At 40.2% G+C, this 144,179-nt stretch overlaps 3 protein-coding genes and 1 long non-coding RNA gene across 8 annotated transcripts; 2 read left to right on the top strand and 2 right to left on the bottom strand.

The window, feature by feature from the left end:
• Positions 1-39,407: 39,407 nt before the first annotated feature.
• On the top strand, positions 39,408-43,104 carry LOC136359495 (uncharacterized). Its single transcript, XR_010743289.1, has 2 exons — positions 39,408-40,032; positions 42,988-43,104. It is a non-coding gene; the product is annotated as an uncharacterized lncRNA (long non-coding RNA).
• A 2,881-nt stretch (positions 43,105-45,985) lies between these two features.
• NENF (neudesin neurotrophic factor) lies at positions 45,986-50,042 on the bottom strand. The gene is made up of 4 exons (XM_066316162.1): positions 49,518-50,042; positions 48,353-48,413; positions 47,339-47,442; positions 45,986-46,757 (listed from the first exon to the last, which is right to left on the bottom strand). Exons 1-4 carry the CDS (start codon positions 49,959-49,961, stop codon positions 46,581-46,583), a joined length of 786 nt encoding a protein of 261 aa, XP_066172259.1. The 5' UTR covers positions 49,962-50,042; the 3' UTR covers positions 45,986-46,580.
• A 1,206-nt stretch (positions 50,043-51,248) lies between these two features.
• On the top strand, positions 51,249-69,918 carry PACC1 (proton activated chloride channel 1). Of its 5 annotated transcripts, XM_066316160.1 has the most exons (9): positions 51,383-51,486; positions 52,115-52,161; positions 55,055-55,151; positions 56,752-56,961; positions 58,989-59,143; positions 59,985-60,127; positions 65,365-65,509; positions 68,461-68,565; positions 69,233-69,918. In XM_066316160.1, exons 3-9 carry the CDS (start codon positions 55,112-55,114, stop codon positions 69,392-69,394), a joined length of 960 nt encoding a protein of 319 aa, XP_066172257.1. In that variant the 5' UTR covers positions 51,383-51,486; positions 52,115-52,161; positions 55,055-55,111; the 3' UTR covers positions 69,395-69,918. The 5 variants fall into 5 exon arrangements, with proteins under 5 accessions (XP_066172258.1, XP_066172255.1, XP_066172257.1 ...); XM_066316161.1 differs by lacking the exon at positions 52,115-52,161 and having other exon boundaries at positions 51,249-51,486; XM_066316158.1 differs by lacking the exon at positions 52,115-52,161 and having other exon boundaries at positions 51,325-51,486; positions 54,992-55,151.
• Positions 69,919-71,864: 1,946 nt separating this feature from the next.
• PPP2R5A (protein phosphatase 2 regulatory subunit B'alpha) lies at positions 71,865-114,872 on the bottom strand. The gene is made up of 13 exons (XM_066316155.1): positions 114,058-114,872; positions 96,787-96,983; positions 91,324-91,425; positions 86,291-86,383; positions 84,186-84,316; positions 83,912-83,971; positions 82,599-82,707; positions 80,180-80,233; positions 77,002-77,052; positions 76,172-76,291; positions 75,959-76,086; positions 73,804-73,905; positions 71,865-73,088 (listed from the first exon to the last, which is right to left on the bottom strand). Exons 1-13 carry the CDS (start codon positions 114,206-114,208, stop codon positions 72,956-72,958), a joined length of 1,431 nt encoding a protein of 476 aa, XP_066172252.1. The 5' UTR covers positions 114,209-114,872; the 3' UTR covers positions 71,865-72,955.
• Between the last annotated feature and the right edge of the window lie 29,307 nt (positions 114,873-144,179).

The following is a 144,179-nucleotide window of genomic DNA, read 5'->3' as shown; positions in this document are numbered from 1 at the left end:
TTAGAACTTTCCCAAAGTCATGGTCACAGGTTCATGTGACCTGTTACAAAAGTTGCTGATTTCATTGTTTGGTTTTTGAACACGACTTTTGGCTTGTAGCCTGCTGAAGGTTGCTGCAGCCTGTAAGAAGGAGGGCACAGAGGGCGGAGTATTGCATAAAGATTTGTAGCTCTGACTCAGTTTTTGCAGCAAATAAGACTCATTTCGCTTCTCCTGCTTCCTCCTGCTTATCAGGAAGTGCCCTACAGCACTGCAGTAAGAGAGCACTGCCTGTTCAAAGAGCACCTTAAAAACCTACTAGAAAGAGTGAAAAGCAAAGCAGTAACTAGTGTTCCTTTCTTAGTTGTGAAGTTTGGGAAGTACTCATGCTACAGTGTTACTTCTTATTTTAGGAGCAAAATGTCTATCACTTCTTGTATATAAACGTCATATAAGACTGGACAAAGTTGTAAATGTCTAACAAATATTTGCTAGACAGTATTGTCTTACTGAGGAGATAAAGTGTCAGCTTGTCGTGTTTTTAGGCTACCTTACTAATACATTACCGAAATTACCTTAAAATTTATGAATAACATGCACAGTATAGTGGCAAGTCACCCTCTTTTGTAGTTCTGCAAACGAATCACTTGGTCACCCATTTGTATCATTGTAAAGCACTGTCACTTTGAGGGTTGGTGCAGGTTTGGTAATGTTTGTACCTCCTAAATAGACTGTGATTCTCAGGATAATTAAGTATGTTTTGAAGGTCATATAAAAAAGAATTATGAACATGATCAGAATACCATTTTTTCCTTTTTAGAGTTTCTCACTCTGTGATGTGTCTTCTGCCTTTTCTTACATTTCACCATGTGCATCCCCTCAGTAATTTCCATGATGGAATAGAAAACATGTCAGAATAGTATAGAGATAAAAGTCAGTATGAGGAACCATTGCATCTCTTAGGGAAGATGGGATACATTTTCTGTAGCAGGAATACTTACTATCTCTTTGATTAATGTTGCTATTGTCTTTAAGCCTTGGAAAAGAAAAGTATTAAAGTAGATTGTAAGTGCATTTTTGCTCTGCGCAGTAATGTCACTTAAATTCTTTATAAGAGGCAATTAGATAACAAAGCATGTCTTAGAATACTGTATTGATGTCTCTACTCACAGATTAAGCTTTTAGGAGGAAAATTTTCTGATGGATCTTCTTTTACCTTAAGTATCTGTGTTTTTCATGCCTAAAGTTTCATTTCCTACCTGAGGAAAAAAAGAAGTAGGTAATGACCATAACAGAGGGAAACATGTTTTGTTTTGTTCGTTTGTTTGGGGGTTTTGCATGTGTTTATTTGCATGATCTTGTACTGATTCTATGTTTAGGAGCAGGTTTTTTGTCTGCTTTGCCATCTGATATCTGCACATGAGGCAAGAGAGCAAAAAAGTTTTGTCTTCCTCCCTTTGCACTGTTCCTCTGTCTCCTTTCTTCATACCCACTACAGCATCTCTGCATTCCTGGTCCCTGTACATGGCCTGAGCACAGGAGTCATTTGAGCAGTCAGAATGCTTTTATGTGCAGACAGCCAGCTCTCCTGGAATAATTTATAAGGACTGCATCAGGAGCAAAATCAGGGAATTTGGAGGACTGCCCTGAGTTGTGCTGATGGTTGTACATGACCCTGACCTTCACTGAGGGAGGCACAGGCCATTTCCCTTACACTGTTCTACCACTGCTGGCATAGAAGGAAGCGGATCTGAGTTGATGTGGGCAGTCTGTAGGTATTGGGAGAAAGCACACAGTAAGGAAAACCACTGTGACTCCAGGGCATGTTGCTGGGTCGTTTTTTTCCTGCTGTGTAACTCGCGTCCTGTTAGTCCAAGGAGTTACCACAGTGCAAAGTGGTGGTGAGATAATGTGTCTGTACAAGAAATGCACTTGTTTTTGTGTGGCAGGGTGAACTCAGGTGCACATTTCCTGGTTCTTTTTATTACAATGGATTTTGCTGCTGTCTAGTTGTTCTTAGTGGATTCTTGGTGGATTGTTTGGTTGGAGAGGTAGAAGTAATTGTGAATATCTGTGAAACACTAATAGCATATGAATGTTGTAAGCAGGTAGCTAGACTAGAAATTGGTGGTGTGAACAAATGATGAGTTGTGGAAATTGATCTTTACCTGTCCTTTAATTTTCCAGTGCCATATCAAGCTATGTTTTTGGGTTTTTTTTAATGTATAGATAGGACTTAAATTAATGTCAATGTTTAATTTGCAACTTGAGCTAAGATTACAATAAAACCAAGTCCAATACTGAATTTCAAAGGAGCCTGCAGGAGTGTGTGTCTCTCAGATCAAATAGTAATGGTTGGTCAGAAGTTCCAGTCACATCCATGTATGGGCCTTATGAAAAATGAAAGTATTAATTCCAGTAAACATAAAGGCAAGACCTAGGGAAGTGAGGGCACTGATCATCCAAGCATGTTGAAGATTAAGAGAAAGTGTAGTTGTACATTTGATTTGTTAATCCTGTGTAAGGATTCAATTTGTATTTTTGTTGTAAAGTACTGTTGTTGTAAAGCTTTCAATTCCATTGAACTTCTGACTGCCCAAAATAGACCATTTTGCCAGTCATCTCTGAGCTCTGTGCTGCCCCACCTAGATCTCTGCAAGTATCCCAGGAAATTATGCCAAAGCTAGAAGAGGCATGTCTAGATTATATTGCAGCCAGTGTTATGACTGCATTTATAATTACTGTGAGTTAACATAATTCTTTCCTTTATGAGGACAGCTCTTGGAGAAACTTCTGTTTCTCTTTGATTTTATTGTTTCTGTTGGTGTAAGATAAAAGCCAGTCAGGCTAAAGGAGTACAAAAGCTTTTTCATATGAAAAATGGTATGCCAGTATGAACACATCTTACATGAAACCGAAAAGTCAGTCAGTTCCAATCTATGCTTTTAAAATTCTAAACGATGACGTGCACGAGAGGTTGTAAAGTAACTTTAAAAAGGACCTTATGATGCATACATCTTGTGTAATTCTGGACATTCTAATTATAGAATTATTTTTGCACATACTCAGATTTAGTCATGTGTGGATCAACCATAGATAGCTCTTCATAGATGTTTTTTGGTAGAGAAGTGACATAGCAAGCAGTATAGGATGTAAAACAGAAATGGGCCATATTGAATTGATCTTTAGTGTTTGATCTAAATTCATGAGGGATTTAGTTACACTCTTAAATTCACTCATTCTCAACAAGTAAGAATTTGAGCATCACTATTTATAGTAGAAAAAAGAGGCTTGTTAGAATACTAAGTGATCTGAAGTTTTCTAGTCTAGGTATCATTTAATCTAAATATACCTATCAATGGCTCAAAAAAAAAATCAAATGCACACAGCAGTTTGGCTTCATGAGAATGCTCTTCTGGAGCTGATGGAGGGCAGAGTTTCTATTAGTTTGCCATGGGAAAGTGGTCTCTCTCTTCGCTTCATCCCTGAGCATCTATACCCATGGCCACCCTCAAGAACCTTATTTTACCTCTTGGCTCCAGGCACTGGGAGGTCCTGTTGGCATAAGTGGGTATAACTATGCCCTGGGAAAATAGGTTTTCTGGATTCTTGTTGTTCCCTGTGCTGGATGTACCATGCCATTTCTTTTATTACTCTGAATGCTGAACAGACATTTTCTTCAAATATTAATCCTGCCCAGATAAATCTTCCTCCTAGAATTCTGCGCTTCTCCTTTTAGTTACTGTTCAAATGGCTCTCTCTTTCACTTAACAGTGTTAATTTTTCTCATAAAATCAGGCAGCTCTGCTCCACTGATGATATCAGTTTGGGATTTAAATATTTTTCCTAAAACAATGTGTTATACATTATTCATAAGTATAAATTATAGTTACTGAGTCAAGTACATCTCAAAATATATACAGAACTGCTCAGGGTAACCATCCAGTAATGCACCTTGTTGTGCCTATGCTAATCTAAAACTTTATCTCTTCTGCCAGGTTTTTCACAAACTGATGTCAAAATCACTGTATTTTGCTTGACAAGTTATTTGGATTTTTAAAAACCATTATAGTTGTATCCATTCTTTGCCAAGCTGGTGCTCTAGATGAGCACCAATCATACACTTTGGTAATAAGTAATTTATTTTACGCTATGTATGACTACATATAAAAATATAATTTATGTCTATAATTTACTGCTATCCCAATGGATTTGATATTTCCTATTTGTTGTAAGTAAGATTTCCTTTCCAGTTTAATATTGCCTACATTACTTTCTAATCAAAAATTCTATCATGAAGAAAAAGAATACAGAGAAGTTATTAGAAACTGCCTGGCACAGATAATGCATTTATTTCCTTGTAGTGGGTGTTGCCCCATACTGTCATGTGCAAATGAAACATTTTTTATAAATGATTGATTTATAGAATGGCAGAGGATATTACAAAAACAACAGTCATTTACAGTAAATATTTAATTTTCCATCTGGTGTTCTAGTAAGGCTGCTTGGAAAGAAAACAAGTATTGGGATTTTGTGTGACTCACTGTGGTAGGTAATTCTTAATCTCTGAAGAATATACATTCTACAGTCCTTGGAAAGTATGCTGTTGATGGTATAAGAATTGCCTAATGCATTCCCAAACACTTGATTAGTAAATAATGCTCTACCTGAGTGAATGTTGCTTACAGAGAGATTCCATGCTAGGTATGGAATGGACCACAGACTGAAATGTAAATGAGAGCATGTTTTGTTTTTTCTCAGATCTGTGATCTGGAATGACAGCATGGAATGAATGGAGTTATGCTGTGCCAGAAGCTTTTGGTAAAATCCAAAACCCACACAAAATACATTTAGTTTCATGTTTTGTTATGCAATCTGTATGTGAGCAATGCTCATCCATGCTTGCAAATCTTTTAAGAAGATGTCACTGTGATTGCTGATGTGGATGTCTGGGAAATGTGTGCTAACTAACGTATACAAACATGCAGATTGTATTTCTGATGTTGAAATAGAATTGCACGATCTTGTGGCAAGACTAGCATAAATGTCATTATTCAGATGCAGGGTTGTGAATTACTTTGGTGGTTTTTGGCATTAAACTTGAAGTTAAGTCTGTTTCACGAAGCAGAAAGTCTGCTTTTGGAATGAGAAATGTAAACTTGTTCACAGTATTTCCTCTCACTACCAGTCATCCTTATACCATGTGTTCTAAACTAAACAGTTCAGATTCCAAATGAATGCTTCTGTCTATAGTACAAACATCTGCTTTATCATCCTTTAGTACTGGTGAATTATTTCCTCTGTTTAGCTCTGGGTTGCCTGTGGAAAAATGTTCTGTCTATGAATTGATCAGGTCCTGTTATCCTCAGTTACTCTGGCTGCAGCACAGTACTTCACCATGTAAGATGCAATGTGGATATTTTAAATCAAGCCTTGATCTGTTAATAGCATATAAAGTTGCCACTGCTCTTGATAGAACTGTTTTCATGTTTTCATAGGTGAATGTACTAAACAGGTTTTTAGATTTTTATACCCTGCTTCACCTAATTGAATAACACATTAACTATATTTTTGCTTTCTTTGGGCTATTCCTCCTCCTCTAATCCTGTATGTCTGGTTGTACAAACCTCTGCTGAACTTCCCCTAGAGTGGCTCTCTTTGTGGAAGTCACATCTCCTATTTAGTTGCTTACTTCATTAGGCTTACTTTCTTAAATGCTCTGCTCTGTCAGTGCTTAACAATTTAATCCTTTACAGCACTTAGGTATTGCATCACCCATATAAGATTTAAAAAGCCAGTGGCCAGGCTGGATAAGTCTAGGGACCCAATTTCTGTTTGACCTGATGAGAACTGTGAGTTAATGGAAGTTCTGTCAAACAAGTTCATTTTTTCCTCCTTGTTTCATTTCTGGTTTGAGCCTTTGAGACTTTGGAATTTTCTGAAAAGAACTGGAAATGCGTTGTTCTCTGATAAACAAGAGGAAGGCAAGAACAAAGTCTGTAAATAAGAGTTCTGAATCAAACACAATCAAACAATCAAACACAAGAATTTTATTGAACTACTTTTTGAGGTTTTGTGTTACAGTTGTGAGATTAAATTCACTGTATCAAATGAGAAATAAATTGCAATCTCCATTGTGTGGTAATCTGTAATCCATATATAAGCATAGATCAGGTCTTTCTCTGAGCTCAGATCCAATGGGGGTTTTTGTCACGTTTTTTATTTTCTGCCCTGATTATATATTGAGAAGAGATTACACAGGCTTTCCAAAAGATTTCCTTTTTGCCATGAACTTGCTGCCAGGCTTTGACAAAATTCGGTAAATGTATTCTACTATATTTATTAATTCAACAGAATGATATCAGTGATACTCTCTGAGCAAAGTATGGTCTAACATTCAAGAGAGTAGCATTTCTCACTACAGTGTCTGAATATTTTAATGAAGCCACACTTGTTTATTCCAAAACTTCAAGGAATATCCTCAGTATGATTTTGAAATTTTCAACTGATTGTCTTTATATATGACAGATCTAGTTTATGTTAAGTTTATTTAATTTTATTTTATGTATCTTTGCTCCTTAGAGCATTTCAAGATGGTCAAGCAAGGAAAGTTAGAAGCCACCATGGAAAACAGAATGACAGGGACTTGTGATTTGGGGGTAAGGAATAATGAAAGACAAGAGAATTAACAGTTGGTGAAATGGATGAAATTAGGATTGGTGAAATGAGGATTCTGGTGGGATTTTTTGATGTCAGAAAACATGATATTTCAAATGTAAAATGTTTTCTTAGAATGAAAAGAATTCTTGTAATCTTGTTGTAAAGCAGATGAGCTGCTTCATTTGATTTTGTTTTCCAGCCAAGCAAGCAAGAGCCTGAGGGGAAGTATGGACATACACAGTTATTTCATTTACAAAAGTGCAGCTATTATGTCTTTATTTTTAAGCTCCTTGTGCAAGGAGCTTCTGGGTTTAAACATTCACTAAACAACATGCAATAAAAACTTGGATTAGAAGCATCCACTGACCCTGTCTGTGGTTTAGGAATTTGTGTTAGAAATTCAGCATTTGGGGTTTACACTTTGGGGAAGATGCAGTGGAAAGCTGTGATACAGAGGTGTCTTGGAAAGAAGCCATTTGTGCTCACCAAGATTCTTTCAAGGTTGTTAACTTATGTATCCCTGAACTGTGTTTACATAGCTGCCTAAAGGATTTCTGCAGTTTCAGTTGGAATATGTTCCCCAGCCAAAACACTTGTGTGACACAGCTGTTCCCATTTGCTCATGTATGCTCACCTTTCAGTTAGGGCTGAAGTAACCTCTGGTAACTTCCAAGATAGCTGCACTGGTTAAAATTTTTCATACTCACATACACATTTAAATATTAATTAGGCTTTCAGGCTTTTTAATGTTATGATTACTGTGTTTTGTCAAGACATGGGGCTGCCACCCAGGAAGACTTACCTGTTGGCTTGTAGTTTTGCCTAAGGCATGTTAGCCTGGCAGTTGTATTGCTAGAATTTGGAGAATTTGTTTTTGTCAACTATTGTTGCTAAAATGTTTAATTTTGTAATGTAAATGTCCAGGAAGGCTATGAAAGATGCATAGTTTTCTATTAGAAAAAATTCAATTTCAGTATTTAAAAAAAATTAATATGTGTTATGTGCAACTAAAGACACATAATCATATATTGGTTTTTTTTCATTTTGTCTTGTAAATGCTCATGTATTTTCCTCCTCTCTTAGGAGTCTCAGTTTTTCCATTGGAATGGAAAATTTTGAGAAGCTTTTCAGCAGTGCTTTATCTCTTTTTTTTTTTTTTTCCTTCTTTTTTTCTTTTCGTAGTACTTGTATCTTACCCAAAATTTGTCTGGTAGCTCCAGAGAACCGGAGTGTATGAACTAAAACAGCTCATTACAGTTCAAATCTTTCCTGAACAAAAGGTTCATGTTCCTGAAGAACCTCGACATGATGAAGTATTTGAGGTTAGTGAAGGCTGATATTTTGGTGATAAATACCAAGTCCACATTTGTACAGTGAATCTGCTTCTCCCAATAATCTGTGTCAGCTCACTTTGCCAGTTTTTGCTATTACCACAACCCAAGTGTATGAGACTAGGGACTGATTTTTGTCATGCAAAATCTTATGGAGTACCTCATATGGATTGAGGTCGTATTATTTTGCTTCTCCAAAATGTCTGCTTGGCTGGAGGGACTTGAAAGAACCATGGTAGTTGTTCCCTGCTGAACACAAGAGGAGATAAATACTTCACTGAGTGCCCAAGCCAACAGCATAATAAAAAAGGAAGCAATTCAGTTTCCTAAAGCTCAAATTACCTTTCAAGAGCAAATTCCAAACTCTGAACCACTGGAGTTTGTATAGTAAGTGTGACACTGACATTTTGTACTGCCCATGATGAGATGAACACACAATTTAGAGCACTGGCCACACCTACCTGTCCTGTATTTTACCTGAATCTACCTATCTTGGACATGTCTTTTTCGTGTGGGAAAAGATGTTAATCTTAATTTTGATACTCTATGTTGGCTGCCAGGCCTTGCACAGCCATACTGATGGTGGACAGCTCTTTGGCTTGCCAGGGGAGTGGCCATGGGTAATGTCTGTGGGAGATGTAACATCTGTGGGACCAGGAGGGGTTCACCACCTTGCCTGAGGCAATAGTGAGGTGGTTGCATTATGTCACTTTTCCATATCCCTGATCAAATCAATGTGATTTAGCCAGAATAATTTTTAAACTGCATGAGTAAGAACCTTCCTGCAGTGTGTGTTTTTAAGTTCTCTTCAAATAGGGACTTATTATGCCCTTTGCTTGGCCTTTTTATTTTAATGGTTGCTGAGGTCAATGGGTCTTGTGTTCCGATTTTAATGCTGCTTTTATATGGCTGCAGAAAATAGCTTAAACACACAACCTGTAAGCCTGAGGAGGTACAGGATCTGAGGACTTATAGGCCAGTTGCAGTATGTAAAGGATCTTCACCCAGAGGCACTAAAATTTTAATCTTTTCAATATTTGTATGTATTGTTAGAGTTGCACACTTTCCAACTTTTACCCCTCCCAACCTTGTTATGATGTGCTGTTGAGCTGAAAATAAGAATTGATATCTCCCTCTTGGGCTCTATTCCAGCAGTGCTTGGGTCCTTGGGAACAGACACATCTTTCTCCTGCTGTTTGCCTGGAGTTGTTCCCCAGCTCTTTGGATCACAGCACTGAGATGCCAGCAACCCAAATACTAGAGGTTCTGCTTCATTTCTCCCAGGCAGAAATGTGATTTGGCACGTACATACCTATCTTTGACTGGAACTTTTTAAGACACCTTAATTTGATGTATCTGGGATTTCTGTAAAAGACTTCATATGCTGTAAATGAAGATGTATCATCTGAGAAATGAGGGTCACATGTTTAATTGCAAATGACTTGGGTTTACTGCATTCTGGTGTAATTTTGTGATGTCCTCACCCAAGAAACAGCACATGATTATTTGTAAGCTTGCCATCCCTGGGAGGAAATTTGATAAGGCTTTCAGGATCTGTGTTGTAAGGCCAGTAATTGCTGTGATCCAATAAGGGAGAGCTCTGTGGTGGCATCACTCGAGAGAGTAAGCGTGGTGTAACTGCTGCTGCTTCTGGGATCATGCTGCCTAATGAAAGATTAATGATGAGATGATGCTCTGTAACAAACATCTAATACTGCCACCAGGTCACAGGTTTGATTTGAACCAATCAATGCAGTTCATTCTCCTAAAGGTAGCTAATGATAGCATGCTTATGAGAAATGAAATGGTGTGCAATCTAGGCCTACTCCTTCTCACTGTGTCAGCTTTAAAGAAACAGGATTCCTTGTATAACATCATCTAAACCTTGGGAAGAAAGGAGAGTTTAAATTCTGGGGGAAAATATTAAGAAAGTTCTTATTTAAAAATGGAACTCAAGAAGAGACTCCTGTATGTTAAAAATAAATTAGAATTAAAACTCAATGAAACATAACTTGGAAAGAAAAATGTCTGATATTCTGAGAGCTAATGGTATCTGAAAGAGAAAAGAGTTTGATTTGACCTTACTGTTTTAAGATCAGATGTACATTTATGTGTGTGTTCTTAATCCTTAGTGACTCACTTGCCTATGAAAGGCAGGAGGTCAAGTCCCCTCTATGTCACATTGACCCATCTTAGGAGAAAAGGAAAGAAATTGGAATATCATTCTTCTTCAGGGCCAGGTAAATTGCAGATGTAACCTACTGAGTTTTTTTTTTTTTTTTTAGTTATACCAGCTATATTGCAGAAGGCAAGTGTGGGACACAGAGGAGGGTCTGTATTCAAGTGATTCCCTCAAAGATAATCCTGTGAGAGACTGAACAATCTTAGAATTCGAAGGCAGAATGAAGAAACAATATTTTTTTCAAGATCTCAGGATTCAAAAAGATTTTCAAGATTTTTTTTTCCTGAACGTCTAAGCCTTTTGAAGTAGACTTCTCATTCTTGTTTTTGTCTAAGTAATAATGTGCTGTGAAAGTGTTGGCAGTAAGTTACTGTAACTACACAGGGAGTAAGATACTGTAAAATATGAATAAGGGAGCTTGACTTTTGTGCTCTTGATTATGATACTTCAGTGCTCCAGGATGCAGAGTGGGAACTCTCTACCTGTCTTTAAAAAAACCAAACCCCCAAAAAACCCCAAACTCCAGCTCTAATTCTTTAATGTAATATTCTGATTTTCATAGCAAAGTAAAATTCCTGCCCTCTAGGTATGAACAGAACCATACTGACCTGGCTTCAGTTACTTCTTAGGTAGAAAACAATATTCTAAAAAATCATGGTAATTTATTTCCTAGATGAAAATAGTATTTGCTTAGTACTTAGGATACTTGCCTGTGTGGTACTTTCATTCTAGGTTAGTAGCATCATAAGCTTTTTAAATCTTACCATTACTATCATTAACAATGTTACATTCCTAATACCTGGAACAAATTAAAATTGCCACCAAAAATATCAATTTGTCATCAAAGTATCAGTAATGGAAAATACATTAAATGTAAATAGAATTTTCCTGCTAACATCATTTCCCAGGAGCAGAGATGCACGGAAACTCTCCCTTGCAGTGACTAAGCAGTGTTTGGTGAGTAAGGCACTTCCTAAGGCCTGAACAGCAATTCTAACAGCAATTTTTGACTTGCATTTTACATATTACACAGTTGTAAGAAATAGATATCTATATATTGACATTAGGTGACATTTCTTAATGTTTAGCTTTCTAGTTTTCATCATACAGCAAGGATGAGGACAAATTAGTCACCCCTGGCTGCAATCTGAGCATCTGTGCCTCAGCCACTGGAGCTGTATCTGTTTGATTTGATTTCTTCCCCTCCGTATTGATTACATTTCCTTTCCAGACTGCATTGTGATCAATTGCTATCGCGTTTCTTGGATTAACTTGGATTTCTCATCTTTTCTATTTCCATTTCCTTTTTTTTTATTCCAGTAAGTGCTTTAAAGCTTTAAAATTTTAAAAAGATCCTCTTTCCCATAAACCATGGAATTTGCCAGGATCCCTTCTTACAAGAGAAGCATGGTCTAATGGTGAACAGGCTGAGGGATAGACATTGCTGTGTTTTGATCCCAGCTGATTTACTTTTGTGGCCTTAGGCAGGTCTCTAAACTACCTGCCAGGAGAGCTGTGAGGATTAATTGAGCAGACAAAGTGCTGTGTAAGGCTTAACATTGTCTGACTTTAACCATCAGTGTACATTTAATGCTAGTTTTGAAAACAAAAGTCTATGAAGTTAGTGGGTGAAATTGTTTGATTTAGGTTTTTTTGAGTGGTCTTGCCTCTAGAATGACAGTAGGATTCCTGACTCCAGCCATGCAAATTCGTAGGTACAGACAGACTTTAGGGAAAAAAAATGTCATTTCAGTTTCTCCTTGGTAACTGCTTTTTTTTTTTTTTTTTTTTTTTTTTTTTTTTTTTTTTTTTTTTTTAAATACCTGTCAGTCGTAGAGAAAACTATAAGTTTGTCTCTCTTTGTGAGGATTCATGTTGAAATTAATTTCAAACTTGTTGCTATCCATAGTCCTGGAACAGAAGATGGAAAAAACCAATATCCAGAAGAAGAATATGCCAAAACTGATGTCCAAAGAAATAAAGTAGTACATAGTGCTGTTCATTTTAAATTTTAATCACTTCCACATAAAGGATGTTTGTCACCTTGTTAATAGTTAGATCAGACTTTTCTTTCAGAAGAATAAATTTATCTGTATCCTTAGGGTTTGTCTTATTTTTATAACTGTGTCAAACTTCTCTGCAATTGCACTATTTGTACTTAATTTTTCTTGAATATGAGTGACAAGATCTTGCGTTGTGTTTCATTCTGATTAGCACTTTGTATCCTGACACTGCCTTTCCTGGCAACATCTCACCAAGAATATCCTGCTGTTCTTTGTGCCACATCACAGTGATTGCTCACAGTCATCCTCTGATGCACTAAATACGCCCTCTTCTTTCTGCTCATTTGTAATTTCCAGCTTGTCACAGGAATTCTTGCTCCTATATGGATGACCATGCACTTTTATCTAATTTCTTTCTGTTATTGCAGAGTTCTCTGCTCCCCCTCGATGTGGAATACAGTCTTCCTTTGTACTAACAGCTTATCACAAACCTAGTTTCTCTGCCAAGGTCACAAGGGAAAACATTAAATATGTCTTGAGGCAGCTACTTGAGGAATTACTCTTACAGTTTCTCTCTAACCTGATACTGGAATTGTTTGAATGGCTTTCTCTTTAACCAGAGTGTAGAAATATAAGTGCATATATTCTGAATTTTCATGTTAAGTAGATGCATAGATCTTAGATTTTATAAATCATACTGAGGCATAAAAAATAGATTGCCCTACAGTAATCAGAGAAGTCTCTGAGAGGCTCTAGATGTTCTTCAGGTATTTGCAAAACAGCTCCACTCAGTCCTCTGCGCCAGCACAAAGATTTCCAAGCCAAGCATCACATTTAAGAAAGCATCTCTGCAATTGTTACTTGCTTCCAGTCTGCCCACTGTGTAACCATGCCTATGATTTGGAGCTGCCAGGGCTGGCATGTGTTTTTAAACACCTTTCAGTAGCAGAACAAGGCAGTGTTAGTAACTGAAGTTTGGATTATGGCATCCATATCTACTCTGAGCTTTATCTAGTCGAGTCTGGAGTACTGCCAAGGATGAAGCATATGCAACCTCTTTGGACAACTTGCTCCAAAGCTTGGCTGGTGAGCCATGTTAATTCTGAACTCAGGCTTGTCTGAGAATCATTATAATCCTATTGGAGTGCTGTTACTTAGGCCTGATGTACTTAAGCTAGGGTGCACATTGTTACTTTAAGTATCTCTGCCCCCGCGTCCTGATTTATACGTAAAATAGCCCACCCAGAAATTTGAGTTCTTGGCTGTGGACTGACAGTGGGGCATTTTAGTAACTGGATGTTTGAATCTGAGCACATCTTTAGTTCATATTTTCCAAGGCAACCTCCTGCTTCTATTTGGCACGTGATTGGGGAAATATAAATCAAATCACTTGGCAAACTGTTTTTCTGATGTCATTCACAAAGGGAGCAGATGTTTAAATGATCCTGTTTACCTTTGCAATTGTAGCATCAAAGGTGAAGAAGGAGCCTCTTTAAAACTAGGCTCTGAACATTTTGTTCTTGAGTTTCATTTGCAGCTGAAACTTTTGGAAAACTTGTCTCTGATGTCAATGAGAATGAGATGGGGCATGTTTATAGAATAAAGGCATTATGTTGGCTGTTAGTGGTGCAATGTGTATGAATAAAAAGGGTTTATCTCACTAAATGTTCGGAGGTTTGCCTGAAATCAGTTTCAATATCCCTTCTTGTTCTCTATACAGTAAACTATGTAATTAGGGAACATGTTATACAGCAAACTCAGTTTAAGAAATTGATTTTTAAAGCATAAAAGAGGCAGTGACTGAAGTCCTGCCAAGCTCTATCGAATACTCACATGTATTATATTGTAAACATAATATGGTTATACTGTATGTTGTCATAATAATTGGCAATGGTACTGGAGTCAGTCATTGAGTGCTTTGTTCATGTGGTAATAGATGACAAGGGCTGCAACATTTGTTGGCAGCTAAGTTGTTTTCCTATCTCTTTTTCTTCGTAAATTGGTTTCAGAATAGTTTTGTGGGTTTTTTTTCAAACTGACTGTCTTAGGATCCAGATGGCTTTATCTCTTTTTAATGAGATTTGGGATATTTTCCTTACAAGTGGTGTTCACTCAGTGCTGCCACAAAGGCTGCATTCTTCATTTTTCTTAAAGCATGGCACTGTGACCAGAGAGGGAAGGCTCAGCAGTGACCCACAGCACAGAGGGGTGGATTGAGATTCAATGGGATCTGGGGCTGAAAGGTAGCCTGAGTCAAGGGAGAACACAAAAGGTTAGTCTGGAGGCCAGAAAATGGTTTTAGGTTTGTGGATAGGACCAGCCTAATTGGTCTGTGTAGGCTTGATTCTGTGATCCTAACTCATGCAAGCCATGTCTCTGGTGTCCAGCAGGCTGACATGGGATGGGACCTGTTCTTTGTGAGGGACTAGAAAAACTGCCCTATCCACTTGCAAAGACTCTGAAGGGGTAGTCAGAATAGAGAAGAATTGGGAAATGGCCATTTTTCCTGCAGAAACTTCCAGAGGGTTTTTTGGGGGGTTGTGAGTTTTTGTTTGTTTTTTTAGTTGGGGAGGAGGGGGGTTTGGGTTTTGGGATTTTTTTGGTTTTCCCCTGTTAGTTGCTGGAGTACCACAGGACACTCTTCAAATTACTTCTTTTAAGATCCAGACCACATGTAAGACAGGGCTCTGCAGGATCCTGAAAGACAATTTGTAGTGGCTTGAGGCATTCACAATAGGCATTCATTTCCTTTGCAAGGGAGTGAATTTCACCTAACACAGATTCAATTCAATGTACCAGCATTTCACCTTCTAAATTCAGATTATAAGCCTCAACTTTCTTAGCTTCAGATTCTTGTTAAATCTGCACCAACACACAACCTGTGCATCACCATGCTTTTACCTCTTATGTATACCTTTCACTTTTTGCCAGTTTGAGTCAGCTCTTCCTGATTTTAGTTACACACGATGTAGTCACGTGCTTCCACCCTTTTCAGGCTCCTGTGCCATCTCTTGTACTGTTTATGCCCCTGTCCTGCTGTCTCTGTGTCAGTCATTTTCTGTCTCATTTCACGTTGTGTACCACTCTCTGTCTCAAAGCCCATTTGTGTCTTGTCTCCATTCTCAGTGTCCTTGGGCTTCCAGCTGCAGAATATTCCACCTGCATGTATTTCTACTTCTGCCAGCAGGACAAGAGTTGTAAAACAAATCAGTTCTATGAGGATGTCTTGTTCCTACAAAGCAGACATAACTTGATTATGTCTTGCACTGCTGTGTGGGATTTGGCTTTCTCTGTTGTCTACGTAGGCATTCTGCTTCTGTAAAGCTGCTGCCAAAAATCTGAACCCAAGGCAAGGATTGTCTAAAGCTCTCACTCTATCCATAGCAATAGCTCAACAATTTGCACTGAGAAAGCATACAAATTAACATTGTAATTTTTTTCAACACTGCAAAGATTTTATTTACTAGTATCCGATGAAATTGCAGCATTTTTTTCTTATTGATATGTAGCAACAGGTGCCTATGTAAATTATATTGCACAGTGGATTCTCATCTCAGGTATAATCATTGCAAACTGCAGTGATTGTCCCAAGTGTTTTTCTCCTCAATATTCTGATTGTTTGTTGTGTGACTAATCTGTATTTTAAAACAACATTTGCTCATAAAGAATTATTGATTAGGACATGCTAACAGGTCCTCTCCCTACACCAGTGCTCGGCAGAGTAAGACATGCATTGGCTGCATGGGATCAGAACACAATCAGAACAGGAGAATTTTCACAGCATGCAAGGGAGCTGAAAATTGCAAAACCACTATGAATTTTTCTTGGTGTACTTTACACCCTGTGAGGGGAAATCTTCATGCAACAGTTTGCAGTAATGTAACTGGGACTGATTTAGTTTGTACTTTAACCAATAAAAAAGTCCTGATATCTGCACAATATTTATTTATTTATTTATTTATTTAATATTGTCCAATCTGCTGCTTTAGCAGTCAAGCTTTACAAGCCATGAAAAATCTCATAGGTATGGCTGTACTTAGCCACACTTCTTACTCTGGGGGAAATGGCAGAATCTGATGGAAAGATTTCCAGTGCTGGAGTAACCAGATGTTGTGCCTATTTATATCCTCTACACTGGAAAATACAGAAAAGGATAGTTTTGTCATTCCTGAGATTCTAAGGTGATATGCTTGAAAGCATACAACAACCTAGCCATAGGAAAATTGCCTCTCCAGGTGTTTTCCAGCTTTATCAAACATTGTAGCAAAGAAGGAAAGGAGCACAGAGATGCAGCTTTTCCTTCATGAGTCATCTTATTTATTACAATTCTCCCTTTGAAAAAATTATTTGCAAAGAGGCTTGAGGCTCTTGTTTTCTTCAAAGTGGCATTGTTTATTAGAAAACTGAAAGATTGTGTATTGTCTTGTATGTGTACATCTTACGTGAGAGATCATGCAAGCTGCTGCTTCTTGCAGATGGATAAATTCACACCTGCCTTTTTCTGGAGGCTGCTCAAGGGGCAGGTGCAGAGTTTGTGAGCATGAAGTGGGTGCTGCATCACGCTGGAGTCATGCTACACTCTTTGTCCTTCATAGTACCCTACCCTTTCAACGAGTGCTGTGGAAAATGTTGGCTGTCATCCTTTAAACAGCACAGTGTTTGCATTTCCTTGATCATCGTCCCAGAGCAAAGTTCAGTAGGTTGAGGAAGTGTTGTTTAAGTGCAACTGATCTAAAAATATATCAAAAGGAAGACTACTGTACGTGAACAAATCGTGGAGAGGCTTTATATAGGCCTGTTGATATCTGTAAATACATAAAACAAGGAAGCAGCAGCTTATGACATGGTTATTTCTGGAAAAACATGAAGGTCTGACTGTTATTATTATGCCATGCACAGCAGTTGCTCCTGTAGAAATTGTATATGGAATTAAGAAGCCCAAAATTAGAACCATTTCCATAGGGTTATGAACATTGTTCCAGATCTTTCTGCTGCAAATTGATGGCAAATCACATATTAATGTCAATGGGATCAGGCTTAGGGTTTCCACTTCCCTCTGACTGCACCCTGTTAACAAAACCCTTATCTTTCCAGGGTTTTGAAAGAAGCCTGAGGATCTGACGATCTTGAGTGAATTGTGGCAGATCTCAACGTAGAATATTCCAAAATCAGTGAAGTGGTGTGTTGTTGTCAGCTCAATTTTTCAGACAAAGAGAGAAAAATACATTTACAGTATCCACAAGGGGGAAAAAAATGCTGGGAGAACCTACTAGGTCAGTCAGTTTGCTCGCTGTGTCATAGGTCATTATTACCCAGTTACCTCTGTATACAGTATTTTATGCTCAACTGCGGTAGTAAGCAGGCAAATACATGCTGACCTACAACACCCAAAAACTTATCTAGCCTTGAAATGAAGATGCCATTGAGATTTCCCATAGTAATTTCAGCTATAAATAACTTGTTGTTTAATAGGCCATGTTTCTACATGAACTTTGTGTTTACACTGAGTAACCATTAGGAACCAGCATTTTCTGTTCTATTAAGTCAAGCTAGTTAATAATGTTAACAAGTGAGTCTTTTCTTCGAACATGTCACTACAAGACATTTTCCTCTTCAAAACTTTTGTCTGCTTTTTTTATGTTCAAATTCTATTTTGAAAGCATTCTTCCTAAACTGTGAAACTTGGTGTGGTGATTCACAGCACATTTCACTAGTGAAAAAGCTGGTATTGCTTTTTGTCTATACATACAAGAAATGTATTAAGACTGGGGTTTTGTTTGGATTTTTTAGCTACAATGTCAGCTGTTTGTCACTTGTACTTGGTACTTTTCAGACCATGTGTTTTCCAGGGAGAAGTCTTGGCTAGTGGTGGAGCTTTTATTTCTACTCCCCTTGCAGTTTGCTGTATTAAGGCATGTTTAATTAAGAACTGGCTTAGTTAATCAAGTGATTCAGATTGTTCTGCATTAATATCTTCATCTTTCATCCTCACAGTTTTATTGATCTCACAGATCTTGTTATCGTGGATGCATATATTTATTTTCTTCTCACAAAAGCCCTGAAGTTTACGTTGCAAGTCCCCATTCATTATTACTTTGTTAGATCTTTCAGTTTTCAGTTAATTTAATACATTTTAATGATACTATTGTGCCAGTGTTCATAATGAGAATGTCATACACTATTAAGTCAAGTGCTCTCAACAGATACTTTGCAAATATACAATTATTTTCATCATCCAAATACTTGTCTCATCAAACAATGCAAAGACTTGTTTTACAAGATCTGTTTGCCACAAAACTGGGTTTGCTGGGATGATATTAATTATATTCCATCACTTCCATTCTTCATTAAATTTACAACAGCTTTATTACCTGGAAAGAAGGTCAGACTCACTGTCCATTAGCTCTGAGTCATCCTGCTGGCCTCTGTTATTATTGGCACAACATTAGCACTTTTTCAGTCAAATGGGATTTCCCCGGAATGCCTTAATTTAGTAAAATAAACATGATTAGCTCTCGAGTCTTCTCTGTTTTAGTTCTTAGGTGTGAGGTAAATGAATTGGCTGACTTTAAAATGTTGATTTCTAATGCATGTTGTATAACATTCTGCTTGGTTACCAGAGGACTGGAAAACAGTTCAACTTCATCATGTGACATAAGAACAGCTGTCCAAATATGGAATAGAAATATTTCTAAATATGTCTGTCACTTCAGCACCACTGTTAAAAGTCATTTCTATTTGGCAAAGGATTTCTATAGATGCTAAGATATTGCAGTCTTGATAAGTTTGAGGGTTTCTTAGTTCTTTGTGTTACATTGGTGATGTCAGCTGTGAACTTCCTGCTGATGTTTCTAATTTACTGATATTTTTCCTTTTTAAGTTCTAACTCACAGGGATTATTACTGTTTATCTTCATGATTATATAGCGCTTTTTGTTGTTAACTTCTTCTTGCACTTGAATTGTGAAAGAAAACAGTATCTTTAGGCAAAATTATCCTTTCCTTGACTGTGAAATTACAAATTCATGACCATCCTAAGATTTCTTCTTTAAAAACCTTCTCACTTTTGAATTTCAATTCTATTTCAACCATAATTTTAATTACTGTGATAGGATTCTGAATTTGCAGGTTACTGACAACTGCAGCACGTTCATGTCTTTTATGCAACAGTGTCTCCCTCATCTCATGTACTCATTATACATTGTTAGTGTGGTTTGTTGCATTTTTTAGCACTTAAAACATATTATAAGTGCTGGTTCATTACTTCTTCCAATCTCAGTATGTAAAAGACTGAAAAGGTCATATTTTAACACTCTGCCATGCTAGTTCAAGTTTGTCAGAGACTGAGCAGGTAGTGAGTTTGCTTTCTTGCCAGCTTCCTCAGGTGTTGCTACTGTAACATCCTCCTGCCTACTCCAACTTACCTCCAATCAAACAGAGGTAAACACTTGCACTGTCCACTTTCTGAGTTTTTCTAAGAGGTAAGGTTACCACAGAGAATGTATTTTCATAAAAGCCCTGTTGAAGAGGCTCTTCCCAAGTCATGCACTTGTTTGTGTTATCCATATGATCATATTTACTCTGAGGATAATGTCATCTGTTCCAGAAGTGAAGCTGCAAAAGTGAGATTTCAGATATATTTCATCACAACATTGTGTTCTCTTTGTAAAATTTTCACCAGCACATCTCTGAATGCAGAATCTGTGATTCTACCAGCAGAAGCCAAAACTGATTCTTTTTTTCCCCTTATAATCTTGTACAGCAGACCCTCATTTTAGTTTAGTGCATTTTGCCTCTGTGGCTCAGACTCCCACATATCTGGAGGATGTGTCAGCATTTTGTTCCAAACCAGTGTATGTTTTTCTTCTTTTAGAAGAGCATGTTGTAAATTAAAAGGGATGATATAAAAGGGTGTTGAGGGAGCTATAGCATCCAGCTGGTTTGTAAGTGATGTTAAAGGCTGCTCCCAGGAGTAGAGCACACTGCATGTTTTACAGTGAGAATTCAAATTCAGTCAGCATTCTGAAACAAAAGCTGTTCAGAGGTGATAAGGCAAAAATGTGGCTTGGGCATGCCTCCTTACTTTAGAATTTTAAATCAAATGCTTTCCCAGGGCAGGGCCCTTAGCACAGTTCACCCCTCTGACTTCCTTTTTCCTTCCTGAAATATAATCATCACTGTAGGTTCTCCTGTCTCCTGCACTCTCGGGAAAAACTGTTTCCTTAATACACATACATTGCAATTAAACCTCTTAAATATCATTTTAGTAATAATTATTTTAGGAATATTCCTGATTAAACCTGCTAATTAGCACATACTAAGAGGAAACTAGAAGTAAATAATTACTTCTTTCAGTATGTTTTCCTATCCAGAATACACATAGATAATGAGCAGAGGAAAAGACAGTTGGCAAAATTGAACTGTACCTTTTTCTTTCATGGGCTTTCAGTCAGGTTTCTAACTGAGGTTGGAGAGGAACAATAACCAAGCAGAATTAGGATGTATAAAGGCTTTTAAATGCAGGCTTTTATTTTTTAAATTCTTATGTATTTTATACTCTGTTAAACTGGTCATCCTCATATACATACTTAATCTCATGTTTCTCCAGTGACAGAGACAAAAAACTTGAAGATGCTTGAGTGTCACACGTTTAATCTGTGGTCTTGATGTGATTTGTCCAGATCGTGTTGCTAAGGAAATCTTTAGAGTCTCATCAGTATATAAGGACACTTATTTCCTTCCTGAATGAAGATCACAGAAGCTGTGGTAAACCAGTACAGTACTACTGTAGTAGCAGTGTTATGTTTGACATGATAAATGCAGAAAAAGTACTAAGAATCACAGTGGCTGAGCCACAGGGTCTTTCTGAATGCAGACTTGTTTGGATGTTTTGAAAGAGAAAATGAAATTGTCACATGGTTGCTGATTACATAGTGACTGAATTGTTTGAAACTCCTGTGCTTTGGGAGTCTGCAGCTGGGAAATCCCCAGCATGTGACTGGTACAGCTGTGTTTGATAGTGTGGTTAAACTTTACTGCAGGCCTGAGTATTTCACCACATTGCATCTTCTACCTGCCTGTTGTAGCATTCCGATAACTGCCAAACATTCCTTGTCTTTCAGAATTTGCATCAGGGTTTGAACATCCGAGCTGCTTGAACTGTGCCATTGATAAAACAATGGGGAAACAGAGCCCCAAGTGAGGCAAAAGCAAATTTCTCATTAAGGGTGAGTATAGTTGCTTTCAGTCATCTGCATTTGTGCCACATTGCCAGAGGATACAAATCGACCGTTAGGAAAAGGGGAACTTCTGGACTTCTGCTTTTCTTCAGGCTATTTTTGTGCTTATCCATCCCCATCTTGTTCCTGTGTTTCATCCTCCTGTGGCATCTTGTCAGCAGTGGATGTGGTGTGTTGTTTGGAATGGGAGCTCTTTGTTACATATTGGTACAGTGCCAAGGATAAAGAGACACAGGTCCTTAAGGGGTTTATAAGACTTTTTGTAATATAAGTCAAATATCCACTGCTGGTTCCTTGGTTGACTTGTTTTGACCCACTGTGTTGTCTAATGTGTGGAAGCATTAGTGCTGCCCCCACATTCCCATGGGAAATGTGATATGCTGCACTGTGACTCTGAAGTGACCCTCCAGAGGCCTGTAAGACAGGCTTCTAGCTACTTCCTTGGAAATTTGGATCATTAACCACTGCAGACCATACCTGTGGTGACTTCATCTGCTAAGTAGTCAGCCTTTTCCACACGTCTGCCACTCCTGGAGGTTTCCTAACACTCCGTGGGCTCCACTGTCTCTCCCAGAGAGGAACTCATACCGCAAGCTGGTAGCAACCAGCAAGCTCCATGGCATTCCAAGGAACCGCCTCTTCTGGAGCTTGGGGAGCTTGCTAATTATGTGGTTCCTAGAATGTGGTCACAGGGATCACTGTGATCCCTGACCAGAGCAAGCTACCAAGAAATAACTGATCTGATATAGGAAAAAAAAAAAAAAAAAAGGCAGTGAAGCACCAGGTTACAAAGTCTTACATACACAATTTTTCTACTGTTTACAGAATATTTGCAGGATGGTATGCCTTGAAAATACATTTAGCCTTTGCTTCTGAGATTCAGCACATATTTCTTTCACATGTGTGATATCCAGGTAGAATCCAGTGGGGCTCTGATATTTCTCCTCTGTCTCAACTTTACCAGTTTGGGGTTTGGAGAATGGTGTGTCTTTGGAAGCTTTCTGCCAAAGCTTTGCGTAACATTTAAAATACATTTTCCTCTTGGTGTGTATCACCTCATGTTTCTAGAGACCAGTTGGGCTTTTTCTCTGAAATTTAATTAATTATTTCAAAATGCCTAATAGAGTGAGATATTGCCCATCGCTTCCTGAAAGGATTTTGGTCACGTTTAATTTTATGCCTGAGATTTTTCACGTGTGGTGGCAAAAACATCTGTGGTGCAATACTGTGACACATTAACTTCGACCTCTCAATTTCTCAGTATAAGCTGTGTTTGTTGACTAAGTTCAGTCTTGGTGCTCAGGGTTGCTTATTATCAGCTTTATACTGTAAGAGGCAGAAAGTTGTATATATATGGGTGGTTGATTTTAAAATACAGAACAAGATTATCTGCAGATTGGTATATTTTTATTATAATATTGTTTATTTTTATAATCAAAATAAAAATAAGCAATATTTTGTTTTATGAATAATATATTTATCAATAATTTTTATAAAGTTTAAAAAAAACTCACCCCTTTGCAAGGCCTTTAGGTATTCTCTGCCTTCACTTCTTTTATAACAAAGAGCAACCTATGCTTTAGTGGATCTGGTTAAGTAGTCAAAGGGTAGCAAGAGATGACAGAAACATTTGAGAAATGCAGAGCATGGAGCAAGGATTAGCACAATAGCAAAAAAAATCATGAGATGAGCTATTATTATTCCCCCTATTTGTTAGTTCCTGGTTTCCATATGTTATTAATATTCCTCTGTATTTTGTTTGAGGAAGTAGTCAGATGAAAGGTCACAACTGTTTTATGAAAGTGGGTGAATCATATACTGATTCACTGTGTACAGGCAGTGAATGCTCCATGTATTTGTGCCTGTGCATTCCTCTATTAGTTTGCCATCTGTTCTGTGGAAACCTAAATTACTAGAGATGAAGAAAGCTGCAAATCACTTTAACAGAAATGGTGTTGCAATATAACTTGATGGACTTGAAGAGGAAATTGCATAGTTCATTTAAATCACACAATCAGTGCAAATTTAGGCTGCATCCCCCCACAAATATTTGAGATAAAAGTTAGATGAATGGAACAGGTATTTACTAGGCAGAAATAGGATGCACAATCATGCCCAGTGCCTTGGTCATGAGATGGAGAATGTGCTCACTTCAGACTTTTGTGAAGCAAGGGCTGTAGCTTAAACATATGTTGCCTCTCCAGATTCTCACTAAAAACCCCCAATTGGGCTTGGGGTCGGGGTCTCTGTGATAGATCATGTGACCCAGAACAGCAGTTTTGCTCTTGCTTTCCCATCACTGGCACTGGAGAAGGGAAAATTCCCACAGCTGAGGTCAGACAAAGACAGAAAGGGAAAAGTCATGTTGCAGACAAAAATTTGGGGAAAAATAATCGCCAAAGATTGTAATCAGGATGATGGAAGAGTCTGGGTTAGTTTTGTTTGCTTTTCCTCTAAGATTGTCTGGGGCCAAGGTGACACATTTTTAAATGCCACATCTGCTTGGTCATTTGGCAAACATGCCTTACTTCTGTTACCACCAAATTATATAACATGGTGGGATCAAGACAGCCTCATGTGCTTTGCCACAGCCTGGTGGGTCACTTGACAGGATGAGGAACATAATATGATAATCAGGGAACCTTGTCTTTCTTTTTTCTCTCTCCAACACAGACAGTTTCATGCTTATGGGAAGGCACTGTGCTGGCAGTTCTGGGAAGTGATCATTGTCCCCTGAGCAGGCACCACGCACACGTTCCACTGCGTGCGTGCTGTGACACTGCACTCATCCCTCATCCTGATGGGACAGCAGCCTCATTCCCATGTGGAAAAAACCAACTTTTAGGGCTGAAAAAGCACATCAGGCCAGCTCAGGCATTTGGCTACGTCTTCTTGCCAAGACTGGCAAAACTTTAAAACTGGAGAATTCCCTGTAATTTCAGCCAGAGCAGACAAGAATCCATCTTATCAGTACTGATGGAACTGTGAAGGCCCATCTGCTAGAGGTGTTATCTTTTACTTAAGTCAACAACTATAATTCTCACAAATCATGTAGTACAAAGCTTTCAAACTGCCTAATACAGCTGCAGGTGCAGCTGTGATAAGGACAGGAGGATGCATGGCCATTAAGCTTTCCATGGCTGGATACTGCTGCATGAAGTAAAGAGATAAACAGTCCTGCTAGAAATGCAGGTGAATCTGCTGTAAACTACTTGGAATCTCAATCCACATTTAGGATCCTATCTAGGAATGTACTACTGACCTTCTGTATAGGACTCAAGCAGCTGAAAGCTAAGCAATTTCATTGATATGTTTCTGGAGTCAGGCCTGAGTTTCTTCTAAATGACAAGTTTAATTACAGCTCCTCTGCTCTGACCTTTAGTTGGCTTTATGTAGGCATCCAGGCTTGCAAGTTGTACATTGTACAAAGGGAGTTCGAGTTTGGTTTTCTCTTACTACACCTACTAGTGGAATGCCAGTCTGATGCACTCAGAAATGAAAATAAACACTGAGCAGAGCAAGCAGAAGCACTCTGGGACATGAGGGTTCAGTATAATTTAATTTGTCTAGGGCCATCCTGAAGATTGATTTTTTTAAGCAGAAATAAGTCTAAATAAATGTATTTTCCAGCATTTTCTCTTCAAGTGATAAAGGATTAATTTATGTGATACTGAGCAAATTTTGTAAGTTTTTCAGTGCACGTCTTTGGAATTACCTTATAACACATGTATTGAGTACTGCTTCATTCTAGCAGCCACAGTGTTTTCTGCAGCTAAATGAAAGCTTTAAAGCCTGATTTGGAATATGAACTGACAAAACTGCAAAGAGAGAGAATGTCTCTGTAAAATATCTGTGACTATTTACCTTCAAATGTGTAGGCATTATGCAATATAGTATCATAAAAGTTTTATCTCCTCTTGATAGGCATGGACCTTATATCTTTTTGAGATCAAAATGCACAACGTGCAAGGGGGAAAACTAGAACTGCTGATTCTCCCTAAGGGTTTGGGTTTTTTTACAATTATTTGTATAAAATCTCCATTCCTATGAGCATGTTTAGCTGTTTCATGTGTGACTATATGCAAGATGAAGAAGCAGCTGGGCTAAAGAGATGTGTTTGTGTGTGCTTAAATATTCCATTATTAACTAGTGAGGTGCTTTCCTGAAATCAGGAGGTTTTATTGATGCCCTTTAGTTCTTGTAATTTTATGTTAACGAAATAGTACTGTGTTTTAAAAGATAGTCAAGCATGTCATCAGTTCTGGGAAAACTTAGCAGAGGTTACTTGAATACTTAAATTAATTGTACTAATGAGCAATATTAAGTCATCTTGGGGGAGGGAAGCACGTATGCAGAAGGAGCTGGGTTTGGGAACTTAAACAGAAAAACCACAGAGTGAGTAGGAAGCTTATCTTGGGTAAGAGTAAAGAAAAGCTGAGCAAGAGCTCTCAGAGCAGGATCTTGCTTTACATACTGGGGGCATGTTCAGCTGTCTCATTTGTTTGATTCTTGCACAGCTGGGAAAGATCTCACCCTGTAAAAGGGCTTGTTAGTTTTATCTTGTAAAGAGACCTGATAAATAAATTGGGAGGGGGAGAAAAAAAAACAAAGAGTCAAGTCAGTTGTTGTTTCTGCCTTCTCTCTGTGGGAGGTTTCTCACCCTTCATCTGGAGTGCGTGTACTCAAGGAGACTGAGTACCTGGAGCTGGCACAACTGAGAGACCGAAACTAAACTGGTGTGGAGCACAGCCTGGAAGCAGTGTCAGACACCTCCTGAGAAGGGTCTGGCACTGAGGAAAGTTCCTGTGCTTTCAGCAGCAGAGCTGCTACAGAAGAGTCCCACTCCTTCCCTGGCTGCTCCCTCCCATTCCTCCACTGTACAAAGGCTGATCCAGCAACCTTTGCTGTGAGTGATGGGGTGAAAAGTCCAGTGAGCAAGGTGGAAGTGGAATGCTTTGAAATTAAAAATTAATACCAGTCATTAAAACTAACTGTTAAAACTAATTATTATTTGTGAATTTAATTAAAGCAGCATTATTTTGGAGTTAAATTCTGTACCACTATCTTCTAACTGGAAAAACCACCTGAGTTTTGGCAAAGCGCTCAGGTTAAAATGTTAAGAGCTGAGTAGTTTGACTGGTGCCAAAGTTAAATGTGCTTCCTCAGTGATTAATGATCAGTCTCAGCCTCCACGAGAATGTGGTTTCACAAGCCCTTTCTCACAGTAGTGTGATCTGCATGTCACTCATTCCTGCCTGCTGCCACCATCACCTACATGTTCACTTGTGCCAGTATAACAGCTGATGTGACTGCACAGTGAGTTAGACTGGGAAGCTAATTAATTCTTTCTTAAAAACCTTTTTTGTGGGGAGCAGAAGGGGTAGGAGAGTTTAATTTTCCTCAATACAATTCAGCATGTGCCTGTACCAGCAGTTGTCCTGGCACAGGTAAGGTTGTGATGTAAGGTGAGGGTAAACTGGAGCGACCAAGTTGTTCAAGCTGCACTGTAACTGAGAAGTTTGTGAAAATACACCTTGTTTTGGTGCAGAGCAGCAGGAAAGAGGATGTAACCAACTCTTCTGGGAATTTCTGGGTTACATGTGGTTATTTGGCTCAGAACAGAGACCTAGCTGGGAGTGCCTGTGGATGCCCATTCAGATCCCTTTTTTCTGTAGCAAACTGAACAGGAATCACCTTGCTTCTAAATTCTGAAAGAGCAGGCTGTGCTAGAATGGAATGGATATGAGTTTTTTCACTGGTAGAGAGAAAAAAACCCCAACCAACTTGAATTTTTCTGTATGATCCTGTTGATCTTGGGTGCAGTCATCTCATGTCCTTTCCTCTGCTGTGCCCTGGGCACTGCTGCCACAGGAGATGGTGCAAGTGACCTGTGGTGCTGCACAGATGTGTGTCCCCTCCAGGCACTGGCCTCAAATCTGCCTTTCTTTGTGCTATAAATCAGCCCTCCTGGACAGTCTTCTTCACTGCACATCCTGTGTACTTGTTGCCTGCACATCCCATGATTTTCCCTGAACTTTAGTTCCCTCTGGTATAAAGGTTCCTTGCCTTCCTTTTTCCAGGTGTAGTATAGTAAGATTTTGCTTTTCATCCAGTGCTTTCTACTTAGAGTTCTCACAACTAAGTGTGCACCTCCTCATTTCTTACACAGAAAAATAGTTACAGATGATGGTAGCAGTGGAATACAGTCATAGCCTGTTCTCCATCAGAGTGTGGAACAGTTAAATAGCTGTCCTGGTTTCAGGCCACTGCTCAAATAATCTGCATTTTAAACATTCCTTTTGGCAGCTTGATTTGCTCATTTTTGTGTTTATATGTCACATTTCTGTGTTTTTCTTCTCTATAGATTAATTGTGCCATTAAATAAAGTTAATGAGAGACAACCAAATGCCGCTGTATGTCTGCAGGCATCTTGCATTACATACCTGAGACTCGCCTATATGGCTTCTGTTTTTCCAGTCCAAGTTATTTCTGTGCTGTTACTGCCCAAGCACACAGTGCTGTCCTTATATAGATGGATACCTGCTCAACCCCTGTGATGCTGTGAAGCTCCCTTCACCTGGATCTAAGGAAACAGGTTCATCTCAGGGTCAGAAGTCAAGAGCAACCTGCACATTCAGTGGCATGGTTCAGAAACCTACGTGGGATCAGAGTTGTCGTATAACACAGTGAGTAGCTAGTGATATTAAAGGATAAAGAACAATGATTATCCCCTACTGTTTGCTATAGTAGTTTCATTATAAAAACTCATTGATCTCTTCAGCTCTGTGTGTGATTTGTTAACTGGTCAACTGTCAGAAACCTTTCTCCACATTTTATTCAGTTCTCAGGTAGGCAATTTTCCCATCCAGATTGATAGGATTTTGCCTGAGAAGAGGACCAGAAGAGAGCATTTTCGAGTCTGTGCCACGTAGCAGTTTTAAGACCCGCTCAGACTTCTCTGTAAGCCCCGGGGTGACAAAGCAGCAAAGCCACCCACCAGCGCTGCCAGCCACTCACCCTCACACCCAAGGTTATCTTGGCTGTGGTTTATGTGGATGCTCCCATCCATGTCCCAGTAGATAAGCGATGTGCCGCGCTTTTCTGCTCCTCACTTGACTTCAGGAAGCCCTTTATCTTGAGGTTGCCAGCAGGTTCCTAAACTGGTTTGCCCGGAGTCTCCAGGCCGCCAGGGAAGCCTTTCCAGGAGGTTGTGTTCTGCCGCCTTCTCGTGGTCACTGTTCCGCTTGCAGCCTTCTCTCCGCGGCCGGCGCTGCCCGGGGCTGCTCAGCCCTAACGCCGTGCCCGATGGGCAGCGGTGCCGTCCTGTTCCCGGAAAGGTGCCTAAAAGTAACAAAAAACATTTCGGAAGAAAGTCTAGAGGAGAACCGCGAAGATGCTCAGAGGGCTGGAGCGCCTTTCCAGGCTGGGAGAGATGTGGTCGTTCAGCCTGGAGAGGGCTCCAGGGTAACTTCACTGTGCCCTCCGGAGGCAGTATTTTTATAGAGAGAGCCTATAAAAACAGGGAGAGCAATTTTTTACTCAGGAAGATAATGATAGGGCAAGGATGAACAATTTTATACTGAAAGAAGAAGGATTTAGATTTGGTATTAGGATGAAATTCTTTATTGAGGCACTGGAACAGGCTGCCCAGAGAAGCTGTGGCTGCTCCATCCCTGAAGTGTTCAAGGCCAGATTGGATGGGGCTCCGAGCAGCCTGGGACAGTGGGTGGCATCCCTGCCTGTGACAGGGGGTTTGGCACTAGATCATCTGTAAGGTTCCGTCCCAAACCATTTTATGGTTCTATGATAAATTCTTAACAAAGGAACTTTGTAACAAAGCTGATTTGAACTGTGATACTGGGACTTCGCTGACACAATTCAGTTTCAGGTTTAGTTTTAAGGTGTACTTGGCTGTCTCAGCAATCACTTTGCTGTTCCTCCAACTCAAATGGAGGAAAACTTGTTGGAGAAGTACAAAACATTAGGTCAAGGGATCTGAGTTATTGCTCCATTTCAACTGTAAAGTGTTGATGAAAGTCTGGATGTAGCTTTTTTCCTACCGTCTTCTCTGTGGAGAATGAAGTGACAGTAACACCTACTTTATCACAGTGACTGAAACAAGGTCCTCAGTGCAAAGAATATGTGGTGTAAAAAAATACATTTCCCAGTAGAATAGGATCCAAGTTCTTTCAGAGATTCTTGTCTCAGGGGTTGTATTTTTTAAATGCTTGTACAAAATCGTGGTGACCTCATGCCAAATATAGATCACCGTTTTAAGTTGTTTTTCAGGAAATTCTTACTGCAAAGCAGAAGAAAACTAAGGAAAAATATTTACTTTTCATGTAGGCATATTAGAATATGTTTTTTTAATATGTTCAGACCTAAATGATTAAAAAAACGATTAATTAATCAGATGTTGATTTAACCTTTAAATTAAAAAAAGTCTTTTGCAGTAACTAGAAAATAATAATAATTTCATTACTGTCTGGTATCCATCCAGCTGTAGTGATGTACAGGTGAAAATTCTACCATGTACCCTCCTGATAATTAAGAAGTCTTCTAATAGAAGAAAATTCACATGCATTTTTCTGCATTTCTGCAAAGGAGTAAGTATAGAAATAAAGAAGTTCATAAGAAATGAGTATTGTCTCCAGCCAATGTCACTTTTTTTTGCAATGGAGCATTAATCCATCTTACTTTATATCGCCAGAGTATGGCAGTTAGGGAAGGACTTAATTAGGGAAGATTTTCATGAGTACAGATGGATGAAGAGGTGTCTCTGGTTTTGTCTCCCAGAGGCCATTGTTCAGGACTGAGCAGATGGACAACTTTAGATCACTTGAGTGTAACAACTCCGTTTGGGCAGCAAATTTAGCACTGATCAAAGCTAATTCGAGGGCTGGTAGATTTATGCTAAATGGGCTGGAGCTCAGAGTGCTGCAAAGTGTTGCTGTTAAAAGCATCCCTGATGGATTTGCTGTGGAGGAAATGGCAGGAATGCCATGGCTGTGACTGCTCAGACCAACCACATCCTTCTGTGCCTGTGGCCCACAGCAAACGGTTGTTGGCAGGGCTGTGACAGCTCACTGACATCCAGGGGTTTGAGTCACTGAAGAGTTCCTCAGACTTCAGTACACAGTGGTTCCCCACCTGTGTGGCTGTGATGTCCTGCCCTTAGGAGTAAGGAACTGCCTTGAGATTTGTAAATGCTCATGGGCAAATGGAGCTGTGAAAGTCAGAGGGTCTGCAAACAACCAGAAGGTTTTCTTAGTGAATTGCACACTTGGCATGGAAATTGCTGTGTTGGTCCCTGGCCTACTGTGTAAACACATGGTGTGGGTTTGGGATAAAGGGGTAGGGTAAAAGGGAAGACAGAAAGAGATTAATTAAAGAGAGAAAAAGAAAAGTCCTGGTTCCAGCGTTGACTCCTGCCTGTTATTAATTACTAATAATTGTTGGGTATGTCAGTTTTTTCATAAGTAGCATATCCTAATTTTGGCTCATTTCATTGTATTATCTGGTTTTACCCAATTGACTGATGCACTTTTCTCTTTAGGAGCTCTTTAAACATATCCTTTATAACTAACTCCTCAACCTGCATTGTTGTCAGTGAAGTCAGCAAATGCCTGCCTTTAATTCTTCTCTAAATACAGGAGACCTAACCCATTTCCTACTCTTTTCACATAAATCATTCAAGTTTGTAAGGGTCAAGCCTTTAAAAAAACATAATTACTTAACATGTAGCAGGGACAAAGTTGATTTTTCCAAATAAATTACTTCTAAATTAATATTGCTAATATTTACTAAAAAACATTAGCCCTGTGTTTCCCTTCTTTTTGTTCATCTTGTCTTCAGAATTTTGAGTTTATAAGCCCTTTTCTGGTGATCTATATTTCCAAATAAGCTATATTTTTATATACAAGAAATAGTTTAGAGATAGCAGGCAAGACATTGAATTTTTAATGATAAATACTGTAGATACTACTAATTTCTACTAGTAAAGTTAATAATCTGTTTCTCTTTGCTCTGGCATGAAGATCAGACCACTTAATGCTAGGATTTACAACTGATTCTCTGGAATTTTTATCAGTGTTAACTGGGAGTTCTATTTACTATGCAGATAAAAAATAAGTAGTACAAATAGAGTTAAGGTTAAAGAAAATATTTGAGCAGAAGATAGTAGATGTGAAAAATACATGTCTGAATGGCAAAGCACTGGAATGCAATCCTGGGTTGACACAGAACATTATAGCTTTCTGGAAGTTAATAGATCTGTCCCAAGTCACATGTAGAGTTCAGAAACAAAATGATGAAGTTAAGCCTCAGAGAAAAAAAAGGAGAACCATGGGTGGGACTTAGAGAACGCAGTGAGAAAGTCTGTTGGTTGCATGAAAAATGCACAGCAGAGATGAAAGTAATTCTTCAGCCATTGGAATATTTTTTTTTCTCTGTTTCTGTATGTCTGGTAGTTGGCTCATAAATGTTTCCTTACATACGCAGGGCCAGGGACCAGCTAGGAAGGTAGCTGAGCTCGGCTCGGGTTGTGTTTAAAAATGCACTTGAACGGAGCAGCCGCTGGATGTCTCTGTAGCTCAGCGATCATGGACACGGAGCGGCCTCTCCGAGTGAGCAGCCTGCATCTGGGAGAGAGGAAGGGGTCAGTGTGGGAGGCCACACTGCCCAGCTCACCGCGGGGATGTGACACAGCTCTCAGCACAAGAGATGGGGAGCTATCAGCAAGATGAACAGATGAGAAATGCGTTTTTCTTCCATTCCAAGAGCACTTTTTCTCCCCTCCCCGTTCTTTGTTGTGCTCTGTGCCAGTGTGCTAAACCTGCTGCCAAGGACTGAAGATTTTTTGAAAAAATAAGCTGAATTTTTTAATGCCTTTCTCAATAGTTACCATATGTAAGCAAGTACTCTGTTAAGCTGGATAGAAGAAATGCACCAGGTAAATGTTCTTTTTTCATGCCAGGGGTTTCTGGCCCAGATCAGTTAAGCTGGGAGCAACTTCATATAAACAAGAACTAGATTTCCCTTTTCTGGAAGAGTCTGCACTCTCTGCTTTCTCTGTTCTCAAACAGAATTGAGAGAGACATACATTCAGAACTGCCAATGAGATCCTGCTCTGAAAAAGTAGGCATTAGGAGAGAATTTTGGTTACCTGTGTGGATCAAGGGTCCAGGACCAGATCGTTGTCTTGCTCAGCTGTTGTGTTGGAAAGACAGTGGAAATCTTTCTGTAGGCACATTTTCAGCTCTTGTTTGTTCGAGGCATCAAAAATACATGAATGCAGCAAAATGCCTCACAAGTTCTTTGGAGGCTGAGAACCTCAGAGTGTCTGACTTTGTAGAATCCGAGAGTTCTGTGCTGCTGCACAAGCACAGAGCTCTCAGAGGTGGGGAATACAGGGCAGAACAGGGTGGTGCCTCAGGCAGGGCTTTCACAAGGACCCATGAAGGTGAGTGCAGGGAATTTGTGTTTCAGTGGTCTAGCTAGGGAATTTGGGGTTTGGTTGGGATGTAATAGAGATCTCTAAGTTTCAAGGTAATGTGATGACTAGATAATTTTTTTCCATTCCTCAGTTCTCCACACTGTTTTCAGAAAGTTTCATCTGTATATTGTGAAATAGTATATTTCCTTATATTCCTATTATATTTTTAATTCTTTAAGTTAAAAACCAACTTAGGTTACAAATTCTGAATGCTAAAAGTCTGATATATGTCAGGATTTTGCTGGATTTTTTTCCTGTGTATTTTTTCTCAGTATATACGAAAGGAGTTACATAACTTTTGACTTTAGTGGTTGGCCAATATTTGAGCTTCTCTAGTTTATTTATGTCAGAAATGTTTATACAAAGTGATGTATCTTTGTGTACATTCTTTGTAATCAGAGTAGGATTAAACTGAGGTCCTGTTTTCCTGAATGTAGCAGGGAAAAAGACAATAGGAAACAGCTCTTTTGGCAGTAGCCCAAGCCTCTCTCTTCCATCAGGGCTGCACTCAAAAAACCCTTGCTCCCTTTTTTTTCCTCTTTGTGGTAATTCAGGATCATTCTACAAAGTGCTTCACTGGTTTGGGGTGTTTTCTTACCTACATTTGTAACATTTCTGACTGGGCCACACAATTTTGCTAAAACTACATACATACACTTTTGTGTTTTCATCCACGTGGCTCAGATGGTTTTTTTATTTGCTTGTCTCATGGTTGGTGCTTGGGAGGCAAATTTGTCTGTATGTTCAGTTGTATTTCAAACCCATTTTCTTCTCTAGGCCTACAAACCAGTTCCCTTCCACTCCATTTTCTGCTGGGTTTCTCTGGGGCCATTCAGGAATACAGGCAGGAAAAGAAGTTTCTCAGACAGTGAAATTTAAGGAACATCAGAAGTGTTGTTTAATAGTCTCAACTAAGCATATAGCAGGGACGTGTTCTTTGCCATGCTCTTAAAGTCTGGGGCAGACAAATCTGCATTCTGCTATGCTGAATATTTAACAGTCCTTAGTCCTCTTGGATTTTTGCTTTTCCAGGCTTGTATTGAGAAAGATGTTTGCCTAATCCTGACTATGTATAAAAATAATAATCAGAAGTAGTTATTCTGTGCAAGAGCCAGATTGCATGGTTGTTATCTTAGACTGGCAGTGAAAGCCCTGGGGAGCTATTTAATTATGTAAATTAGCATGAAATTAGAAAATTATGTTTACTTTGAATTTGGGGGGGGGGGGATGTTTTGTTTTTTTCCCCTGCAAAATCAAGAATAAGCATCTTCAAAACATATGGTTTGTTTCTAACTTTTAGCTAGATTTAGCAATTGCTTTAGGTTCATAAGTAGTTATCTCATCTGTATCTTGCAAGAATATTTGTCAAAATTCCCAGTACTGTGGATGTCTTTATATTTATTCTTCAAAAGGAGAAATGAAGGGAAAGGAATCATAATGTACACAGATGTACAGTGAAGTACAGAGCTGTGAAGTTCCAAAGGTTTTTTTTTTTAACCAAAAGCAAGTGTCCATTCAAGTCTAAAATTATGGAAGAAAAGGGAATATGTAATTATGTTTATAATCAGAGAGGTACTTTTTTTGGTGCTTAATCTAAATACTGTAAAATATGTTGGTTTTTGAGCAGCATAGAAAACATGAAAGTTGATAATGTAGGAGGTTACTGTGGTCTAGGGAAAAGAGGGGGACTGGATTCTAAAACAGTGAAATTCAGCACAGCTCAGCTGGAGCTCTGTATTTCTATTGATGTACACTAGTTGCAAATTAGTTTATGGTTTCAAGTTGCATATAAAAAAGCAAACAAACAAAAAAGTACTGTTATGAAAGCATCCATCTAGGAAAACATTCGGGCAAGAAAAACACAGTGGAAACATCACTCTTTCTAAATTAAATTTATTATTGCATTTAATAAAGTTTCTTAGTAGGGAGTTCCTGAAAAATGTGGACTGAAATGTGAAGCAAACTGTCAGTGCTCTTTTAGCTGGTACATATATATATATATATATATATATATATCTGTGTGTGTGTGTGTGGTATATTTACAAGAATAAATGTCTTAATTTTTTTTCATTATTTCTAAAGAAGCTTTCTAGAGAAAAAAGAAATATTTCATAACCACCTGGAGGGGCATTTGCTATGATTGTTTCCAAAGGAGCAGCTTAAGAGTTTCATAAATATCAAAGTTAATAGGCTCCTAGAAACAAGGAAAATTGCCTGTAGGTGATTTCAACTCATACAGAAACAGCTCTTCCCTGAACTGCAATTTTCTCTAAACTTTCTCTCCAGGCCTGTTGCCTATTACTCTGCTGTCCTGTTCCTACTTTCTCTAGCTGTTTTGAATCAACAGTGGGTAGAGCAATACTTATATGAAATGTACTTGAGGGTGAAACATGATCTCACGAATTGCAGAAAAATAAACAATATTAAGTGTAGCTTGTGGCTATCGGCAGATCAGAAGCAGTCTAATGGGAACACACTGGCTTTTTGTAAATGAAACAGCTATGCCACACTGTCATAAAACCATAGTTATGGCTGGATTTGAAGAAGAGAATATATCTTTCAAAAAGTGGCTTCCAGAAAGAAGTCTGAGAATTTACTTTTTTTTCATGCATTGAGTTGCTATTTGGTATGCAGTAGGAGATGCTTCTCCTTTATTTTTGCTGCTTTTTCCCCCCATCTTGATGTTAAGGCACTTAATTGATAACTTTTACTGAAAACATAAAATCGTTGTTTTCTGCATAAACAGGATAATATGTATATGCCTCATAATGGTCATACTAGGAATAAGAGCTCTTCTCTCTCCTTAAAGATGCAGGAAAACCTTTTCATTATTATTACACAGCTCACAGAATCATGCTTAGGAGAGGGCGTGCAGTATGACAAGATGTTCTAGAAAATTGGGTCTGCCTGTTGGAATTTCTTGACAGGCTTTGGGTCTTGATGGGCTTTCTGCTGCCAGAGCCATAAAGCAGCCTAAAGGCAGCAGAGCTGATTTGGCAGAAGGCAGCAGGAGGCTGAAACAGAACTGAGCATTGTGGTTATTGCACAGGAAGAGTGTGGTGAAAACTACTGGGGCTCTCCCCATCAGGGCTGAGCTGGTTCCCCCAGGAAGGGCAAGTGAACTGTGATTTAGTTCAAAATATTGCATCCACACTTGGGATGCCCATTAGATACAAGGAGGGCCTTGCTCTATTCTTTACTCTTCCATGTTGGTAATTTCATTTTATGTGTAGACATCATGTTAGATATTTGTATTTCACATTCCTTCCGTTTCCTAAATTCTTTGTTGGTGGAGAAGAAACATTCATGAAGTTGTGGCAAGTTTCAGAAGTCTGTTATCTGAAGTTTTACGTAGGAGCTTTTATACAAACCTTTATTTTTGAAAGCTGACTCTGGAAGTACATTGTTGCTATTAACACCCCTGGGGGACTGGCTCCTTCCAGAAAATAAATGTATGCTTCCTTAGCAAAGATGATGTTGTAGTCTTGATTGAAGAGTGAGCTCTTAGTTCCCTTAACCACTGTTTTTTAACTAATGCATCCCTGATTCTCCGTTGCAGGGTGTAGAGTAAAATAAGGAAAAACATTTTTCCTCCTTCAGGCCACAAGTCAGCCTCTCCGTCCCTCCTTCTGTCCATTCAGCTGCAGTTGGACGAAAAACATCACAGGAACTTAAAGGGAGAAATATAATCCAATATATATTTCTTTTAATCACTATGTGCAGTATAAAATAATACTTAATTCCCAACAGTTCATTCCAAAGCATGTGTTTCTTCTTTCCCCACTTCACTAGTCTGCAATAATGAGGTAGGAACCAGCCACACACTGAGGTTGGCTCTGGACTTCTCTCACTGTGCTGTGGCTATCAACATCAAAATTCCTATTACCTCTCTGTCCCTTGATTGTGAGGGTCCTTCTCTCCTCTTACTCTCTTTTTATCACTGATTCCTTCCTCTTCCTCGTGACACACTTTTGTTTTCTTGATTTTCCAAGAGCTTTTCAGTTTGCCCCACACTGGCAGGATGGAGTCATAGCAGTATGAGCTGTTTTGTTCTGCCTGACTGGAGAAGCTGAAATTTAGCAAAGCTTGGACTTCTCCAAGTTCTATGTGTAATCGAATTGTCTGGAGTGTTAATCATCCTTGGATTATTCTGACATTCTTGATGGAAAAATATGCACATTAAAATAATAATGTAATTACAGAATTTGCTTTTAGCATGAATATATTGCCTTTTAGCAATATATTTACTACTCCCAATTTTATATATTGTTTTGACAGATATGCAGTGGCTATGAATAATTTTAAGGTGGTGCAGTTTATTCCATGCTGCTTAAAAGCAAGGATTTCCCTCCTCCCCTTTTACCCCATCACATTTTGTTATTAATGGACACATTTGAATTGTCAGCTTTCCCAAAACCTTGGTGTATTGGCTGGGATGATCAGATTAATTGCTTAACCACATCATTGCTAACTAGGAGTACTGAACATGCTCTTGGTCTTGCTTTATCTTTTCCCTAGCAGTTCTTCTGGTTTGTTTTGGGTTTTTTTGTTTGTTTGTTTGTTTGGGTTTTTTGGTTATTATTATTATTATTATTATTATTATTATTATTATTATTATTATTATTATTTATTTCTCCTGTTAGTTTAAGTATAAGAAATGCAAGCCAAAATAGCCAGGAATGTGGAAGTGCAGGCTTCCAGGAGCTGTGAGGGCTAAGAGTAAACTTTCGACTTTGTCTGGAGGCAGGATGCTAAGGCAGCTCAGCTGGCAGCTTAATGCTGATTGTCATGAATATTAAATGACAGAACCAAAACAAAACTCCCAGAGAGACACTTATGCACAAATCTTACATAGCAACACAAGCAGCTCAGACAGCTGGCTCTCTGTACGCTTTCTTGAAAGAAAACAGTGCTGAGGCGTATTAGGATGATTTTTATAAACCGGAAAGCCAATTTGTGATGCACTGTTTGAAAGTTAGAGGCCTTAATGATTTATAGCTTGAGGCAAAAATCTGTTTTCTGAAGTAGATAAATAGCAGGTAAATTATATCCATGCTGTTCTCCCTTGGATTAAGTGCTCCATAATATTTTTTGAGTTTTGTGCTGTCTGAAAACGTGTAAGCAAATGTGTACAAGCCTTACTGTTAAAGTTCATACCAACTCCCTGGTGTGCAGATATAGTCCCACTTTTCCCTCTGAAGTTCCTCTAACCCCTTTTTTTGTTTTGATTTAGTTTTTTGTTTTGGTTTGGGTTTTTTCTCTATTAAAAAAAACAAGACCAAAACACACACCACATTGCAGGGCACTGAATAATGAACTACATTTGAGTTTGTTTCTGTTTTGTGATTTGTCGCAAAGGATAAGAACTTGCTATTCACAGGGCTCCTCCTTTGGCTCCTGTGGTGTAAAGCTACATGTACCTCCTGCTACATGGAAAAAATTGCAAGAGAATTAAAATTCAAGAAGCCTGGATTTATTTGAAGTAGCACCAACAGAGATCTGGGATGATTCCATTAACAGCGCTGCAGTCGTGCTGTTTCTGAAAGGATATCTAAAGGTGAGATTCTCCAGGGCCTAGACAGTAATCTTTGTTACATTTTTAGGTGGGGATCAGATCCCTGCACATACCTTCCTTGACTTTTGTGGTTGTTTAAATTTATACCAACTTAATATGTGGTTCAGTGATTTCCATGCTCCAAAAGGAATGAACTGAAATAACGGAGTAGGTTTCCTCAGATAACTGCATGTAGGCATGATCCATTTTGTGGTGTTACTCTGAGTATAAAAAGATAAAGTAAATCTAAACTATTTTTAGGTGCAATGAGTCAGTCTAAATGAGTTGATGGAAAAAGATATAAATGAAAGGACAGTCCAGTTAGAGGAAGTTATGGAGAGTAATGCATTTATATAAACACTCTACAGAATTCATTTGGCTTTCCAAACTCTGTCTATAAATCAAGTAGTGCTTTCCAGTAGCTTATGGGGACGTCTCAAGTCACATGGTGCTAGCTGTCTACTTTTAGTTCAATTCCATTGAAAACAGAATGTTTATATATATATTTGAAGTAAAATTTTAAAAGTATTTATGTAAATAATTAATGAAGGTATTTCAGTAATTATTATGTGACTACCAGCAGTGTGCACAATGAAAAATACAAGTGGCCAGCAGATTCCCAGCAGTGAAGAAAACACGTTCAGCGAGATGATTTTTCAGCTAGTACCAGGAAAACCCTGATTAATTTCTGTTGTTCTTAAATCAAACAGCCTAGTGGAGGGGTTTTTTAAGGGTAACAGAAACCAGATACATTTCAAAGACTTAGACTGGCTTATATTTGTGTTTTCACAGTACCATGAGGAATTTACAATTCTCCAACAGACCTTACAATAAAGTGAGCTACAGTATTGTAGAATAATTGTTTGTAACTATTTTCCTGTGTATTAAAGCTTCCTATAAATACATATTACTTGGATCAACATGGGGTAAACCATATTCACTTCAGCTGAAAGCACCACAAAGTGATCACTCTTTGGAGTGAGGAAAGTGAAGTTAGAGTTCAATCAAGTAGCATTTTTGATACTATAGCCATCTTGGGATCCCACCAGCCCAAATGTCCAGCCAACATTACCTTCTTCAAGAGGCTGGAAGTCACAGAAGGGATGAAAGTCACAAGGAATTCAAGGGAAACAACAGCTTATTTAACAGCTAGGAAGCCTATCATTAAGAATGGCAAAGCTGTGGTGAAGCTGAGAACTGTACCTTCATTTTTGTGTCCCAGGTCACCTCTTCACTGGCTAAACTCCAGCCTTTTTTCTTAAACTGCAATGGGTATCATTTAAGATAAAATGGGGAAAATTGGTAAGTTATGGACTGAACAGCAGCAGTGTGATTTGCCATGAATCCAAGCACCTGCAAGGTATCAAAGCCAAAGGCATCGTATTTTTGGAAAATGAGACCGAGGTTGTCAAGCAAGGAGGCAGCAGTATGAGCTGTTTAATTCATGCTGATTTCCCCAGAACTGTATCTAAGGAGGATGTCATGCTTTTCTGTTCTCAAGTTCAACCTTATCTCTGAAAGCATCAGCAAGTTTCACCTCTTTCGAAAGAGTACTCTCCTGTGATTTATTTATAATCTCCTGCTGCTTCTTGTAAGTAGACTTTCACTCCCCTTCCTTTGCTCTGCCTCACACCATTCTATTCCACTGATATGCTGCTGCTTCATGTATGAATCTTTCAGCAGCCTGTTTTCTTGCAGCTGCAAGACATGCTAAACTCCAAGGAGACCACTCAGAGGAGTGGAAAGGAATTTATTTTATTTAAATATTAAATAATAATGTTTAATGTGTAGAATCACAGAGGCTCAGCACATACCAAACATCCCTGCTAAGCTCATGTTCTTAAAATCCTTTTAAGTTCACTAAAATTGATAGGTTGGTCTTTTACACACATTAATTCTGAAAGTTTTTCAGATATCCCTACAAGCTCATTTCTGCTGATCATTTTTGTTGTGTCAGGGTGTTATTTGTTACCTGTTCAGTTTAAGAAATACATGGAATACAACATGTTTTAAAAGACTGTAAGACTGTTGCCTTTGTCTAAATTTCTGGATCTGTCTGTTGTGTATCTCAGGTGCACATTTGTCTTTGTGTAACATGAAAATACTTCACAAATACCTTGAAAGTCCTACTGCCCTATTCTTAAAAAGTCTTGCATCTAATTTAAAGTACAGAGCATGGTTAAACAATAAATAAGGAAAAAATCCTTGAAATGCCTGAGGCACTTTCAAGACATGTTACCTAAGAATTTAATCTCAATTTAAACATGTAATCCTTTTGATTGCCACTTTTGCCTTAAGTATACTTAGATGTCTGCACAGTTCAGAATGAACACTTTGCTTTTTTGTGGAACAATGTTCATTCTTATTAGTAAAGTTTTCAGGAGTTTTGCTCCAACTTAAAAATTAATAACGGGATAAATGTAATTAATAATTTTCAGTTTACCTGGACTTTTAGCTGCAGCATAAAATAAAGGCTATGGAGCCACAGCCCTCAACAAGGCAAATAACCTTCCTATGATACTCTCAATCTGCCATGGTTATTTTGAACCAGTTATCAGTTTAATCTATAATGTTACCCTCCAGGCAGTGAATTGCTTGGTAACTAAGTTCTGTGTATCCAACACAAATGATTTTCAAATCCCTGCAAAGCAGCATAGAACAAGGCACAAGGAAGTTTTCAGTCACCATTGAATTCTATCTGCCCAAACTGGCTGAAACAAGTGCTACCTTTAAGGATATTTTTTTTTTTCAATTCAGAGATTTTGTTGTCTACTAAAGAAGGGTGAAAGCTCCAAGTTTCAATTCTACATTCAGACTAGCATGAGCCTGGCTTGATTCAATTCATGTGTTTGACTCTTTGTACGCCACTATCTGAGTTGCCATAATCTTTAAAGCCCCAGGAGATATGCCGAGATGTGGATTAGAATTTTCACAATGCAAGGGTTTAGATTCAAGTCTTTTTCAAGGCTTTATCTGCTGCCTTTGCACAGTATGGGAAAACTCAGCAAAATCTGGAAGGCAAAATAATAGACCCTGGGACAGTGATTTCTTTTCCTTTTTCAGAGAGGTTTCTTTAAGTAGAGGGAAAATTAGGTCATATTTTGATTTCTCTTGTCTGGCTTATCTCCAAGATGGCCTGCACCCAGCTTCTTCTAAACTTTTCACTTCTTAGAAGGTTAATATCTCATGTCAGAATGATAAAGAGTCATGTCAAGAAGTACTGCAGAACATGGTAAGCTGAACATTCATCAACAGTACAAAATTTCTGATGGCAACATCTACAAATAACTTACAGGAAACATTAAAAGAAATTGTTTATTCAAGAGTACTTCCTGTGGCTCTGCAGTTCATCCAGGTGCACAGGCTCTATTTTTCACAGAACATTAATCTCTGTTTCTCTTAGTTTGGATTTCTCATCAACAGATTACCCAAGCCAAGATTTAAGTGTAAGTTTTGCAAACAAGTAAATCAGGACTCACACTTTCTTCTGAACAGGAAAAAAAGCTAAACCAGAAGATTTTATGTAAAGCCCAACAGATGGATGAGGGTACAAGTTTACATTGTTATCATTGGCCATATCTGACAGAAGCAAAAATAGAAGCACTGCTATCAGACCTGCTCTACCAGATCCACCTTGCCAGTATAAATTGTCCCAGTAGCACACGAAGATAAATTCTCATTTCCCACCTATTCTGTTTTCTGAGTTAGGGTTTTTTGGGACATGCCAAAGTCAAAATCATGCCTATGCTACTAAGGGTACTTCTAGCAGTGATATCCACCTATCGTACACCTAGATCTTTGACACTCTGACTGAATATACAGGGGGCAAAAATCACTATTTGATATAGCACTGATTTTTCTACCAAGGCAGACAGATTTGTTGTATATTATAATTGTCTGAACTGGCACTTACAGAGCCCTGAGTGAAGTGCTACAAATCTAAAAGTTTAGTGATTTTTTTTGTTTAAAAGCATTCACTGACAAATACTAGTTTGTTTGAAAACTGACATTCTGTATACCATGTAAATAGCTTTCAGGGTATAGGTTCATGTGTGTTTTTATGAATATTACTTATATTCGTAAGTACAAATATTTTATAAATTGCATGAATTGTATATCTTTTCCTGTATGGACAGGAAAACATTAGGCAAAGGAATAAGTGGATGATGGGTAAGAAAGTGTGGGATTGTCATCACTTACATCAGTTCTGGGATTTCAAGATATCCAGTGTTCATCTGAAAATAATGCAAATACTAATCAGAGCTGCTTAGCACATCTTCCTGATGTGCAGCTGAATCCTTCTGAATTGCAGCTTTTTCACCCACAGAAGTAGTAATTTTTTTTTTCCACTTTTTTTCCTTTCAGTTCAACCAGATTGGCTGAAAAATTCGCAATGGGCTTTCTAAGTGGATCTCTCCATGTCTCTTCCATTTTCTCTTGAGCAAATGCAAATACATTGAGCCCATTTCAGATAAATAGATTCATCTGTAAGATACAGAATACATATGTGAAAGTGATCTAAACCATTTTTTTTCTTGTTCTGCAGGTTTTTGGAAGTCATACAAGGGAAAACTACAGCAATTTATCTTTCCAAACTATAATTTGTTGAATGTATTGCCTGATAGTGGTTTTGAAACAACAGTAAAAGGAGGTGATTTACAAACTGTTTTGAGGCTTCTTCCATTCCAGAGCACCACCCTTTAAACAGATAAGCATCCTCTTTTAATTTTTACTGAAACGTGGAAAGTCAGACAAGTGCAGTCTGAACTGTGATCCCACATTGACTCCTACACTGATGTTGTGATGAATTCACAGCCAGTGGTACCATCAGACCACAAAGTCAGTAGCCTAAGCTGCAGTTTTCAAAGGATCACAAGGCCTTTTCAGCAGAAGAAAACTAATACAAAACCTGATTTAAGTCAATGAAAGACTCGTGTTTTGGCAAAGGGCTACAGAAAAGTGGTGTACATATCCATATTATGGATAGAAAAGAAATAACTTTATGTCTTATCCTAAATTCTTGGAAAATTCTCAGCTGCTCAATCAGCAGGATTCAGAGCCCTTGCACTCAAGCAGGTGGTCTTGTTTAGATTAGGATGCAATAACTAATAACACATTCTTAGGAGGATTTCTCTTCACTGCACTCTCTGCAAGTGCAAAAAATTAAAGAGAATACTCTGATTTGCATTTCCTGAACCTTTTACTGAATTTTTGTTGCTTACACTTGCAGTCCTAATACTTCAGTTGTTAATAAGAAGTCCTTCCTAAAGTAGGGAATTTATCCTGTCACAAATGTGTTAGGGTCAAAGTGAGTGACTATTGAAAAGAGTGCCAGGTGGGAAACACCAACTCACATTATGCATCATCTAGGTAAGTGAACCCATCTGATAATTCTTAACATTCTAAAGAGTAAACTATTATGAAACACTAAAGGAAGGCAATTCTTGGTGCAGCAATTCATTAAAACCTTATACTTAAGTTAGCAAAATGCATGTTGGAAGCACACAGCAAAAATAATGACATTTGCAATGTTATCTGGAGGCAGCAAGCAAACTGAAAAGAAATTCTAGACTCTCCAAAGGAGGTGTGGAGTAGGAGGGCTACAAAAGGCTTTGCACAGCTTGCTTGTTTTGAGTGGAATTAATAGATCATGAGGGCACCTGTTTTACTGTAACAATACAAACGTCAGGGAAATGCAGCTGTCTGAACAAAGGAGCCATAGCAGACAGTTTGCTTTTAAGCAAAATAAATTTCAGGCCACTGGCAAGTAAAACAACCTTAGCTATAAAATAGTGCTGTTGAATTAACACTGAAAGAAATACTGTGGTACTCTGAATGCATTTTTAAAAAGCAGTGAAAATGTGTTAAGGATGTGTCCACTTAGAGCCTTATTGTTGTAGCACTTCCATTAAGTGGGGAACCCCAAGTGAAATAGCCTAGGAAGTGACTAAATGTGAAACCTTCGGTTTTCAAATGGAAACAAAACCAAAAAGGAAATGTTTTTCATTCTAAAGTGCACTCAGTTGTGATAACCTTGTCTTTAATAACAGAAAAGAAGGGCTAAAGCATCTCCCTTTGGTGATGCTTTAGGGTGAGAGAAGGTTGGACTTGTGAGGATCTTGCATTACAAACAGGGGTTTTATATCACCATTTCCTGTTGTAGGAAGCACTTCCTCACTGAAAAGAACCTGAAATTTAGTACAAGCAGAAGCTGAGTTACCTGCTTTGACATCAGCAAAGGTGATTTCATAGGGAGAACAGGAAAAGCACAGAGAGAACACAAACACTCAGTGGGGATGAGCTGCAATCGAGCTATAAGGGAGTTCTTTTTTGAAATGCAGCTGGGTGTCGTGATCCCAGATGGAACAAGGACTTCTACAGTAATCCCAGCAGCATGACTACTGAAGCTGCCCCATCAGGAAGCAAAGAACTAGTAGGCACTGAAAAATTATTTATGAAATGCTGGCAAACAACCAACCACCATAACCACCAAACCCACATGCATTCCCACAAAGACAACAGGTATCATCAAGGAGCAAACTCCCACCTGCTGTTGGTCTCTAATCAAAAGGTCAGCAGTAATAAACACTAACACAAAAATAATTATCTGAAGCAACAGTAATTTCTTAAATGCTGATTTATTTTTTCTACTCAGAGCACCATCAGAGGGACCAGTGGGGTGGTCTAATGAAGTGGTCTAATGGTGAGACGAAAAAAACCAAATCTAGAATAAAATCTGTAACACTGTGAAATAATGGGCAAAAAACCACCAAACCCCATAGAAATACATAGAAACAGCTTTTCTAGTTACTCAACTGACAGGTAGCTGTCCCCTGCAAACTAGAAGGTGGAGAATCATCTAATAAAATCTTCCCTTCATAGAAAATTACCAAAATGCTTAAAAAATAGAACAACAATACAGAATCCTATTTTTATTATATCTGTATTATTAATACAGAATTGGGAACAGCTGCTTAGTTTTTCCCATATCGATGAAAATGGTGACAGTGACAGATAAATGCACACATGGGACAATTCACATTCTACTTAAGTTAGTGAAAGTCAGGGGTTAGCAGCAATTTTTACAGCTCAGGCTTTTACAGTCCTGTTGTTGCTGAAAGACTGCCAGGGAGATGCCATAAAGGGGGTCTCTTTTCACCCTGCAGGATCTGTAGTTTTCTATCAGGTTAAGAGGGAGAGGAACATGGCACTGCACACTTCATTAAAACAACAGTGATGAAGCCAGGGTAAGAACAAAGAAAAACAAAGTGACATAAAAAATGAGAGCTGAAATTGTTAATATAAAAATGCTAACAACATGCACAGGACACTAAACTGCTATAATAAATTTGTGCTGTAAGAGTATGTGGCAAACACTGGGCTATGATTTCCTCTTTTTTGTCAGAGAAAGACTGGAGGAAGGTAGAAGGAAATCATCATAATCTAATATAGATGGCATCTTTGATAATTATTTTTAAAAAGTAAAGTGTCATTTATCCAAACCTAATATAATAGTCTTATTTAAAATGTCACAGTAGTCCTCCTGGGGGAAAAAAAATATTTATCTTTCTCAATTTACAGCTGTAGGCTTTGCAGAAATACTCCACAGTAACTGCATTTGAGGAGACTGAGTGGCTTTATATCCAGTATTCTCAAAGCCATCAGATATTAAACCCCATAATGCTTTTTAAAATGTTAAGCCTCTATAGCACCTGTCTGTACTCATGATACCTACATTCACATGAAGCACAGAGAATTGATGTTAGCTTGTCCAAATAATTCATTTACACTTTTCCAAGGAGTGGAAAACAACTTGGGATTTACAAAAAGACCAGTCACATTTCAATTATTAAAAGCTTTCTTCTCTCTTCTAAGGAAGGTAATTTTACATTATACATTTCTTAACAGAGAAATACTGGCAGAAAGAGCTTGCAGTTATACAATTCCTGTAATTCCCAGCAAACTACTACAGATCTGTTTGTTTCCTCTATGCTACATGTGTACACACACACACCTATTTTCTGAGCAGAGAACTGACTCATGATAGCTGATTGTAGTAATGAACTCCACAACACAGGGAATTAATTTAATATTCTGCTGTGCCTCTCCCCAGGCACTCTCTAGGTACAAATGTGTTCCTCAAAACTCATCTTTAATGCTGAAATGTGGCTGATCTTCAGGTTTAAAGTCCAGATTGGGGCTGCCATCCTCATTCAGAATTCGCCGAGAAGTATAGCCAACAATTGGATATTTGGCTTTATAAACATTATTGAAGATGTCATCCAGGGACTTCAGTTCCTCCTCTGTGAGTCCTGTCTAAAGGAAATAGGGAAATAAAAGTCCTGTCTCAAAGAAATAAAAATAGAGATATTTACATGTTGGGGTTTTTTTAATGATTACTGTAAACCTTAGGGTCAGCTTTTGGGTTTACACTGCAGAGCATGATGAACAAAATTGACAGTACAGCCTGTAATTGTATTCTCTCCCTTCAAATTCAGCCTTGACAAAACTTTAAGGTATTCAGGTCAAACAAGCAACAGTCCACCACCATTCACTGCCATGTCAGAACACACCAAACCAATTGACAAAGAAAGTGATTTACTGTCTTTGTGAGCATCTTTTTAAACAGCAGGTGATTTCCCTTCTACACGCTTACAGAAGTTGTATTGATTCCACAAATGAAAAACTTTCCTCTTGAAGGCTGTTAGCACCTTTCATGATCAGTAAATATATTTTATGTATCTAAAGAGAACTAATGCATTTTGATTTTAAATACGTGAATTAACTTATATAAATACAAATAATTTAAATTCATCACTCATCATCTTGCATAATAATAAAAATTTGCAAAGTGGAATGAAACAAAGTGGAATTTGCAAAGTGGCTCATTTTCTTACTGTGTCATGTGTAAGATCTGCTGGATCCAGAGACATCTTTGCAACTCCTCTTGTTGCATCTTTTCCAACCAAAGCATTGTATGGTGCTCCTTTTCCATAAAATTCTGTCAGATTAAAAAAAAAAAAAAAAATCCAGTGATGATCTGACAGTGTACAGGGTATGTTCAGCCTCTACCAGCCTGTAAACTGAATGTCAGGGAACTGAAAGCAACAACTCAAGACTAAGACTCTTCTCTGCAGAACTGACTTTGGATTTCCTACTTTTTGGGGTTATACAGCTGTTGAACTTCCTACACTGCATTCTTAAAATTTACTTATTATTTAGGGAGTTGTACTTTACATTCTCATGAGATGTTTGTAGACTCCAGAATTTGCAAGCCTTGTGTAATTTAGGATTTGAAGATCAGCCAAAGAAGATTTGAACATGTATGCTCGTACAAACACAGTAACAAGACATTAGTTTACTTAAGGTAACAACAAGGCAGGTGTCCAAGACTCTCATGGTCCCTTCAAACTTTTTATAGCAAATCGGGATTAAGGAGCAGGAGTTCAAATTAAAACATTTGTAGTTCTCAGGGAAGGCACAAACAGCAAGGGGTGTGGACACCAGAAGGAAAAGAAGCAGCTGCAGCACTGTTGATATTGTACAGTGGGCACATTCATGTTAGCCCTTGTACTCAGGGCAAGAAAATGTTGTAGCTTCCATGTGGCGTGACCCCACACATGGACTCGGGGATCTGGGAAGTGTCTCCCAGTTTCCATTAGCAGTGCCCAAGCTACCTGGACAGTGCTGGCTTGTCTGGCTACATGTGATCTCAGACCAGTGTAAGTTCTAGACAAAACCTTAGTAGGGGAGCTGTCAGAGGAGGAAAATCAGATTTCTTAGAAGAGGAAAAAGTATATCTTTTTGTTGCGGTTGAACTGCAGGCTTCCAATACACTGGGAATATTTAAAAACAAATGACTGAAAAATAACGTGAAAGCAAAGTAGACAGCAGAGGGGAAGCAGACTAACCTTTTCCAGAGGTGACATCAAACACTACTCCCTTCACTGCCAGGTAGATGGGCTGTCCTTCCTGGAGGGAAAGCCATCAATATATCCTCAGCACTTGTGCACAGGCAAAAAGCAGTTAGTTTTAGCTGTGAAATCCACAAGCTCTCAGGACACAAATTCTTCGTTGTACGTTTAATCTTGTCATACCACCACACATGTTCCCTCTCTTGACATTTCTTGCTCATCCTTTAAACTGCCCCTAAAATTCTTTGAAGATTCAATCCTAAACAATGAGAGAATCTTTTTAATCTAAACAGCCCAACCATAGAAGACATGTCCTTTTTTGCAAGTCACCTCTTGTCTGCACGCTAGTCTGCTGGAAGATTGTCAGCTTCATCTTTCTATTCCTAATGCAGATGGATATTGCCCAAAATAAAAGGGTGTGTGGCCAACAGCATTATTTGATTAAAAAACAAAGATAAATACGTAAACACATGTAAATCTGATCTGCTGACTTAATAAGCCAGTTTTACTTAATAAGCCAGTGCTTCTGCTTTGTGTTTCATACATAAGATGTCATTTTAGTCAGACATTGGTTAGTCTCTTCAAAGCACCTCGAGAAGACCCTGAGAAGGTCAGACAGCAAGCGTTTCAAAAGAGAAGCAGATGTGTATCGATGCAGGGCTTCATCGTTTTGAGTCTGGAGTTCTGCTCAGGCCTTTGAACCACACGAAGCTAAACACTCCTAAGTTAAAAATGTCTTGTTATTCTGATAATCTTGTTCTGGCTTTTTGTTTGTTTTTTAAAGTGTAAGTACATAAATTACTGAGAGAAAAAGTTAACTTTGGCTCTAACTCCCGGTAATCTGAACTTCTCCGGCAGGAGCGCCTTGCCAAGCCGGGAGCGAGCGGAATGGGCGCAGGGCACCCAGTTGTGTGATGGTGTGTGCAGCATCGGCCCCGGCAGCTGCCGGCCGGAGCACACGGCCGCCTGCCAACCTGCCACCAAGTGCCGCCCAAGAAGCAAGAGATGCCCAGAAGGGCAGGGCGGGAGGGATCGCGGGACAGCACAGCAGCAGAGCGCGACAATCCCGCGCTTCTCGGCATCTCCGGCGCACCGAGCGCCAGGGAAGGCGGCGGGGCTGCGCGGGCCCGGCCTTCGGCGCACAGCGGCGGCCCGGCCCTACCTGGTGCCCGTCGTATTTGGCCAGCTCGGGCTCGGTGAAGAGCCGTACGGGGGCCTCGGCCGGCGGCCTGAAGCGCAGCTCGGGCTCGGCGCTGGCGGCCGGCGGCAGCAGCAGCAGCAGCAGCAGCAGCAGCAGCAGCAGCAGCAGGCAGGGCAGCGGCAGCGGGCCCCGGGCCGCAGCGCCCGCCATGGCGCGGAGCGCGCACCGCCCCCGGCCTGAGGCGCGGCCTGCGAACCGGGGAGGCAGCGGGGTGGGACCGGAGCTAAAGGAGCGCCGCGGAGCTGGCGGGAACACCGCGAACGCTGGCACGGCTCTGAGGGGGACGGCGGTGCTTAGCCTGGGAAAGGGAGACTTGGGGGCAGCTCGTCTCGCCCCACTGCCTGGCAGGAGGCCGCAGCCAAGCGCGGGTCTGCCGCTCCTCACGGGTGACAATCGATAGGACATGGGGAAATAGCCTCAGGTTGTGCCAGGGAGGTTTAGATGGGATGTTAGGGAAAACTTCGCAGAAAGGGTTGTCAGGCACTGGAAGAGGCTGCCCCGGGCAGTGGTGGAGTCACCGCCGCTGGAGGTACTAAAAGAAACACGCCTGTGGCGCCTAAAGACGTGGTTTAGACATGGACTTGGCAGCACCAAAACTGACACCAAATAATAAAAGATTTCTCAATTTTCCTCCTTCTTCCCCTCTTGAAGTTTCTCCGCTAGCTGTTTTCAATGTTTATTCACAAAAGATCAGTGCAGGCGTCATCTTTGTGACTTAAAAAAACCCAGACATTTTTAGCCTAAGAATGGACAGAATAAATAAGAAATTTTCAGATGTTTTCCCTGTGCTATAAATACGGCTCGGAGGAACATTCAGGACTGGCAGAAGAATAAGCTTGATGTTTATCCCTCTATATAGAATTAAGAAAATTAGAAACTTTAATTTCAGATGCATATAACAAATCCCTCTCTGTGGCGCTGACAAGTGAGGATCTGAAGGATTTAAAGCCTGGATGTTTGATCCTGCAGCATCCACTCTTCCTGAATAAAGTGCTGTAATTCGAATGTATAATAGGATTGTTATTGTCAAAGGACTTCAAATCTTGGTTATTAAGTAACAAGGTGTGGGCCTTAGGCAGAGGGAAATGACCTACTCAGCAGGGACTCCTTTACAGTGTTGCATCTCAGTGCAAAAAATTGTTGCACATGCTTTTTTCTTGATGATGAAACATTAACAATTACTTCCACGCTGGGGTAGAGGAAGACGGGAAGGGAAGGGAAGGGAAGGGAAGGGAAGGGAAGGGAAGAGTTGTGTATGTATTTGTGCGCACGTGGCTCGTGAATCAGCCCTTAGGTGGTTTTGGCTTTTATTTTGCTGCAGTGCCCCACTGCTGCGGGCACAGCGTGCGTGGGTCACCCCAGGAGTCCTGCAGGAGTTCTGTCTGTTGGCCAAGGACGGCTGTCTTGAGCAAAAGAAAATAAAAATAAAAGGGCAATATTTTGTGCAGCTTGCGGGGAGTCGGCTTTCCAAGTCTGGCTCATGCTTGTGTTAGCTAGCAGAGCTTGCGTTGTGATGCAGAAAAGTCTCATCTGCCCATCAGTACCTCTCAGGAGGGAGAGATGATCCTACAAACTTCCCCAAAAGCCCATTTCACGTGCGCCGAGCAGCCGGCCCGCAGCGCCGTGCCCGGACTACTCCTCCCGGCAGCCCCGGCAAGGGGCGGGCACCGGCCGGGGACGGGAAGGGCCGGGCCGGGCGGCTCGGGGGTCCCGGCGGCGCCTGCGTGGCCCTGCCCGGGCGGCTCGCCCCGGCTCGGCTCGGCTTAGTCCGGCTCGGCTTAGTCCGGCTCGGCTTAGCCCGGCTCGGCCCCGCTCGGCCCGGCCCGTGGCTGCCCCGCCCCGTGCGGTGCCGGCGGGCGCTGCCCGGCGCCGTGGCGCCGCTGCCGCCGATGCTATGCCAAAGCCAGAGGTGTCCGCATCCTACCAGGAGGTACGGGGGGCCGGGCAGGGCTGGGGGGCTCGCCGGGCGCTGGTGCCCTCCTCGAGGCTCGCCGCTTGGCCGGCGGGGACACCGGGCGCTGTCGGTATAGCGAATACAGGCGCCGGGTACCCGGGGCGTCGGGCGGCAGCCGCGCTCTGCCGGAACCCGGGTGGCTCGGGTGAGCGCAGTTCGGTGTTTTGCCTTTGAACGTGGTTAAATCAGCGGGCGGCGGCTGTTTCAGGTGTGTGGGGTGAATCCAGCTAGACTCTGTAGCCGGGGTTTGGTAACAAGGACGGTCTGTCGGGTGTGAGAAGCTATTTGGGTAGCAGAGCTCCCGCATCCGAAACTGAAGGGCGCTTTATCACGCTGCCAAATGCCCGAGGCGGCGCCTGGTTTGCATATCAATGTACAGGCTCAGCAATCCTGCTTCCTTGCTCGTTCCTATCTCTCCTAGTAGACGCACAAGCGATTTGTGCCAAGTTCGGCAGCGGTAGAGAGTTACAGCAGAGCACAGGCAAAGGGAATGTAGATATTTTCCTTCCTCTGCACGTGACGGGTAGTTTGAGGCTCAGTTTTAATGCATTCTAATTTAGTGTGGTACTGTCTGTTTAGTTTCAGCTTCTGGTTTTCTTGCCAGGCTAGAAGGCATTGGAAGGTGATGAATCAGCAGATGAGCAAAGGCCTGTATGAACAAGTTCTCCTTTTATTTAAGGGACTTTTATCCAGTAGGAAGGTTTTAGCTCATGACTATCAAGATGAGATTGACTAGTGTGCTTGTACCTAGGGGAGGTACTTGAGAGAGTTAATGAAGCTGCATTAATGCCTGAAGTGTGGACATGGATGATGCATGTTATGTTTCCACCTTAAGTATCAGCCACCACTGACACTGCTCCATATCTATGTGTGTAAGTGCAGCACCTGTGTGTCCATTCCTTCTCTGGCACCTCCAGCAGTCTTTGTTGCTTCTACACTGGCAGGGATGCTCAAATGGCTGGAATTGTCTTTTCTGAGCTTCTTTTTGCCCAGTGCTTTTCTGTGTGCAGGACTGAAAAAGAACTGCGGGTTCCTGTGGTTGTTGCTCCCTCGGCTGTATGTGCTGACCCCAGAGGAATGCTGAGGTCTGTTTCATGCCATTCCTGCCCTTGACATCCTGTCCTGTCTCTGTGTCCTACTGCAAGCTTAACCACCCTGAAATCTGTCTGCCTTCTGCTTGGCACCATGCTTCACCCCTTCAATCAAAAATCCCACATGGGAAGGGCTGGCCTGTGAGGGTGAACCTGGTTGAGATGTTCCAGGTTCGCTGTTGGCAGAATCCCCGAATCCAAGACGAGTGACAGGTGTGAACTGGAATGAGCTGTCCTGCAGTAATGCTGTGCTGGCTTCCCAGGCACTGGGAGACTGTAGCTCTGTGTGTGTGTGTGAGGTGTTGGGGTTGCAGGTCTTGCCTTGTGGAGTCAGGGTGCTGTGTGCTGCTCAGAACGCAGTGGCTGCGCCATGCACAGCGCTGGAATCTTGGTGATCTCTTCTCAGTTCAGCTGTTCAGGATGTGCAGTAAAAGATAGTTGTTTTTAGGCAGCAGGTCTTACACATCAGTTCAGCCTGCTTACTGCATCTGAAGCAATGTTAGTAGTCCTGCTCTTGCCTAGCTATACTTCTCTGGCTTTCTGTGTGAAAAGCTTGTGAAACATTGTGAACACAGATAAGAAAACATAATTGCATATTGTTTGGGATTTTTTTAGTCTGTTTCTAAGGAGTGCTGAAAGGTTGTGTTTTCTGAGCTTATCACAGAATCATTTAGATTGGGAATTACCTCTAAGATGTTTTTTCTTCCACTTGAAAAAGAATTGCTGTAGGTCCTCTTGAGAGGATAGGAAATTGCTTATTTTGTTTTTTAAACTTGTGTTGGGATCTCCTTGCCATTAGGAATAGAACTCACTTACCCTCCTGATTACCTCAGTCAATGAGGTGGCTGTGCCTGAGGAATCAGAGGGGTGTGAGGGTCAGCTGAAGAGCTGCAGTGATTTTGTAACTTACATTTGTTGTATCTGCCCTGGTATCAGCAGTTAGCATGAGTATAATTGGAACTGGTTTCTTAGCTGATTTAGTGTTTGCAAGTGTAATACAAGAGGTTCAGTGAGTACTTTTCTTGTGTCAGAGTAGCTTATTTTGAGTCAGATAAGCAAACAGAACTATGTTTCTACAAAAAGGAGCGGAGTTTTAATTTTCTCTTATTTTATGGTTATAATTGGAAAAGGTATCTTCAGTTGGACCCTGGTAAGAGTCTTGCACATAAGCTGAGTTTCTGGCCTACAAGTTACCTGTTCACTTCTTGCCTCATGCTATGGGAAATCATGCTTTATTTATGTACTAAGCATTTAAAAACAGCTGGGTAGCTGCTTTCATCTTGCTTTGTCTGGTGGAAATGAATACAGAAATACAGCAGGAGGTGATGGAGACTTTACGTCAGACTTTGAAGACGTAAAATGAGTGGACTCTTTCCTAATTGGTGCTAATGATGATTTGGTAATGGCATAATGATGATTTCAGTACTGAATTAAAGTTGGATGAAATAAAAGCACTCTCTTATGGATACATGCACGTTACTGTTGGGTAAGTTAGGGGTGTAGTGTTTAATAGCATTCAGTGCAGCTGCAGCATTACCTGTGCCTCCATTTTCCTTGAAACAGGAACAAAGCTAACGTGACGTTAAAAGCTTATGCCTTGGTTTGCATTGTTGTAATCTCTCTGTCGGTTCCCATCATGAAAGAAGACTTGGAAAACATACAAGAGATACTTTATATTTATAATGTACAAAATCTGTAGTGCTTCACAATGTCACGTGATGAGTATCTGATGTGACAAGCTGCTGACTCTGACAGAAGTGGCCTGGCAGTTTGAGCCCAGAGCTCTGAATAGCAAAACAAGAAAACATCGGGTCTGTGTTGGTGTTTCAGAAACACTGGAAGACTAATTAGTTGCATAACCACTAATATATAATAATCTGCACAGTGAGATCAATTAAGGACCAAAAATACAGAGATGCTTGGCTATTGTCTCATAATGACCCAGCCACCTGTGTGGCTGAGACTGTATTTCAGTGCCTTGCCTTAACACCTGTCAGAATGCATCTTGTGCTTTTTGTATCTCTTTATTAAGAAGTGCTAATGCTCTGTTTGCTGGTATGTGCTGTGGTTTCCTTATGCCTAAAAATATATTCTTCAGTGACAGAATGAAGTTCCTGCTTGTCAGAGGACGCTGTCCTAATTGTGGGGTTAAAATGTGTTGGAGCTGCTGGGGAAATAATTAGTTTGAACTTGAATGGAAAGGTGATGTTATTGTTGAAGCAGCAGAGTAGAAGTAGGTTAAATTTGTAGCATGCAAGTCACTTAATTTTTGGCTCTAAGTCTATGGAAATGTGGCTTTTGTCTTGTGAACAAGTGGAACAGATGCTCTTGGACTGGGGGCATCTTTTTGTGTGTTTGGTTAGTTGGAGCCTCTTTTATTTGTACCATAGAAATTCCAACAATTGCAAGTTGAGAGCATGTTTGGAAATTGAACCACTGTTTTAACTACACAGCTGAGTGAAGATGTGGAGCGAGCATCTGAAAATCCAACAGAGGAGAGAGAAGGAGGGATGGAAGTTCATGAAGATTCCAGCTCTGTTATTTTACCAGGTGAGAACTATTGACCCAAAATTTATTGATTTTTAGGGCCTGTTAGCTGCTGTTGTGCATGGCTTTGGTTGTTTTGGTTTTGTTTTTTATTGCACTTCTGAAAGTAAACCAAACACTAATTTCACTACTTATTTCATTTACTTCACTAATTTTGCTTACTTATTGCTTACTTATCACTTACCATTACTGATGGAAAGCCAAGGAGGCTTTCCAAGGACTGATAGCAGAATATTTCTTTGTAAGGAACTGTGCTCCATCAAAACAGGTTCAGCACATCTGACTCTGAGATAGTTTAGTATGTCATCTTCCTTTATTTTGTGTCTCACCTGAGTGGCAGTGGGTAGCAGGCAGAGTCTGTGCCAGGTTTACATGAGCAAGGTGCAATATTGAATAGATACTTTAAAATAGATTCTTAGTTAGACTGTTCAGGCTGCTTTTGGAGGGCATGGAGCAGTGTTAAATGGGCTTATTGCAGCTCAGGTGTGGGCACTGAGGTGAGCCAGCCTGAAAGGAGTATGGCCTAAATGCCTTGCAGCTGTTCAAGACATATTTGTTTCAGCAGTGCAGTTTTATGTATATTAATGTCCTAATTGCCTTGGCTGCTATCTCCTGGCATGTCACTTGTCCACGGACACTTGTAAGTGGTTATGTGTGCAGTAGGGTTTACTAAAAGGCTCGTGTTTGCTGTTTGAAGGCACAAACACCAAACCATAGAGTTGGAGAGCAGCGTGTGGCATGGCCTGAGAGGGCCTGGCTCATAAAGTGACAGCACACAGAGCAGTCAGCAGGAAGCATGGCTGCTTATCTCCTTTTTTACACTGCGTTTCAACATAAAATTGTGTGTTCAGCTGTATTCTGCTCATGCCAAAACATGATCTGTAACCCAAGAGTACAGGAACCTCTTTTTGTATTGCCAAAAGAAATGGCAAATGCAAGGAGTATGGGTAAAGCAGTGTCTGTGTGTGAGTGAGACTACTGTGAAAATGTAAAGAGAACAAGCTTTGAAGGAAAGGAGACTCTGGGAGAGTTGTGTCAGTCTATTTCTAATGTAATTGGAAGAATCTTGTGAAAGTTTTTAGCATGCACAAGGAATTATGAACTAGAGGGTGACAAATATCTCATGACTTCTGCCATGGTGGAGATGCAATGCATAGAGCTGGGCATGAGCATTAGAATATTAAATCACTCCACTGATGTCTATGCTGAGTGTGTGTAAGAATCACTTCAGACTGGAAATGGGGGGAAAGAAATTGGTTTTTTTCCAGAAGCAAAGATTGACCGTGGACAGACTTTCTTGTGAACTTCAAGCTTTGTTTCTCAGTTATTCTTGAAGATAAACCTTGTTTCCTGCCTGCAGTGGCCTTAAGCAGAGTGCCAAATTCTGACATGTGAAAGGGAGGCACAATCTTAGGTTGATTACACTTCTTACTTGAGAAGGAAGCATCTGGCTGGCTGATCATCAAAACCAGAATTAGCTGTGGTTTTTTAAATCCAGCTGAGTTTGAGGATTACTTTCCTCTCACATGATTGATCTTTAAATAAAAAATCAGCAAAAATATCTGTATTTTAAAGTTCCAATCCCTATTCTGTTTGGTTCCAGATGGTGAACTGGGTACCACTACCCCTTCTTTGCGTTTCAGCAAGACCTGCCTAAAGAATGTTTTCTCAGTAATTCTTCTGTTTATTTATCTGCTGCTCATGGCCGTAGCTGTGTTCCTTGTCTACCAAACCATCAGTGACTTCAGGGAGAAGCTCAAGCACCCAGTGATGTCAGTCACTTACAAGGAAGTGTCCTTCTATGATGCACCTGGTAAGAGCAGTTACAAGCAAAATGGGTTAAGTTCTTGTTCATGTTTTTCTGGGATTGCTTTACAATTTGGTGCTCATTCTCCAGAGCCCAGAGTGCATATAATACCTGGAGCCAGCTCTTTCATTTCCTCACTTTTTAGTCTGAAGTTGTGTTGACTGTGCACAGAAATGTTAATGTTGTATGGGAGACTTTTGGGAGCTTTTGTGCCAATAACATGAATAGTAGAAGCTGTGGAGAATTAGGTGACATTTCATAGATAAGAAGTGTTTTCAGACTCTAAATGAGTCCTCTTTTAGGGAAGAAAGATTATTCCTTTTGGAAATACTCCCCAAACTGTATCATTTAAACAGAGTAACACAGGATGTGTGTCAGGAGCTCAGTGCTGCACTGGGCAATGAAATGCCATTCACAATAAAGAAGGTGAATTTCTCAAACCAACCACAAAATAACCACAATGCCACTTTCCACTTCCACCCTGCCTTGTTTACAACGTTGTATTACGTCAGTAGGCAATGAAAATGTGATGTGACTGCAAGGAACAATGTTGGCATAAAAATGCAGCATGGCAGCAGAAACTCTTGCAGTTTGCAGGAGGAATTGCTCCATGGGAGCATTTTTGAGTAGTGAGTTCTGTTGTTATTATTCTTTTTAATTGTCCAGTAACTGTCCATAAGTAGAGCCCTGGTAGCAAATGCAGCTCAGTCAGTCATCAGTGAGTTTCCAGTTTAACAATAACACTTCTGTTTGAAGTGTTACCACATTTTCCAAATACCCACGTCAGTAGTTGTGGCTGAAAGGTGTTTTGAGTTGTTGCCATATTACTGTAGTTATTTTTCTCTATGGCCAGGTAAGCCCAGCTCTGGAAGTATGCCTTATGTTTGGACCATATGAATCTGACTGTAAGAGCAAGCAGACTCAAGCTTTTCTCCTTATTTTTTCCCCTATGTGAGCAGTTCATACAGCAACAGGAAGAAAATAAGCAGATTTTAAATAAACAGAGCAGCATATATAAAAATCCAGAAGTATTGTTGGAGAACCCTGCAGAACAGAGAACCTAAATCAATGTAATCCTTTATTTTATTGCTCTATTAAAATTATGAGATAGCAAGTTGCAAGCATGGAGCTCTGAAGGAGGGAATAAATTATTTGATATATGCTGAGTGCTTTGACGTCTCATATTTTGGTGGGCAAGTCATCTCAGTTGCAAGTTAATTATATGTAATCAATCATATTTTTGGCTTTTTTAAAAAGTTAGACTAGATTATCTTCCAGCAAGCTTGTTTCCAGTAATAAATATGCATAGATGGTGTAAAAGGATTTTGAGATTTGGCTCCTGTATTTTGCTAGCCTTCCAAAGCTGAAGTGTCTGTGATTGTTTGAATGTGCTGTTGGACTGGAACAGGAGGTTTATGGCACATATGGGTTTCCATCCAGGTGAAGCAGTTGCCTACCCTACCCAGTGATGTAAATAAGGGATGGTAGTGTGTTTGATAGCTTTGATTTTTATCGTGAGGTCACATTCAGATAACAGAAGATGCTGTATCCTGAACAGCATCTTTTCACTTCTGTTAGCTCAGCCAGTGATCTTTGATCTGTCATCTATGGTATGTACATTATTCCCAATTAACACTTGATGTTTTAAATGCTAATGTCTGAAAACTAAAACACTACATGTCTCATTTTATGCCCCTTTACATATTTTGCAGATTCATCTATGGTTGAGAGGGACTGATGGATTAGCTGCTGGCTTGTGGGAAGACTAGGGAAACTTAGTAGCTTCTATGAACCTTGAATTGTTGTAACAGAATATAAACCCTGATTTTTTTCAATGCATCATGGGGGTTCTCTCCTGATGGAATTGGTGCTTTTGTCCTGCTCTAGAGAAATGTGGAAATACATGGTTTAATTTGATTGTTTTGTGGCATCTTAAAGATAGTCCAGTATCCTGTGGGATTAAATTCCATAATGAAAATCTGTGTCCTCAGGAAGGAAATCAGCACTCTCTAATGTTTTTTCTCCCCAAACAGGTATTGCCTTTTACCCAGGCAAGGCTCGACTGCTTAGCTGCAAACATCATTACTATGATCACATTCCACCTCTGATAAATCCAGGTCAGCCAGGAGCCATTGAATGCACCACTCAGAGGATCAACTACACAGATCCTTTTACTAATCAAACTATGGTAATAACAATATAATAGAACAAAGCTTATTCAGTGTGGATTTTCTGCTCACAGTCTTGTTGGAAAGTAAAAGTACTACATGCTTTTAAAAAATCCTTGCTTCTGGTTTGAATTTTTTGTAAGCCATCTGTCATTTTGTTTTCAGAAATGTAAAAGACCCTAGTCAGTGTATATATGTGTTATGGAAGATCAGCTGTCCTGTGGGTGTGTGCAGCACAAAACCCTTAATGAGATAAAATAAGTCATTTTTTACAGTGAAACTCTCACTTCATTCTTCTCCTAAATGAACTGGGAAGCATTTTCCTTGATAATGTAAATCTAGCTTTGATTGAAAGCAGTATCAGTATCCATTAAAGGAGGATGGCTAATCTCTCTTTTTATGTTCGCTAGGAATTCATACGTGAATTCCTGCTGGGAATTACATACCATGTTTGTCACACTTGGAAGAATCTTAAATGGGCACCAAGGGATTCATTACACTGAAATGCTTCGAGCCAGCAAGATGGGTACACTGAGGGATAGTCTGCCTTAAATTGCCCTTAGAAATGCAGAGAAGCTTGCTTCTCTAGAAACAAATATCCAAAACCCACAAAAGACCATATTTAATACTTAAATATTAGTATTTAAACACTGAATCTTATTGTAAAGACCTCCTATTTAAACTGAAAGGAGGGACTCAGTTGGCATTCTTGTTAGGTATTTTAATAGATGTGTACTTAGTAGCAGCCAAGAAACTCTCTGTGTGTATTAGATTTCTATAGAGTATTAGTGCCAGATGGCAAATTAATGAACAGGAAATGAGGATTCCTTTGCTCCTCTCACCATCTCTGTTTGCTTACAGAAGTATGCTTTGATTGTTCAAGGCCCTCGTGATGTGAAGAAAAGGGAGCTGGTGTTTTTGCAGTTCCATTTGAATGAAACAGACCAAGATTTTAGTGCCATTGACTACCTGCTATTTTCTTCTTTCCAAGAGTTCGTCAGCAGGTAAGTGAAGGAAGGGATGAGCCTGTGGCTGCATTGAACTTGCTGTCACAATACTTGTGAAGGAAGGGCTCTTTCAGGAAAAATCAGGCAGGCTTTTGTGATTTTTTAAAAATGTTTGGACTATGTTGATTCTCTTTCATGTCTTTGTTTACTAATCTGACCTTTAAAAAATGTATTGAGGGCTTTTTCAGTGACAAAAACTGTTCTTCAACTGTGCTTAAACCATTTGTTGCTGCACTTTCTAAAAGCTTGGAGTTTGTGCTGGCTTCCTGCTGTCTGCTGCTGTGGGTGATCAGGAAGTGTGCTGTCCTGGGTAGTGTGTCAGGAAGTGCACCAAGAACACAAATATTTCTGTACCATTTGGGGGTTTTTAAAGCAATTACTGTAAAGGTCAGATCCCTAGATTGCTATGTTGTGACTTCATTGAAAGATTAACTCTGTTTCTTTGTATTACTGGCTTTATTTAAGACTCTGCAGAATGATATAAATTCATATATGGTATTTTCAAACTTGCTTTGTATTGGTTTGACATTGGTATCATTGGAGAATCTAATCAACCTTCTAATTTTAACAAGAATGGAATTAATCCTGTCTTCTACTTTCTTGAAATACCTGCTCTTTTTTCCAGCTTTTGAGAATAAATTTCATACTTAACAGTTTAATTTTTGCTTTAATTTAAATTCAAGTTCTATTCTTCTCTCTGAGATCCAGATTAAAAGTTAGTCAAGAAATATCAGTCATAGTGATACCTGATAGAAACCCTTAATGTGGTAATAGATGCTCAGTGAAAAAGGGACAGGGGTTAGAGGACCTGTGCAGAACAAAATTAGGTGAAGGAGGGAAGAGAACAGATTTTATTTTAGTAGGGCCTTCTCAGAGGCTTGGACATGGTCATACTGATGCTGTTCAAATGGATCAAAGACAGGAAGCGTTCAGACACAATACCTCTGGGTCACCAAAGACCAGTTAGCAGGATCTGCCTTTTACAAAGCATTTCTACTTCAGTGAACACCTCCCAAGTCTTTAACTGTTTTCTGTAACTTTACTGAAACACCTCATAAAATGCTCATATTCCGGGTATTTTAGGCATTGATATTTTAGGGTGAGAGAATACCAGTTAAGAGCAGTGGTGTAGAAGGTGCTGCTTGTTCCTTATGTTTGTTTTTTCCTGGTTTTATGGCTTGTGCTTTGGTTGGAAACGCTTACAGTGGGACCAGTTGCAGCAATGTGCTCAGCTCTTTCTGTGCTGCCAGACACAAGCACTGCCTGAGATCACCCCTGGTGCTGCACCTGGCTCAGGGCAGGATGAACAGCTCAGTCTGTGCATCCTCAGGCCTTGGAAGCCACATGGGAAATGGGGATGTTTGTTTGGGGATGCATCTTTTGTGCTTGCTTGAGATAGTAGGAATGGGAGTTAAAACTGATTCTGAACTAACCCAGGTGGATGGATGGTAACATTGGCAAGAGAATTAAGGTCTCAGTGGTAAATGGAATGTGTCTAGATGGAATACAGGAGAAGAACCAGCTGTGAGCAGGAGGCCAGTGGTGTCTTTTTTTGCAGCATCCTCCGAAAGTTGGTACAAATGGTGTGGCTTGTCTTACTCACTACTGTGTTTGCTGCCCTGGCATGAACTGGCTGGGCTCAGGGCAGGTTGGGAGTTCACATTTCTCCTGACTGTGAAAAGTGCATGTGAAACTGCATTCTCTGTGTGGAGAGCACTCATTCTGTCCAGCTTCCAGCAGAAGAGAAAATAGAAATAATTTCTTGTTCATCAGCAGATGCTATATTTAGCTAATGGGAAGTCTGGATTAAGATATCTGTAGAAACTGCTGTGTGTCCTTCCGTACAGCCTCTGAAATCTTCAATTACTGGCCTCTGTTAACTACTTTTCCTGACAAAATGTCTTACTGGTTAGGAGACCCCAGAGTAAAAATGTGCCCAGCAGTTCATGTACAGTGTTATCAGAGGTGCCATAAGCAATAAAAAATGGCATCTGAGGAGTTGTACCTTTAAGAGATTTTCTGTGCTGTACTAAATGCTGAGGACTCGAGCAAGGTCCAGTTGTTTCTGTCAAGGGCTTTATTCTATGCAGCTCTTCTGTTAAAATTGGATCAGACTCCATGAAACTGGCACTGCTCACTGGTTTTGTTCTGGTCCTCACAGAACACTGCTGCACTGTGTGCTGTTGTTGGCCTCTGAGCTGGAGGGAGATGCTGCTGGCTTCTTTTTCTTGGTTTTGTGGTTTTGGTTTTTTTTTTTTTTTTTTTAAGGTAGTGGCAGCTGCTGTCTGTACCGTATTAATTGGAGGGAGGGAAATAATGAAACCCTTGCAAATTACCCAAAATGTGTGGCTAAAAATACAAGTTCTTCTCCTGAACTGTCATTAGGATAATACATGGGGTTTAGAAGAAAATCCTCTGAGAATACGCCTGACAGGACTATTGTTAGTATAACATGTCAAATAGCTTCTGGTCCTGTGAAAGGATGGACACCAGTGTGGACAGATCAGAGATTATTTAAGGGTCTAAACAGAGCTCCATGTTCATGTCTCTGATCTGGATTGCTGCATGCAGAGAAATACAGCATAAAAGGGTTGAGACTTCTGGTACCACACCAACCTTTGTTTGAGGCTGTTTGAGGGTTTCCTGCTCTAGGGAAACACAAAAGCAATAAACACAGACTGAATTTGAACCATCAGTGGGTTTGGCTCTTGCTGTTGCATTGGAATCTGCTAGTGAGATGTCCTAAACTTGTCTGGCTCTCGTGGGGTGGTCCACAAACACTGGTGTTAGAAGGATCTACTGCAGCACTACAGCCCAGTCCAGAAAAGGGTTAGTGACTCCCACAGATTAAAAAAAAAAAAAAAAAAAGAGAGAGAGAGAGAAAGGAAAACAAGGGAGAAAAAAACCCCCAAAAAACCCAAACAGCAACAAAAAAAGAGGTGTAGCCTGTGTGGGTTGTCTGTCTTTGGTGTGAAGAGGGAATTAAAAGAAACTGCCTGCAGAACTGTTTTTCAGCTTAAAATCCCTTTCCTGTCTTGTGTTCACTTGGTTGTGTGTGGTTTTAAAGCTGGGTTATTTGCTCTCTGCTATAATTTGTGTAAAGCTTGTGTCTTTCTGCTCTGCTCCTCCTGTCCACCCCCCCTTTTTTCCCCCTCGCTTTGTGGCAGTGGTCTGGATTATGGAGATGCCTCTCAGATCACTTCTCCCCAGCTTCTCCTAAGATATTATTAATCCTTCTTTTTCAAGCCTGCAATTACTGTCGAAGGCAAAGCATACTGCTGCTGTCTGCCTGCCATGGCAGTTGTGGCTGTAGCATTCAGCAGCTCTGTGTCATAACTTCCTGCCTCACTTTTCCATGTTGGCTTGGAAAGCTTTTCTAGGATGCTGTATTTAGCCAGCCATTAGGCATATGACTGGCTGGCAGAGTGCTAATTATGTGTGTTCCTCTTGAGTGGCAAAGCTCTCTGGTGCTCCCCTGTGCTGTCCCCTCAGCTGCTGCTCTGCCCACATCCCGAGGGGAGGAGCAGTTGTTTGATTAGGTGTTCCTGTGTTTGATTAACTGATGCTCTGGGGTGAGGAGCAGGCAGCTGTGGGCTTTGTCCTTTGGCTCTGCCCACGTCTTTCCTGTGGGAGGTTGAGAGGTGCCATCCTGCTGGGGTCACTAAACAAGCATCTCATGTCAAAATAAAGATATTCCTAACAGCCTAGAACTCCCTGGGGACAGCATCTGTCTCGATGGGTAGCAAACTGCGTTTGTTTTTCTTTCCAGAAACTCTTCCCTTTTCTGTGCATGTGCACAGTGGAATTCTGTGTTTGAGTCCATTGCCTGAAGCCCTGACTTGAGAGAATGGCTGTGCTGGGTTTTGCCCTCCCATGGACATGTGTGTATTCATCTATTAGGTCTGAGCAGGTGATGGTGGTACAGAGTAGCCATCAATGTGATATTTATATCAGTGCAGTCCTTTTGGTCCTTGCAGACAAGGCACCTTGTCATTGTAGAAAGAAAAGAAGCCCTGAGTTTAAAAACTAAGGAAAAAAAGAGAGGAAAACTCCAAGTCCAGTCAGTGCTGGACAAGCCATCCTGATTGGCCTGTTCTGGGACAAGAGCTTGCTTCTTCATCTCTGCTTTTCTTCTTTACTTCTTTGTGTCTTTCTCCTGGAAGACCAAAACACCTTCATCTCCTAAAAGACCCAGTCATGCACACCCTATGCCTTAAAAGCAAAGAATACTCTTTCCCTTCTCCTAGGCAGATGAATTTGGTCTGGATCAAAACTCTCTCCCTGCTTATAAGGACCAATATACCCTGGCATATCTCTGCAACCTGAAATCTATCTTAGTAAAAATAGCCTTTAATGATTCATGACTTCTCACAGGGGTTTACCCCTTCTTCTCAAATGAAACCTTATTGGAAAGCAGCTGCAGGGCTGGGCTTGTTTCATAGGGGTGACATAAAAATCACAGTACTGAGGAGCTCCCAGCAAATAGCATGGTCAATTCACTATGTCCTGTGCAGCTGGTAGAGAAGAGATGGACACCAGATATGCTTTAAAGCTATCTCTTTACTACTTGAAGCATGAGGGGTGTTGGAAGCCTTAAAGATTTACAGTCACAGTATTAAAATACAAAACCCCAATCAAAACACACAAAGCAATCTTGATATTCTGGGAGCCGCAAATATCTGTGATTGCATATTGGGAAAACAGCCCTGATATTGCAGACGGGAGCCTTACACCAAAGCTGCAGTGTTTCCAAAATTACAGGAATATCCTGAATGTTAATTTCAAGGCATTTTAAGCATGTCTGCATTGCAAGTGGTTTATTTGGCAACCAGAAATGAGGTGAAGCACCCTGTCCTTCCTCTAGGCTCTTCCTGCTGTCCCTTGCTTCTTCACTTGGTGATGAGTTGTTTCCTGAAGTCCTGGCTCTGCTCCTTTCTGTCCCAGAGATGACAGACGAGCAGAGCTAAACTCCCTGTGTGCCAAAGCAATCCCTACAGGCAGGCATAACTCCAGGGATGTAGGGCACCAGGTAAGTCCTCTGCAGTTAAGGATGCACCACTGAAGTGCTACCAATAATGAAAACATCACTGCACACAATGATTCAGTTATGTTGAATTTAGCAGTTGGAGAATGAAAGGAATTGTGGACATAGTTTGAAGGGCCTGTAGGTCTGACCTTCTCCTGCCTACAGTGCTCTTGGTTTGGTCAATAAAGTGATGCTCTTTTGCCTTTAGTCCAGAAAAAGCAAAATTCATGAAGGACTGTGAAAGTTCATACTCCAGCTGGAAGTTTTCTGCAGGCTTCCGAACTTGGGTCAAGATGTCCTTGGTCAAAACAAAAGAAGAAGATGGTAGTGAGACTGTTGAATTCAAACAAGAGGTAAAAAAAAAAAAAAATACTCATAATGTTTTGGGGGGCTGGGTTTTGTTTCACTGCATCCATGATGCCACTTTGCACTGAGCAGTTTTGGCTTTAGTTGCTCACAGTTTCTCAGCAAGAAGGGATTCTGTAGGAGTGTAAATGCCTTGATGTGCTCAGCTGTTGATATGGTCTGTGACACAGCTCAGGAAAACATCCAACAGGGAGGCCAGAAATCCAGGCCTCAAATGGATTATGACACATGTAGTCTGAGGTGAGGGTCCCAAGAGACTGACACAAAAAACTAACACAATTACCTACAGTTTGAGGTGGAGAAGAATTGACAAAGGCATTGTCTAAATAACAGCTGCTGTTGGAAAGAGGGATTTTTTAGGTTGCCACTGATGTTAGGATGAAGAGGTAAATGTAAGCCTTGTATTCTTTGTAGCCTTCTCATGTCTACTTTTTGTTTGGGTTTAGAATTTTTGGTTGTTGAGTGTCCTTAGAAACATGGAATAGCTTCGCTTTTTGCATCATTTACAACTGGAGAATATGCAGGTGGAAGATGTAAACTTATCTAGAGAGGAAATGAGCCTGACTTTTCATTCCTGTTCTGTTCGTGTTTATGCACAAGGAAATAATTGTGTTTTGAGCTTGTTTTGCTTCCACTGTTGTTGGAAAGGAAGTGTCTCATCAGTGGTGAGAAATGAGGATTTTAGGAGCTGTCCTTTTCAGAGGGTGTCTCTTTCAGAGGTTATACTTTCTCTTGGTTCTCTTGGGAGATTCTGGAGGGAGCAAAAGGAAGCAGAACCTTCAGTTCTATCTTTAGTTCTCACAGTTAGTTGTTATGTGGAGCAGTCTGAAGGGAAGGGCAGGTCTGTGACTGGGAGGGGGGTACACTCCTACTTCACTAGAGGACAGGGGGCAAATCCCAGGGTCTTGCAAGTCCCAAAGTAATGCCTTGATTTGGAGGAGAGGAAAGAATGCATCAGTCTGCTGCTGCCATGTAAGCACTGACAGCAGCAGTCTGTCTGTCCTTCAGAACCTACAGCTCTGCATCATTTGCCATTTGGTGCTTTTTTTTGGTGCCATTTGGTGCCATTTGCTTACCAGGTTTAGGATTTTTGAAAGTCCTCCTTTGTGTGCCCAAGTCTAACGTGTCTCAAAGTGGAAACAAAAGGCTGGCTCAAATTCAGAGGAAAAAAGAGCTTTTTGTGACTGTAGACAACTATTTAGTTCAGCATTATGGACTGATCATCTGAGTAAGTGAACACTGTTGCTGGTTTGGGTTTTCTGTTTGTTTTGTGGGTTGGTTTGTTTGTTTTTAATAAACCCTAGGGACCAGGAATGAGATACCTATTAATAATACAGCAGAAATTGAAACAGCTCAGAGATAAATTGCACTTGCTTTGTTTGATGGTACAGCATCTGCTCAAATTGCACCAAGAAGTCCATTAGCCTTTCAGATCCAAACCTGGGAGCTGGCTTACTGGAAAGATGGATACAAAGGTCAAACAGAACAGTCACTCACTTTGCCAACTAGCCCAGCAGTCATTCATTTGTATTTTCTTTCTTTCCCGTTGGCTTTGTTCAGCCCTGTGTACTGTTTGTTTCCTGGGGTGCAGTTTTCTTGGATCAGTGTGGGTGGGGTGCTGGTACCCTGCAGTAAGGAAACGGGCTGTACAGTCTGCAGCAAAGGTGTTTGACCAGACACCAGGAGCTGGGGGAGCTCCATATGCTCTGAGTGGCCATGAACAGTGTTGTAGCTCCTGCTTCTACTCGTCTGCAGCCTAAAATCTGTTCAGGCTGGGACTGTGGAGAAGAGTGAGAGAAGCCCTGAGGTATTTGTAAAGAAACTGCACTGTGGTAAATTGGAGGCTTTTGTAGCAGGTCACCCTTATACAATGGGAAGGTTTGTAAGGAGGTGAAGAGAGTGGTCTGCTTAGAGACTTCCAACTCAGCCATCCTCTGCCTGGAAAACTTGGCTCACAAAACATGGAAAAGGCATGTTCTTCCATCATCTGTCTCATCTTTGTGCCACTACCCTGATACAGAGTCACAGTGCTACTGGATTCATTGCTTCCAGTACAGAATTACACATGACTAGCAGCTGTACTCCCCTCTGCACCAAGATGTGAACACTCCTTCGAGGTTTGGAGAACGGAAAAGTCCTTCCACCCCTGTGCTTTCCTGAGGTCACTGTGTGGCTCTTGGGCAGTTTGTGTTGTCTTCTAGGAGCAGGGGGCAGCTCAAACTGCCTGTGTACAAACCCTGTGTAGTTCCCCCCTAAGCTGGTGGCAGCTGGTTCAGTACAAGTGTTTTCCTGGGGCCTGATATCTTAATATTTTCCTGGTTGTGGTTCTTGAGACTCTGGCCTCATGTGGCTGTAACATAGTCTGGTGTCCTAACCCAGTTCCCTGTTGGAATTGTGTTACAGCTCTCTGATGGGCAGCATTAGTTACAAGTGGTGACCTAGTTAATGGGCAGTACTGGGATGTATGGATTTGTTCGTTAACACTTGGGCTTCTTCTGTGTTTAGTCTGCACTTGCTGGAATGTTCTAGTTTATTCTACAACCCATTTTTTCAATAAGAAGGAATCTTCCTGCCACCATTGTGTGGTTCTCTGGCAAATAAAACTGATTTAATTTTATCCATGAGAACTTTCCAAATGTTGTATTACTGCAAGCAAATGAATTTTGGAAATTAATTGTCCCCTTTTGAGAGGCAATGTAGAAATGGTATTGTAGTGTGATACTGAGTGAGACATAGGAAAATAATATGAAGATGAGACAGAGGGAGGAAGTGGCCCTTGCCATATTTTGGCAGCCCATTGCTCTAGATGGAGAAAGGCTGTGCTGGAAGTCCCTAAATAGTCTGGTATTTTCACCTTTTTACAGGCCTTTTCTGTTGCACAAAGGACTCATTGTACCACTGAAGAAAGTAACCTGCACTTTTCTTTCCCTCTCCTCAGACCAGTGTGGTTAACTACATTGACCAGAGAACTAAACCAAGGAGTGACCAGCTGTTCTTTGTGGTGTTTGAATGGAAAGATCCTTTCATACAGACTGTTCAGGACGTGAGTAACCCGCTAGTCCCTTCTTGAATCACTGACTACATGCTCGTGGTTTGTGTGTGCATGCACTTGCCTCTGTTTCCTCACTCCAAGAAGAAATGCAGAGAAGAGTGAGGATACTTCTGAAATGTCAGTGTAGGCTCTTCCTTATGTCCAGTAATGCATTCTTTGTGGAGGTCAGGACCATCTGATGCTTTTCCTTGGACTGGTGATCCTCATCATTCTGCTTGCAGCTAGAGGTACATGTAGCTAAGAAAAGCACCTGTCTCCCTGTGTTCTAGCAAAGAGTAGCTTCGGGTCAGGGCTGAACTTTTTGCTTAAATAAGTCTGCTTGGGTAATCTGATTTAATAACTTTTTTATTAATTGACAAGAAACCTAGGCTGAAATGAGAATAATAAAAATAGCCTGGTGTATTTTTTTTATCCATTATTAGAATAAATTCATTAGAATAAATGTGGTACTGTATTTACCTGACAACCAAGGTCCAGCGGCAGCAAAATCTACAGCATTGGTGTTTTCTTGCCCAAAACCAGAGTGTGAATGCAGACTGTGTGGGACAGGACTTGGTCCAGCAGGACCCAGGCACCTCTTTGGCCATTCCCACACCTCTCACTCCTCTCTACCTGTGTGGAATCAGATGAGGGGACTAATACTTGTCATCTTTTTCAGATTATCACAGCAAATCCCTGGAACATGATTGCTCTTCTTTGTGGCATCTTTCTGGCCCTGTTTAAGGCAGCAGACTTTGCCAAGTTAAGTGTTAAGTGGATGATCAAAATCCGAAGAAGGCACCTGAAGAGGACTCGTCAAGTAACGAACCACATAAGCTGAGACTAAGACTGCCGTTTAACTGTTCATAGCAGGAGGGATAGAAAATAACTGGAATAAACTGCAATCAGCAATTAAAGCTGAAAACCAGGTATGTTTTCTTCCAGAGAAATGCTGGCTGGAGGAACGGCCTTGGAAGTGCAGAAGGAGCTAACTCTAGGACAGGTCTAACAAACTCACGCTTTTCTAGCCCAAGTTTAACAAGTTTACCTCAGTGTATGGGGGAACCAGGGGGAAAGGAGGGAACTCACTAATGTTCCAAAGGTCATCACTGTACTAAATAGTGAAAAAGTGGACAGTGTTTGAATGTTTCTCCAACAGACCCTTTAGTTTCTGCATCAGCTGTGAGCTGCTCCCATAGCACAGTCACTGCCTTGATGGTGCTTAGTGAAGCTAAAGTACTCTGAAAACGTCCTGGCCTCTCTTCTCCAAAAGTATGTTTTAAAACAAAATACACTGGAATTCTATTACATGTCATCTTTAAATCAAAGTACAATGACTTTAATATTAAAAAATACTTCAAGAAATCTATTGTGTGCCTTCTTTGAAACTACCTGCTCTCAGGTTTGGAAGGAGCTTTACAGGAGGCAGGAGTGTTATGGCATGAGGATAAGGTGAAAACCACTGGATCAGTCCAGCTCAAAGGAAACTCAAGCAACAGGACAACCTGGGAGGCTGAGCTGGTGGCTGATCACAAAGTCTGTCTCAGGCTGTTGTTTATCCCTCTTTCTGGCAGTCATTCCTAAGGAAGTGAAAAATAAGTCTCTCATCAGCAGGACATGGAACTGTGATTCTCTGTTCTATGGGGAATGCCTGCTCACCAGCTGTGCTGGGATGCTCGTGTCTTTTTCTTCCTTATAAGTCCCTTGTTAGTTGAGATGCCTGACTTGGATGTGTGGAGTCTACAGGGAGCAGGGCACCACTGTGTGTTTGCTCTGAGACTTTGCTGCAAGGATGCCAGCTCATAGTTTGCTTCTTCCTTCCTCTTCCAGCAGAGTATTGAGAGGAGTAAGTGTACCAAAAGTACACCCTCACCTTTCTTCCTTGTTTTTGGCATCTGAGGAAGCCTTTTGGGCCAAAACTTCCTACTTTCAGAAGGCTTCCAGAGCAAATTAAGGCACTGCATTGACCAGACAAAGCCTTGAACAGGGGAGCAAGAACTCACTGTAATAAGATAAAATAGCAGCAGGGGCTGTTTGGGGGAAAACATTTAATCAGGGGACAGAGATATTTGTATGGGAGAAAGGTGATCTCCAATCCCCACCTTATCGTCATGATCTCACAATGATGGCTGCTGAACAGCTCAGCCTAATGCACAGCAAGGGAACGAGATTAAACTGGACAAGACCAGCAAAGGCCAAACACTGCATGGTTGAAGCAAAAAGAGCTCCAGCCCTGGGTGATGGGGAACAGGATAGAAACCAGGCAGGGAGTGGGGGATAGATAAAATCCCCCACACTTAACCATTCCACATCAAGAAAACCCTTACTGACTTTGCTACCTACCATGTCTATGCTATGACAACTGGGCTTTCTTGATGCCTCACTGCCAAAGGAGCACCCACCTGTTCCTTGAACAAACGATATTGTAGCAGTTAGTTACTGCATTTTACATAAAACAAACAAACAAAATTTAGGAACAACTGGAACTGGTTCTGATGGATCCTAGTGCTTTTTTTTTTTCTTTTTTTTTTCCCTGCTAATGAGGTCAGAGAAGGTAAGTGGTGGGAAGACAACATAGCTGCAGCTGTGGGGTGAGTAGAAAAGCATAGTTAAAAAAAGGATAAACTCCTTTTTGCAGAATGTACTATTTTTTTCCCCTCAGTAAACTCCCACAGCAGTGTACTTCAGTCCCTACATCTCAGCTGTCAAGATGCTTTGTTTTATAAGGAAATGTTACAAGAGCAGGCCAGTGATCCCAGCCAAGAAACCTTTCTTCTACAGACCTATTTATAGGAGCAATACTGACAGCAAGTGTTGCACAATTCAGAAGGGTATCTTGCAGCTCCCGTGTTTTCTATTAGGTAAGCCTGATGTCTCTATTTGTAACTTCGGGAAAACATGTAACAGTTACAAATGCTAGTGATTTTATTCCTTGAACCCCTGCAAGGTTGGGCTCCCCAGCATTTGTCTGTTATTTTCATTTAGGCTCTAGGACAGCTGAACTGAAAGTTTGTCACACTGGGAACTTTACTCTTCTAAAGGCAAAAAGGCACTAAAGCACTAAACCAAGGTGAGCTGTGACTGTCATCTCCTTTCAGGCAGTGCTAGTCCCATACCCTCTGTAAAACAACTACATGGAGACAAAAATGAAGCAACAAATAAGTGTAATACAGTTGACTCAAACAGTGTAGCAGGGACTTCCCCACTTTTGCCATGCAGTGAAAAGCCATTCAGTTAAAAAGGTTGCTTGTAACAGCCCTTCTAATTCTCCTGGTCTTCATAAACACAAAGATCTGAGGTACAGCACTAAATACAAACATAAAGACTTTATTGAATGCTGCTCAATTCCCCAAAGATCTTTCATTACAAAATTTTTCCACACAACTGCAATTTAAAGAGATTGGAATGGTACTCTGATAAAAGATGTGAAAAAAATACTTGATCAAGTAAACAGACAAGACTTCTATTGTCAACTTTCCACCTTGAAGAAACAGACTGCATTTTCTTTAAAGAAAACAAGGAATAATTTCTTGACATTCTTCCCTCCTTACTGGAAAAAAAAATATACTAATGCCAATTTTGGTCTCATTCTTCAGTCCATGAGATGCTAGAACTAACGCAGAAACATCCAAGATGGGTCTCTCTTGGAGACTGCACCACTCTGGAGGGTCCTTGGGCTGATGAGGAGCATCATTGATGGGCTCTCCAGAGGAAGCTCCATCCTCAGCTGTAGCAGGAGGAAATCCCTAACTAGCCCAGGCCCCAAGAGGCAGCAGGAATGGGGCAGGGCATTGGCCACCCCAACCTGCTGCAGCTGATCCTCTCCCTACCTCACCTCCTTTCTAATGTGAGCACTGTATCATTCTAAATCTGAATCCAATCAGGAGTTCAAGGACAGTTCTTGTATCCAAGTTCCTTTCAATGCTGTAAGGGGCATATACTGAATATCTCAAGTTACTGGTAACGTACCTTGGTTTTATTTGAGAAAATACAGCACAACTAGAAGCCTTTTCTATCATCTTAACCAAAGTATGCAGCAATGTGAAAAGCACATATAAAACAAGGAAAAAATGTGTACATAGCAAACTATACCACCTATGTGCAACACAATCAAAAATTCAAGTCATAATTCTCACCACTCCCGTAATTATTTCACTCATTAAGGATGAAAATTCAGTTCTATGAAACATTGGAAGTGACAATATATCAATAATTAGACAAATTTACAATATGTTGTGGTAATGAATCACTTAACTGCTGTATTTAAATTCAAATCTTTACATTTGCCAGAGGAAAAAACTGGCTGTTTCCATTATACTGATGAGGTTTCTTTTGCAAATCCTTATATATTTCAAAAGGGTACAAAAAAAGAATGTCTGCCGAGTAGAGGTGGTCATTTCTTTTATTTGGCACTTGTATTGTGTGCATTGAGCACGTTGTGAGTGCTGTTCTGCTTTTCTGCCATTGCCTTCTTAAGCTTTAACTCCTCCAGCCTTCTCCACAACTCTTCACGTTCCAATTCTTTCTTTTTCTCTCTGAAGAAGAGTGAAAGATCAATCTCAGATGTGTTTTAAGCACAATCTAGAGACACAGTAACTTAACTGTGACTTGCATCTACTAATTCCTCTTTAAAGTTTTTCTCCAAAGCTATTTTTAGAGGTAGTTACAGTTTTCTCAATTAAAAAGAGAGCATAACAAATCAGTAATGGCGAGTGATGAACTGTACCTTTGCTCCAGCAAATGCAGACAATTGCTGTAGGGTGGCTTTGCACAGCAGGCTGCTGTTTTAAGGAGGTTTTTTATTACATGCACACAAATTAAGGGACTGAGAATCTTTGGTAGGGAAGAACACAGCTACTGCAAGGAGGCTTGGCAGTGGTCTCAGCTGGCCAAGGGTCCCCTGTGCCCTGCCTCCCTGACTCCAGCAGTCCTGCTCAGTGGGTTAGTAGGGTAAGCAATGTTTTTGCTGAGCTACGGAGAGTCCAGCTCCATTCTCTTCAGACACCTGAGGCAGCACAGCCAGCAGCAGCTGAGGCCCATTTCAGCACCCAGGAGGGAACACATCCCTGCCCAGGCAGGATGGGGAGCTGGGGGCCTCCTGTCCCCTCTCTGGGCTCAGCTTCCCCAAAGCACCACCTCACACACGGGACACCCAGCACCAAACAGCCCCACAGCCACAACAGAAGAGCAACAGCCAAAATTACAGCTTGGACATATCCATCAGTGGGAACTTGGAAAGAGGCTCAGTACCTTTGCCTTTCTGCTTTGTACGAGCTTGTGAGTTCATCAAAAAGCTTGCCATTCATTTCCATCAGGGTTTTCAGCACGTTGTACACCAGTGCCACAATGGTTCTGAAACAGACGGAGCACAGCCATTAGATTTAATCAGTGACAAAATTAACTTCAGAGAACAAGCATGTGATTTCTTTTTAGGATTCTGAGCTTCTTATTCAAGATACTGCTGTAAGGTCAGGGAGTTTCTGAAACAAAATCCTTTCCATTTTATTAATTTACAGAGGAAATTATAGTATAGTTAAACCTTTTTTGAAATGGCTATTTCATCTTAAATTCCTGACTTCTGTAATTGCACAGGATATAATTATTCATGCTGTGGCTGTACTTTAAAGCCATTCAATTATGTGAACCTTTAATAAACCATGTTTTAACAACAACTCTGCAATATTTGAGCAATGAAATATGAGAGTCTGGAAAAAGAAAGCTTCTGGCTCATAGCTTCAAGAAGGCAGCAGACAAACCACAGGTTTAGTGTGGTTTAGCACAGCAAAGCTCCCCTAGCAGTGTTTCTGGGCAGCAGGAGTCTTGCTAGACAACTAGAAACAAGAATATCAGATTATGGTTTTGAGTACCTCAGTTTCCTTAAACTCACCAGCCTGTGCAACACTGGCTGTGTTTTACATGGCTGCCTATAGTCCTGCACTACCCTTCTTTTGGTGAAAGTATTAATATTTCAATAAACCATTGTAAACGTTATCTCCTTTAAACCCATTCATATTTATACAAAGAAATAAAACTCCAATAAAATTAAACATTAAAATGCCTGTCATTAAGGTTAATCACTAAGCAAAAAGTAGGTAAACTGTCTTCCCCCTCACTGGCAGTTCTCCACTGACTGCAAGGCTGCAGCCCTGTGAGTTTGAAAAAGGAGTCAAAGAACCGCCTAAGGAAATAAGCAAAGAACCAGGTTTGCCTTCTCAGTGCACTCTGTCCATCGTGGCACTAGGAAATCTCCCAGCTGTTTATCATTCCATTCAGAATGCACAGTATCCTTTGCCTGTTTATACACTTATCTTTTTAATTTGATTTTTTTTGTACCCTGGCTTTCATGTGGTTTGAGGTCAAAAGCTTATTTAAGGTTTCTGTTTTCTGAGAGGAAAAGTTGGATTTTGAACAAGAAGTTGAATCCATATCAGACAACCAGATGGATAAAAACATGTTTTGCTGCCCTCCAAAACAGATTAGAATCAAAGGATTAGACTTTCTTCCCCAAAATTCCTTGTCTTCATGTAGGCAATTATCCTGTATCTTCTTTCATAAAGGCAACTTCTGCCTGCAGATAGGGAAAGAGGGACATCCTCCAAATCTGCTGAGGTCCCAAATACATTGATACACCAAGGACTATTCCCCAAAGCTTACATTCAGTCTCAGCTGCTATATTTGCAACTAGACACACCAGCTAGTAAACCTAGAACAACAGCAAAGCCTCCAAGGGCTTAAAACAGGACATCAGTTTTACTGCAGGGCTGTGGGAGGCTCTGGCTCATCCTGGCTTTTGCCTTATATTCTGCATACCAACTTGCAACTTAACTCAGGGTGCTGGCACCAGCAAGCTTTGCTTTTCAGTATTTCAGTACCATTACTGCTTCTTTCAAACACAGGAATACCAATATTTAGCTTGTGGCACTAAATATGAAGTGGTCACTCATTTCTCAGTCCTTTATAAGGGTTGCTCTTCTCTAACAGGATCTTTTCCCCTTCTTATCTCACTGATCAGCAATAAACACTTATGAAGACACAGACAGTTGTATTCATCTGAAGCATTAAAGGGTAGCAAAGCATAAATAGAAGCAACTCTTGGAAATTGTTTTGGTCTAAGTAGCATTAATTTGCAGTTTGAACTAAGACAAAGGATCACATGTGATTACAATACAAAGACCATCATCCAATTTCCTCACACTTTTCCAGTAAATTCCAGGTCTCCATCGTAACACTGCAGAACAGTGAAAGAACAACACAGCTGAAAGTGACACTCCATTTAACACCCAGAATGTCATGGATTTCATCTGATTTAAGTAACAATGAAGTCACATTTACAAGCTCCCAATCCAAACCCGAACCACTGGGCAACTTATTTATGGTGCCACAGATAAAGTGAAATGTTACGTACGGATTCCAGTGTTCTTTGGAGATCTTGTACAAACTGCCAAACATAATTGGTAGAATTTTATCAATGTTCTCCTCAATCAGGCTAAGAATATATTCGTTATTCCAGAAGTACAAAGCTCTTTCTGCAACCTGAAACACAAAGTTAAGGGTTCATAACCATAAAATAAGTTACCACAAGGTTTGTTTGGGGTTTTTTTATACTTATTTTATTTACCTGAAAATGTGAACTTGACACACTCTTGGATATTTGCTTAAATAAAGGCTCTTCTATTTTCTTGAATTGTGTTGGTTCTATAACATCTAAGATTTCTTCAATTTCACCTAAAAACATTACCTGTTTGTTTAGAAAGGGGGAAGAAAAAAAAAAAAAAAAAAAAAAAAGGATGAGAATGTTTCATATCACCACTGGAAACAGAAGCAAACAAAATACAGCTTATACATTAGTCATGAATCCTGTAAAGAACACTGTTTGTCATTTAGACATTCACAGGGGTTTTGCAGCCTAAAAGAAATCAATCACCACTTTCAGCTAACAGGTTACAGCTCTCCTTTTGGACTTCTTTTGTGTAAATGCTGAATACTTCACCAAAATGCTTCTGCAGAAAATGGGGTTTTACAGTTAAAAAAAATCAGGGCATCTTATTTCAAGAATGGTTGCAGAGATTATCAGAGATCACCAAAGTAGCTTTTGAAGTGATAAGTAGTTAATTCCCATATAAAATTGCAACCAGCAGAACTCTGTGTAGCTGGCACAGAAAAATTTATCGCCACTTGCAGAAAAAGAGACAACAGTGTTAAGGGACCCACTTTTAAAGAGCTGCTGGGGATGGAATCTGGTGGGATAAATCAAACTCTTGGGTTTAAAAATCATTTTAACTACATAGAAGAAACCAGACTGAGTCACATGACAAAGATGAGTGCCTCAAGAAGCTTCAAGAACTGCCAGGTTTTCTGCAAGATCTCTTGAAAAGCACAGCAGAGAGTAGGTTTGTGAATCTGCCCCTCAGATCACAGCAGACACCAGAAATGAGACACAAAACCAACCTCTTTCTGACTGCACGTTTTTGGCCAAAATTTGAGCAGTCCTCTGATTACCTGTATGAAAAATACAAACAAGTTAAAAGCAGGACAAGTTTCTACTACATACTTGATAAGGAAAAAAAAGAAGCACTGGTTTGCTTTTCCTTATCCAGAGGTTCAATGAAAACTGAATAAACACTCATTTAAATGTTTGTCTTGTTCAGGTTATCAGAATAACTCAGATCCTTACTGCTTTGTGTGCCTGTGATTACCCATTCACACTCTTCTCCCATCCCAGTACCCACATTAATTGACAGGATGCTGATCACATCAAAACATCACAAAGTGAAGTTAACCCCCCTGCAGCTAAATCTCACAGAGTAGTTTTTGTCTTCTACTCATCCATACTTTGGGGAGCACCTGCCTTGGCATCAAAGGTTTGAAGCCTGAGAGGAAACAATAAATGCTGACAGGGCTCTACAGAGGAGCCCTGGCCTCCAACTCTTCCTTTTCTCTGCTACAGTTTGACATGTAAGACTGGAAACTAAAGTAAGAAAAATGTGAACTTACAGAGAAAATATATTCTAGTATCCACATTTGAAACTACCTTACACAAGACTGGAAAAACAAATTGGGGAAAATTAATTGGAAAGTACAGCCCCCAAGAGGAATGGAGGGAATATAGCAAAGAAACGCTGGAGGCATTTTTCCTAGAAATAAACATCTCACATGGTGTCTGAATTACAAAATGAATGCTGGCTTAAAAAAAAACAAAAAACAAAAAACTCAAACCAAACCAAACAACCAACCAACCAACCAACCAACAAACAAAAAAAACCCAAAACAAGCTGTAACTATGTTCCAGAAGCAGAAACATTTTCAGAGCCTTATAAGCTTTCATTCTGAGGAAAGGACCTCTATTTTTTTATGATACAACAGCACTTAATTGATTGTATCTGAAGGGAAAACTTATTTAAATACCTTCCATATTTGCTTTTTGTCATGTTGATTTTTTTTCTTCAGCTTTCCACCTGGCTGCTTTATTAACAACTACATGTACTATCAAAAGGGGCTTTCCAGAGAAAAAAATTTAATATTACTAAGGTACACTTCTCAGCACAAATTACTGCAAGAATTTTTAAATATACTTTGCTAGAGAAGAGACCCACATTCTCAACTTGATAAAGAAATAACATGTTCTGAGTATAACAGTGCACACCTCAACAAGATTCCTTGCACCTCCTTGCTGGAGTATCAGCTTCCAGCTTGAATATGCTTTTATATTAAAAATATCTGTATATTTATTTTCATGGATTGCTGTTTTTACTACACAAGATTAATATTCTTCCCTGAGATACAGGATTCCCATGAAGTGGCTTACAACTCTAGACACCTGCTGGAAAATTTAACTCATGTACAAGGACTGCACATTTAGCCTGATTTCTTCCATGTAAAGGCCATTGCACTCAGCAGGGTTAGGTAACAAACTCTTCTTGTCAGCTCTGCAAACATCAGGACTGACCTGAGGCAGACTACCATAGCTACAAGAGCTCAGATTGAATGTCCTCCAAATTGACCCTGAGTGACAATTCCTGCCAGAAAAATAACAGTAAGGTATGTGTGAAGACAGCCTTTCGATGGAGTTCTTAAAATATTACTTGACCTAAAGCCAAGAAAAATTTCCAGTGCTATCTCATCAGTTGCCCCAAATTTTAATGTTTACTTTTCAAGCATTTTAGAAAGTTTCTTAAAGCTTCACTTCTTATCTTATTTAATTCCTTTATAAAGCAACTTTTACTATACCCCCAGAGTAAGAACCAAAGCAAACACAGGCAGTGACTCTGTTGTGAGTTCTTGTGTCTTCTCCAGCCTGAATTCACCTTTAACTGATTAAGAAGCAACCACAATTGTATAGACCACAGCCCAGATGAGCCTCAGAACTGCACTGCCCTAAAGCCCTGCCTTCTTCACAGCAGTTTGGGCTTGGATGCTGCACCACAATTCCATAAATTTGTGTCAGGAAGTTCCAACCTCGTCACGTTGTCACTTCATTCAATCTTGCAGGTTTTTATGTAACACTACACATTTTCAGCTCACATGTCAACTTTAACTGTCAAAATGCCTGGGTTGTTTCCTCACTTGGCTTAGGGAATATGGGTTACACAATTCCTTTCTATTTCCTCTCCCACAAAATAAGCTTATTGACCAGTGTGGCTGGGAACACTGCAGCACAGGGGGAAGAAGATGCTTCAAACACACAAAGCACATCCACAGACACCCTCCACCACTGACAGAAAAACTGGTCAGCTGAAATGGCTGAGCAGAAAACAAGCTTCCATTGAAAGACCAATCGGTGAAGATCAATATTGTTTTCCCAAAGCTGTTTATCTTTTTTTCTTTATATAAGAAAAATGTAGGTCTTGCATAAACTCTTCATGTTTCTGTCACAAAAGGGGTAAATATTTAAGTATCAACAAAGCCCTAATGGAGATATTCCTGATTGTCAACAAAAACCAGTTTCTTTTATAGCTGGCCTGACATCACTGTGTCTCCTCACGAGCTGCTGCACTGCCCTGAGCCTCTGTTCTTCTCCATGGGCGCTGCCAAAGCCTGTGTGTAAACCCATTGTAGGTGAGCTGTCAATATGTATCATGGGAGATTCAGTCTGGCAAAAGCCACAGATGCCTGAAGCACCTGAGTTTTGACTGCCAAGAGGCACCCCAGGAACTGAAGAGGCAGGACAGAAACACCAAATATGGAATTTCAGAGTTCTTTCTGTCTAAATGAAGTGTTGTTACTCTTTTCAACTTTTATTTCGGGATTGTTTATACCCTAAAATATTTCAACTTCATGCAGTGGCTAAGCACAAGCAATCAGTACCAAAACCATTGAAATTTTAGTTTTTATGAGGGGAGAATAGAGTCATGACATGCTTTCTCATTTGGGGTAGTTTGCATGGTACCAGCAGTTCAAACTTTTAGTTAAATCTGTGCTCTATCTCGGCCACAGCTAAAGAGATAAGTACTTTTTCAAACCCAGAATTTTCTTAACTATTCTAGATTTCATTCCCCCCACCCTGAAAAAATCCTACCTATCTCTCTTTGATCAGGATAACACAGCACTGCTGTACAATTCAACAGGTTACACTGCAATATTTAATTAAAATTAAAAATAGAAAGACATCCAACTGAAAAACACTTACAGGCTCTGTTAAAGTTGTATCTTTTTCCAGGAACTGTACAACACAATAGGCGAGCTGGAATGTAAGTCATATGGTTATTTAGTTTAAGCAGATATTGTTTGGACATTGCAGCATTAGTAAGTATGACAACTTCTAATGGAAGCACTTCAGATCATGGGGGGAACCCAACCCAAGACACCCCTACACAGCCATTTCATATTAGTCCAAACTAAACAAAACAGCAATTAAAGCAGCAAGATATACAGACCTGCTCTATCTTAGAAAAAAAACTTCCTGCATACCAAAAATCTTCTTTATTTTTAACCTAGAAAATTATTTTTAAGCTTGGCAGATATTTCCCTAACTCAGATCCCACATTCAGACAGGTTTTTCTTAACATCAACTCCTGTATTAACATTACAAAGCTATCACTTTCAAACATTGGGGTAAAAAAGGCCATACTTCCAGTAAAAAACAACCTGTAACACAGGTTTGACTGAGCACACATTGCTCACTGCTCTGGTACCAGACATCTACAGCACACAACATTCAGTAGGAAGATTACAAGTGAAAGAATCTGAACATATTCCAAGGCCACAAGAGATCAGGCAGCTGTTGCCCAGCTGAGTGTCCTGTCCCAGTGCAGCAATGGCCAACAAGTGCCTGTGGACAGGTGGAAGAGTGGGGAAGCATAATGTGATTTTATCACCAGCATTGCTCTCCCAGCCTCTCTTGGTTTCTGTGCAGGACCTGCACAGGCCAAGGATATTTAATCTTATGTAAGTACTTAAGAGTAGTAGTTACTGTGCACATAGTTGAGTAACTAAACAACCATCCCATGCAGAAACCATACAATAATCCTATTACTGAACTAGTTACAATCCTAGATTCCATTAAGACTGATTTAAAAAAGTCACAGTATTTCACAATATAAAGCAAAGACAAAAATTATGTAATATGCATTACATTTCAATACTCAAGATGCTTGAATTTAAGCATTCCCCTTGTTTTTTTAAATCTGTTATGGCAAAGCAGATAATTACAATGCTGTAATTGCAACAGGTCTAATTTATTTATTTTGCCCTTAGGCTACTGATGCATTTGTATAGATTCAAAAAATAATAAATGTCACACATTAATCTCGTAAATCCCATTTTAAGTGTATATTCAGTCCAGTAATGCTTTACTGTTCAAAGACACAAAGACTCAAGCTTAATTTATCTTTAAGGCTTTAACTTTTAAGCATAGGCTGTACTTTACTCAACAACAAAGCAACCAGGCCACTTGGGATTGCAAAGGAGATTTAACACTGGTTTAGACCTTGAGGGTAAAATGAAACACACAGTGCTGTGTGTGCACCTGGCACCAGCATTTTATGAAGGGACAGAGGAGTGCCCTGGTCAGCAGGACAAATGCTACTTTCAGGTACAGCTGAATTAATAGTGCCCTTTCAGTAGCTATGAACTGAATCAAATATATCTCCCCAAAAAAGGGCAACTTGCTGTACTGATGTGTCAGTGAGAGCACCTTTGGGAGGTGACTGGGCCCTTTTATTTCACTGACTCACTTCTTGGAGCAGCAAGGCAATAAACCACAAGGGCAAGTGATTTGATTAATGTAAAATTTCATGTGAGAATTAGGAACTAAGAGAGCTCTTCACTTGATTCTGTTTGTAGGCTATACAGTCATAATGATTTCACTTTCATTAGAAATCCATTTTCTTGTATCTTTAGTCTGTATGGAGCTGTACTAGTGAGCTAAGTTACAAAGCAAGTTTTAATTAGTCACAGCAGAATGACTTCCAAGTTTACATCAACCATATTCAATACTTGAAGTGCCATATGTCTGGAAAGGATACAGATTACTCCTCAAATGAAATGCTGAATGTCTGTGGCAAGTATAAGAATCAAAGTCAGCTGAAGAACTGCAGCATTCTGACAGCGTGTCATGGATCTACATAATTCCTGGCTGATCCAGAGAGCTACTGTGCATTTCTGCCATTTATAAATGGCAACAACATTCTCCCTCCCACCCCATCACTGGTGCAGCTTTGGAAAGAAGAAAATACTTTTGAAATAAATACCTGGCCATACCCAAGGTTCCTTTACACACAGCATTTAGATTTCATAAAGGAAATGACAACAGCACAAGGCCCTGGGATTAAATGAAGCTTAAAGTGTGACAAGACTGCAAGCAAAAAAGCTTCCAGCTTCAGTTGATAAGTCTTTGACTCACTGGTACATTCTTTCACTTGTAATACATGCCAAATATTATCTCAAAATTAACATTTAGATATAAGATCTGGAAGACTTTTTTAAAAAGTGACTGAATTTGCAAATATTTTGAATATTGATATTATAACACATAGTCCTTTAAATTTCATCAGTTTCAAATGTAAATACAAAAACCCCACCACTCTTAAAAATAGGCAAAAGCTTACCTGTGCATGAAACAAAGCTAATCCCTTTGCAGTATGCATGGGAATCAGAACTTTCATAAGGAACTGTTTGTGTTCTGCTTTCAGTGGCAGTGCAAAACCATTGATAATACTGAAAACATGAATAAGCAGGATTTATTTTTATTAAAAAATATTTTCTTCTGAGCAAGTCAAGAATTTCTGTAAGTTCAACTGAAACGCCCTTTCTGATTCAGTTTTTAACCCTGATTATTTTGAAGCTATAAAACAGCTCTACATGTACACAACCTTTAAAAAGCTGGTATCATGTGAGTTTAGACTCTTGGTAAGGACACCAGAGAACCACACTAGAAGCTAGATAAGCATTAGATGAGCTGAAGTATTTTTATCATGACCTCCATTAAATAAAATCATCTACAGTAAGTCTTGCTGTCCAATTGTAAAGCTTAGACAGATGTATCAGAAAGTTGATCCATTTCACTCACAATCACTAGCAACTTGCAGAGAAAAAAGAATAGATTATACAGTTTTAACAGTGCAGTTTGAACACTTGTTCAGAGATTGTTAAAGAACCTTTCCCTTCAAAAACAGTTTAAAAGTTATCTTATTGATTCAGTCATCTTATATGTAAGAGTTGATGAGCTATAGAGCACATAGAAGTCCTTCAGGGAAAGGTTAGTTTCTTTTGCCCTTTACATTTTAGGAAAATCTGAGAAAATGATGTGATCCCTATCACTTGATTTTTCATGAAAATTTATTCCACAATATTTCACTGTATTTGTATTTTCAGTTAGATTAGTAATACAATTTTCTACTGTGAAATGCATGACAGTTTTGGAAAGGCAGTAAAAAAACTAATAGAAAAAAACTTCAAAGTTAAGTTGAAGTTAGTGAAATAACATCCAAATAAAAGGTAACTAAAAAAACCCTAGCACTTGCAATGCTTTCATGACCAGAACTGAAGGAAAACCAGCCTGCTGAAGATTAAAGCATTTCCTTCAGCATGAGGGCAAAAGTTAACATTCACTTTCTGAATCAAAGAACAAGTCATCTATCAGGTAGAAGATAAGCAAGAATAGATAAGTCTGACAAACAAGGACCCTTGAGAAACATTTTTTGCCTGTTATCTTTAAAACTTGCACTGAGAAAAGAGTAATTTATTCTGTGTCCTAATTTGATATTCATGTGGTAACCCAGACAGTATTAGATTATCAGTGACTGCACTTCATCACTTGTTACAGTAGTAATTCTCTTCCCCCTCCATTCCCAAAGCAGAAAAGCTGAAGCAAACATTCACAGTAACGTTTTCTGTTTTTTCTCTGTGAGTTCAAACTTACCTTCCTAATATCTCAAGAAGTTCAGCAACACCATTGAAGTGCTCTGTTTCATATATAAACCTGTTACCAAAAAAGACAACGATCAAAAATTGCCACAGAGGATCAGAGATTCCAAAGAAATAACCTTTAGTAAGCTCCAAATATTTGAAAGCAAGATCACAACATAAAAGACCAAACACATGTCTTTTATTTCAAGAATAAATCACTGAAGACCCAGACTGTGAAGGCAAGATAAAATAATCCTCAACCTGTCACACACACACACAGAGCATACCTGAGGAAAATGTTGTTTATCTGTTTCCTGATGAATGCTCTTAAACCAAGGAATTTTCCATAGATTCTATGAAGAACTGTCTTTAGGAAATCACGTTCTCGTGGGTCTTCACTGTCAAACAGCTCCAACAACTTTAAAAATTAAATTGAAATGCATTACTTTTGAAAGACTCAAGATTTTGTTTTGTCACTATCTGATTTGAATTTTATCTTTAATTTACAAGTTTACATTAGGAAAAAAATAGAATCAGTTTAACTGTATATTTTGTTTAGATGCCAATAAGTACACTGTCAAATTTACATTTTTAATAAAGTGGATTTTTTCTAATAAACTCATCAACTTCATTCCTTTCCTGTGTACAACAGACACCGAAATAATTCCAGTAACTGTTATACTATCAAAATAAAAATGCAATTGCAAACATGAGATTATCAAACTGTAGGTAAGTGGTTTACACTTGTTATTTACGAAATCAGAATGAATCAAATTCATACCCTATGTTTACAATTTCTTAATTAAAATTCTTTACTGCTTATCTCAAAATGGTACTTGTGTCTTGATGGCCAAGCAAAAGCATTCCTATACAAGAAATTTTACAATTAAGGAGGGGGTCACAGAATAAGCACAAGATATGTAATTATTAACCAATTCCCTATTAATACTGACTAAATGCTGCAAGAAGCTAACAAAACTTTCCACACAGTTTTTTCTTGTAGAAAGCCTTCCAAGGATAGAGAAAAGACCATGCTCACTCAAATACATAAAAAAATAGTCTAATCACATTACAGACCATAATTTTGGTTATTTTTTTTAACCCTACGTGCCCAAGCAACAGCATATTCAGAAATGTTAGGTGCCTTGAGCAAGTCAGTAGCAACTCAAGCAGTCACCAAGTCTCCTGCTCAGGTCTGAACTTAAGTGTGTCTGTACCAAGCAGCACAAGGGACTGGAAACAGCTGTTCAGGAACTTGGTTCAGGCTCATTTCAATTTTATATTTAGCAGGAATTTCTCAGGGTCACTACTCCACGTTTTTTCCCATATATAGCTAGCTGTTGGTTGCATTGTCTCTATCTTGTACTCTAGAGAAAGATCAAATGAAATGTCAGGAACAAACTCTGAAATGCTGCTCTTAAGGACCACAGGATTTGTAAATCAATATGTAAACTGGATACCCACAGCCAACAGCTCACCAACAGCTTCAGGCTTAAATTTTGTGTGTAAGTTAAATAAAACTGAGAAGAAGGAAACACTTGTAAACAAGAACAGCAGAACCATAAAATGAGTGGAAATTAAATGCAGTCACTGAAGGTAGGGAGAGAAAGCACCCATCTTGTGGTTTCAGTTTTCATTGCTGTATTGTGATGGCCTGCCAGCACTCACTCTTCAGATATTGAGCAAACAAGTATTTTGACAAACAAAATTTGGCAAACAAATATTTCAACACAGTGAAAAAAAATCCCCATTGAATTCATCTTGAACCAAAAATTGTTACTGCATTCTACACAATAATTCCCTGAGAAGTTATATTTAACATGAAATCTCACTTCATTTTCTTACTCATAATTGCTTTGCATGGTAAAGCATGACTTTCCTAATTAATTTCTTACTTGATTTTTCCTTCTGTGGTTAATACACAGTAGAAAAGAGAATTACACTATCTAGACACAAGTAAAAAAAGGGTTGAAACATATTTCATCTACAATAAGTACATAAACTTTTTACAAGAAAAAAGTTTGCTGTAAGTTTTCCCATGGTAAAACTATAAAAAACCCAAATAAAGAAGGACTACAAAAATATAATTATCACATTGTTGATTTGACTGGAATTAAGTTACAAATCATGAAAAACAGAACTTTACAAATTCCATATATCTTGCATTGCAAAGCACTGAGGTAGATACGTGAAAACAAAGTGTTCCTGAAGTTACCAATGACACATAGCCCCTGTGGTATGATGTGCTGTTTATTGAGTGTTTGGCAGAAACCAGTGCTGCAACAACTGAAATTTACCCTGCATCAAAAGGAAAGCTTTAAGAGTCCACCTGATAAATTAAGCTGGAGAGGTGATCTTTAAATCCCACTTTCAGCTTTCAAACTCCTCTTACCTGCTGTACAAATCTCTGGTCAATGTATCGCTTTGCAATGCTGGGCTGAAAATCCGGGCTCTCCAAAAACCTCAGGAAAAACTCATACACCAACTGCAAAGGTGGAAATGAAAATTCTGAAGTTAGTAAGTACACCATAACATAGATCTCAGCCTTGTCACCACCACCGAAGTCAGTGGAACTATTCACCTGCTCAAAAAGTACAAAAGGAATCAAAGCCTAACACATCATTGCTTAACCACAGCTTCTACAGGAATTTACTGAAAGAATTATAGTAAGTACCCAGAACACTTTAATTCTCAGGAGAGTCAAAGCTTAATAAATAATCTACTGAAAATACCACTGGTGGACAAAAAACATGTTCTAAACGTTACATTCCGGCAATGTTAAGAACTTACTAAGGAGAAATAGGTTACCAAACATTGAGCAGCACTGAGAGTTAAATTAAGTGTTCTAACATCACATAATTCCTTAAAGAGATGAAGAAATATCTCCTAAGTGTTCCTGAAATTAAGTTTTGACTGCAAACTCTGAAAACGAAAAGTTGCATTAACACAGCTGAATGAATTCACAGAAACTGAAAGTTTGGATTAAAATTAGGCTTCTATATCCTGGAAACCCAATTATAGTATCCATTATGGCTTGTGGTATATTATTTCTACTTGAGTTCATGTTCCTATTTGCTACAATCCCATAATGCCCAGAGACAAAAAAACTCATAGGAGATAGAGCTACCAAAGGCCTGGGGTAGCAAAGAGTGGCATGAAGAGGCCAGAGCACAAGTCCCATATTTTGGGGTTCATCAAAAGTCCAAGACAAAATGCACTTCCATAACAATGGCAGATCAATAAAGTACACAGAGGGCATCTCTTCACTAAGACAGAATTGAGAGGAAAGATGCCTTATGTTTAGAGTACAGTCAGAGTTGTTCATGTTCTCAATGCCTATTTCATAACTCCATATAATTAAACAACTGATTAGTAATAATACTACAATGCAATTTGGGTACATCATGCAATCACTGACTTGGCTTCTACATAAAACCCACACAGAGCTGTGCTCGTACAGGCATGAATTTCAACTATTACCACTCTGAGCACTTAACTAAACTGAGAGCAAACACCTGAGTAATTCATAATTATAATTAGGAACCTCACTGCAGAGAAATGGATGACAGTAAGCACTTTCATGCAGAACATTTGAGCTGACAGTTACTTATGTATAGCCTCAAGGAGGGTGTGCTGTACTTGCAAAGCAGAGGCTTGGAAACTCAAGCAACCCTTCACTTTGTCCCCCTCTGTCAGACTGTAAGAGCTTTTCATTTCAGCAGTTTACATAGGGTAACAGGATTGGGAGGGATCTCTGGAAATCTCCTAGTCTAACTCCCAAGGCATGGTCACCTAGAGCAGGTGACAAAGGAACAGATGGGGTTTGAATGTCTCCAGAAAAAGAGATTCCATGACCTTCCCAGGCAGCCTGAACAGTGCTCTGTCATCTTCAACGTAAAACTCCTCATCTGTTTCAGTGTATGGCCATTACTCCTTGTCCTGTCACTGGCACCATCTTCTTGGGACTATAATAGACAACTCAATAGCAGAACTTTAAATGAGCTCTGTCTTAGAAAGAGCTCAACCCTGGCTGTTTAATACCTCCATTAATGACACAGACAGTGGAACTGAGAGCACCCTCAGCACGTTTGCAGATGACACCAAACTGAGCAGGTGCCTTGAGCAGCCTCATCTGGTGTAAGGTGTCTCTTCTTATTGCAGGGGGCTTGGACTAAGGTGATTTTTAAAGGTCCCTTCCAATGCAAAACATTCTGATTCTACTGATCTTTTTCAAATTAGCAACTAGATAAATTAATATAGAAATGGGTAACATATGGCCAGAGGGAAGTTATATAGCACAGCTTTATAGAGATTAATTTTTGGAACTTGATTCAATTCAAGATTTCAGTAATAAATTCCTATATTAAATGTTTCTGTCAGTGACAACAACAAAGAACAGCCATGCTGATACCTGCTTAGACAATGCCACAATATTAGAATATTAGATTTTTTTTCTATTTTCCACCAGGGGAGGAAATAGAAAAAAAACATATGTCATGTTACCCACAAGAAAGGACAAGTTGACCCTGAAGCCCTAGAAGAATAAATACAGGATGGAACTCGAAGATTGCAAAGCCACAGTTGGAATTCCAAGAAAAAGCTCTGCTAAGCAGTTGCAAGCCCTTAAGCTGAGAAAAGGTTAGCCATAGGATGACTAAGATCCATGCTCACAATGAAGCTATGGAAGTGACAGATGAAATCCTAGGGTATTCCAGGAAGATACTGACAGCACAAACACAGAGATGCAGAGACCTACACATGCTTGTGGAAATTTATTTAAAGCCTGAAAGGATACAGAGAAAGAGCCACTAGAATTGTCATGGGATAGAACACTTTCTAAGAGTGAACACTAAATTGTCATATTTTGTTTTCCCTAAAGGACAGGGGAAGAAGGATAATTATGGCTTCTTTCCATAAACACATATAGTGACTGCAATAGACATCAAGCAGATGAACAAAGTGAAAAGCACAATGCTGCAACATCTTGTTACAAGCTGTCCAAGATTAAATTCAGGATATCAACTGGTATCAAATGACATTGGAAATCCTTATGAGCCTTGGGAGAAACATGAAAGCTTCTTTATCCAGGGCATTTCAGGAAGCAAGTTGCAGTGGCCATTTCTGCACTCCTCCTGTATGCTAATGTTTGCAAACTTAAAAGCATAAACAACAATCAAACTAGGGGCACCAGAACAGATTCTGGCCACAACAGATCCTACCTAGAGACAGGCATGCTCAGCTTTCTTGAGTTTAACAGAAACTTTACTTTTGGAAATACAAAATCAGGAGAAAGATGTTGGATTTAGTATTTTTTGTTCTCAAAATTGGTCTGCTTGGGTCAAAGAGCTAAGAAATATAAATCCTAGTGCTTTAGCGATTCAATCTTGCAGAGGCCACTAGAATATTATGGCTTTAAACTACCAATTCCACCAATGTTGCAACTCCCTAAGCTTCAAAATGCACAGCAGCTTTAAATGCCAACCTGTTCAACCTACTTTGGCTGTTACCAACCATCCTGAGCATTGCTTTTAAGCAACACCTTTCAAGTGCCACTCATTTTACTGAAGGTCTGGTGTCTTTTGTTGTGGCCACACACATTGGTAACTTACTAAGCAATTATGTCAACAGATTCAAGCAGAGAAGAGTAGAGGTTTAGATTTTTTTTTTCTTTTCTCTCCCAGAAAACTGGCTACCTGACTGCCAGACCAGGATAGAATTTGGAATTTGTTTGTAATTGATCAGTCACAAATCACAGCCAGCAAAACACCCACACCTTCCCTCCTTAAGCAGTCCTTTACACTATGCCAAAATAATCATGTATTTTTCTGGGGGGGAGAATGGTTGTGTACAGCCTTTCTTCCACACACAAAATTCAACATTTCCAGCAGCTTTTCATTGCCCCTGAAGGGCAATGAGCAAGTTATCCAACCCAGCCTTCTATGGTCCAGCAGTACCTGAACTGTAAAAGGACAGAGTGGGAAACACAAACTGTTTCCACTGTGCTGCAAGAAATGATCTACTCCAAGGACAGGATGAACAACAGACATGGGAGAGGGAAATCCACAACCAGTGACCAGACAGCCTGGCAAAAACTCCCTTAGAAAAAAGCAAGGAAGAAACCTGAAAATAAAATTACAGATAATACCACAGGCTACAAACTTCTTTTAATTCCTCTCAGGCAAGCCTAAAGCACAAGTGAACTGGTCACAAAATCCACAGGTCTTTTTCTATGAACAGGACTAGAGTTATATTATGACCTAAAGTGAACTGGGCTAGCACTTACAAATTTTACCTTTGAGCTACAGGTATTTAGAAGTTAGATGGTACCGCATCTCTGACTACAAGAGACATTTACTTAGCCCTTGCATCCTCCCACCCAACAAAGTCAAGCCTCTCATCTAGTTCAGTCATAGCCATTTCGTATATTAATTAGAATCAGTCACACATAAGAAAGTAACTTTCACAGCCTTTAACCCACAGAGTCATTTTTTGTGATCACTTAATTCTTGTTTGGTTTAAGTCTGAAATATTGTGCTGAATATGTACTTTTTAGAGTCAAAATTAGAAGCCCAGTTTTTAAATTAAGAGCATTTGTGGATGGATGCATTAGAACTGTAATATTATAGCACTGTAATATATAAATAGCATTTTACCTCTTGAGAGGAAAGAGCAAATGGTATGCAGATGTGCAGCAGCTTAATCTACCCACTGCTAGGAGCTGCTACTTCACTTTTCTTTACCAGATACTACTCACATAAATTCAGCAATGAACTACCCGAGATATGTGCTTGAACATTCACAGCTTCCAAGAGTTAACTGAAACTAAAACTCAGCAGCATTTCAAGTCAATCACGTGATTGATACAGCAGTGCTATAAAAATCACGAGATCACCACAGAAGTGCAACAATGGAATAACCATGCAACTGTTACCAAACAACGCTGATATTGTAAAGTTTTTGCATGGAGGGAGGGCAAAGGGTGAGGAAGGAGGAGATGATTTCTCTTTGCTCAAAGGACAAATAAAGGCAATTACTCTATTTTTTGTTATTGCCACGAGAAATTGAACTGTTAATACTAACTTCTGTTTGATTGAAACAACACCAAAAAGTTGCTCAGTTGCAGAAAACAAACCTCTTAGGTGAAGAACATAACTACCTAAAATATCCACAGTTTTAAGACATACATCCACCACTATTTAACAGTGCAATCCCTCTGTTAAAAAATAGTATTTAAGCCATTTAGAAGAGTTACATTCAACTGTATTTATACATGCTAAAAAAAGCACTACATTTCTCCCCCTCAAGTATAAAGCTTCAATTTTATTATAAAAGCAATTTTTTTGTTCTCAACAAAGGTACAAAGTGACTGAAGTATCCACATTTCTTGCCTTACAAGAAGGCTTTGAAAGTAAAGGAATCACACACCTGTATGTGGGGCCATGAGGCTTCAAGAGTTGGTTCATCTTCTTCTGGATCAAAATCTGGGTTATCACTAGGTGGAAGTGTTCTGAAAATATTAGAACTAATCTGCAAGCAAAAAAAAAATAAAAAAGTATCACTGTTTATGCTTTCACAGATCACATTCATTAAGGTACTACATTTATCCTGAAGTCAAATGAAACAAAACCCTCTAAAAAAAGTAACATAATAAATCGCTGGCTCATTTTTTCAAAACTGCAAAACACAAACAGCCAGAAGTCTGTAATACATCAGTGAAAATAAGAAAGTAACTTTTGTCTCAACTGCTTTACAAGCTTGTAGCTAGACATGGTCATATTCAAGAAACTTCCCTGAAACTATGGAAGTTAAAAATTTCAGCTTCCTTATTAAAAAAAAAAAAATAACTACATGACACAAATATTTTTATATCAGACCACAAATAATACATAACTAATCAATTATGATTTAAAGAGAGGTCTCTCTATGTAAGAGAGAGCATGTCTGTCATGTAAGGCAGACAATCCCAAAAATGTGTCTTATTTCTACAGTTCTTCATTTTGCTTGATTTCAAGATGTTTCTGTTTACATTTTTCACCTTTGAAAATTTCAAGATGCTTCAAGGGTTTGGAAAGTTAGAAACACATAACCATTCTAGCTTTTCCATTTCACATAGTAGCTATTTTTTCCTAAACTGACTCTAAGTTACTTTTAGTATAATTTGGTCACATTAAATCAATTTCAAAAGGACAAGTTTAAAAAGGTTTCTTCGGGGATTTTTGAAATATATTAAAGTGTGGATAGAAGATCATTCAGATTTCAAAGGAAAAATGTCATCTCTTGCACCAGATATAACATACTGGATTTAAATCTCTAACACAAACGAAAGAGAACATGAAGTTAATTTCGTTTCTGTGTTTTCTACCATTCTTTCAGGAACAAGTTTAACCTGACTTTTCCAATCACCTTTCAAACTCTTTTAGTCTTTTTGATCAAATCTTTTCAAGTAGCTGCTTATCACCCAAGCCTAGTAAGCACAAAAGAAACTGTTCAACAGTTTGCAGAAAATTCTCCTATACATATTCCATTGAGTCTCCAAGGTGTTGGAAGAATTGAGCGAAACGACTTTAGAAGTCGCCCAGCTGGCTCTGCACATAAGCATCAGCTGCCTCATTAAACAAGATCAATAAATCACAGAATCTCTAGGTTGGAAGAGACCTCCAAGACCCTCAAGTCCAACCCAGCCCTAACACCTCAACTAAACCATGGCACTGAGTGCCGTATCCAGTCTTTTTTAAACACATCCAGGGATGGTGACTCCACCACCTCCCTGGGCAGACCATTCAAATATTTTATCATCCTTTCTGTAAAAAACTTTTTACTAATATCCAGCCTGTATTTCCCTTGGTGCAGCTTAAGGCTGTGTCCTCTCCTTCTTTCAGTTGCTGCCTGGAGAAAGAGACAGGTACACAACTATTGCATAAAATGACTTTCCATTTCCTCCTATGTCCTTTGTTCTGTGTCCTATCACTGTCTCCTGCTGGGACACGGCAAAGCTGTGGCACTGCTGTCCTGGATTGGAAGGGAAATTTAGTTTTGTGTGGATGGACTCAGCTGTCTCTGAGCTTAATGCACAGGAAAAACAACAGAAAAAGCAAAATAAAACCCCAAAACAAATACAACCACCCAAACAAACAAACAACCCTACTAGAAACAGTACAGTTATCCTTTGATGTTGTAAATGCAAGGGATTTGGGATTCCAAAGCTCAAGAAGAAAAGGCTGTGGGGGAGAGGAGGGGGAAATAGGAGTCAGAGAATATTAATTTTAATCAAGCTCAAAAACCAACATTACAACCCTGGTTCTCTTATTTGCTTTGTCTACTCTTATCAGGTATTCAATAAAACTCTGCGGCATATGAATCAGTCTCCTACAGAGAATGTTCTACCTCTGCTTGCAAGTGTTCTGGTAACATCTCCTGAAAATACTTTTTTCTTTCTAGATGCATCTTGCAGAACTGAGCTGGTCAGCCTTTGGCACAGAACATTAGAGTAGTAAGTTTCATGTCTGAAGCAAAGTGTTCAAAATAGACTTCTGCAGCAGAAACAACTAGCAAGCCTCTCAGACAGCCTTTGGAAATCCAATTGTATAATTTTCAGAGTATTCAGTACTTCAACTAGCCTTATTCATCTCCTGAGAGTATATGAAACTTAAAATAAACCTTGCACCCTTTTTGCGTACTAGACTGTCTCCCCCAAAAACCCAGTTAATTTATTTTACTATGTTTGCAATACTTTTGCAAATTGTTCTCTATAGCCTCTCATATTATTTAAAACATTATTTTTCTTTCCTAAGTGGTGTCTTATCCCAAAACTGTGATTTCAGATACACAAATCATAAAAGGTTTTTAAAGCTGGATAGATTTCCAGATAAATCCAGCATCAGCTTTCTAAATTAAATCTCAAACTTTTCCAAAAATGACATCAGAAAATGTGCCTGTTAGTGTACTGACTGTAGTGTGTGTTTTATTAAAACAAAACATTAAAAAACATTTTAAAAAGGCCCTTATTGTCCGAACATATTGAAATATCTGAAAGATACTTCGTTCAATTCCAATTTCTGAGTGTGCAGATGGAGAATACCTGATTTCTCATAAATTCTGAATTCACAACTCACACAGCCTATTAGGACAAATTCATTACATTAGATTTTTATATTCTGCTGGGGAACAAGGCCAAGTTGATAGACACAGGGAGATGAAGAGCTACGTGTACTGAAGAGACATTTCTAGCATGTTCTCAAAACTGATAAAAGGTGGAACTTTCTTATTTCCCAGGAAGTTTTAAAACTTAAAATATCCACAATGCCAAATCCTAATTTCCTTTTAGCTTCAGAGTGCTTTTAACTGAGAATTTCCAAGCAAAGCAGACACTAGTTTTAGATGACCCAGAACAGAGGTGCACTGACTGCTGTGCTACACCTTCTAAACTATTTGCAAGCAAAACTCCTCCTCAGCTGAAGGAAAATAAGGTTACCCAGGACACCAAAAAGATACCCTACAGTGTGTCCTGCACATCCATTTAAACAAAGACTTTTTTTAATGATGTTGTTCCATCCTCAGTTGCTTAAAAGGACACTGGTATCATTTCAAGCTCCCTGCCTCAGGATTCAAGCAGAGCAGAGACAACCCGTGTGATCCTTGGCTCAGCAGCTATCCTGGCAACAGAGCCCAGTGCAGGAAAGGAATGGCAGAGACCTCCTCACCTGCACAGACCTTGCCTATTCACTGGTCAGAAACATTTTATTTCCCTTCCTGCTACCTTTAAGGCATTGTTGACTCAGCCTCCCCACAGCTCAGGCGACTCCAAGGAAACCTGTTTGAAACCTGAGGCTGTTTCCTCTGCCAGTTGGAGAGAAGGTGTCCCAGGCCTAGGGAAAAACAAGGGGCTTTGGAAAGAAATTGTCTCTGCTTCTGCCACTGCTGCCACTCTGGCTTTTTTCAGGGAATTCTTTAGTCTGGCTGTCCTCTACTACCAGCCAGAGGGTAGCTGGATTTCATTAAGGCCATTTCTACTTTTTCATCCCAAAATCATCCTTCAAACTCTGCAGTGAAACTGAAGGTTTTTTCCTTTTAATGTCGGAACACTGAACAGCCTAAAAACTTGAAACCCAAACAAACCAGAAGTGAAGCAGTAACTCCTCAATCTCATACAAGTTCTTCTACCGAGAAAGGCCTCGAGCCTGACACAGGTGTCTCTCCCTGGAGGGAGAGACAGACCCATGCAGATTTTTTTGTGAAAGCTGGTACTTCATCCTAATTCCCAGGAAAGGCCTTTTCTGCTGCCAGTTGCCAGGGAGATTAGAAATACTATTCAAGCTTGGAGGGATCTTTTGTCTCAAGCTCTCAAAAAGCTCTCATTGAGCATTTAAAGCTCTCACTGAGCTTCTTCACTCTCTGTCATTTTAGGGGAGAAAAGGAGATGGAAATTTGTTATGGAAGGAAAAACAAGCATCCACAGAATCCAATCATTTGCACAACAACAAAAACCTCAAAAGAACAGCTCAACACCACCTTATCTCCAAGAAAAGAAAACAACTCCAATATAAAAGAAAACCTCCCTTCAACAAGTACTATGGGCTAGTTAGTATATTCTTGCTTCTAACAAGGGGCTACAGAGGGCACACAGGAGAAGAAAATACTGCCAGGATTTAGGCTTGCTGCCACCAGCAGCAAGTAAAAAAAAAAAAAAAAAGAAGCCTAAGAAGAGGTGAACATACTTTGTCCTTTATTTTCTCATGTAAAAAACATTTAGGACAGAAAAACAGGTCCTTTAAAAAACAAACTATACAGAACCCTGAAGTGTCCTAGATTTTTTTTTTTGTAAAACTTAATAAGCATCTGCTGAAACAGCCAAAACGATTAAAAGGGTTTCAATAATCCTAGCCCTGCATAATGGCAAAACATCCACATTTATTTACATTAAAGATCTGATCTTCCCTATCAGCTGCCCAGAAAAAAACCTCAACCAAACAACAAACTAACCACCAAACAACAAACAAAATGAACCTTAAGAAAAAACTAGCTTGTACCGTAGAGAGAACTACACAAGCTGCAGGCTGCTTTCCTGAGAGCTCTTTTAAAGTCAGCATTTTATCTAAGTGAACTTCACCAAAGTTTGGAGAACCATTAAGATAATTGCACGGGTGCTAAAGCCATTGGTTTTACATTTCACATTTCTAGGGAAAAAAAAAAATCAGATTATTCTCAAGTGTCTTTCAGTTGCATTCTCTGTAATGGAGCACAGGCAGATCAAAAACATTACCTAAGTAGCATTAGAAAATGCACATAAACACCTGGGAAAGTCAGCAGATAACAACCACAAATATTTTGTTCATTATTCAACAAGCCATTAGTAGCAATTGCATGGGACAAGTCATCCTATGGTTTATAATTTCAGCAAACCACTTAGGCTACTCTAGTACAGCTCTCCAAGGACAAAATAATAATAAACAGTCACATACAGTATTTACAAAGTAGAGTTGCTTTCTTATACTGATAAATCTTTCTGCTGTCACCAGTGCCTGCCACAATCACTATCAGAAAACTTTACCCTAACTCTCCATTGCCACTAGTAAATAAAGATAGGCAGCACTAAAATATTGCCATTTTCTGTAAGAGAACAACTTTAAAGCTTAACCAGACTGCAAGTATCTGCAGTGTACCAGTTCTTTCATTTTAATTAACCTGAATGCATCATGTTTCAGCTCATAATTAAAACTTGCAAGTTGTTTGTTTTTACAAGCCTTTCCAAGCCAAGTTACCATTAACAAATTATATTGTATTGTATAAGCAGAATAACCAACCACAATTTTGAGTTAAACACCATTAGAGTAATAAACTGATTAAGATACTTTATTAAAATTCAAACTATAACAAGAGCATTCTACTTACCATTTTCACAATGTCAGCATAAGCTGATTCAACAATCACCCCACGATTTGTTGAAACATATTCAACCAGTTCATTCAGTGTTGCTCTCTTGATTTCTTTGCTTTTCAGGTCTGAAACAGAGTCCATGAAGTCAAAGAGCACACAACACTGTTGCAACTTCTGACAAAAAAGATCTTGCTGTTCATTGAAGGTGGCATCTATAAAAGAAAAAACCAAAACCCAAACACTTAAGTCTGTAGAAGCAAACACAGGATTTCTAAATTGATTTTGTTGACAAGAATTTGCATAGCTATGACTCGTTTTTTAATGGGGAACATTGTGCTTCATAGTCTATGAAGCAAACTAACAGCAAGTTATTAAGCAACTCGGTGAAAATTGAAAATATCTGTATGTTAAAATGGAACACCATCATCCCCAACTTTTGGTACATGAAACAAATAATGGCCAAAGATATGGCAGTAAATATATTCTCCAGCAACGAGCTCCTGAATTAACTTTATTTGAAATACACAGACATTAACGAGTCCCAGCTCTCCATCACCAAAAGTCATATCCAGAAGCACTGCATCAAACTAACCTTTCATTCATCCGATTTGTCTCATTCTGTTCCCTAATCCTTTATTATGTAACCTGCTTAAAAGCTGTAAAATCTGCTTTGAAGGAACCTTGTCTTTTTACCCCAATGCAAAATGCTTCACATACTTTTGACATCATGTGATCAACGTTACTCTGAAGAAAGAATTCCAATATTTCGAAAGGATTAATCCTGAATTTTAATGCTTTGGTCTAAATAATTTATGACAATCTTAGTCATAGAAGGATTTTCCAGATTTTTTGGCCTATTAAGACATTGTGTTTGGCTGTGACTTAGCGTTTTCATTTTAGCATTCAGTACCTCTGTAATCTGATAAGCAGAATTCCTCCATTAGCATTTCCCATTAACTCTAAAAGAGATGGATTATCAAGCGCTACACTCCTCAAAAATTTAATACATCCTTAATATGTTGTAACTGTTCCAAAGCTGCATGATGATAACAATCATAAAAAAAGTCATGGTTTTAACTGAAAATTTGGTTTAATGTGTCTTTTGTTCTTGTTTTCAACTGTTTATACAGGTTCAAAGCCACTGCATCAGTACAGCATCACCTCATCTATCAGCCAGTAGGCATTTCACTCACTCTGGTGAAAAACTATCCCAAATTTTATCTCCAAATAAAGAATGCTCTCCCCTGAAAAATTTTCAAGACCTGTCTACAGCCTGACTACCTCCTTTAGCATCATTCATTCACTGTAGTATTGCTATGAGCACTGCTGTTTCATCATGCAAAAAAATTATGAAGACAAGAAAAAGGCAATTGAGTGCTGAAAATCTTAAGTCTCACTTTAAAACCTGAACAAATCACAAAAAATCTCATGCTTCTCTTTAATGTTTTATAATTATTCTAATTAAACAAACTTAATAAAGTTTATACCTTTAACAGTTCATTTTGATAATGCCCATTTCTCAAATTTTCCTACCAAAATACCTTTTATTTAGTGGCTGGAACAACAGTCAACAGCAGGTTTAATATTCAGTAGTTATCTGATAGAATTGTTTCGTTTCCATAAGCAAAAAGTAATTGTTGAAATGGACTGACACGCCTCCACTGTAACCCATAGTGCTCACTGTGCCCTGGAAATTCAGGCACCAAAATACTGCACTGTGCTCCCTTTCCCCACCTGACAGCTCTGATCCTTTCAGCTGAACTTCAGGGAGCTTGTGAACGAGCCAACAATTACTACTCCCTCATGAAGAACGATTCACACTTCTGAATGTCAATTCTGCCATTTTAAAACCATTTCTCTTTTGAATAAAAACCCTTGCACGATGCTTATTTCACTCAGATAACTACAAAGACACGAATTGTTACACTCTGCAAAATAATGAACATCAGCTGTAAAAACATTTGTAAGTTATGTAACATTTCAGGTCAGATCTTCTAATATTCTACAGCGGATTGCATGAGTAAGTATTGTATCATAGCAACAAAGCAATAACAGTGACATGCTGAGGATAAAATCCAAAAAGCCTAATTTAAGGAACCGAGACACAGGGAGGGCAGCTTTTTTTGTTGCTAGCCCCAAGCTGATAGCCAGACTAACATAGGAACCAAGCCTACTCTTCTCTTCCCCTCACTTCACACTCAAGTATACTGCAAGTTACAAAGATCCACAAGAGAGGCACAACTAATACATAGAGCTGATGATAAGAATTAAAAAGAAAATTTCTTTAAAAATTAAAAGTGAAGTATCACTAAGTGAAATTTACCCAGAAGTTTCAAAAACCAGCAGACAGCACCTCAATACTTTTAACAGTGGTTCAAACAGACTAAAGACCTCAGATTAAATGCCAGCAACTGGAATTCATACAAAATAATTAAATCACTTACTAACTTCCCTAGGATACCAAATAAATTCCTGCATTAGCCACTTCTAGCTAGACACCAGAGTAAAAGAGAATCTCACTCCTGCCATGCACCAGCAGTCCATTTCATTAGCAACCTGATCTCTTTCAACTGGACATGTTTCCTTAAATGAAAAAATCTGCCCATTAATCTATTTTGTTACTATTAAAACATTTAAAGTAAAACCAAAAGAAGTATTTTCTTCTTAGCATACATCCTTTTTTTGTACTTACAAAGGGAAACACAATTGTTTTATCAACTTATTACTCTAGTCATCTGCAAGAGACGAAAATTATGTGCAACCATGGCAAAAATAAGGTAACAAAAAGCCAGTTCTGTTCTATCAGCACAATCTATCTTCATGTGCTCAATCCCTGCTTGACACATTGCACATTTGTCCCAGGAATGTTATGAAAGGTACCATGGGAACCACCAAGTGATTGAGGAAAATTTGTTTGTCAGATAGGGTTCTTAACTTTTCAAAGCCTTCCCTTTAACTATCCCAGCACGGTGAAGGCAGACAACTTTATATCACCACAAAATCATATCACAATGGTTTATTCTAGTTCTAGGAATAAAATAAACTGCGCCACCATAACAGCATAAACACTGGAGCTTTTAGCTTTAGTAGTTGAACCTACAGGATGATTTTTAAACCAGCTTCGAAGATTTACATTGTACACGCAGAGTTCAAGATAATTGTTAATCTTCAAATACCCTAAATACAATAAAGACCACAGAAGATAAATTAGGTTCAAAGTAGACGCCTTAATGAACCAACCCTGAATCAAGCATGATGATGGGAAACCCTGAAGACAAAAACTTAACATCTAGCACCAAAAGAATTATTACAAATTATGATCCACTTTAATCGTGACTTGCCTCTGGTCATTTCCATGAGAGATAGCAGAGAGCTTGTACCTGATTAAAATACTTAATTTGAGTGTTGCACTTCATAATACTTAAATTCTCCACAGACTATTTCTACTGTTTACAACCCCCCTCTATTACAGACACTCGGCACGATAACAAAGGACAAAACGTAACAAGCAATTTGACTTGGAAGCTCTTCCTGAGCAAAAGTTTTAAAATGTTGAAAGAGCATGATTGTACAGACTTGGCTCCAAATTGAATGCTTTCAAAATTATAAGGTCACCAACGCATGGAATATTGAGTTAAGAGACTAACCTTTCTAGGGAAGGCTCAAGCAAAATAGGGAAAGAAAAATAATTCACAGGAGCTACCTCACTAGTACATAACTGAAGACAAAAACACACTACAACGATGTCTTCCTACAATATATTTCTCTCTTACATTTACATGCCTTCCTCCTGGAAGAAAAAGCAAGATAATTCTCCTTTCTCAACAAAATTATTTACCCAAGACCTTCAGTACAAAGCCAGAGAACCTAACATAATCCCTGATTCATCAGCAGAAACCAGATTCTAAACCCACAAAAGCTCTCTCAACTACACAAATGGCAAGTTCAAAATTTGTAGTTTCCCTGCCAATACAAAATAAACCCTCTCAAACATTCGCAAACATTTTCCATTTATTTTTTTAAAGTCTCTCTAATTAAATATTTTTGCTTTTTCCTGGAAGAGCTACCCCAGGAAGATGCAGAACCCAGAGAAACAATGAAGGAGCTTTTTTCTGATAGCCTCTTAAAGCAGTTATACACAGCCCTTTCAAGCACTTAGAAGACAATGATATAGAATATGAATAAAGTACCACATATCTCCTTAGAACTTGGTGACAATTCTACACTTCTCCATAATTCCCTGACAAACTGAATACATGAAAAGAATCATGTCATAATTATGCTGCATTCCACAGGGCAAAGTTTAGGATTTAGTCTCTGCTGCCTGGTTACATTTACTGCCCTGTACTCAGCTGTACTCAGCAGATCTGCTGGAGCAGGATGAAGCCTTAACACTGACATGGAGAGAGGAACACATAGATTATGAGACTCCAAATCTCTGGCTTTGATTTTGGGGCTTTTAATTTAAAGGAATCAACGTTCTTGTACAGCTTGCTCCTCTTAGAGACACCATTAGTCTGAAAAGGAGGCAGTGAGATAAACTCTGCCCTACTTACATAAACCAAGCATGAGGAGTCCCATTTGACCTAAATGTAATATTTGGTTTTGTCCCAGAGAGCTCTTGTGTATATGATTGTTGTGATCTCTCTTAGCATCTGAGTGTCAGTGCTCATGTTACAGGCATGGCAAAACATAGTTTGTTAGGAGATGCAGTTTTGGTGCAGTTGATGTTACAACAGGGCACAGAATGTTTCCAGGTTCTCAGCAGTCTCCATCTGCAGCCTGACAGGCAACAAAGTCGTTGGCTGACAGAGATTGAGAGAGGTGTCTCTCCCTGCTACCCCCTTTCCCATTTACTCCTCCCCTCCCCTTCTCTGTTCTAGTCACATCCATCCATCAGCACTGGCTCTGGAACTTGTCAGGCTCTTCCTAAGCTGCTTTAACTCAATAACATGGTCATATTAGTGAGGTTAAATGACTTCTGGAGGGGCCTGATGTGCATCAGCTCTGGCACAGGATTAGATATGGGAGCAGAAGCTCTGCAGTGAGCTGCTAAGTTAGTTTACCGTCTCCTCTGGAACCATATCATCCAAGTATTGAGGCATGAGATAATGTGTAGGTAAGACTTTTCAGTTCAGTTAGACCCTTTTGAGAGTAATACATTCTGGATTTTGTGTTTATTGCAGGGTTTGGTTATTTTGGGGGGTTTGTTTTGTTTTTTATCACTTTAAGCTCCTTTTTAAAGAAAAAATGTAGCCCCCATATGCTGCCCTGGTAGTGTAGAACATTCCCCAGTAACTCCATACACCCATAAGAGAAGTCCCCACAACTCCAGCTTTTGACAGCTCAACAGCCCCACTAAAACTCATGAGGCTACTCAGATGAGCTCTGTGCAGCAGCGTAGGCCTCCAAAGAACTTTTCATCAATATTCTCAAGTTCTCCACATTAAAAAATCTTTGTCACCCTAAGGAATAAGCACAGCTTTTTAGCAGACCAGGGTTGTAGATTTTCCCTCTGCCCCTTCCAACCAAGAGTTCAAAGAATGTATTTTCAAATTACCTGCTACCCCAAAATCTACAGATGTTGCTAGGACTCCAGAAGGGGCTGAGTGAATTTTTCTGCATGTTGTCAGTAAACAGAACTCTTGACTTTCCAGGATAGGTAAGGGAGTCAGAACAACATTATGGATCTTAAAAGTTAACCAGCTCCTTATTCAGTAGTAAGTTTGTTCACTAGAGGAGGAGATTTGGAAGACAATGAAGCAAAAATGCATTTTCAATTATTAGAGAAAGGGAATTTATACTACCTATAGGAGATAAGCCAAAAATCAAACCAACCCACATAAACACAAAAAGGACTTGGCACAGAATTGCCAAGTTGGCCAATCCTGTCTAACATTTAACCTCTTCATTTCAGAAATCAGGACTGCAAAAGGGTAATCAAGATAGCAAGCTGACCTTCTCTTGTACTTCCATTTTTAAGTAAACTATTCTGCAGATGGTCATCAGGCAAGACTTGCACACTCCACATGGTAAATCTGTGGCACCCTCCACATGCTAAATCTCCAGTCTCTTTTGAAATAGTAGGAAAATCAGAAATTTTGCTCATGGATATTCTGAATTTAAGATTAATTCTGTGATACATGCCAGGGAAGTAAAAAAAAACAAACCAAACCAACCACCCCACATATTAGAAGTAACACTAGATGAGAATAACAATCAACAATCCCTTTTGTTTACCTACAGCACTGCAGCTGAGGGAGTTAGTTACAAGTCTAGGCTATAGATAATTTTAAGTCATTTAGTAAAAAGTACTCCTGGAAAGCTGTCTCCCACCCAGTAAGATATTGTTTGTCCAGAGTCTCATCTGCTGCTCCACGTGGCCAGCAGTTGACCTCAACAAATCACTCCAGAAAATCTGAAAAGCCCATGCTGATCTAACAACATCTGTCACAAATTCTGTGACATGGCTTCTTGCAATGATAATGAACTGCAAGTGTCTTATCTAGATTGTTTCTACCATCTTCCAGACTTTCTTATAACCTCATATAGTTAAGAGTCTCTAGCTACTACCATGTTAAATCCCTTGATTTTAATTAAGATTTGAGTCAACCAAGACACTTCAGAGAGTAAGAAAGTACACTGCTGAAATGCTTTTGCATTAACAGCCCCATTTCTTACTGTTTAACTACAGAAGACAACAAGCAGTTAAAATGCAAAAAGTAATACAAATTATCCTCTTGGTCCTTAAAGTTACACTCTAGTAACTGGGTCTGTCACAATTCACCTTATTTCTAACACACTTTCTAAAAAAAGAATAATTAAAGCACCATTGACTCTTTAAACAAATAAAAATTCACTAAGCATACCAACCACTGGAACAGGAACAAAAAACACCCTAAAGTCACCCTTAACAAAATGTACAAGTTTAACAATACAAAGGTTACCTCAAGAGCATGCCAGCAGTTCAGAATCTAGCTGAAATTCAGTTCCATGCAACAAGAAGAAAAAGCATGGGGGGAAAATTGTCCAAAGGACTGACACAGTTGAATCAGTGTTGCTTTTGAAAGTACTGAGAGGTTGAGGAATTTGCATGTGACTAACCATATGAAGTTTTGTTCAGAATGATACTGTACTTATTAGAAAAGGCAAAGATGTTTCGCTTCTTACACAGCTGAAGTGTTATACTTTTAAAAAACAATTAGCTCCCTCAACTGCTCTCGTACTTGAAATAAGCTTGCTCTGACCTATAAGTCAACTATAATGCTCTCCAATGCATTCATTTATGGGTTTGGCACACTCTGGTACTATATTTGCTGTCTCCATTTAAAACCTATAAAACAGTTTTATGATCATATGGCAGGATAAGCCTTTTTTGAATATACCCAGAGCCTCTAAAAATTAATTTAAAACAGGAACCTGCCTCTTTAAGGAAGAGACTTCTAAATTTAAGGGTGATAAATCCTATTGTGGAATTCATATGCATAGCCAGGTCGTTCAGTGAGGAAAAGGGAGAATAATTAATTTCCTGAATGGGAAATTGTTTCTCAGAAGATGTGAATATGGGACAAGATAGCACCTTCAACTTAAAATTACAGAAATTAATGCAAAAGCCCAAGAACTGAAACTGCTTTCCCAAACAGCTCCAGAACAGCTTTTTAAATATTGAAATGCAACAAAGGTTTTTGTTACGGTAAAACAGAGATGCTTTTGAGAAGTCCTCCTGACAAGAGAGAAAATAAAGATCAAGGTACAGCCCTGCATATGTAAACAGGTCCTTTCTTTAAAATTTAAGTCAGGTTACACTGAATGAGCCACAAGGTGAAAGTACCCAGAGAGGCACAGGAAACTTGTTACCCCAGGTAATTCACTCTTGTGCTAGGAAAATTAACCAGTAGCAAAACCCAGGAGACTGCAGAAATTGAAGGACACTACAGACCGAGCTTTTGAGAGTGTCAAACCAAAAAGATCAGAAGGGACAATTGGTATATGCTCCATGTTCCCAAAACATGACATTATTTACACTACTCCACAAATGGAAGCACTTGCCCTTAAAGAAACACTATTTATCAAAGTGTAAAGGTTCAACAAAATACTGGATTTTCATATGTAATTTTGAAGATCCAATAAAACCCTTGAGGGTGAGACAAGGTGGAGTCAGGTAAGCATTTCACATCTACTCTGCTATGAAATAAAAGAACAACCTGAGCAGCTCTGTGAAACAAACCCCTGTAGCCTCCCAGGGCTAGCTCAGTTTCTTGGGAGGCTTTGGGGGAATATTTCAGGGACAAGACAGAAGATCCAAAAGAGGCTCTTATCCCCAGGGTTGATCCAAGACATTTATTCCAGGAGGGAAGAACGGGGCAAGAAGCTCAGAGGGCAAGAAGAGGAAGAACGGGGCCTTATCAAGGCTTCTGCCCAGGTGGATGGCTGGACCTCAGCCAACTGGGGCAAGAAATGAAGGGTGAAACTAAATGATTACAGGCACCAGGGGTCCTGGGGAAAAACCATTCCCCAGAGAAATACAACAGCTCTGCTCCCTATTTTATCCCCCAACAGCTGTAGTGCTGCTAAAATCTACTCTGCACAGATTTTACCAGGGCACACAGACAGTTGAAAAGCAGGTGACAAAGTTGTGTGCCACATAGGCTCAGTAAGAATTTCAGCTTAATACCTGCCATCCAGGACTGCATTAACAACATTTTCAATTCACAGGGACCTAAACACTTTGCTTGGACAAAATCAATTGATTTGCATCTTGTAAGTCTGAAGAGACAGCAACTGTATTTACAACTTAAGTTCCGTTTACATTAAGTCAACTGCAAAACTCCTGTCTGACTGACATTACTGTCACTCATGGTAGTTTGTAATTACTGAGTGGTAATTATGAAGTATGCCATAAGTGGATTTGTGTGGCATATAATTAACAGATTAAAAATCTATTAACTTGTATTCTTCCCCATCATTTCCTCACCACATCCAAGTATAAAATTAATTTTGAGTAAGATGATGAAGTTGCTCCAGTTTGATATCACTCTAGAACATGCAAGTCAACACAAATCAAGTTTATTTTCCAGAAACTGAAGAAACACTCACGTAATTTTCACATGGCAATATTAGTGCTAAGTGAAGTACAAAAATACCCTTTATTGAAACCAAGGGTTAAACACAATTTAACAGAAGTACAAAAACTCATTTTGCAGTCAATTTCGCACTTAGCTTTTAAACGTGAAGGAGATGCACAGAGCAGTAATTTAATAGGAAATGTGTGCCAGAGGAAGCAGTCAATCTAACTTTTCAAAAGACAAGGAAAACCCACCTCTTCCTTTGAATTCCTGTGTAAATCTGTGAGGAAGTTACAAGTATTGGATTAACTCCTTGGATAAATACATGGTTTACAACTTGGCTAAGCAAGTGTTTCTTACTTTTCAAAGTCTTCTGGGATCAATAATATAAGGAGATACTTTATAATTATGTTGCAGTAGCAAGAACTATGATTAAATTAGACAAGGGAACCCAGGGGAAATCCTGGTTGTGCTGCATTTGGTGACCCAGCTCTCACCAACCCGAACAAGAACATATCAGCCTGAGCAGACAAATACCAAACAGTTGCAGGATCTCCTTGCTTAATTTAAGTGAAGCAAACATTTAGCCTCATAAATAAAAGGTTGAGATAATTTTTTTCATAAATTTTAAGCATACTCTAAGAGTTCCACTCTTTCTACCAAAAACTCTAAACATGAAGTGTTCAGTAATGAGGGAACCTGCACTTTAAGTCCTCTCCCATTTGGCAAAATCTCTTGGCTATTTTTAAACTCAATTTACATCATTTTGATGTATTTAGTTTATTTTAATCCTGCTTCCTACTCTTAAGGGAAAATGAACAAATATGTACTACCAAACCCTGTCCTTCCTGACTTTTCTGTGGGACCAAGCCCATGCCTCTCGAGAGGGTTCTGATACTCACATCACAATTTTTCTTCTCAAAACAACAGTAACTGTTTTCCTACAGAATCCAACTATGCTGAAATGCACAGGTTTGTTTCCCATACATTATTCAAGACCTAACCTCAGTTCTAACCCTTTGGTGCTTTTACAGACATGAGGAACCAAAATTTTGTAAGACTTCAATCTTACATGTATGTCATACTTCAAGCATAGAATTTGTAACGGAAAACGTGGTTCACCTTCGAAAAGTTTTACAGAATTACACTAAATCAGAACCTTTTAAAAAAAACCTCACTGTTTTCCCCCTACAGATACCATATAATTTTACTTGGGATGAAATTAATAAAATAAAAACTCTGCCTCTATGTTTTGAAGGACTAAGCATCTACAGAAATAAACCTATTAAATCACTTCTAAAAGCTCACTTGTTTATGCAGTGGGGTACTCTGCTAATACTTCAATACAACTATAGCAGAAACGAAGCTGTATCCCCATTCATATTTAGACACATTGCTGTGACTTTTTATTCCTGATTATTTTCAGATCAGCCTTCCTGCCTCATGTTATACTGTCCTTCTCTAAACTTGCTCAACCCACCTCCTCTTTCAGTTCTGAGAAAATCTACCGTGCCATTTTCATTGTCTGTTACCCACAGCTTGCCAACTCACCAAGTGTGTGTCGGTCTCAGATACAAACTTCTAATCAGTCATTTGAAACTTGTGTAACATATGGAAAGCTTTCCTCTCATTGTAGGGAGTAACTTTATCACATTCTAAATTCTTGATGTTTCAAAAAATGATTTGCTAGAAATAGAATGTCTTCCTTTTGCAGCATTGTTTTTGAATAGACATGCATAAACATAATTTTCGCTGTTGCTCTCACTCCGACCCCCCAACTCCCCAGCAAAATTTGCATTTCTCTTCTGAATCCTATCATATCAACAAATCTGACAAAATCCATCAATTTCACCAAAGCTTTACTTGGTAAGTTCAAGAGAAACAATGGCAAAGAGAAGAACTTATGATGACAATAAGACAGAAATTTTTTCCCAATAACAAAAGGCAATAAAACAGCACCATTTTTATCTTTATTTTTTTATCTATAGCCCTTTTCTTTCACCATATTCATTGCAGCAGTACATACCACTATTTTAGCAGGATACAGGTCTGCTGAATTCTAAGCAGACTACTGTTTGTTCCCATAGCCTCCATATCCTTAAAATACTGAGGCCCAGTATCCTGCATTTACATTTCACTAGCCTTTCCCAGCTCCACTTCCCATCCCCAAATGTACAGCTCTGCTTGCCTCAATTTTAAATTCTCAAGAAAAAAACCCTCTCATTTGATGAACCAGCTACTCTGCAATCACTTCCTGATGTACAGAACAAAAACCCAAAGCCTGTGAAGTTTCAGGAAAATCATGGGAAGTTCAAAATCCACAGCTGCAATGAAAAGTTATGAAGAGATCAGAAGAGAGTATGGTAAGAAACATTTCCAGAAAGTTTCAACAGGAGTGTTGAGGCTCCAAACACTGAACTCCACGCAGCCACTGGAGAGGAGCAGGCCTCTGCCCTCTCTTCCCACTTGAGCTTTTCCATCATCTCAGCAGTTCCACACCATGCTTCCACCTGTAATGTGCTCCTGGGCTCTCTGTAGAAAATGACAGGTTTTGCCTACACTTGGCTGCTGTCCTAGCAGTACTACAGACAAGAAGCCCAAAGGAGGCCACAAAGAGCAGCCTCAGAGCACAGCAGATGGGAGCAGCACAGCAGATCCTGAAGGAGCTCTACGTGACAGCATGGTAGATCTCAACTCATCGGTCCTGCTGCTGAGCTACAACAGCTACAGCTGGACCAAACAAGAACTGGGACAAAACGAGATTCATTTGCACTAAGAACCACGTGCTAAGCTCCAAGCATTAAACCACAACACAATTCATAGTTTTGGGGTTTTTTAATATTGACACAATACAAATTTATCTTCAGTGTTCAAGGTAGTTTGAATTGGTTTTGCTGAAACTAAGAAAATTAGCCAGAGGAGCAACTGCAAATAAAACTGTCCATACTTGGCATGGAAAACTTGAGTCCAAACAGTTCAGCAACACTGTAAGCAGCTGAGGAGAAGGTCTTGTGAAGGAAAATTGAAGGCAACCCTAACTATGATGAACTCTGCTTTCAAGTCAGAAATACAGTATGAAATAGGCATCTTGTAGACAACATTATTCACTGGCCACAAATTCAGCAAAACTTGAGAGAAACTCATTCAGTAATTCTCTGAAGGAATCAATGACTCAGACTTTAAAAAGAAGTTACCATCTAGTTCCTAGTAGAGTATTTTGCCAAGGGAGTCTTCTAAAACAGGTGCTATTTACAACCTAGTCACCTATTTGGGCTGCAGCTCCAACCCTCCAAATCCACATGCTGCTAAAAGCCAAAATTTCAGCCTGCTAGATTAAAACAGGAATCAGGACAACAAGGGTATAGAAGCTAAATTTCACAGCCTTCTCAATGAAAATGGGTTTTTATTCATCAGAACACAACATATACCCACTCTGTGCTTAAGAATAATATTAATCTCTCCAGAACTGTTGGTATGACACCTTTTCAAAAGCAATGAATGATTTTAAGATAGCCAGATGTTAAAAAAACCCACCCAAATCTATAGATTGAAGTAACCGCTTTTTGATCAGATAACCTGCAGCAATAACTAATTCCACTTCTATTTCCTACAGCAACTAACATTAAATTCAGCACCTGCAAAACTACTATCTGACTAAACCAGAAAGCAATGAATATGGAAAAAGAAATCTGATACTAAGCTGGCACACAGAAGATGTGAAAGATTGAAATAGAAAAGTTCATGTGAAGACTGTCAATAGGCTCTATATTTAGGAGTTGCTTTTGATGGAAGTATATTCTGAGACCAAAAATTCAAGTCCACGGATAAAAAAGGTCAATTTGTTAAGAATTAAAGACTAAAATGTTCCGCTCCATAAACGAGGAACAGTTCCTTAATATAGAAAGAAATTCAAACAGCTCGTTTTTCATGGAGTTACTACAGCTTTTTCAATCTGTTACAGGTTGTTTATTTCTCAAGACTGTAACTTCACTAAAAAGGAAGTTTTGACTACTTCATAGTGTACCCTGCTGAGATTATAGTTAGAGGTAAACATAAATCCCTCACAGAACATCCTCATTCTTCATCTGAATTAAAGATTCTCACTTTTAAGGAAAAACTCATCCAAGATGATCACAGTTGTAAGGGATGTCGAATACAAAAGGTGGAGGATGGAGGACTACAGAGGAGGAAATAACAGTGAATCATGAAGGATACAAAAAAACAAGTGCAAATCTGAGAGAGAAAACTCTCCTTTCACTTATAAATATTTATTAAGGCTTTAGTAAAAGTAAGCCATTCTAAACTTTGAAGCACATTTTCCCTTGGGGAGCAAAGGCAACTTAATACGACAAGAAAATTCCTCTTAGCTGTTTTTAATTCCACTTATTTATGTCACTCTGAAGCACACACTATGAGACTCAAAACCACTCAGTGTGGCTTGAACTGATCCTCGGCTTTAATAACACTAAAATTTTACCTATCGGCAAGGTTACCAGGCCTCCCTGCAACATTTCCACAAAAGCTTAGCCTGAACACAGTAACTGGTTTTCAGCCAAACCCAAGCTCTCTCTCAAGGGTTTAAGTAAAGAAAATAACCAGAGCTAACACCTATTTTACACCCCATATTTGAATGCTGACACTTCACACTGGGAGGTCTTCTTAAAAATGTCTTCTCATTCAAGTACACTTCGCCTCTGTAACTCTCAGCCCCACAGAGATCCCTCTAACTATGGCTGAAAGATTTCTGGACCACTTTCCAATTCTTCTTTTGTGAGGGTAAGAGGCATTAGGAAAGGTTTAGTCTTTCCGGCTGCGGTTCACATGTTTGGTACACAGAAACAAAAAATTATTTGCTTTACAACCTGACAGGCCACATTAACTGTACTAAAAAAAAGCAACAAGTTGTGTTTTCTATTTGCCACTTTTCACCTGTATTTCTACGTGCTGCTTCAACCAAAAGCGACAGAGACAAGCATGTATACATCTACTGGAGAGAGTCAGATCAGGTTCCAAGGTCAAGTTGCATCTCTTTCTCAAAAATGAAGGTAACTGCCATGTTCTATCGCAGTCTCTTAAAACAATTTCCTATTGGGACAAAATTATCACTTCTTAAGACAACAAAAATAATACTTCCTTTGCCAGATTTCTTTAAAAGTAACACTCTCGGAATTGTCCATGAAATAACAAAATCCTGCTGTGTTCCAGCATATTATTTTGGCTGAAGATTCTTCTACTATGCAAACTTTAGGTAAGAAATAATTTTAAATATCCTGCCATCAGTCAGGTTTCGCTGAGCTTTCATCTAAACAGGATAGACACCACCACACACAAAGATAAGCTGAATGTTAATCACAACACACAATCTTACCATCCCTCCTCTCAATCTCACTCCCCCAACAACATCTCTGAAGGGAAGAGTTCCTGCTGCTGGGGTACTACTTGGGACTGTTACCCACTAGTAAGAGGTGTGATGTATCACTGCTAGGAGAAGAAATACACAGTCAAAGCACAGAATTTTGGAAATTCAGAGCAGCAGTTCAATGAACTGCAGAAATATGTATTTTTAAGATTATCAGTCTAAAGGCTTTGAAATCACACAACTCTGAAAGTGTCTCACCATCTGAGCTGGCCATTTCAGTGGCAAACCAAACAGCCCCTAGAGAAAAGGAAAAACCCCACAACACTCTCTACCCAAAACAGCACTTCTAAAGTAATGGGTAATTTCTATTTTTCTTCTGGAACATCTCTCCCTTCAGAAAAATAGATGCAAGTGTTTTAGGCCAGTCTGACAAATCTACTGGGCAGTTTTAAGATACTGTCTGTACTTATTTTAGAATATTTTCTCTTAAAAGCAATGAAACGAGACAATACCTACAAACAAGATGAAATATTTTACAGCAGTATAATAGCAAACTGCTTTTTCATCTAAAAATATTCAATTTCCTCTCAGGATAGGTTTGAAATACCTCAGGTTTAACATAAAGCACAAACTTATTCTAATTACATATGTGTATGCCGAGCACCCGTAGGCTTCGTTACAATGACTGCACTTTGCTTTTCCAGCCCATCCCTGGGAACTCTGGCTCATGATTCTGTAGGTGATACTGCACTGGAAGCATCAAAACTACTGCTGAATTCCATATCAGCTTTAAAGAATAAAGCAAAGCTTTATCTTTCCAAGACATATGTGATTAGAACAAACAGCTTCATAAAACAGTCCATTTGCAGAGAGAGCAAACTCTTCCTAGAACCTGCTTTGGTTTCAGGTATAAGGAAAGTTTAAAAGGAAAAGGGAGAGAGGGAACATGAACAGATGAAAAGAAACCATCCCATGTCCACAGCTACATTCAGGACAAATCTAACATCACAAACCTAAGGGAGAGAAGCAAGGGCTGCTTGACTTTCTACAAACTGGCTACTTGGGATGCTACATCTCCTAAACGTATATTTTGCCTGAAGCAGGTCTCTGAGGCAAGACTTTACATGTGAATCATAAGCATAAAGACCGAAGGGATTTTCCTTTAAGAACTTAAGGCAACTCAAACGACCATAAAACCCTGCATAACTGAAGAAATTCCTCTGCTGGTTTATGGCTTCAAATTTCCAAACATCTGAGCTGCTGATGCCATGCAAAATTTCCCTGTGTTACAAGTAAAAAAACTCTAAAACCACACTCACAAAACTACAAGACTTAATAATGTAGAGTTAAAATTTTAATATTAAAGTCCCAGCTCAGCAAAGAATGTAAACTTGGACATTTTGCTGATTTAAGCTGGAATTGCTCCCTGCATAACACACGTATGTTTAACTGTTTGCTGGACCAGGATTCAAACTTTCTGAAGTCTGCCACCTATGTGCAGTATTCACCAAGGGCCTTTGCAAAGTCTCATTGAGCTCTGAGGAAAATGAACAGCACAGGAACAGCAGAAACTGAATCTTGATTTCAAACATATTACCCAGGTTATAAATCACTCAAATCAAAGTAGTGGACCAAGACAGGACACAACTTCATAGAGAAAGGAAAGCCCAGAACCTTCAGCAGTGAAGAACACCCCTGCTGTAGTTAAAACTAACACCCAAAACCACTGCAACAAACATGCTAAAACCAAACAAACAACCCTGCCCTTGTTACTCCCTTGCTTAAGCTTATTTCCAGCCAATAACATTTCTGTTAAGAGCCAGATTTATGATTCATGTACATCTGCCACTCAAAGAGCAGGAAAAAGTGACTGTTTTGAAATACTAGACAGGATTGTAAATGCCATAAAAATCAAACTGAAAAAAAAAACCCTTAGGACCTAGGAATCTTTTTACATTTGCTAGCTATATCTTAGTCAGATTTTGGATATTTGCTACAAACCAGATTTTTTTTTCCCCACCATCATATGATGCAGCTTCAAAAGCCTTAAGACTTAAAAGGCAGTGGAAGCAAAATTAACATGCTAGGTCACGTTAAGGTAATTGCTCTCCCTTATTTTTCAAGTCCCTGACAAATGCTTTAATAACAAGTCTTGCCTTCTCTCCCCAAAATGTACCTCTTGTAATTTTAAAAATATACAGAAACGTATTCTGATGTCCAAAGACACAGAAGGTTGCAACAAACTTCGCTTCATTTTTGTAACCTAACGAACTGAGCCTTCGCAGATTTTAGCTGCAGCCACAGTGGATAAAACCTTCGCTGTCTAGTTTCCGTTTCAGCATCCAGAGTTTTCATTCACTTGAGAGTGTTTCCACACAGCTCTGTGCAGGAGGACGTCTTCCGAGGCAGCTCCTGGAGAGGAGCAACACGCCGTTCAGCAGTGCCCGAGAGCGGAGCGGCCGGAGCCGAACTCTCCCGCTAACTCAGGATGTTATGCCAGGGGCAGAGTTCCTCTTCGCAAAACCCCCCGTGGGAGGAGCCACCGCTCGCTCCCAGGTTTTAGCGCTCAACTCCTGAACTCAACTCACCGTCTACATTTTCCTCAATAAGACCTTAAAAAACACGCGAACCAGCCAGAAAAAGGGGTGACGGACGAATTAGTGGAGTCAGCGCCCGGGACAGCGAGCGAGAGCCGACTCGTGCGGCGCTGGTTTGTGCGGGCAGAGGAGGAATTCCTGCCGCGGGGTCCCTACCTGGAAAGCACCGGGGGCAGGGGAGGACACGGCTAAAGGGCAGAGGGCGCGGGGCAGCGGCCAAGCCGGGCAGCGGCACCTGCAGCCGGAGGGGAGGACAGGCTCGTACCTTTGAGCTGAGGCAGCGGCGAGAGCTCCACCGGGCTGCCCTGGCTGCGGAACTGCGAGGAGCCCTGCGAGCGCTTCTGCCTCTGCGCCTTGCGCACCGATTTCCGTGTGAAGCCATCCACCTTCTCCGCGGCAGAGATGGCCGCCGACATGGCTGGGCGGCGGGGCGGCTCTCCACGAGCATATATTGTACCGGAGGGAGAAGCGGGCGGGCAAAAAACAAAGGAGCTTAAAAAAAAAAAAAAAACAAAAAAAACCACACCACCAAAAACGAAGTCCTGGCTGCCCTCACACACCACACCGAGGAGAGCAGCGGAGCGGGCTCTGCCGGGCGCTGGGGAGGCTCCCGGGTCGCTCCTCAGTTCCTGCTTCCCTCGCCGTTTCCTCCCCGCGCGGAGCCGGTGGGGGAGCGGAAGGGGGGAGGAGGAGGAAAGGGAAAACAAACAAACAAACCCAAAGACAACTTTGCCCGGCGAGGCGGGGGCGGGCGAGCGCCAAAACTTTCCCTCCCGGGCTCCCGCTGTCCTCAGGGCAGGCGCGGCGCGACCCGCCGCGGGACGGGCTCGGCGGCGCCGCTCCCCCGCTCCCGCCTCGTTCGCTCCGCGTCCCCTTCAGTCGAGCCCGCTGTCATCGGCCGGACTCGCCCCCGGGCTTCAGGCGCTCGCTTCCACACGCCCCTTGTCCTCCTTCAGCCGCCGCCGGGCGCTCCCCGCGCCTCTGCCGTCATCCCGCCTCGTCGCGCTCCGCCAGGGGCCGCGGCGCGCGGCGCCACCACAACCCCGGAGCCGCCGGGCAGCGGCCGCGCAACTTGGCGGAGCGAGCGGAGTTGAGCGGAGGGAGGGGGGGGGCGGGGAGGGGGCGGTGGCAGCGGCCGCGGTTGGCCGCGCCAGGTGACTGACGGCACGGAGCAGCCAATGGAAGGAGAGGAGCGCGGAACGCCCCCCGCCCCGCCTGAGGGGGCTTGGGGAGGACGCGGGAGTTGGGCCGCGCGCCGGGGAGCGGATGATTGACGGGCGGCCCCTCCAACCGGGAGCGGGGGAGGCGGGGCCGGCGGGGTTTCCCGGCGGGGGAAAAGGGAACGGGAAGGGGCGGGATGGCGGGCGGGGCGCGGGCCGGCCAATCCCGCGGCGGGGAGGGAAGCGGCAGCGGGCACGGCGGGTCCCGCGCCCTCCGGAGCGCACCCGTGGGTGCCGCTCACGGGGACGCGGCCAGAAGGGTGCTTGAGCGGGAGCCGAGAGCGCCGGGAGTGGCGGCAGCTCGCGGGTGCGCTCCCAAGCGCATCTCCATGCCATCTCCCTAGTGCTCCCGGCTTTTTTTTTTTTTTTTTCTTTCTTTTCCCACTCTCCCGACGCCTCAGCCCTTTGCGTCTTCCTTCCGTCTCCGCCTGGACTCGGTGGTTTGACGATGGGCGGTGTTCTGCCTTTCTCGCAGCGAGCCACAGGCGGGTGTTGCGGGCGGGAGCGCGGCGTTGCCTGAGCCGGGCACGGGCTGCGCTTCCAGCGATGGATGCGCTCGGAGAAACTGATCCTGCTGCTGTGTGCGGCTGAAGCCTGGCCGTGAGAAAGGAGAACTGTGACTGCCGCGGCACGCAAAAGCCACGGGGCTCTGTTAAAGTCTGCCTTGTTCCATTTCCATGTACAATTCTCCCCTCCCCCCTTGGGAACTGCTAACACGTGGGATGCCTTACCTTGTAGCCATGCACGTAGAGCTAAGTTTTATGCACATCAGCACATTTCTTTTTGCTATATAGTTTTGGATACCAATTCAGCAAATAAGTATTTGTAGTATTTTAAGCACACACTCAAGTTTCAGTAGATGTGGTAGGGCATAAATACAGTAAGATCATCATAAACGTTTGTCGAATGCCTTCATGAGTTGGACTTTAATCTTTGTGTGTATAAACCGTAAATCAAAAGCGAAATTATTATAGCTTTATGTGAACATAAAAAACTAAGACTGTGGAAGCCAATTTAGTAGAAACTGCTCTCTCTGTATCCTTCTGTCTCTTTTCTTTTTTCTTTTCTCTGTCAACAGTCTCTTAACTTGTGCGCTTCTAGTCTTTTTTGCTTTTGGTGAAATACTATTTAGTAGAGTGAGGGAGTATGGGCCATTCATTTAAGAGTTGGACTTAGTGATTCCTGCAGGTCTTTTCTAGCTCAAGAATACTCTGTCAGCCCTGACTGCTGAGCTGAGCTCAGAGAATCCTTTTCTGTACACTTTATAGAGTCAATTCTGGATACAACATATCTAGAAATTATAGGGTACCAGTGTAATATACTTTTATCTTTCTTGTAGGTGTTGTAGACTTTTAATTTCATTTCTTTATATTACAAAATCCATTTCACAGACAACATAGCAGCCTTTAGGCACTTGTCCTTTAAACTGCCAGCTCCTGTATTGAGTGCAGTAAAGGAAATTCTTGCATTCCTTACCTGGTTAATTCTCACTTCACTTTAAGGCCCACAGTTCCTATTGCGAGATCACTGGGGCCAAGCCCCTGTGTTGGTGTGTTCCTCTGTTCCTGCCTGCCCTCCAACAGCTGTCATTTTCTTCTGCACCCATTTTTAGAAACTGACACTGCCCAGCATGTCCCGTGTGCTGTTTATTGGCAACTCAAGCCTTGCTGCCAGTTCCCAGGGTAAAAGAGTCTACCTTGAGAGTTTCATCAATATTTCAGAGTTTGTAAGGAAGTTTTATGCAAGTTTTAGTTTATGTAAAAATGTTTTTTCTGAGGTTTAAAATGTTTTCCCCACGGTTGCCTAGGCTTAGAAATGCTGTTTGAAAATGTGCTGTAAAAACCTGTTGGCAGTCGAAATTCATGGCACCAAGACCTCCATAAATAATAGGTGTCATCTTGCAATGATGGGATTTTCATATTGACTGCACGGAAAGATATTTTCAGACTTCATCTTCATGTATCATTTGTAAAAGAAACATGGGTGAAATCTGAGTCTGCTACACAAAGTGAAACTTTGATTCTCTCAAATAAATGAGAAGTACTTTTAGCCATTGAGTTTTCTTTCACCTTTTTAATACTACTCTTCTGTTTCAGAAAAGAATGAGTGACATCTCTGGTGACCAGCTACCGTTTCCCAACTGAAATAGTAACATTTGCTTTAAGTTACACTTAAAGTCAGTGGAATTACAGCAATGTCTGAAATCATTGGAACATACAGGCCTGTGGGACTGGGGTATTTGGAGATAAAAAATGAAAGCGAGAGCTGTGAGTGGCAGTCTGAAATAGCTGTGTTTGAGAGGCTGGAGATTGCCCTTCCCCACTTTCTGCACATACTGCTTCCTACACAGCTGTCGGAGCTGCTCTGAGTCAGCTTCTGAAGCCCCTGGGTTTCAGAGTGTATTTAAAGGCACACAGGGACCATGCCAGGCTACAAGCTGCTGGCTCCAGATTCAATTCATCGAAGTCCATGGTGTCCACAGAGAATGTTGTGAATAGTAATTTTATGCCAAGTTATTCACACTCCTAAATCAGGGCCCTCAGTATGCACTGAAGCCTTGATTCTGCAAAACTTCTCGCATATCTCTAGCTTGGAAGAAGGCTCATTATCATTCATGATCATTATTCAGAACGGAGAAGCAGCATTCTGGAGCAGATTTTCCTGAAAGTCACATTTACAGTTATTTTCATTTAGTCACAGAGGATTATTTCCTGCACTTTCTTATCATCTTTTTACCCAGAAGAGAAACCTTTGGAAAAGCGAACAAGAATACGACACATCGTTTGCTTGCAGAATCCTAACCAAGTTGGTTTGCAAACCTTCAAGTATCAGGTTGCTACCGTATTTTTGCTGCAGGGAGTTGCCTGGCTGCCAGCAGATAAGGAGTTAACTACAGCTTGCTTTCCCATTTTTCTGTATGGGTGCTTGGAGGCCAAGCTGCCAGAAATCTAGCTCTTCTCAGAGACAGTGGGAGGAATATTTTAGTAAAGAGGATGCCCTATAACTAGGTGAACTCTCAGCCAAGAAGGTTTGTGGAGAAAATGTTATTTCCCTCTCGAAATGAAAATGAAAATGAACAGCCCTGTTGACTGCGACTGTGCTTATGTTTACAACTGCACAACCCCAGCAGTTTTTCAGGGTATTTCATAGAATGTCCTGGGTTGGAAGGGACCTTAAAGATCATCTTGTTCCAAACCCCTTGCTATGGGCAGGGACACCTTCCAGTGCACTAGGTTGCCCAAAGCCCCATCCAACCTGCCCTTGAACTCTTCCAGGGATGGGGCATCCACAACTTCTCTGGGCAACCTGTGCCAGTGCCTCACCACCCTCATAGTGGTGAACTTCCTCTTAATATGTGATCTAAATCTACCCTTTTCCAGTTTAAAGCCATTGTCCCTTGTCCTGTCACTATATGCCCTTCGAGTAAGTCCCTCTCCAGCTCACTTGTAGATCCCCTTTAGATACAGGAAGTGCTCTACTGTCTCCCCGAAATCTTCTCTTTTCCAGGCTGAACAACTCACTCAGCCTGTCTGCAAAGGAGAGGCCCTTAGTCCTAGCTTAAAATACTTCCTGTACTAATGCCCCAGCAAAACCAAGTGAGCTATTCACCTAGTTCAGTATAAATTGTATGTTTACATGTTCTGTAGTCTGTGTTGGGTAGTAGATGTCTAACATGAATGTTTCCAAGTCTTCTGCTCGATAAAGCCTTGAATAACTCAACATTAGTTATCTCAGGGCCATCTGCCACCTCCCTCCCAGAGCAGAATTTGAAATTCAGGGATTGGAATTCAGGGGTTAGTTGGCACGGTCTTCTTTGTGAGGGTCCTGAGTTTGACTTCCTTCGGCATACCTATGAATACATCATTACAGTCTTTCCAGGCAAAACTATGTGTATGGGTATATGCAGGCAATGGATTGTTAAAACTAGCTCTTATTCTTCTTGTGATTTTAAAAGCCTTTGAACTGAGTCTTCTGTCAGACAATCCAGTGTGATTGTGTTGCAAATAAAAAACACATTTTAAGAATTTTGTATGCACAGGCAAAAATACAAATTATTATTGTAACAGTGCAATGAAATGTATCCCAATTTAACTCCTTAATTCTGCCAGTGTCTTGAACTGTAATTTTGGGTGTAAACAGTGCTGTCTGAGAATTCAACAGCAATCTTTCTGGCTCAGTAAGATGAAAAGCATCAGTTAGGGGTGTAGGTTTACAACTAAGCTTTCAAAGTCAGTTAGCATCTTTGCCATAATGATATTTCCTTAGCAAGAATCTACAGAACATGAGCATATGTGTATTAATTAATGTTCTCTGTGCCGAAGATTTGTTTGAATTTTATATATATAAAACGGGTAAAGATCTTCAGCAGGAGGAGTGGATTCATCGTGTTTTTAAATGTAACAAATGGTACCTGTATTCACTGAAATGCAAAAAATAACACTAAGTCCCACCAACCAGCTGCCACTGCCAGCAACAAAAAATACTGTAGCCTTTCCACCACTCCTTCCTACATGCCTTTGTCTGTGGTAAATCTGACCCTTATAAATGCCCATGAGCACTCTCTTCAGCTTTAAAGATTGTTCAACACAGCATTTAGGAAATAAGAGGGAACTACTTCTGGTCTGAAATTACTTGCATGTAAAAAAGAACACCTGGAAGCCCGAGTTCTTTCAGGAGTAATTCCTAATGCTCAGTGAAGGGAATTAAACAAACAGCAAGGTTTATTCTGTCAGCTTCTTAGCAGGCTAACAAGAATTACTGCATGCTAAGAATCAGCTGCTTGGAAACTTAATGAATGTGGCAGCCAGAAAAGCACAAAACATGCCCAAGAGTTGCAAACCAGATATGTAGAGGCTCAAATGAAGAGGATAGGGAAAAATCTCTCCCTAAATCCAAGGTGGAAAGGCTTTGCTGCACCAGGGTGTCCAAGCACTTTGACAGTGTAAAATGCTTCCTGTAAAGAATTGTGTCTGCATCTAGAATTGTAATTCTATTCCCTTGTAGCTCTATTCTCCTCAGAGGATAATAGCAGAAAAGTATTTTTATATTTGCATGTGTCTCTGCTGCGATTCAGCAACTGGAAACAGAGCCAAGCTGAGCAGCCAGCTCTCCACGGCCCACTGGTGACTGGGCTGGCACCCATCGCCTCAAATCTGCCCTCAAACCAGCCTCAGACCCCAAAAGTACCTTTTCAGCAGCATTGTTCAACCTCATTTTGCAAAACCAGAATGAGTGCTACTAGTAAGGAAGAGCCCTAAATATTGATTTAATTAAAATCAATCTTTCCACTCCCTGGTTAATGAATGAAATGAAGTCACATGCCCCTGTGGATATTGCTGATTTGTTGTATGGGTTACAAAGTTTTTGTGTGCAGTTGTTTCACATTTTCAAGTGTTTTCAGAGTTGCAACAGACTTAAAAGAGACAGCTGTGGCTTTTATGTAATAACGTGATTTCCAGAGCTGGATCTTTGAGAGGGAAAAACGTAAGTCTTACTTAAAAACTAAGATTTGAAATAGAGTCATAAGTGTGGGTAAGCACACAGAAGAGATTGACATGAGCTTTAGAGAAATGTGAATAATGTTTAGAGCAATTTACTCGTTTGTCCTTTTGTCCGTGCCATCCAAAACCATCTATTTTTGCAAGCAGATGCACTAAATGGTCTTACTGGAATTTCAGAAGGCTGTGCCTCCATGTTAGGACTTGTCTGCCTCGGGGAAATGTGCTGTCCTTCCTGCAGCACCGGGGCCGTGCTGGTTGAGCTAAAGCAGCGCAGTCATGCCCGTGATCTTTCCTTATGCAGATGTGTTCTGAGTCACGGGGGGAAAGGCGCTGGAGCTCCTTTCTGCCCCAGCGAAACGAGACCTTAAACAGCAAAAGCTTTCCCTTTTCCTGCTGTCTGGAGCAGGATCCCGGCGATTCCCGGCTTTTGCTGGAGGATGGAGCACCTGGGGTGACCTGACTTGCTCTGCTGGCAGCGGGGCTGACACCACAGTCACTGGGCACAGACCGTGCAGCGAGCTCGCTTAATCCTCCCCAGCGAACACATGAGCCACAGTTTGCCTTTCAGTCTGTAAATTGTTCTTTTGTTTTGCAGGCTTTACTGAACACAGTTTTATTTCATGTGACTGTGCTATTTATGGAGGAGTAAATATTGCCGGGGGTCTATTTAAAAAGGCCAATGACCTGGATTTTTTTTCCATTTGAATTATCTCCAAGAGTCAGACATGTTTAACAACTGATTTCCACCCCCCCCACCCCCACCCCCACCTTGTTTCTGTGGACTGCAATAATTTCTAACATCTCAGATCAACACTAACTAAAAAGACAAAGATTTTGAGTGAAATAAAGCTGCATGTAGTATGAATGTGATCAGACAGTATGTGACCTTGCCGGTTTTGGAAGAGCTGAATTCCATCCTGATTTACCAGTTAATAACACAGCATGTTTTTAACCTCTGAATATAAGCCTTTTTGTACTGTTGTAGTAATTTGTCAGTTCATAACTCTGGTTTGTTCCTTTTATTGTTGTTTATACAAAACCAATTATCAAGTTTGTTTCCACAAACTATAAGTAAATAAATAAACAGGCCATGTTTTTTAGAGAGGGAAGATTTAAACACGCAAATGTTCTCCTTGCTGTTCCTGCAATCTAAATAGCAAGATCTCTTTGCTCTTTAAGAGAGAGAAAGTTGAACATTGCAGGGGAAATAGTGCTACATTTTCACTTTTAAGAAAGAGCTTTGTGAATGCAAACAGTTAGCCAAATGTCTGGAATATTACGAAGATCTGAGTGTTCTTAGAAGTTGCGCCACCCTTATATTTTTAAATATATATATTTTCTTAACAGTATACAATGATTTGACCACTGCAATATAATGGGCTTCACCCTGAAATTTTGCTGTAGACACGTTTGTCTTTACCCAATCATGTAAAAGTATGAAAAGATAGCATTTTTATACTGAATGCCATCCAATATATGTTCTAAAGTTTGTGGTATTTACCATGTCATTAAAAGGCACCATGGCCTCAGTGCAAAGCTGGCTTCAGAAGTCACAACCCACTTTTCTACTGGAGAGGTGGAGCAGGTAGACAGGGATGGGATTCCCTCAGGTTGGTCTTACTACCATCACACCTGATTGCATTTCTTCAAAATTTCATCTTTCCTGGTGTAAACAATGAGCACATCTTCAGTATTATCCTGGCTTGAACCACACCACACCAGGGAGTAGCCATGCTGCACAAACTGCCCCATATATATGCACACATTTGTGTGTATATATATATATATGTATACATTTACATATACCAGTTCTACCAGTCCTGCTTAACCCTTTGGGAAAATGCTAAGAAGGAATGGCAAATCCTCTTGCCCTGTTGATGCCTTAGGAGAGACAGTTAGTTCAAGGTGTTGGGAAAAATATTCCACATAGCTATTTGATATTTCTTCAAATGAAACAAAACTGTTTTGTTGGAAAAGATTATTTACAGACAAGAAAAAAGACTTTCTTTAAGGTTTGCCACTGAAGCCCACCACTTATGACTTCAGCCTTCTAATTTTTAGTGGCCCTATTCAAACATTGGAGTTTACCAACAGGTTATTTCACACTTTAGAAAGATGTCTTCCTTGAGTAAAAATTGTTACTGTGAAATGAACTGCAGTCAGTCACACCTACAGCCTCCACTAAGATGAGAAGTATGAGTGCTGTTTCATTCTCAGTTGTAACATGTCTTCAGTTGTTGTTTGTATTACCTAACAAGAGTTTTCAGACTCTAACTCAAGCCATCTTTTAAAAATAAATCAGCTAAAGCCTTAATTAGCCAGCACTGGTCGGAACATATCACTATGACTACATATGTTACTTGGTCTGTCTCTTTGTTAAAAAGTTGACAACTTATAGGAAAACAAAAAGTTCAAACTATTTTCTCCCTTAATAGACCTCAGAACTCTCTGTGGTGAAGCAGAATAATTATAGTATAACTGAGCACCTGCTAGTTCCTTTCTAGATTATTAAATTATATGCATGTTCTCATACAGGAGTATCTCAGATTCCTCTTACATTTTTTCTTGCCTTTAAAAATTGGTGGCCTGATTATTCTCTACTCCAGTTTTTGGAAACCACAGAACCACCAAAGTCATCAAATTTACAATGACATAAAATGTACTGATTCATGTCATTAAGGAAAAAACTCCTCAAATGAGCTCAAAGGTCAGGTTTTATAGTTAAAACTTAAGTTTCCATTTTCTGAAATTAATTTTTTTTTTAAATATTAAGTTTTCCTTGAAAATTACATTGAAGTGGGCTTCTAGAAAGTAAAGCCATGGTAGGCTGCAGAAATACGGGCTGATGTGTAAGTAAAGCTCAATGCTGTTCTAAACTGTCTATATTTCTATTGTTTAAAAGGTTTTCCAGTTTTATCTGATACAGGCACAATTAACTATAATTTTTCTTGATCACTCTAATGGATAGGAGATGAGATCTCTTCTTGATAACTTTTATTAATATTCACATTTCCAAAGTAATGCAGACAAATTGGTACACTAACCTTATGTATTTTCTTTCTGTGGTTCATATCTCTGAATATATGTTCTAGATAAAAAATAATTTTCTGTCTTCCACAGTTTTTACCATAGAGATTTCAGAGGATATATGAGTTCTTGGCTTTTTGAGATAGAAATGTCTTTGCTGTAGTCCAGTGTTGAATGTACTGCTGTCTGCACACATAATTACTAAACACTACAAAACTATTGTGACTGAAATGTCTTTAGTATTTGTTTTTCCTGTCCAGCAGGGCAGTGGGGATTTCAAAAGCTTTTGTTTCTGTAGCTTCGTTTTTTTTGTAGGGGAAATAAAGGAAAAAAATCAAAATCATAATTACCTAAGTCTTACTTAAGTATCTATGTTAATTGTCTTGGCTCATCAGCTGCTGTTTGTGAGGTAAAAGTAGGCTCAGTCCTGCACTCTGTGTTAGAAAAAAAAACATAAAATATATCTTTTAAATGCTATTAAAACTCTATTTGATCCCAGACATATGGGGTGGCCAGCATGTTCTACATATCTGATGAACTTTGGACAATGTTACCGTAAATGTTGTGGTTTTAATGGGGAACAGGCTGTTTGCTGATGGGTCTGTACCACATATTTGTCAGAGGGATGGAGAGCCATCAGCTTTAATGGCCATACCAGATAAAGTAGGAAGTCCCTAAATAGGAAGAAGGAAGAGGAATTCAAAGAATACCAGTTCCAGAGTGTCTCACAGAGTGGAAAAGGGGGACTTAAGAGGCGTTCAAAGATTTTGAATTGGAAAGAAAGACAATTTTTTTTGAAGCAGGAGAAAAGAGCATTTAGCTATGAGACACTACAATGAGAAAAAAAGGCACTCTGATTTTGAGGAGACAAGGTGAAGTGCAGGAAGCTTGTGTATACTGTACAGGAGATCTGACCTATTGCTAAACAATACCATGGAAAAAACACCTACAAAGCTGAAGCTATACCAAAGCATTAATAAAAAATGCTTATCCCACCACAAAACCTGTATGTGCTTTGCTTTTCTTTGTCCAGCTGCTCTCCCTTTGGGAAGGGATGCTTCCCTCTTTGTTTCTCACACTTTAGAAGTGGTTGCCACAGCCCAGCCACTTTATGCTTTTCAGGATTATTATTGCAGGTCTGAAGAAACTTGGAAGTCTGCACAGGTCACGAGAAGAGTCTGTCAGCAGTACTTGTGAGAGTGGGGTTATTTCCTTCATAAGTAGAATATTGGAATGTTCTGTTCATCTGATTAATAATAAACACATTATTTAAAGTATTTTTCTTTTGCTAGATAAGGCAAAGTGAAAATCGTTTTCATTAATTTATGTTTTCCCCCCTGGCTGGTACTTTTGGGACCATCCTAATCTCTAGTACTTGCTTTGGGCAGCTTTTATAGCTCCATTACATTAAGGAAGTTTATCACCTTCATCAGAGATACACTGATTGACATTAGTTGAGGATCTGGCAATTTCTTCAGCCTTTTCTCAAGAAGTTTCCTTTTCTTCTGCCCCCAAGCTATATTTAGTTTTTTGCATTTTCTGCTTCCACCGACGACTGTAAGTACAAACACTCTGTCGCTGTAGGAACTGTGATGATCTGTGATTTACTGTTGCTTTTAGCTCTGCACACAAGAGCTGAAATTCTGTGTAATAGGCCAAGTCATGCTGGGTGTCTTTAATCAAGATTGCATGCTGCTGTCATTTGGCTACATCTGAACATTAATTAGGCATTTTGAGGAGTAAATAGTTTTACTATAGGTAAGTAAATAATAAACTGGTGAAAAAAGGGATCTTTTATGGACCAGGTAACAAAAACAGTCGGAGCTACTTTCGGATGTTGCAGGCGTATGCAGGTAAATAGGTTTCACTGAGTTCAATTTGGTAAATGTTTATTGTTCTGTGAGGAGGGAGCAGAAAAAACAGAAACTGAGACAGGACAGTAAGAAAGGGATAACTGCAGCCACAGAAGTGCCAATAGTCTGGTGGTGTTAAAATAATTAGAAAAGAGAACCTTTGGCCAGATTGCTAGCTGAAAAGGGGATTTGATTTGTAAGCAAAGCCTGCCTCTTCTGCTGCTTGACTCCTTTTGCTTTCAAGGACACAGGATGTTTTTCCTCTCTTATAAATAAACAGAACTGGACAAAGTAATACTGGTTCCCATTTCTTCTTCTATGGACAGTAAATTGTACATTACCAATTCTAGTTATGAAATGGTTAAAAGAAGCAGCATGCTATTCTCATGGTTGCTGTCTCAAATCAGAAGTTTTCTGTTTCCTTTCCTCAGCCAGTCCAATTGGTGATCCTGGGCTTTCCCAGATCACATCCTACTTTGGTTGGTACCATGAGGTGTGATGCTTTTACCAGGAGATTAGGGTAGCTCTCTCCAGAAAATACTGGTGGGTATAGAGAAGGCAAGGAAACACACATTTTTATAATGCTTTCAAAGTTAGAAAATGTTATTGTCAACTGACTGCAAACTAGTGTGCTTATCAGATTCCCTTATTGCCTTCCCTTCAGTGTTAGGGATTAATTGTTTCCAAAGATGCATGTTCCTCTCCACAAGAGAAAGCATGGAAACACTGTATAAATTCCTTAGTTTTCACCATTGCTTCATGTGAGTTACAGGCCTAAAGGTCTAGTTCAACATAAAATTCCAAATAATAATCTGGAATATAATAATAATAATCAAAATAATAATTTCACGATATAACATATAATATTTTATATCTATATATTATTGTCTATTAATAGATATTAATATAGTATACACTATATTAATATAGAAGTATATTATATGTTTTGTGTTGTTTCTATTATATTAATAAATATTAATATTTATTCTTAATAGCATTTGTTACTATTTAAATAAAATTAATCTTTTCAATTATTCTATATTTATAGTATTAATATTCCAAATAATATTTTTTTAAAATGTGCCTTAGAATGCTAATGTCCAGATTATGTGAGCATCAGAAGTTATATTCGAATAGTGTCATGTTTCCATGCTATGTCAGTGTGATGCACTTGGAACTATCACACATTAGAATACTGGCTTCTTGACAACACTTTTTTGCAAACTTATCTGTGTTGCTGTGACCTTAAGTGAGGTTTTTCTTCTGCAGATTAATACAAAGAAGGGAGCAGCAAGCTGTGCAGCAAATATAAAGGGGCCCTTTAGATTTCCTGTGGTGCTGCAGCACCTCACAAAGCGGAGATTATTCTGGGAAGTGAGGGGAATCCCTATGACCTCCCTGGTGCCCCAGTGCAGGACACAGGGGTGCCAGGGCTGGTTCTGGGCTCTGCTGCACCCTGACCAGACACAAACCCCAGGGCTGTAGAGCTCTCACAGAGATCCTCTCATGCTGGAGCAACTGCTGTGGTGTCCCCACCACAACCCACATGCAGACGTGTGTGACATTCAGAAGCTGATTTTCTCTTTCAGACTCCTGCCCTTCTGTGGTCAAACTTGGCCAACAGAGGCAGGGTTTGTCATAGGGGTACATCTAACAGGCAGGACTACAGACGGTGTGATTGCCCAGGTCCCACTTCCTTGAGAAAGCAGGAAAAGATGGAGCTGCCAGCAGGTTCTGGTGTGATGGCATGGCCTGCATTTTGCACACTGGCACGTCAGTCCAGGTAGGACTGGAGGTGGCAGCCAGGGAGACCTTGGCAAGTGCCACACTGGGGCATGGCTGGGCACCAGTGCCCCGTTCAGCCCCACAGAGCCCTGCACCTCCAGCCTGACCCCGTGTGTGCCCAGCCCTTGCAGGAGCTGTGCCCACCCTTGGCCACCTCGACCACACTGTCCTTGTGCCAGGGAGCACCACGGGCCTGTCCCTCAGCCTGCACAGGGTCTGTCCCCATGAGTCCCTGCCAGCTCCAGGGTCACATATGGGGCAGATCCAGCTCTGCTGCTTCTGAAACCCTCCTTGTCTACCCCAAAAACTCCTCCACAAGGGCGCGGAATGTTCATCAGTCTGTGGTTGATCCTTACTGTGTTCCCAAGAGATAATAACCTTCAGCACTAATAGTATCCTGATTCTCAGATTTGTCCCAGGCTGGGTCACCCCCTCTGTGGAGCACAATTACTCCAAGACAGGATAGGGATATGATTTTCAAAATTAAAGGGCTTTACCAATGGTGGTCACAATTTGGCTGTTTTCCTATTCTGCTGCTTCTGGTCTGAGAACAGAGATAATGAGTATGAGACAAAAACAGTGCATGATGTAGGGGGAAAATTGTAGTATTGTTTGGAAAATAAGCTTACAAAACTTGCTCCTCTGTTTACATAGCTAATTTAGTCTATCAGTGAACAAACTGATTTTTCAAATTTGCCTCTACCGTTCTTTCACTTGTTACTAATTCCTATGACACTTTATTAGGTAGAGTGTTCAACTTATAATGAACATAATTTTACTTCTACTATGAGTTTTGCAGAAGTCTTGTCTAGCATGATCTGTTTTTAATGAGCTAGTAGGGATTTTTTGTTTTCATGGACAAAAAATTCTGAAAATATATTTGTACTTATTTCTTATCAAGATGAAGTTGCCAGCTAAATGGAATTATAGCTTTTGCACAAGTTTTGAGACAGCACTCCTCTGAGAAAACTTGTTTCACTTTCATCAAATGTGTGCTCTTAAGTCAGACCTGCTGGTTATTTTTAACAAATGCAACTGATTTAGGAAGATACATATGCTGGGTACCAGGGATATTCCTACTTCATGGACTTGCTTTATTTCCACTATCTGAATTGCCAAATGTGTTGCAAGATTAGCGGTCTTTGGTGAAGTTTTTAAGTGATGCAGTGACTGACTATGTGAGAATTGTAATTTTCCATCCATGACTTGTAGATGTGGATGCTTGAATTTGGTTCTATGCATGATAAACCCCTCAATTTAATATTGTAAGGAGTTCATCTACATGTGTTGTAGGAAATCCTTCAATCTAATCAGCTTTGGCTGCATGGTGTTAGACATCTGCCTATGCAAAACTAGATACAACCACTTATCTGTTTATCTTTGGATGATATTTCTGTTAAATCAGACTTCCAGTGTGGGAAACTTCATATCTTTTAGAAAAGCCACGATATATGTGGTAATTCTGATGTTAAAATCCACCTTTTTTTTTTAAATTTTCTCTTGCTTTATCTCTGTGGGCAGCAAGAAGATAACATCTTTCAGTGCTTGCTACTGCCACTGCCATGCAGGACCAAACACAGGCAGTAGTAGTGTTCCCACAGTCTTACAGCAGGAGAAAGAAGTCAGTCTTACAAAATAATTTTAAGGAAGGAAAATTGTGAGGTAATTAACTTCTGGATTCCTGTCATCATGTCCAGGCAATGCAGAAGTTAAGAACTGATAGCTCAGAGAACTGTCTGCTTAAATATCTGCCCACGCCAATCAGTCAGAGCTTGCATCACATCTCTTTTGGAAAGAGACGGGATTGGTACCTTCACAGCAAACCATCACTGTCTGTGAACTGTTAGGATGGGCAGAAATGGGATTTTAGAAATGGGAACTAGACTGTATTTTTAGCCATTAGGTCAGTTTGTTCGAAGTCCAGTAAATTGAAATGCAGATAGATACTCACTGAGATTCAGAGTGTGCAGCCAGCATTAGTTCCTCATGTTCTAACAAGGAGCTGCAATGTTTAATATTAGATCCATTTTTATAAGAGAAGAATAAAGCAGCTGGACTATAGTGCTCTTGTGTCTAGTTTCCACTGAATACTGCTGCCCTTATTTGAGTATTTTTGTGGCTTGAAGGAGTGGTGTGAGCTCTTGTACTTATTTTTCTTGCTCTTTTGTTTGCTTGTGCTACTGCATTGCACTGTTTTTATTTGCTTTTAGAGTGGCCCATTTTTCTTTGTCATTTATTTGTTTTTTGATATATCTCTCTCTGATAATCAGCTGGCCTCACTTCTGTGATCTTTCATCCCGGAGTGTTGCTTCAGCAGCTGAAAAGAAGTGTGAATTTCAACACCTCGTGGCTGCAAGCAGGTTTTAAACAAGCAAAACAAAATCCTTGGGCTGTGCTGGCTGTCTTACTGTAGAGAAGGAAAAAAAAAAAAAAAAAAAAAAAAAAAAAAAAAAAAAAAAGCAGATGTGACTCCAGGGACCAGAAATACAAATGAAGATACTGCTCCTATCCACAATGGTGAAAAGACTCCAGCATGGTGAATATTGACATCCCCTCACGACTGGTAGTGGGGTGTAGAGAACAAGTGCTGTTGTCAAGTGATCACTTGTTTGCTCAGGTAGGAAAATTTAGGATCCAAAGCCACCCCTTTTAAGGACCCGGAGTATTTGTTTTCCATGAAGCCTGCATCTCTGATGGGGGGGCTCTGAGATGCAGAACACACCTGAGCCTGCCAAGCACCCCTTGCCCAGGGCAGTTTTCCTACAAGGGCTTGAGACTCTGCACTTTTATGTGAGCCATGCAACTTCTGCACACTGTTATTTTTATCTGTATTCCAGAATAGCTGCAGACCTATTCTCCTGGGTGCTGGATAAGCCCACAGAAATACTATAATTATTAAATAACTTATGTATTTCAGATGGATTCATATAAACTAATCTTGGGCCCAAGAGGTGCCTGAATTAGGGATCTATGCTCCCTCTACAGTCAGTGGAGATGCAGTTGAAAGATGTGCTGAAGTTTCATTCTTGCAAACTCTCAGTATGGGGATGATGAGGCAGTGATGTTTAAGACACTCACCTAACTTTTGGAGTGAAACTGAGCTAAAGTTTCCACCTCTGAAAGATGTAGTAAGAAGAGAGGGAGAAAGGTAACTGTGTCACCTTGGATGAAAGGTGAATTTGCTTGCATTGTGCGGGCTATGTATGCACAGTCATGCTAGTGCAAACCAGGAATTTCACCAGAAATCTAGGAAAGAAGCAATACAGGTAGGACAAACACAACTGGGCCATGCTCAGATGAAGGCAAAGAAAAACAGAATATATCAGAGAAAGGTGTGGTCTGGGTTATTCTGTCGATGTCATGTTTGAAGTAAATATTGTGGGTTTCTTGCTGCTACCTCCTTCCTAGGTATGAGAGGTGATAACTGGAAAATGACTGAAGGGCAGCTAAGTCATGGATTGGGAATACAGTCTGTGGAAGGACCAACGGGGGATGGCCAGTTCAGGAAAATGTTTCAAGATAAAAAGCAGGTCTCAGTTCCAAAGCTGGGGTGAGGGTATGAGGATGGGAGGCCTCCCATTTCTGCTTGTGCTGGGACTCCTGGGGCAACCTCAGCCCATTTGTGAGGCTGGAGGAGCAGGTAAGCAACTCCAGAGCACAATCAGAGAGGCAAACAGGGCCTTGACATGTCTTTGTTTCTGTTGCAAATACAGAGAAGTTCATATTGTGCCTCCTTTGAATTACCAGAATAGCTAAAATATTTGCAAAGCTCTTGTTACTAATTGTGTTAACTCAAAATAACGCACTTGATAGTTGCTGAAATTGTAGGTAAACCATATGTTTTAGTTATTGTTCTGGTACAGTTTGTTCTCCCCAAATTTGAAAGGATGTTATTTTCCATAAACTCTTGAGAACAAGTGAGCTCTATGTGAACATAAGAATGAAAGAACTGATTCATAGATTTGGAAGTAATCTTCTGCTGCTCAGGTCTGTCATTGATTTTTTGTATTCTTAAATATTTACTCTTTTTATCTGGGTTTCTCTGCTCTGTGTGTTGGAGTCCACTGCAGCTGAGTGATTTATGGGGTCCAATGGCTTTGCTCAGAGGATCATCACTGGCTGAAGTTTCTGAAAGCTCAAGTTCTTTGGGTCTTTCACTGGCCCAGCCTTTATGAATAATGTAAGCTCACTCCATTTTTTAAATTCCTTAATTTGAAACTCTGAATAATGTTCTCTGAGTCTCATTTCTGAGTAGCCATTTTTTTGGGGGTTACTTGGGACTACAATGACATTCTGTTGGACATTCAAATTACATTCAGATGAAGTAGTTTTCTTACCTGGTTCAACATTTTATTTCTTAACCTCTCAAATCCAGACTGCAAGTTTTCAAGGTGAGATGTATTGTTACTGTACCATGTATTTAGCCTTGTAACAAATTTCTGTGGGTACAACCAAGGTAAGGCTTCCCTCTAGAATGCCAGATTAGATTAAATATCCTAATACATTTTTTCCTGCTCAGAGATGAACATGAACTCTATACAGCACTTATGTACTACTCACCCTGAAAATTGGGGGGTTTTGCATCTGAAGGGATACATAAGATTTGCAAAGTGTGTTGGATTTAGTTCCTAAATCCTTGAGGCCCATTTGTGAACTGAAATTTGCAAAGAAAAGCAGACTGGTGTCAGCAGCTGGGGGAGACCTGCCACCTTCACTCATGAACATAAGCAGGGTTCTCTGGCTTGGTGGTTTCTACTAATTCAGATTTTATTTACCCTTTAAAGTTCAGTTTTCTTGCAGCAAGGAAATTTGGGTGTAAGATCCATCCTGATCCATCTGACTGTTTCCATAAATTACAGCCCAAACCACTGGTGACCTAGAGCTGGGAGAGTAAGAAGAGCCCAGGAATGGAGAGCCCCATGGTGCCAACAGCTCAGGAAGGTGCATTGCAGACCCCTGGCTATCCTCTGTGCTCTAAGGTGTGGTTTTAACACTGTAAGGCACGGCCTTTAATGTTCCTCCATAAATTTTCTTGGCAAGACACTGTCACAAGGCCCAGGCACTGCAGACTTTTCTCTTTCTGTGCACAATAAAAAGACAAGATGAAACCCCTCAAAGATGAGGCCTCTTGCTCTGTGACTTGCTAATTTCAGTTTCCAGGCATCTCCGAGTTAGGAAATGAGTCATATGGTTATTATTTACTCATCAGCTCTGCAGTTTCTGGTGTCTTAATCATTTTGCTTGTAACTGGGAGTGTTACCTTCTTCAAAAAAAAAGGCTTGAAAGATGAGCAACTAATTGCAGTCTTCACTCCTTTGATTACTGAACAGCTGTATGCACAGGGCTGGCAGCCATATTAATGCCTAGGATGATGTACTTTCCTGCAGTGTTTAGAGGGATCTCCTGAGTAATTGGTTGATAAGGAGATTTAGAAGAGATGCAGACAGTCATATAGGGATAGATCCAGCTACAAAGCCATAGCCCAAGGCCTTGCAGTGCCCCTGTGCCTGGGTGGACCCTGAGCCCTGCCATGCTCTATGCTCATGGGGCTCAGAGGTGCCACAACTTGCCCACGAAAGTGCTTCGAAACTGCCCTCTTGTCTGCCAAGGGTTAGATGGCCCTGCTGTGATGCATTGTTTTCTGTAATTTGTCTCTTTCTAAACAAAAGTGGGGGAAAAAAATTCCACTTTCCTGGTCCTTTATGGCCTTTAATTTTGACATGGAGTCTCTCTCACTGCATGACATCTCTTGCAGTCTAGTCCCCACTCACATGAAAATGCAACAAGAGTTTGGCAGTGGCAGCTCTCTGTGAAACACTCTGAGCCTGAGTATGCCTGTGGCAGCTGCTGTTGTGGTGTCTGAATACCTCAAACACCATTGCCACAAGCTCTAACTGCTGCTGCTTGCTTAGATATGTGTGAAGAAGTGTGGTGTATTTTGGGGCTCTCTGCAGTCTGACCCACCTGTGACCCACCACAATGTTTGACTTGCTTGTGCCATCTTCCTTCTTTGTGCAGCAATAGGGGAGCTCAGTGTCACGTTTGCTTTCACTGCCAAAAAAGTGTGGTAGACGCACAAGCCTTTCTACAGAGATTTCACATTCACCCACAGCTGCTGGTGCTGTAATTGCTCCTTTGCTAACGAGTACTGTTAGTGCCTTATTTGCTGTCTCTGTTACTGCCACAGAGCTGTACTAGATGTCACTTATCCTTGGATTACTGCCCTTTTCAGGAACCATTAGGCTTTCTCACTGCACATCCCTGTAGGATTTTTCACTTTTCTTCTTTTATGGAAGCGCCTATGAATGCTCTGTTGAAATATAAAAGCTGTGGTTTGAATCCCGTTTCCAAATCCATAAAAATAAGTTGTCCCTGCCCCAGTTAAACAGCTTACAGTGTAAATAAAACAGTAAAAAAAAAAAAAATAGCCGCTTATTGGGGGAAGTAAAGCCATTTCTGTACTACTGCGTTTCTGACATTTAGCATCCCTCTCAGAATTGTTGGCAGGATCAAGACTCTCTGAAGAGAGTGAGTGGTGGTTCCAGAGAGACTGATAAAAGGGGGAACAAATAAAATCATCAGTTATCCAAAGAGTTCCTCTTTACAGCATAATGCACACAAACCCAAGTATCACACCGTCTTTAAGTCCTATCCACTTACCTACCTCATTACTGTGAGGGATTGTGCTGCTTTTAATCTTTGTGATCTGGGTCATCACAGGATTCGAGCTGATGTTTGAGTCAACACAGGGCTTCAATTTCCTGTTCCTAACACTGTGTTTTGCACTGTGTCTGTTCTCACTCACCTGGAGTAAATATGAAGAAAATCAAATTTTGAACCTAGGCTTTTTTTTCTTTAATTGTCACATCAGTTAGGTCCTTTCCTTGTTTTTTCCCCTAGGTTGTTTAAATGACTCACATGAAGTAATCAGGGATCAAACACCCACCATACTGAGCACTGTGCAGCCCTTTGCTTCCCCAGCTGCCAGAGAGAAAAGTTTGAAAGTGTTTCAGGCAAAAGTGAGTTTTCCTGTCTGGAGTTACAGATTAGTTCCCTGAGTGATGTTTTACAGCAGACTGGTACCTACCCCATTTGCAAGGACATCAGTGAAATGCAGTCAGCTCTCTAATGTCCTTCTCATGCTTCCCTTTTGAAAATGCGACTGCTTCTGCAACAGAAACATCATCCATAAGTTTACAAGTCCAAAGAGTTGCAGGACTTGTCCCAGGCCAGTCAGGCTGTGGTTAACATAGACAGTTCTCCATACTAATTCCTAATAGATGAGCCTGGGCTCTCAGACTCCTCATCAAATGGCCAGTGCCAGCTGTGGCATTGAGATGTGTTCAGAGGTGGTGATTGTCTTTGTTTCAGATGGAAGATTCTCTGCCTTTTTGCCTCCAGCTTGTGACTGCTTCAGAGAAGGACAAGTTGATATGTGCACAGGGGCTTGAGGGGATGCTGACTCCCTTCAGGAGGCATGGAGGAGTTACTCCAGTAGTGAACTCCTGTTGTCAGGAGTAATTATGTCACTGTTACCAGAGAAGGAGGGAAGATAGATACACACATGTAGGTACCTTACCCAGATTTGTGGGGTGGCTGTTAATTTCCGATTCAAATGTCTGATAAATCTGAATGTGCAAGAGCCTCAGAGAGAACCTACATGAGGGAAAAACAAGATCTGCACTTAGGGAAACCTCTTTGCAATGGAAAATAGGCTGGTGAGGCAGTCTGATGGTAAGAAGAAAAGTAGCTCTCTCAAATTGTATTTGTTCCCTACCTTTCTGTATGAAAATGCAGGAATAAGCAGGTAGCAGTATTGCTTAACATCCACCACCTGTCCTGCTGGAATAACCGGGCTCATGCTGGCCTTCTGCTCCAGCTGGTTTGTTAACTCGGCTCACAGGAAAGAAGAGAAAGTGAATGTTGTCAGGAAAAGTGGAATTCAGATGATCGTACACGTAGGCTTGATCTGAAAATGTTGCAAGAGGACTGGGAGGAGCCAAGCCTGGAATCAAACCTGGGAAGAGGTTTGGCAGCTGCTGCAGGAGCAAAGAGAAAAGTGCAGCAGGCAAGGCAAAGGGGGTCAGGATAAAGAAATCTCAAAAAAAAAAAAAAACCCTCAGGAGAACTGACAGAGAAATAACCAAGTTCAAGTAAAGTTGAATATAGTTGGGAGTTATACCTAATTAACACGGAGGTTTTATTTAACAAGCATATGATTTTTCTTTTGAGACAGATAGATATACATATAGCAAATAAAATCTGCACTCTGCATATGAAGGTATAAAAGAGTATGCATTCTCAGTGTCTGTAACTGGACTAAACTGTACCAGTGTACTTGCCACTGTGCCAGAAAAGCATTATGCTGTTCTGTGTTAGCATAATTAAAGTGGCAGAACTGGTAAGCATAGATGAATCCTTGAAGACCTTGGAATGTTGTTTGGAGCCATGTGGAGCTGCTGGCCTCATTTGTATTGCATTGTTTTTTTAAAAATGTATTTTTTTGTTTTGGTGTTTCACCCAAAAAATATTCCCTTATTGCCATATAATCCCACTGAGAGTACCATATGTGCTTAAGAGCATATGCTGGTGTGTTTCTGAAGGGTTTCTTTTTTAATGTGCAGGGTTGCTGAAGCTTTGAAGAGAAATCCTGAATCACTTTTTTAATGAGGTGTGGAAAGCGAACTGTGGGAATAAGTGGACTTGGCTGGACTGCAACTTCCCTAGATCTCCTGGGAGTTTTGAGTGTCTGAGAGATGCAAGAGTCCAATTTTAAGAGTATCTCAGAAACACAAAGTTCCTGAAGGAAATACTAATTGTTATCACATGCATTCTAAACCCTAGCATTCTAAAACCTCCTGGGTTTTGAACCCTGTACCTGCTGCTTCAAAAGAAGTATGCCTGAAGGGAATAGTTAGTAGCTAGAGGGGAGTAGTACATTCACAGTAAAGCGTACAAATATTATAAGGCAGTAAAAATATGTTCTAAAACGATTAGTAATACTAAGAGTAATAACCTGTCTCAAATGCTGTATGGGGGAAGATTCTGACCTCCCTCATCCTTTCCCAAAGGCAGAGGTAGGATTCTAAAGACCAAGGAGAGGAATAGCAAAGGATTCTCATGCCTCGGCCCTTGGGGAAGATAAGTCAGAATCAGAAGTTATGAGAAGCATTTCTACACACATCAGGGCAGAGACGGGACATTTCTCTGAAGCAGTTGAAATACTTTACCTGTTTAGGAGGGGTTATAGCAACAGTAATCAATGAGCTATCGGCTAAGAAACTTGTGAAGCTATCTGGAGGCTTTTAGATGGAGACAAAATATCCTTGGGGGCCTGGAGAAATATGTGCAACCATCTTTTCTTTGAAGGGAATGAGAAATGGCGCTTTTTTTTTTTTTTTTCTCCTGTGCTTCAAAGAGTGCTAAAAGCAAACGGGCCTTGTCTTTGCTCCAGCTGAAAGGATCTTGCTTCTGTTAGCAGGAATATTTGGATTCTGCCTGGGAGGCTGGCACGGCTTTGCGTGCTCCGTGTCTGCTGAGTGCGCAGCTGGATACCTGCAAAGAGCTGGGTGACCACAGACTCATTTCCATGTGTACTGCAGCATGCCTGTGGGAGGAGAGGCTCTTCATAAGCCTGCTCATAATGGACGTGTAAGCATGCAAGCTTTATTACCTGCCAGCTCACCAGGAAAGTATGCCATTCCCGCACCGGGGGATGTGTAACCAGGGCTGCCTAATTATCATGTGCTGCGCTGCCAGAAGCACTGGGCTCGTTCTGTCCTTGGGCTTTTCACTGATACACACAAAGCAGGAGCCTCTTGCTCGCCCCTCTGAATGACTGCTGGTGTTACTGCAGCCGCTGGAGAAAGGCAAGGACATACCAAGAAAGAGCTGGGCACATTGCTCTATGAAGAAAATTGAGGAGACGCCGATGTCAGTGTAAATCCTTGACTTAAAAAGTCTGTGCCTGCAGCGTGTATGACATTTGAGATACCCTTAAAAATATTTAAAGGACTTTCTACAAGCATCGTCTATTATAGTAGTTTAAATAGCGGGATTTCGACACAGAGGGTTTTTCTCTGCCTCTTCTAGTGCTTGCAAACTAATGCTCTGAGGCAGACCTGCAGTGTTGCCTTTTCAGAAGCTGTGCAGGAGAAGTCTGATTACAGAAACACTATTAGGAGCTTGAGAAGAAAAGAAAAAAAAATACAGCAAAAGAAAGTTGAGGGATTAAGAAGAAAAAGAGAGTATAAACTCCAGCCAAACCAAAGCCACAGGAAATGGAGTCTGAATGTAAGAACAGGACCTAGACAGAAAGGGATTTGGCAGGAGAGAAATTGTTGCAAAGAGTTCAAGGAAAATATAGGGCTCAGTCCTGTAAAACAGCGCTCTTGGGGGATGAATTCTTATCTCTGTAAATGAACCCATTTGCATGACACTAGTATCATTTTGTAGGTCTAGGATATCAGAAAAATATCACCTGTTACAAAAGGGTAGCAACACTGGAAAGATAATAGGGAAAGAAGAGGGCAATGTATAGAGTGGAGGGATTGCTTGTTTAAAACTCCCTTTGGCTGGGCAGCAAGGATCATATCCACAGAGACAGGTAGTGGCTGTTCTTTCCCAGACGGATAGGGTGTTTGTTGGGAAAACAGTGCCTCTGGTTGTGACAAAAAGGGGTACGTTTCACATATGCTTATTTGCCAGCTCTTCTGTTTCTGTCAGGATACTCTTTGTGATGCTGGATTCCTTCCCAGCCTCCTGTAGATTTTGGAAACTCTCCCTATCAGCTGCCATGTAGAAGGCTTTGAACTTAAAATGAGAACAGCCAAAATGCACCCAGTGCTGGGAGGACCCTCACAATCCTTGTTCCATTTCTTTCTTCCACTCTGGGACCACCAGGAAAGTGGCAGGCACCATCCTGGGACTACCATGGGCGGCAGTGAGGAAGAGTGAGTATTGCAGCACAAGGTGAAAACTTTTGAAGATAAAGGCTTGGATGTTTAATTGTAGGCCAGTGCCTGGTTAGTTTTTAAGATGAAATTAAATCTCTCTGTGGAAAGGGAGGGACTTGCCCACAACTGGGGTCCAGCTGTGCAGGGTCTATTGCAAGGACACCTATTTCAGAGCCATAAGATTGTGTGTAAAGGCTGAAAAGAGGTATCCTCTTACTGTGGAAAAACAGGTATCATTAGAATTCTTGTGCAGAAAAATCAACAAGCTACCTTCCTTTCAAGGAGCAGACACACTGCTGAAGAAAATGCCATTTGTGCGTCAACTCCCCTCTGACAATAAATGTGTCTGAGGTCAGGAGAAACAAAACTGCAAACTATGTAGCTTATAAAGAAAAGCAATTAATTTGGCTGAGGTGTGCAGTAGGTAGGTCTTAGGCCAGTGAAAGTTGTGTGCAGCTAAAACTGGCTCATAAAACAAACATAACTCTAGACAGCTACTTGGCAAAGCCCTATCCTGCTTCATCCACTTTGGAAGCACAGTCATGGCACTGATATGTAACATATTTTATTTGTTGATATGTCTGATGTTTGCACATAGAGTCTGAACTGGAAAGACAAAGAGATACCCTGAGATGTGATTAGTACTGCCCTCGATATCCTTGATACCCGCAGAGCTTTGTTTACCTCTCATAGCACATTTGAGATCCCCTTCTCACCAACTTGAGGAGCTCCAGAAAAGTTGTTGATATGAATGAGCACTTTCTTCACTTCCTTCCTTACACTCTTGCATAAAGCTGTGGTCACCAGCACAGGAATAAAAAAAAATGCACACTTTTTTTTTTTTTTTTTTTTTTTTTTTTTTGGTCCTTCTGTTTAAAGGCTTGATCATGGTTTTTGCCTGATTGATGCAACACAATTAGACTTCAGTTCAACTGCAGGGACCCCAGTGGTTGCAGAAGATGTTAAGTGCTGCATCTCACCAGGGGAGGTGTAGCCAGCCCACATGTACCTCTCTCATCTTGCCTTGGGGTGGAGGTTAGAACACTTTTCAGCAGTGATGTAAAAAGCTGCCCCACCATCCTACAGGGATTTCTTGCTACTTCAAAAGTGGCTGGTCTGTGATAAACGATATCTCACTTAGGAGGGGCTTGAGCCACACAGGAAATTCAGATGTCACAGGGATGAGCACTCCATTGTTGTTGAGTTTGTGGAATTTAAACATCGAAGATAAGAGCTTTGCTCCTCTACAAAATACAGGGAGAGGGAGCAAGATTTTACATAAATACAGCTACCCACCTTTTTTGGATTTTTTTTTAATCCTCTAGTGTATTTAAAAAAAATTCTTTTAGTTTTGTTTAAAAATCAGGTTTTCTGTGCTGGTCAGAAAAATGCCTTGTTGCTAGAATTCTATCACTTGCTAGATACAGATATCTTGTATTGAGATAACGGGCTAAGTTACAGATGGGAGGTACTGATATTTAAGAATTCTTTCTTCAGAATATATCAAGTTTACTGCTCCAAGCCTATTAAGGAAATATGCTCTAATCTGTCTTTTCTTTTAATATTATGAAAAAATTACTAGATTTTAGACTTGAAATGTTCTGCAGCTTTCCTTGATAGCACCTGTCCCAGTATCTGGGTAAGGGAAGTATATTGTTTGACTTGGCCAGTCCCAGTTTGTTTCTCCCTCAGTTCATAGATATTCCTGAAAGAGCACACACAGGTGATGCAGCACTGGGGTGACAAACACAAAGCTATCCAGAAGATTCATGGACTAATTTCTTACTGTGCATCTTGAGGATGCATTTTACTCCATAATCTTTAGGAAATATTAATGTTATACCTAGCTTCGCAGGAGAAGCAATTTTGGCACAGTTCAGAGATACTAAAGCAACTTGGGAAAGGAATATCACCTTCAGTAAAGTAATCAAATTCAGCAGATTACCTGGGATTTATTTTTTTTCCTGCTGAAATCTCTGCTTGTCACTTGTATTTGTGTAGGTATACAGTATCCAGGAGGAGAAAAAACTCCCCTCTGAAGAGGTATCTGAAATATAACAGGAGAGAAGATGATGCACTGAGAGCAGTCATGGACAGAAGTTGCAATGTAGTACAGTAAAATTCTCTGTGTTACTGTTATTTAACTTCCTGTAATGTGTGTGGGCCAGGCCCTGGTGACTGTAAGGACATCCTCTGCTACACCAAACTTGAATTGTTTGAGTCAGCAGCATTGATTATGCTTTATGTAAACACGACAATATCACCTAATACGTCATGAGGGAGAGGATGATTTATTGATGTCAGTGATGCAACAGGAATATTTTGGTGCCACCAGCCAGAGAGGACAGCCAGACTGCTGCTGCCTCTGGACAGATGTGTCAGAAGTGCCCTTTGTTTTCCCAGCACATCTGCCCAGGAGAGAACCATCACATTATTATAGGCCAGCTAATGTCACTCCCTCTTAAGGCTTTGTCTTAAAAACAAGTATTAATCACATGAGAGGTTTGCATACTTGGGTTAGAAAAAGTGCATAATTCAGGATTTTCTAAAGCATGCAGTGTATCTGTTTCAAACTACAAAGCATTTGAAAGATCAGCGCTCAGGGAATTATGACGTGATTTATTGTGTCTAAATGTGACCATTTAGATACTTGCAAAAAATCATCAATAGATTATTTTTTCTGTCACAGGAAGATTTGTTTTTACCCATGGCCAAAACCTGAAGTCATTATGAATTTTATTATTTAGTCAAAATTCTTATTAAAACATTTGTCTTAAGGCTCAGTATTTCAAAGGAGAATGTATTTAGAATAGAAAACAGAAGGAAGATATTTGTAAACATCCGGATGTCTCTTTAAATTCATTAAACAAACACATCCAATCTTCTGCAATGCAAGCAGAGAAAGTTAATTCAGACATAATTCCCACCCTTCTTCCCTGCCAAGAATTGGATCTGTTTACTCCTTGTGGAGATAACTTTGTTTATGCTCTCCCAAGATAGCCTGAGCCTCTCCCCTCACACCAGCTTCATCAGATGTGAGCCCTGCTAGCCTGCTCTACAGACCTGTGTGATCATCACCTCGGCACCCCAAAGGACCCCCAGTCGCCTCCAAGCAGAAACAACTCCAGTGACAGAGGCTCTCAAGTGTGCTGTCAGTGGACAAATGATGTGGTCACTGAGGAGGCCTAAAATGAAAAGAAACTGTGCACATATTTCAGATTGGCCTGAGGGCCCCTAGAGAGAGATTGGAGGAACGCAGTGCAAACCTATTAGTGAGCATTGCTGGTGTGTGCTGGGCACACACATTCTCTCCTAAATCACTTACAGAAGTTGTATCTTTATGAATACCAGGTACCAGCAGATTTTGCAGGCATGTTTTCAAGTCTAATCAGATACTTCTAAAACATGGAAGTGGCTTACCTGTAATAGATTATACTTTCATCAGTCAACTAGATTTGATAATTCCTTAAGACAGGGATTATCTTTGGTTGTGGTGCACGTATGGATGACAATTAACATTTTAGTAATGTGTGGTAGGAGATCTGGAAATGACTGCAATTTGCTTTGCTTTTCTGAAGTCTTAGAACTTCTGCAAACTGAGACTATAGTAGCTCTACGTTTGTAAAGTAGTGAGCTATTGGATTTGAGAGATCAGTTTTCAGTGGTGGTTTCCTCATGTAAATTACACCACCCTCCATCCTAAGATACATTTTCCCTCTCCATCCATATATCAAAATGTAAAAATGACATCTTCCTCTAAATTCTCAAAACTGAAATAATGAACAGGAATGGTTTAGGAAGGATTAAGTTTCACTAAGTTTCACTTAGTCCAGTTTCTTGATGGCAAAACCAGAGAATGGTTTTCTTGAGTATCCAAACCAGCATAAGGATGAAGCACCTTCACTTGGTACAGTTTTAATATTTTGAATTCACATCATCCAACATGATCTATTGTCTGCTAGCTCAGAATGCTGTTTTATTATTCCACTGTTTTATTATTTCCCCCTATTCCAAACATCATTACCTGAAACGACATCCTTGGCTGTTCAACCAGAGATAAATGTGTATAAATACTAATTTAACCTCAACTGCAGGGTGAATCTGAGCAGATCTCAAACACTGGTGCACAGATGTGAGGCAGATCCATCATTCGAATAAAATGTGTATTTGTTAGGTAACCTCCCACTCAAGACCTTGTAAAAGCCATCAGCTGTGTTCAGATGAGAATTTTTTCCTCTCTCATATTCACCAAACAGTTGTTATGCACATGGACAGTTGATTTGCCCATAATTTATTTACCTGGGCAACACTTGCATATTTCAGGTATTCCAAAATAAGTCTTCTCTATGTGATCTGGGAAAAATAGGTATCAGAGATTAATGATCTTCAATATACAATTACCATATTTAATATACACCACACATGGAACATTTGGTGTCCTTTTAATCCCCCTTGTAAATTGCAAGGGCGAGTCCTCAGGGCTGTTCAAGTGTCAGATATATATACATATATATATATATATAAACTGTAATGCATAATTCTGTCTCTTTGTGCATCTATGAGCACAGCCACCAACTGCTAGTTTTTGGCAAGTGATTGGGCATATTTTCAACATCCAGCTGCTCGAAAGGGATTTTCCCACTTGAGCCAAGATGAGCCTTTTGGGAACAGGACATGTGCCTCTGGGGCTGCCCGATGGCCGTGTGAAGATGCCAGGCTGGCGGCGTGGCCTGGGAGAGCAGTGCCAGCGGCAAGAGGGTGACCTCTGGATGCAGCCAAGTAAAGGCAGCCAAGAGCAGCACTCTGCCACCTCATTTGCTCCATGGCAGAGTGCACAGGCAGAGATCCTGTAGCTCCCAAGCGTGCTGTGCCTGGCCTTGTGCTGAGTGTGTGCCCAGAGGAGCAGCCTGCGCAGGCACCACCAGCCCGGCCGGGAGCAAACACGGCTGGTGTGCTCGGTCACTGCCTCTGCTGAGGGGCTTCTGCCAGCTTGGAGGAGAGATAAAACGTGAATTTGGTTTCCAGGGCAGCCTGTAGGTCACCTGTAATAGGTCACCCTTAACAAACAGCGTTGACACGGAGCTGGAACAGGGGCAAGTGAAGGAAACTTAGCTCTCTCCTATTTGAGCAATGGAATTTATTCCCAGCTCTGACCTTGCGCAAACTCTGTTACCATATTTATCACATGGAAAGAATGACCACAGCCTCTGCCAGCACCGTGGGCAGGAGGTCTCCAGCCAGGTCCTGGACACTGAGGAGCCAAATGACCCACAGTGGTGCTGGGGAATGGAAGGAGGAGGGATATCCTCTGCTCTCCCACCTGAATCTGGGCATGCTGAACACAGATGCTGAACCCACGGGGCTGCGCAGGACCTTGGGTGTTGCTGCTCCCCAGGGTTTCTCTTCCCTCTCCCTGGGTGCCTCTGGGTGCAGGAGGGCAGTGCCCTGAGCTTTGCCTCCAGAAAGGGAGAGGAGAGCTGGCCCAAGCCCCTCTCTCTGCAGTTGAAGGCGACTGGCACAGTGGTTGCGACCTTCTTTTCACCCTCAGGCTTGAACTCAGCAGCTGCATCTCTGAGGCACGGGTTTGCGACAGGGGATGCTGTGTTCACCCTACCAGTGTCTCAGTGTCTCACCCTGAAGGGAGGGGGATTTCTGCATGAAAAAAAAATTCTTCCCTTTGAATCCCCTGTGCTGTCAGGGGCTACTTAGCTACTTATACAAAAACTGCCCATCCTGCACTCCCTTCTCTTCTGGGAATGCACTTTACCAGAAACAGTAACTGACCTCCCTGAGCATACAGGAAGCATCCTGCTAAAAAAAGAAACCAGATCATGTGAACAGAGCTAAACTTCCCACAAGGTGTAATTTTTCTCTGTTTGTTACTTTTAAATGCAAATGCATCATGGCAAAAAGATACAGAGGAAGTATAAGAGTGCAGGGGAAAACTCTTTGAGCTCTTGGCACCTGTCTACTTTGCATTCAGCTGTCCTGAGCCTGGAGAGACATTTGTGCTAAAGGTTATTTCAAAGTAGCTCAAAGGGGAAGC

Source organism: Sylvia atricapilla, chromosome 3, assembly GCF_009819655.1.
Source record: "Sylvia atricapilla isolate bSylAtr1 chromosome 3, bSylAtr1.pri, whole genome shotgun sequence".
Lineage (NCBI taxonomy): Eukaryota > Metazoa > Chordata > Aves > Passeriformes > Sylviidae > Sylvia > Sylvia atricapilla.
The sequence above is the reverse complement of the archived record's forward strand: the minus strand, read 5'-3'. Positions and strand labels throughout refer to the sequence as shown.

Coding starts and splice junctions, on each gene's coding strand:
- NENF (XM_066316162.1), bottom strand. CDS start 49,961: ATGTCCTATCGATTGTCACCCGTGAGGAGCGGCAGACCCGCGCTTGGC. Junction 48,414..49,517: donor CCAAATACGACGGGCACCAG/GTAGGGCCGGGC, acceptor CTTTCCCTCCAG/GAAGGACAGCCCATCTACCT. Junction 47,443..48,352: donor TGATGTCACCTCTGGAAAAG/GTTAGTCTGCTT, acceptor TTAATCTGACAG/AATTTTATGGAAAAGGAGCA.
- PACC1 (XM_066316161.1), top strand. CDS start 51,451: ATGCCAAAGCCAGAGGTGTCCGCATCCTACCAGGAG. Junction 59,144..59,984: donor CTTTTACTAATCAAACTATG/GTAATAACAATA, acceptor GTTTGCTTACAG/AAGTATGCTTTGATTGTTCA. Junction 68,566..69,232: donor TCATACAGACTGTTCAGGAC/GTGAGTAACCCG, acceptor CATCTTTTTCAG/ATTATCACAGCAAATCCCTG.
- PPP2R5A (XM_066316155.1), bottom strand. CDS start 114,208: ATGTCGGCGGCCATCTCTGCCGCGGAGAAGGTGGATGGCTTCACACGG. Junction 80,234..82,598: donor TAGCTTTGTTTCATGCACAG/GTAAGCTTTTGC, acceptor CTTACATTCCAG/CTCGCCTATTGTGTTGTACA. Junction 73,906..75,958: donor TCCAAAGAACACTGGAATCC/GTACGTAACATT, acceptor CGTCTGTTTCAG/AACCATTGTGGCACTGGTGT.